The sequence below is a fragment of the Lepisma saccharinum genome, chromosome 11 (genome assembly GCF_977018435.1).
Source record: "Lepisma saccharinum chromosome 11, izLepSacc3.1, whole genome shotgun sequence".
Taxonomy (NCBI): domain Eukaryota; kingdom Metazoa; phylum Arthropoda; class Insecta; order Zygentoma; family Lepismatidae; genus Lepisma; species Lepisma saccharinum.
This window is the reverse complement of record NC_139239.1, coordinates 35976857-36121035: the sequence shown is the minus strand read 5'-3', so window position 1 is coordinate 36121035 and position 144179 is coordinate 35976857. Positions and strand designations below refer to the sequence as shown.

The window sequence follows — 144179 nt, the reverse complement described above, 5'->3', positions numbered from 1 at the left end:
GTTTGAGAGGTTAAAAATTGGATAGACCGGATATCATTACACAACTTTCCTGTAAAAACAGCTCAATTACCTTATCATAGGCATGTCTTTGGTTGACTCTTTCTGTATATGTTTCAATTGACACTTGGTTCAGTAATTCTGATTGATTGAGGTTATTTTACATTGCTTTACTGCCATTTTGGGCTAATCGACGGTGAATAATTCTGGTTCAAAAATGACTCCCCTGTTTCCTTCTTTCTCTCACCTCCTCCTTTCATAAGAAAAACCAACCTTACTGGAACCAACCATTTTGTCAAATATCTATTGATTACTTCTGACCAGTTCTCATGTATGTCCTCCAATGTGATTCATATTATTAGTATGTGTGAATAGATGAGGCAATGCAACAAATCACAACAAAGAAAATATATGAGAAAAGTGGGTAGATATACAGAAGGTTGTTTGTTCGCTTTATATCTGACCATTTTTGACGGGTACTCACTCACCTTAAGATATATCGCACCGCCACCACCGATCATGTTCTATTGGACCCCAGCATTGTGGACTATCGCCCGGCATCACAGTTTCCATTGCAGTAAGATCCGGCGCAGGACAGGCATGGGAATTCTGTCCCATTCCTCCCTGCAAGCTTTCCATAGACCATCCAGGGTGCGCAGGCGGCGATGTTGAAGACGTCGTTTCAACAGTCCAAATGCGCAAAAATCTATTGGACTGGCATCTGGGCTTTTCACAGGAATGTCTTCAAACGGAATGACACGAATTCCTAATTCCTCTGCCATTTCCTGACAAAAACGTAGTGATGTTCTGGCGGTATGACTCGAAGCCTTGTCTATATGGATCATCACCTGGTTCGCATCCATTCCATACAATTGTGGGATGTCTCTCTAATAGATAGATGTCAGAATGGAGTCTTGGAAGTATCTGGCATTCACCTTCACGCTTTTGTTCACCTTGTGTATCATCAACTTACCCTCATATCCGAATCCCGTCACAACCATCAAGCCACGAGGGAAAATTTCCCTGCACTGACGAACAAATTTGCTGCACCCCTTGCCGTCAATGTCACGGTATGTGACACTTTGCTTACATCCCTTCACCTGGTATTTTTCGTGGGTGAATGTTTCGCAAGGAGAGCGTACGTATGAAAACTTAGCATGGAAAAGGGCCATTACGTAACCCTCCCAATACCGGTTGATTTTCGGTGCCATTTGATGACATTCACTACCAACACTCACGCACCTACAAGGTCAGACACAACATAGTTCCAGCATGATACGCCAGGTGGCAGCACCGAATCTACAATGGTCGGATATAAAGCGAACAACCTCTGTAATTAAAAAAAAAATGCCCCCAAACCAATGATTACATTTCCAGCATTTGCTAACACAATGAATGGCTGTATTGAGTTTTGTTTGCCAATCGCTTCAGTGATGTAATGAAAGGAAGAAAACTGGAATTCATACATGAACCATAAGGATTGGTCTTGTGATGTTCACATTAGATGATGTGCAGATACTAGGCATGATCAAATCCAGAAATTTTATCAGAATATCAGATAATTTTCCATCTGGGTATTGGATATTTTTATATCTGGAATATGCGAAGTGTGCATTATCCAGGCCATTTATCGTTTATCTGTTTTACGGCATCTCCGCATAGTCTTTTATTTGTCAGGTTCGTAGGCCTCCTTGATGGTGCAGTAGTAGCATCGTGGCCTTGTAATCAAGGGGTCCCAGGTTCGATACCCAGTGGAGGCTCATAGTGGTTCCGATCCCACTTTAAACTGTAGGTCCAGTCCCGATTAACCTTACTGTGCATAAAGTGGACTTTAGAAAAGGAAAGTTAAAAATTGTACTTACGTATGTGAGTATAGTGCTCTTATTGTAGAACGACGTTTCAGAGATTGACTATCTCTTTCCTCAGGTTCGTATAAAAACTAAGTACTTGGCATAGTACTGCGTCAAAAATGTAATATGAGGATTGTGGTTAATCCTCATATTACATTTTTGACGCAGTACTATGCCAAGTACTTAGTTTTTATACGAACCTGAGGAAAGAGATAGTCAATCTCTGAAACGTCGTTCTACAATAAGAGCACTATACTCACATACGTAAGTACAATTTTTAACTTTCCTTTTCTATATTCTGGATTTGTGAGTAACACGCGACAAACCTATAAAATGCTAAAGTGGACTTAAAACACCAACTCAATCAATCAATTGTCAGCTTTCTATTTCTTCTGTACGGATTCTCAACTAATCCATCATCCAATATAGTTGTATATTCATTTACATACACAGATTACTTGGATATTCATACTATCCAGATATCCTGATTATATGCATATCCAAACAATTCAGATTCTCTCAATATCCAAACTATTCAGATATCCATACTGTCTGAATATTCAGATATCTGAATTATATATTGCATCTAAAACATATTTCAGATAATTTGAAATGCAGATATCCATTATCTGGATCTTGTGGCCATCCCTAGTAAATACACACAGGAAGCCAAACACAAGATTATGAGAAGATACTTTTGCCAGCAGATATACTTGCACAATTTCTTGTCTGGCACAGGCAAAGATCATACATATGGTGCTGATGTTTGATTTGAAATGACAACCCCAATTTCCAGGAGGGATGGACTGACAAAACATTTTTCAAATACTACTGTAATACTCGCAGCTCTAAATTAGTTCTTCAAGTTGTAAATATATCAAGAAGATTTCTTATTTGTATTGTTAAATTAATTGGGAAAAGTAGATAAGAGGAGTAAACTACAGGATGACATAGATTCATTAATACTCTACCCATGTCAGCTGACATAGCATATTGGTCCAGTAATATTATTCATAAATACATGTATGTGTGGGTGTGTGATAAAACAAAAATGACACTACACAAAAGAAAAAAGGTTGATATTTTGCAGGATATACTGCATTTTCACGAGAGAGAAAAGTAGCAGTGCCACTTAGTACAGGGGCACAGAATACTGAGTTCCATCGGTACAGTGTTGCCAGAGACAACTGATAGGTAATGAATGTTACGTAGTTTCACCAGAGTTCACTGCAAGGTGGGAGTTCGAGAAGGAGGGGAAAGGATTATTGGTTGGCTAGGTTGAGTCGGATTATTGGTTGAGTCCAGGGGGCTATAGTGGTGTGCATGCCTGATATATAGATCCTTTCTCACCGCCTGCGGGAAGACGTGTCTGTGTGTGTGTGGGAGGGGGGGGGGGGTAAAAGTTGGATAATGGCAACACGGAAACAGTTGTTAAAGATGGTGTTATGGCTGTTGGTATGGGTGGCGACAGTGAGGTTGGAGTTTTGGGTGGAAGAAAGATGGTTGTTGATCCTGAGGTTAAGGGGGTGGAGGTTTCACCTAGGTAGAAGTTACTGCAGATTTGGCAGATGAGGGGGTATTTGAGGTTGGAGGAGTTAGTTGCAAGTGCCCTTTGGGTAAAGAGTGAACTCACCAGCAGCAGTAGGGATCTGGAGGGTGGGGGAGGTGATGAATTTTATATATTTTGTATATATATATATATATATATATATATATATATATATATATATATATATATATATATATATATAGGATAAAAGCAAGGAGGGCCAAAAGGGCTAAGTAAAAATCAAATAAGGTAAAAGGAAACACTCACCGGACAGTAGGAAAATTCAAAATTTTCGCTAATTTATAGCATCATCGGTGTGAGAAGAAACAGAAGACGGAACCGGAAGTTGGGGTCCTGCAGAGTTGCCAGGTCCCCATTGAAGAAGAAGCGGTGCGTAGAACGAAAAAAACACTGTTTCGTCACCAGGCTCGTCGTAAACTGTGAGTGTGTAGGATGAGTTGGGAGGGAGGGCGGGAGGGTGGGTGAGGGTTGGCATTACTGGGTGGCCTTGTTCAGGCCAGGTGGAGTGGTTGCACTCATGGCCGATATATAGGCCCTCTCCCATCTTTTGCGAACAGAGGTGTTGGCTGGTTGGGGTAGGAGGTGGATGATCGCTACCCGGAAGCAGTCGTTGAAACTGATGTTGTGGTGGTTGGTGTGGACGGCGACAGTGAAGTCCAGGTTGTGGGTGGAGGAGCGGTGGTTATTGATACGGAGGTTGAGGGCCGTTGATGTTTCCCCCAGGTAAAAATCACCACAGATGTTGCAGGTGAGGATGTAAATAAGGTTTGAGGCATGGCATACCCTCCATCCCAAAGGGACCTGCCATTCCTACTGTCCGGTGAGTGTTTCCTTTTACCTTATTTGATTTTTATATATATATATATATCCTGTAATTCACCAATTCTGCCATTTTGGTATTTGGCTTACAAATATAAAAGTTTAATTTGTGTGCATTGGTTTTGTACAGTGAATGTGTAAATAGATGTCTTTTCCTATGGCAAAACCTAATGTGTGCATTATTCAGACAGTTTTATCTCACCTTGCCCCATACATTTATTTTGAGAGTGAATGAACTTTCTGTAACTTTAAATGAAATGAAAACAACATACCACTGTTCACTAAGTAACCGAAGTCCAGTTTGTACTTCACAGCATGAACTTACTTTTTACTCAATCTTTCACCACATCATGTGGCTTCTTCAGGAATTTAGACAAGTACAGGCAAAGTTTAAAACATGAGAAGGTAAGTTGGGTTAAAAAGGTGAAAACTGAAGGAAGTAGGAAGCAGTGACAGGGCACTCTTTACTGGTTTTTCTTTTTCTGATAAGTTGAGGTTTTAAAAATGAATTCAAGTTGAGAAAAAATATATATTGTGTAGCTTCATAAAATTATACCTTAAAGTTGCAAATAGTGTAAGTGTATTCACATGTATGATCTAAACATGCAGTCCCACTAGCTTTCGAACCCGAAAAAAAGTTTTAATTTCCGAACATACATACATAGGAAAATGAAATTCACAATACACGTATCTTGTTTGATGCTGAATACATGATCGTCACAGCAGGTGCTGCAAGTGTCTTCCCTGGACGTCCAGACATGTTTGTACATGGCGTTCCATATTGTGAAAAGTGCGATGTAGAGTCTCCAGTGTGATCTCGTAAATCGCATTCTCGATGTCGTTTCGCAACTCTTGCAGTGATCGTGTTGTTTCTGTAGACACAACGTTTAAGGAAACCCCATAAAAAGAAATCCGGAGGTGTTAAATCTGGGGATCTTGGCGGCCACAATCCTTTGGAGATGATTCTGTCACCAAAAAAGGACTCAATTCCTGCCATGGCCACGTTGGAAGTATGGCATGTCGCTCAGTCTTGTTGGAAATAACCGCGACGCACAGTTCTTCATCGTCCAGCTGATTCACAAATACACTGAAGATGTGTAAGTAAACTTGTGTGTTTACTGTATCTTCAAAGAAGATGGGTTCAATGATACGCTGTCGGGAAACTCCAAACTCCCACCTTTAAGGAATGAAGTGGAGTCTCGTGGTACACATCCGGATTTTCGGCGGCCCACACCCAGGTATTCTGCAAGTTCACATACCCGGAGAGATGGAAACAAGCTTCATCGGTGAACCAAGCATATTCTAGGATTGGATTGTGACTGGATGACTGGATTGTCATGCAGCAAAGCTTGCAACCAACGTGCTTTTCCCAATCTGTAGCCTTCAACTCCTGGACGACGCTTGGCTCTTTTGGCGCTCTTTGCACAGTTGACTTTGACATCTGCCTCCTGTGATAATCGACACAGGCTCTTCTTAAGAGACTGCAAAAGACGTTGCCGCACATTCTGTATTGTCGTCTCAGACATCCGTGGACACGCGCCTCCATGTCCCGTAAGCAATGTTCCTGTTGTTTCGAACTTGTGTACCAAATGATGTATTGATGATTTCGATGGTCCTTTACGGCATCCAAATTCACGGCAAAATTCACATTGAATGGTCTGTTACGATCCCGATATCCAATATTTCTTTACAATGAACACGCAATCTGGTACGGTGTACCGATTCATCCTCGTGATGCAGGGACTCGCGTCACACTAACCACACGCACCATGCCAAGCAGCACTTCCCCTGGCATCACCTACCGTCTTTGTTTTGACACGCGCGCTTATGTTCAACCCTGCCTCGTGTTCAGCATGAAACAAGGTACGTGTATTGTGAATTTCACTTTCCTATGCATGTTTGTTCGGAAATTATAACGTTTTTTGCCGGTTCGAAAGCTAGTGGGACACCCGTTATAAAAAAGGTAAAGTGTTCCCCTGTGCATAGCACCACGCCATGAAGGCGTATAGGGGGTGTGGGGGTAACGCCCTACACTTTCTTGATCCGGTCGTGAGTGGGGTGATGTGATCAGCATCACGCCCCTAACCGCCTTTACCCCCCAGGGTTTCCCCCAGGTACCCATGTTATTCGACGCTGGGTGGGCGCCGGGGCCGCTTCCATCGTTAGAAAAGTTCCCGGATTTGAACCGGCCGGGGATCGAACCCGGGACCTTTAGCATGGTAGTCAGACGCGTTACCGACTGAGCCACCGCGGCCACGGACACCCGTTATAAGAATAAAGAAATATGCAACTTAATTACAGCATGCTCCAGAAGTTTCAACACACAGTATAGTGTCCCAAACATTGGATTGAATTGTATTCAAACTCATTATATAATAATAAAAAAGGAATAATCATTATAGCTGCTTCCAGGTGAATATAGGTAAAGAAAATCAACATGGAGCAAGACTTCATGTGGCCCAAATTACATTCAATTCAATTGAAAATTGAGCAATTACAGATGTAATTGTGTTAGTTCTCCATTTTTGTAGTAAACGGTTCCAACAGGAAGGTAGTCGTCTCCCTTTTTACACACAATTGTGTATCAATTTACAGCCATTTTTGTATGTCGTTTCCATCTATGATCATGCAGAATAATTTTTAAAAAAAATTTTAAAAAAAATCCACCACTCGTATCCTGCTCCTGTAACATTTTTTAACACTGTAAATTTTTATTGACCAGAAATTTCGTCCCTATAAATGAGCGAATACACAGTGTCAGCATCTTATTTAAAGAATAGTATGTAATGTAAAATGGCTACTATGATTCAAATTAACATCTAAACACCTTGCAATTAAAGTGTATGATGGAGGATATCAAAGTATTGTTTCAGGAAATTACAATAAGCCGAAAATTTACAATGGAAGAATAAAATATATGTAATTAAGAACTATCAGATTAAAAGCATTGAGAGTATAGGAGTTACCTACAGTTCGATATTCAATCTGCATGATTACCTTAAAAAAATAATCTTACCACATGATTTTTTTTTACACTTTCAAAGTTGCATAAAGAATTTTAAAACACATACCTGAAGTTGTCTGTGGATCAGGCCTTTGATTTTGTATGTTTTCTGGCTTTATTGCTTTCAATGTATTCAGCTCAGTTCGAACCTGAAATTAACATAACATATAATATTTCATGGTATTTGGGCCATGACCTATTCTACAGTTGATACAATGAATGATTTATTTAATGATAAAGTATATGCATGGGTCTGGCAAATCCATTGCATGCCAGGGATATTTATTTGAAAGATCCAAAAAGTAAGTTTTTTTTTCCTTTCTTCCCAAGACCCAATGTTAACGATGTGGGGGCAGAGGGACCTCCAAAATAATTTTGCTTAAGAGGATCTAATGTATTATTTTGCTTCTCCTGTAAAGTCTACTCTAAAGTGTGCCACATGAACTTAATTTTAAATACACATTTGTTATGTTCTAGACCATCAACTTTGGGGGGCTGAGACCGCTAAACAGTGGCAGCGATACGGGGAAGGGGGCCGTTGCCCCCCACTATACTCTTTATGGTAAGCCATCTTCTTACACATCTTTCATTCAATTTCATTGTTAATTTCATTAAAATAATAACATTATTCTTAACATAAATTGTTATGAATTTGTTTCGTACAAAGTCACATGTGGCCACAACCAAGATTCCTCAGGGTTACAGCTAAGCCGCAAACTAGCAACTCTACCAAACGGTTCTGCAAGGAAGCACAAATGCTTCGTGTAGAAATTATTGCTAACTTAAAAGCTTCAAAACATGCCGCCTGTGTTGTTTCAATATCAACAATCACAATAACACTTGTGTCAAGAAAGAGGCATTCCCAGGGCTGCAAAACATTTGGAGGCTTCACTGCTCCTAGTGTAAACATGAACATCAACAATTGACAAAGAACAAAGACATTACCCCCTCGGCTCCAAAGAAACTGACTATTTTAGCTCAACTATCGGGTCGGGGCCGAAAAGATCGTGGAAAAGGGGAGAGAGAGGGAGGGGAGGGGTTGTACAATATTTTCCTGAGGAAATCTTAACACAAACGTACGGTCTGGTCTTATCGTGTTCCGAGGTTTGCAATGCTTGCTGTGGTACCTCATTTCGTGTCACAGTATTCAGAATTTTTTTCTTGTGACCGCTCACTCCCTGTTCGTACAAAATTTTAAGAGCTTTGTGTTCGGTTATTACTGTAGTTGTGAATGTGACAATGTTTTCACTCATTCGCTCGTTAGAGTTTCGAGTGAGAAAAATGAAGAAAGGTGCAGGGAAAACGTTACTGGATTTTTTAGCAGGAAGAATGAAGTCATAAAAGAAGAAAGTATTGAATATGAAAACTCTGCCCATACATCAGAAAGTACTTGACAGTGTCTGACTGTTCATCTAGTTCATTTTGTGAAAGTAAAAGGAAGATCAGCAAATCTGGTGGTTTTACAGTACTCAAACGTAAACCAGTGTCAGTCAAACCTCTACGGACGAGATCCACTTCATGGCAAAGATGCTTCCCTAGAATATTTCAAAGGAGGATCATTCCAGCCTACCCTGGCTCCATTCCCAGAGACTAAAGGAAGAAGATTTAGAAGTGCATGGCATTCACAATTTAAGTGGCTTGAATATAGTGTGTCTGATGACAAAGCCTTTCGTTTTCCATGTCGATTATTTGTCAGTACTGGTATTTATGATGAAACATTTATTAGTAAGGGGTTTAAGAAATGGAAAAAGGCAACTCAACGTTTTCAAGAACATGAGCGTACTTCTCATCTGAGTGCTTTGCAACGTTGGCTAGAAGGTTTAAAGTGTAAAGAAAGTGTAGCAGTGAAGGTTTCTTCCTACCACAAAGAAGAAGTGGAAAAAAACCATAAGTACCTCAAGATCCTGTTTGAAGCATTACTTTTTCTTGGTAGACAAGGATTATCATTACGAGGCCACAGGGAAGAAGAATTCTCAGATAATCGGATAAACTTTGTAGAATTATTGAAACTGAGGTCATCAGATAATTCACTTTTGAATAAAATGTTTTTAGAGCGAGAAAAGTACTTTAATTATGTTCATCACGATGTACAAAATGAGATGTTGGAAATTTTAGCCAGTCAAATAAAGAGCGACATAATTGGAAGTGTTCAGAAAAGCAAGTACTTCTCCGTAATATTGGATGAAACTCCAGATATAGCAAATCATGAACAACTAACTATCGTACTGAGATATGTAACAGATGATTTAAAAATCGAAGAAAGGTTTCTAGGTTTTTACAAGACAGATCTTACAGATGGAGAGCCATTGTATCGCCAGCTACTGTCTGTGTTGAACGAAGTAGGTTTAGATCTCTCTAATATAGTAGCTCAATACTATGATGGGGCCAGGAATATATAAAGGTGTGACAGCAAGATTAAAAGAAAATAATCCTCATGCAATCTATGTGCACTGTTACATGCATTCATTAAATCTTGCTCTTGTGGATGTATCGAAAAGTATTTTCTTGGTTCGGAATGTTTTCTGTACTGTTCAGCAACTTTATTGCTTCATTGAAGCATCACCGAAGCGCCATGCAATATTTCTAAAGGTAAAGGAAGGGGATACTGGTGAAAATAATACAATAGAATCTAGAACCAACTTGTCTCTTAAGTCACTGAGTGACACTAGATTCAGCAGTAGATATGAAAGTTTGCGAGCTGTTGAACAGCATTTGCCACAAATAATGCAGACACTGGAAGAAATTGAAGCGAATGATCCAAGGGTTGGTGGTGAGGCTCATGGGTTGATCTTGTGTATAAAGAAATTTGAATTTGTATTTGGACTGAAAATGATGAAACAAATATTTTGAAAAGACTAACATTCTTTCAAAATACATTCAAAATCACAATATTTCAGTCCTTGAAGTTGTTGATGTTGCCAAGCAGATTGTAACAAGTACTGCAGATCTTTGTAATGAAAATAAATTTGACATTATATGGTCTCAGGTGAATATATTTTGTGAAAATCATGGATTTGAAGAACTAGTCATTTCACGTAAGCACAAAGTTCCACAGAAAATTGGTGGAGGAGATGTTCATCCAGCTGTTAATTCACCTGTTGTTGAGAAATTCTATGAGATTGAATGTGACAGCTTATCTGCAGAAATTGATGTATTTTCTAGGAAAGAAAGACTAAACTCTGATCGAAACAAATCAATTTCCACATTGGTGTTGGAGTTTAAATCTGAAAAATATTACAATCAACTTGTATACTCAAATATTGTGAAACTTTTGAAATTGTTTTTAACAGTTTCCGTGACTACAGCTTCAGCAGAATGATCTTTCAGTGTCCTCAAAAGGGTAAAAAACTATTTAAGGAACACAACAAAACAAGAACGTTTAACACACCTGCCATTACTAGCCATTGACTAAACACAAATAAACTTAGATAAATGTGTAGAAATGTATGCTAGAAAGAAACAAAGGAACTTATCATGGTTTTAAGTCTCACTCATTAGTTTTCAGACTTTTAAGTTACTTTTTATTTTAACAATTGCATTTGTAATTTGAAGTAAAATATTTGTAACCTGTTTTGCTAACATTCAATATTTCCACTTAATAATGTACCACGTTTATAAATTTTAGCATTTGGGGCATTAAATACTATATGTAGCAAACTGATATCTAATTATTTCCTTGTACATTTTGTATGGAACTAAGAACAGATAGTTATTACAGAATATCCATTGCTTGTTGTATTAAATTAACAATAAACATAACCTTACCTTAACAATCCAAAACTCTAATTTAGCCTAGATCGGTTTCGATAAGTAAATATATTTTATCAGTACGCCTATGCTTATTGAGGATGACCCTGAGATGTTATGTAAGTGTAGTGTCTACAGTAGCTATTTAGTGTGGTATTCTAGGTTATTAAATTTATGGGTTGTTAATATAAGACCATGTTTATTAATTTATTTAAAAATGAAATTGAATAAAATACGTAATTGAATTATAATTTGATTTCTGTACTTATAGCACCTGCCTAATGACTAGTCCGTCAGAGTAGAAAATACATGGCGAGCATGTATAGCTCAGATATTTGAGCAGACTTCCCCCTCTCTTTATAATCCTTGCCCCCAGTTTTGGCACCCAATCACCACCACTGCCGCTAAATCATAAACTTTGGGGGAGGGGGGCTATGACCGGAGGCAGCAAAGCACATGACTTATTACTATATACTAAGCATATAATTATGAGTATTTTTAAAATTTTTACTAAAAAGAGTTTCAAAATAACAAGGTGATATGACAATTAGGTCGTAAACACGACTTTCAGGCAATATTGATATGTACGATATTTAGTTATCCTCAAAATCTCTTCCTCTTAGTCCTAGGGCTTCCCCGACGGTGCGCCTTGTAATCAAGAGGTCTCCGGGTTCGATACTTGGTGGAGGCACAAGTTGTTCGGATTTCACTTTAAACTGTAGGTCCAGTTCCAATTTCCCTTACTCTGTATAAAGTGGACTTAAAACACCAACTCAACAACAACTCTTCCTCTAGTCCAAAGAATAAGGGGAAAAATATTCTAAGGTCTTTAAGTTTATTTTTATTTTATTATGGTTGACAAATCTTGTGACATATCCATCCGTGAACAATTGACATTCTGTATTCAAACTGTGAATGAAAATTTTGATATTTTTGAGGAATTCATGGGCTTTTACGAGATTCCGAACACTGAGGCCAAAACTCTTTTTGACGTTGTAAAATACATTCTGGTGGCTCTGGACTTGCCCATACAGAATCTGAGGGGACAGTGTTAGGATGGTTGGTGCCTCTTGTATGAGGGAAAGATTTAAAGGGCTTCAAAAGTTAGTTACAGATCTGCAGCCAGAGGCTATTTATGTACACTGTACAGTTCATAGCTTTAACTTGGCAGTTGAGGACAGCTTGCGTCACCTGCCCTGTATCAGAGACATAATGAATTTAGCCAACGACTTGTTAAAGACTGTTAGGGAATCCCCTAAAAGAATGCAAATATTTAGGAGTATTATTGATATAAACGAGAAGACTGGCTATACTGGATTGCGACCAATTTGCCCTCATCGGTCGACATTGAGAGCCTCCAGTATCCAACAGATCTTGAAGAACTATGAAAACCTTCTCAATTTTTTTGAGAAATTTTCTGAAGAAGAGTCTACTGACGCAGCATTAAAATGTGCTGGATACCTGGAGACAATGCCTCACTTCAAGACATTTTTCTTTCTCTCTCTCTACTGCCACGTGATGGGTCCAATGGAAGAGGTCACCTGTAAGATTCAGTCTCCATGCATTGGTGCTACAGAAGTGGAATCAAAACTAAAATACTTGACTGACATCTTTCAAGAAAAACCGAATGGATTTTGAGCAGTTCTGGTAGAAATGCACAGAGGGCAAACCCAGCCTCGTTGATGAGTCAGAATTAACACGCCAACGTCACGTCCCTAAGAGACATGAAAATCCTGATGCTGCCAAACCTCAAGTTCTACACTTCAAAAGAGTACTATTATAAATGAATATACACTGACATGTGTGACACAGTAAAATCATGAATCTACAGGACTACAAAAAGTAACAGCCGTAGAGACAGAATGCATCTCAGCTGTGAACAGTTGCTACCGAGGCTGGTATAAAGAAAAAAAAAAAAAGTAAAGTGCTCCCCTGTGCATAGCACCATGCCATGAAGGCGTATAGGGGGTGTGGGGGTAACGCCCCACACTTTCTTGATCCCGGTCGTGAGTGGGGGTGATGTGATCAGCATCACGCCCCTGACCGCCTTTACCCCCCAGGGTTTCCCCCAGGTACCTATGTAATTCGACGCTGGGTGGGTGCCGGGGCCGCTAAAACTGTTAGGTAATGTAAATACATACATACTTTTCGGTAAAAAGTTAATTGTTATCTAAAAAAACAAATGAGCAGACAGAGAGAGACTTTGAAACATTTTCTAAACGTTTTTCATGTTACATTCCATTTGCATGAGGAATATAATAGCTGCTTAAAAACTGCTATACGAAGACGTAATTTTTATTTTTAAGAAAGGGAGAGAGTGAGTGATTCATTCATTTATTTCAGTGATCAGAGGCCCCCCCCCCCCAATAATTTTGACAAGTCGGTTGCCCTGCCAAGAGATGTAACAGGCAATCATCATAAAACTGGACAAAGTGAATACATATTGAAAGAAAGTAGTCCAGAAAGAGAAAATTAGAAAAGTTTGAGTGGGTGCCATACAGTAAATTGTAATCTTAAGGATATCAATGCCGTGTGGTTATCCATCATAAGAAGTGATTTGTAACAATGCCTTGGTTCGTGCAACATTTCTGTAATACCCAGATTATTCAGTCTACTGGTGAACTTTCCTGAAGAAATCTGAAGGGCAGTAACAACATTGCCAAATATCTGTTTATTACAACCATGCCACACAATGACAAGTCACAGGTTCAAATCCTAGTTGTGCCACAATTCTTAGAAAAGCTGCACAAATCTTGAATAGAACACAGGGGCTTCGGATCAGAAAGCTCCAATTAGATTGCTGCATGGAGAGAAAACCATAGCTGGGAACCTTATTACATATGCATGATTTCCATGTGGAGCTAACTTCATGGGTTCTGTTGGCAAGACCACAGAGAGCCTCCTGTGGAATATAGCAATCTGATCAGAAACAAACCAACACCCTATTACATGTACAGGGTCAACAAAGTTAGTAGTAAGGTGTGTTTTATACAGCATATATTGATACATGTGTAGGTTGAATTGTATATTTTGCAAATATGCTGTATAAAAAAACAAACTGCCAGAGTACTACGTGGTGTGAGTGTTCAAGCTTTCCATGCAGGTATCAGAAAATATCAAACAAGCCTGATGAAGGTGTAGTAATAGGATGCCGGCTCTCTGAGTAGCTTTCAGATCAGAACGTTGTATGCAGAAGAATTTGCATGTAATAACTCCTTGACAAATTGTTATATAATACACTTGAACCACCATATTTTATATTTTTTATGGATTACACATTTAACACACACACACACAGTTCTGGCCCAAGTACAGCCAATGAAATTATTTCCCTGCCTTTAGATTTTCCAAAATTTTAAGTTCTTTGTCACAGCCACTGAAGAACATACAGTTAAGATGCCTCAAAGGTGCCACTTCATCCTATTCTTAGGATTCTAGGCCAAAATTGCTACACAGTTTACCAGCATGCTGTGCAACTCAGCACCTTTGAAAATTTTGACATCAGAAAATCTTCAAAGAAGTGTGAATAGCAAAAATAAAACACTTAGGAGTGAACTACTGTATTATATTTGTAATAGTTCCTCACCAATTTGGGAAAAAAAAATGCCAGCTCCTCTGCGATTAACATATTTTTTTACTGCATAACTATTTTTAGAGCTTCTAAATGTGGAACATTTATCTTGAAACTACTTGATATAAGTGTACAATAACTGCCAGTACTGACCATTAGAACATAAAATCCAATACTTAAATTACCTTTTCAAGTTCAATCATAATATTTTCAACTTCCTTCTTCTTCTGTTCTTCAGCTTCTCGATATTTATCACGTTCCTTCTGCAAATCATCTATTGTATTATCTTTTAATGTACTTTGTGCAACAAGATCAGACTACAAAGAAAAACAGAGAGAAGATAAAATCTTTGCAACTGTCCTTGTTAACAAAGTGAGAGATATAAATATTATGCACAAAACAGAAGGAACAAATAAAAATAAACAAACACATATGGTCACCAAATGAAAAGGTGACATATATTTCTTATCACACCTGATACATCTCTGTCGAACGTAGGTGCACCAGAAATAAACAAGGGAAACAGAAAAAATATAAATAAATGTAATAATAAGTTTTTCATTTGTTAATTACCAAGAAACCTTATTGTCTTCATGTTCTTTTTTTGGGATTGGGGGGGGGGGGTTGCTGGGCTACAGATATTGTTGAAATATAATTAAAATTGTATCTCTTCACAATGGGCAAAAAACAACAATATTCCATGGATCACAACAGTGATCCATGCAACCAGTGACAAGAGTTGTTTTTTTTCTGTGCGATCACTGCAGTGTTAATGAATGCAGTACAAATTATCAAAACCATTGGGTCATTTTTTTACCATTTGGATGGGGTTCTGCATAAAGAGGTAACATGTCATTATAAACACAATTTGCAAAACATTTACAAAAATTATCTAAAACTAGAGTTCAATTATTGGCACAGCCAAGCATGGGCTTCTCCCAAAATTTTGTCAGATTAAATTGCTACAATTGAAGTTTGGTACAAAAACAAAAGTAGCCTTAATTTCTAGTTTCACATTATTATTTTCACATTCTCATGTTTTCAGGATATGTAGGGAAGGTTAACTGGAACCAGCTGCAAACATTGCATCTGACAGTGGCATGGCACAGTTTTTTGTGCATTTTAGGCAATTTGGATGCTACCCACATCAAGTTGCCCAGGCCCCTCTTGCTGAGCCACTACCCCATTCCTCCCACATATTAAAAAAAAAAAAAAGCTGAGTCAAGTTATTTGTTGTGTGCGTAGAGCTAACTCCGACTATTAACATGTCTTCTAAGTTCACCGACAGTAAACAACAAGAGCAACTTTTCTATCCAGTGCTCCACTCAAGAAATTGCTACTTTCAATAGCATATTGATCCACAACAATCGAATTATTGCATGTAAGCTACTCTGATGAATGTCTCATCGGGTTATACAAAATTTCAGGAGCTCAACAAGTAGAGCATCTAAACCCTGCCCTGGCCCTCTGCTACATCCTGGGGGCAGAAGCTAAACCACTGATCTGGGTCGTGTGACAGAACTTTTATCTTTCACAATCACTAATAACGCCAAAATGTTAATTGTTGTCTGAAATTGCTTAATGTTGAAGTGGATAAATTAAGTACTAAGCACATTTCCATGCATAAAAAGCTGCAATAATAATGCAAATGTAGTATTTTATGTTATATAGTTAGTGTTTCTCATAATTTCACCATATTTGGCACATATTTTGTAATGCTCGCAACAAAAATCATAATTATTTCAAGTTGTATTTTATGAATTAATAAACATAGTGACAGTTCCGTTACTTCAGTATTATTTATCACTGCCAATTTTTTAACTACCGTATTTCTATCACTAGTTGGGCCCTACTTGCAAAAGAAAATTTTGATTATACCCTTGCATTCAATAAAACAGCTCTAAGCCGCGCGTCAGGCTAAGTTTGCAGCAGGTTTTATGTATCAATCCGCGCGAGAACTGAGCACAGAATCTTCCGTGCCAGTCTTGCCTCAACCGCCGAGCTGCTTACATCGCAGACACTGAGAAAATCCACAGTATTGCCAACCGCACAACACATCAAAACCCGCATGCATGTCAAGCGGAATATATTTGTGTTTCTTTTTGTCTCCTGAAACATAACATTTTAGAAGTACTTTCGGCGCATAAATTATTTAAAAAAATGTGTCATTACTTAATATAAATGCGAAATATCTTCGAAACATGAGAGTATTTTTCCCAGGGAGGCAAACAAGTCACATTTCCCCCAAAAGAGTGTAGTTCCCTAATAACATTGCTTAAATTTGAATTTATTGTGTTAATGCAATAATTAACACATATTATTGTGGCTAAAATGTAATTATATGTGTGAAATACATAATTTTTGGTTGATTTTCATTTTCCAGGGAGGGAACGGCCCCCTTCCGGACGCCCATGAGCATGTGTGTGTATTTCGAGCAAGCAAAAATAAAAATAAACAAAGATATAAGTAAACAACGACAGGCCCTCTTGAATTAAATGACAAATTATTGTTTTTGGTTTATAAAAAAATATGTTTATGAAAACCTTTGTTACTGTAAGACACACGCACTTCAAGTTATACCAGCAAAAAAAAAAAAGTATGATTTGTTATTGTGGATATATACAATCAGGTGCATTGTCTGCTGCTATTATTCTGGTTACAATTTATGAATCACTTCACTAAACCAGGATTCAAATCTTGGTCTGTCCATTTCTTGCTAATCATCCATCCCTTTTCTTGCACGGAACAGTAAATATATGCGCCTTCAACAAAGACGTGATTGCCGCCAGTGGGTGAAACAATAAGCCTCCCCCTTCCCCTCTCCCTTTCTCGTCGGTTTCTTCAGCCCTGGCGGTGGTTTTGCATGGTGATATATATATATATATATAAAGAAAAATCAATATAACGCCCACGCCCCTCCCTTCATCGAGTTAAAGCACGTCTGGTCCAAATAATAAACATGTTTCTTCTCAAGGGGATATCTTTTAATACCGGGACATTCTTTTGTAGTCAAACAACAAACAATCGTTTCCTCTTCCTAAACTCAAACCGCAAATCATTCAACACCCGGGATACAGTTCGTGCGCCTATTGACGGCAAATCACCTCACGCCCTGTTTTACTTTGATCTTGTTTCCGTAAGGAGGATTATGCATTTTAAACAACTTGCTTGATTTGAAGAGCTTTTCCCTTCGGATGAAGCCCACAATAACACTCGCTGAACAGGAGACCTTGCTTGATCCAGCCATTCTCGCCGCTGTATAGCACGATTATTAATCACAATAAACATAGGGTTAAAATAGTGGGATGTGCAACACTGGTATCACGGATTCCACGCACTCTGCAACGTATTCAGTCTTGCTCGACTCGCACTTGGGCTTCAGGGATTCCTCAGCTCAATACAAACTCCAGCTGGCGAATCTGCGGATCCAAGTTCGTCTGCACAGTGATTGCAACCGATCAAATCCACACCTGCTAATGGATGTATTATTTTGTCTGTATTTTACAAATTAAATAACTGTTTTCTTGCAAGTATGCAGTTGTGTCGGAATAGAACCCATCTCAGTGGAACTATATTCTTGCGCGCACGTTTGGATCTACATATGCGAAAACCTGCTGCAAGGTTAACCTGACGCTTGGCTTAGTAAGCATGAGATAATGTTGACACATGGCCAAACTGAGCTGATTTATGTTACACTGACCAATTCCTTTGCAGTTCAGATAGTTTCTTACCAAGAGTTGTCCCAGATGGACACTTTCTCAGATATTGCTGCTTGGTTCCAGTGGCGTGCATTCTGGGTAGGCTAGGTAAAATAACGATAAGTGTATCTGAAATTGTAACATGTGCGAGAAATGTGTCATTTTGTGTTTCGACGGCTCACAAGCCTTGGAAGCGAAGCCCATATCGGACCCAGGGCCCTACATTGAGTATAAGTTCATTGAATGCAGCACCTACTGGCCCTGAAGTGAGTGTACGGACATGCTTTACCTAGTTGCATTGGTCAGTTGGTGCATGCATTGTGACTCGCTGTGCTTCTCCATTGAATGCATTGTAGACACTGGTAGGGGCAGCATACTAGCCATAGTGTGGCAGGATATCATGCTCTTATTTTGTGTATTGCTCTCTCTGTGCATTTACAATGAAAGATATTGTATTGCAATGGCACACAGTGCGTTTGTAATTGATGATGTGTTGAAGAAACCATTTGGATGTAGTGAGAAAAGTGATATTATAAATATAGGGAGACCTGTGCCAGCACTTCCAAATTTGAAATTTAGACATAAAGAAAAGGAAAGGGAATACTTTTGCTATTTTAATGTCCATCATCAATATGAAATGACTGATTGGTTAGAAGGTAGCTGTAAACTGAGTAAATTAGTTTGCTGGCTATGCTTATTGTCTTCTAATGAATGGTGTGTGTAGAGTAAAGAAGGTTACAACTTGAAAAATCTCATGCTATCACCATGAACATCCGGAAGGGGAAGGGGGCAACGGTTCCCCCTGGAAAATGAATGTCTACCTGAAAAGTCCATATTTCAGTCACATTAATTTATATTAATTATTATAAGAGCGTTGAAGAACATGATAATTCAGGGTGGCTACAAACAAGCAGAAATGAAATTCCCTGACTTTTCCAGGTTTTCCAGGACAAAATCTACATTTTTCCCTGACAATTACAAACTAAACTAAATCGATGTTTTTGCAAATGGAAATAATAAACTCATACAGATCCACGTACCAGTTTTGTTAAGTACCAATATTATCTTCTATGAAATTGACTTAATTTCTCTATTCTCTATGATTTGAATTCAAACTGCAAAATAGTGAATTTGGAAAATTATTACAATTCACAAGCTAGGGAAGGATTACGGAATGTTGTCATACGCAGTAAGTTTAAAATAAAATACTTGATTATTTTTAAAGTTACGACTAAATGAGATAAGAGTGAAGAGTGATTAAGAAATAAAAAAGGTAAAGTGCTCCCCTGTGCATAGCACCACGCCATGAAGGCGTATAGGATGTGTAGGGGTAACGCCCCACACTTTCTTGATCCGGTCGTGAGTGGGGGTGATGTGATCAGCATCACGCCCCTGACCGCCTTTACCCCCCAGGGTTTCCCCCAGGTACCCATGTTATTCGACGCTAAGAAATACAATTTGTAATTTATCAGTCTCCTTATACATTCTCGGTATTATATGCTGATATTTCCACTGAGGTTTGGAACACTTGAATCGAACAAAATAAAGTGTCATATTTCCTTACATTATGAATGGGATTTCTGCTTCAGTACAGTATATCCAAGTGAAGTACTGTGAAACTGACAACATGCAGTTATACCATTAATGCTGACGAAAAGGGTATGTAGGTATTGGAAATTTAACGCAAGCAATTTATAGAATTTCATTGTATAGGTACCGGACTTAGCTAACCACACATTAAAACAGGAACACTAAAAGCTTCTGAAAGTTCATATACGAGAGGCATCCTGAAAAAGGGTCCAATGGTCCCTATACGCAGCACTAGTGGTCGGAGAGCGATACACACACATGCAGGCAGGAAGAAATGGCATGTACTTGTAGCTGTAATCTGGTACGCTTGCAATACAGCCGTCTTAGGAAAGTTCTAGGTTAAATATTGCAGCTCTCTTACAGTCTCCCACCGACTGCGATGTAGCCTACGTGTAGTAATCAGATTTTTGCACGCTCAGAATTTGGCACAGAGCCACCAGCAATCGTGTGATGTATGCAGACCAGATGTCGTGAAAGGTAGTATGGTGAGACGATGGTGCAGACAATTCACAAAGGCCAATCAAATGTGCACAACCCCATACAGCTGAGTACACGCGGGAGTTCCATCACTTCGGTGAGAGATTTTGGACCACTTCCTGTACAGCCCTGGCCTTAAATGTACCGACTTTCATCTCTTTGTTTAACTGGAGGTCTCTGGCAGGGCAAGGATTTGACAGCTACACTGCGGTAGAGATAGTTCCATGGGCATACAAAATTTAGTGCCATGCTACGACAAATGCCAGAACAACGGTGGTGATTATGCCGAAAATTAGGTTAGGAATCACTGTTACTAATGCAATAAATTACAACTGATATCCTTGTTTTATTTATACCTAATCGGTAGGGACCTTGATATTTTGTTACTTTTTTTCAAATTGGTGTATTTTTTTTTTTTTTTTTTTTTACTATAACGTGTTATTTTCCCCAAAATTCACATTTTCATTTTAGCGCATTTTCTGGCAAATATCTCAAATTATACCTTCATGGTGTTTTAAAACTACTGTTTCAAATTGTAAGTCACATGGCTTACGCCTCTTTGTGAGAGTTTGATATCTTGAAAGCTATTTTGGGTAAGTTATTTTCCACACCCGTTTTTTTTTTTTTAATTTTAAGGTAAGGATTTTAGATAATGGCATTTCCCCCGTATATACTGAAGGGTGCATAATGACCATAAGTGGCGACGCACCCAAAAAATTAAAATCAATCAATCTCATGTGACCAATACTGATATATTATGGCACCAAAAATTGGCATTGAATTTTTTTGACTTGTTAGTGTTACGTTTCCCAAAATTCGGGTTTTTGTTTTAGAACATTTATCTGCCAAATATACTGAAACTTAATACTCCATTGTGCTTTTAAACTATTATTTTAAATTGTAGGTCACATGGTCTACGTATTTTCGAGACAGTTTGATATGTTGGAACAGATTTTTGAGGAAGTAAAAGTAAATAGCTCCCCTGCACTTTTCCATGAAGGTGTATAGGGGTTTGGAGTTAGGACCCCACACTTTCTTGATCACGGCTGAAGGTGGGGGTGATGTGATCAGCAATACGCTCCTGGCTACCTTTATTCCTCAAAGTTTCCTCAAGGTACCAGCTTCATATGATGCTGGGTGGTGCCGTAGCAGTTTGAATAGGTGGAAAACATCCCAGTTCTCCCCCGCAGGGGATCGACCCCGGGTCTCTCGCATAGTAGTCAGACGCCCTAACGACTGAGCTCCATTATTACTAGCTCGACAAATGCCGATGGTTCACACTTAGCTTGGTAATTCAAAACATATCTCGTGCGACAAATACTGAAGATGCTGCTCCCGTGTGACGGTAGATACGCACTCGATCTCCTGTTAGAACCCTGCCACTTTTACGTGATTTAATGTGGCTGTCGGAATTATTCCATGTACGTATAGTTTACTCTTGAATAAAATGTTGGAAAACTTGCATGTTCTATGTACACAAACATGGCCTAGAAAAGACAAGCATGTTGGATTTCATGGAATTTTTCATTGTTTTAGGACATTTCTTTTAAAAAAAAATCGCTAAAAACGCCAACAATACGCATTTTATGCCAAATACGCATTATTTCGATATTTCTAACGGGCGAAAAATGTGTCCAGACATCACTGCACATTCCTAAACATAACTTCACAGCAATTACCATTTTTCACGGTTTTGGCGTTTGCGAAAAATCAATGTCCCTACTAACAGACAGGACAGAGAGTGGCGTTAATTTCATTGCAATACTAGTGTTGCAGTAAATTTGAGGTTGGGAGCATGCACTTGCCAATTTTTATAATGTTCACCAATGCAGATTTATGTTTCACTTTTTCGTAATAGTATTCAATATCCCGTTTGGTTGGATTCTTCTTGATATCTAAGAATAGTGCAATGTCATTGTAAACGTATGTTAACTTGTGCGAAACCAGTAATACGTCAGGATGATGAAAGAAGACCTTCGTAAGCACTGCTATATTAAAGAAGGTGTAGTGAGCCAGAAGAGTAATAAATTCCAGCAGCATATTTGCAGTCTAAAGCTCTTCTTGTTTATGCATGAAATTTTTGTTGGATGTTGCAGTCAATGCAATTTCTGTCGCATATTGTAGTGAGATACTTTGTCGGGTGGCGATATTCGACAAAAATCGTATGTATCAATGTAATCTATTTGTTTCAATGTTCCTTCAGTTTGCCCAAGAAAATGCCTTACTACGACGTCCGACAACTATCGGACGGCGCCACCGGCTCTTATCCCCTCCATCTGTTGACAAGTTCCCTTACTACTCCTATACGGACAAGAAAAAAATAATAATTCAATGCATTTTCCATGTAATATTTAGAGGCTTAACCTTTACTCCCCCGATGATACCATATGGTATCATCAGAGTAAGGTCGTACTGGCCCGATGATACCAAAAGGTATCATGGTGCTGATTACGAAATAAATATGCTTTTCGGAACTTCATACTCTTATGTATGTTTGGGTGGAAACTCTGACACAGGTCTGGAGCAAGCCTGGGAAATTCATACTGATGACCAACCTCACCCCTCTGCCCGCAACATATCCATGCCACATTTCCGAACAGAGTTTCACATTTTGGCTCATTATTCAACTTTTATGGCACTCAGGAACATGAAATGTTTCAATCTTTTTGGAAACGTCCATTCTTTGAAGGGAATACTAAGGTTTGCGCCTTCTCCCACAAATAGCGGGAGAAGAAGGGGCAAACTCCAGATTTTTATAGTTTTGTCATTGAAATTCGGGGGTCGCGCCCCCCAAACCTCCTTCCTCCGTTCGGCGATCTGAATTGTACACTGTTGCATGCTCTGATGTTTTAGCTGCAAAACAAAACTTATCCGAAGTAGATTGCTCCCATATTGCCCGAGTTATAACAATGTTCTGAGTAATATGCAAATTACCTATTTTTTAGTAAAAAACAAGAGTTTCACATTTTGGGTTATTATTCAACTTGTATCGCACCCAAGAACATGAAACATGTTTCATTCTCTCTGGAAACGTCCATTATTTGAAGAGAATACTAAGGTTTGCGCCTTCTCTCCAAAATAGCGGGAGAAGAGGAGGCAAACTTAAGATTTTTATGTCGTTTTTTTTTCATTGAAATTGGAGGGTCGCGCCCCGCAAGCCCCCTTCCTCGGTCCGGCGTTCTGAATTATACACGGTTGCATGCTCTGATGTTCTATCTGACAAACAAAACTTATCCGAAGTAGATTGCTCCCATAGTGCCCGATTTCTAACAATTTATCTCCAAAAATTCAAATTACATATTTTTCGTAAAAAAAAATCACATTTTGTCTTATTATTCAACTTGTATAGCACCCAAGAACATGAAACATGTTACGTTTTCTTGAGAAATGTCCATTCTTTGAAAAGAATACTAAAGTACGCGCCCTCTCCCCAAAATAGCGGAGGAAGAATGGGCAAACTCCAAAGTTTTATGTTTTATCCATTGAAATTCGGGGGTCGTGCCCCCAAGCCCGCTTCCTCGGTCCGGCGTTCTGAATTGTACACGGTTGCATCTATGATATTTTAGCTGCAAAACAAAACTTATCCGAAGTAGATTGCTCCCATAACAATTTTCCTTCAAAAATGCAAATTACCTATTTTTCGTAAAAAAAACAACAAAAAAAAACACATTTTGGGTTATTATTCAACTTGTATCGCACCCAATAACATGAAACATGTTTCATTCTCTCTGGAAACGTCCATTATTTGAAGAGAATACTAAGGTTTGCGCCTTCTCTCCAAAATAGTGGGAGAAGAGGGGGCAAACTCCACATTTTTTTTCATTGAAATTCGGAGGTCGCGCCCCCCAAACCCCCCTTCCTCGGTTCGGCGTTCTGAATTGTACACGGTTGCATGCTCTGGTGTTTTAGCTGAAAAACAAAACTTATCTGAAATAGATTGCTCCCATAGTGCCCGAGTTAAAACAATTTTCCTCCAAAATTGCAAATTACTTATTTTTCGTAAAAAAAAATCACATTTTGGCTTATTATTCAACTTGTATGGCACCCAAGAACATTAAACATGTTTCATTCTCTTGAGAAATGTCCATTCTTTGAAAGGAATACTAAAGTTCGCGCCTTCTCTCCAAAATAGTGGGAGAAGAGGGGGCAAACTCCAGATTTTTGTTTTTTCCATTGAAATTCGGAAGTCGCGCCCCCAAACCCCCCTTCCTCGGTTCGGCATTCTGAGTTGTACACGGTTGCATGCTCTGATGTTTTAGCTGCAAAACAAAAGTTATCCGAAGTAGATTGCTCCCATAGTGCCAGAGTAATAACAATTTTCCTTCAAAGAGTGTTCGAATTTAAAATTTCCGCCAAGAAGCCCGGGCGAGAGAAATCTCTCTCTCTCTCTCTCTATCACTCTATCCTCCTGCCATCACTGGGGTATAAAAGGGGCCTAAAAGTTGAGGCTGAAACTTACGAACGAGATTATCTGTTCCCGTGCAGAGTTCCATAACGATATTAAAAAAAAAAAAAAATAAATAAAAAAAAAATGAAATTCCCTGACATTTCCCTGACTTTCTTTGACACCTCAAATTCCCTGACTTTTCCCGGTTTTCCAGGTCTGTCGCCACCCTGTAATTTCAGACTGAAACAGTGTTTTATGAGGAGGTATCACTATTATGGGGAAAAATATGCCTCCTTTGACCCCCACCCTCCTGGGAAAAATACCTTGCTTGCCCCTCCCTGGAAAAAATGCTGCGGACAACCATGTCTATCACAAAACACGAAATATCTCAGTCATTTGCATTTACTTGTTCAGTTACAGTTCAGCCAGTAGCAGTTCCAAAACTTGGGGGAGGGGAAGGGGGGAACAAGGAGAGTTTACTTTCCCTTGGTAATAAGGTTTAGCATAGTTGATTGATTGATTGAGTTAGTTTATTTTACTTCACGTTTTGTGCCTCTTGGCTAATTTGCGAAGATGGGGATGAGTGATGAAATGATGAAATTGATGAATGGACATTCACAAACAACCAAGCCCGACCGGGATTCGAACCCGGGACCCTTGGCGTCGCAGCGCGATGTGCTAACCACTCGGCCACAGGGTCGGGCGGTTTAGCATAGTGCAGGGGCAAAGATGGCAAAAAGTGTCCCCAATCACCACCACTGGTTCAGAGCCTACCTTAATGTAGCGGGTACTGCATGCCCCTGCTTGGTTCTAAAATTGACCCATATGAAGTTTTCTAATGCTGAAAAAGTACTATGTGGCATAGGTAAAAAAAAATGTCTTCACGAAGTGTGTTTTTGTCATACTCACCAATTTTTTATTACACGTTGAAGATACATGGTCTGCCTTTTCTTTATCATCCTTAAAAATGTGAAGTTCTTTATCCTTATTTTTTAATTGTAGATTTTTCTCTTCTATCTCCTTATCTAGTTGAACTCTTAAATTAGCTACCTCATCTTCGGTATTTTTCAAGCGTGCCTCAACTGATGATTTCATCTGTTGACAACTATCTTGGTTGCTTGAGCTAGAAGAAAAAAAAAACATCTCCACGTACTTATTTAGCACAACAAAAACTCCTACATTTTACACCCTCTCTTAACTCATTTTCTTTTCAGTGTTATTATGTATGATGTTGTATATTTAGGGGCATTCCAGCATTACTTGTGTGACATTTTACACACAAAATTTAATATTCTAGACATGGTAAGGTGAAAGGTCAAGTTCCCTGAATATGTAGCACCGTGCCGGGCACATTCAGGGAGTGTGGGGGTAAGGCCCCACACATTCTTGATCTCTGCTATTTTGGAGGTGATGTGATCAGCACCATGCTCCAGCCACTTTATGCAGAGGATAAGGCCGGAAAAATTCCAACCTTAGATCTCACACCCCGGGGATCGAACCCAGGTCTCCCATGCGGCAATCAGATGCCCTACCAACTAGAACACTGTGGCAATTGTTCCAGACATAAGATTGGATTAAAATATTCATAATGAACTGATTCCATAGAATTATAAAGTACTTTATGGTGTCTGCTAACAAATGAAAATAATAATAATAATAAAAAACTTTAATATGATGGAACAGACAGAGTGCATGAAAAGCACTAACACAAGTGTTACTTATGTGATGCTTTCATAATGCAGCAAATTTTGACTCCATTTGCCTGTGAAGCATATAGTCTGCAGATGCTAGTAACGTTTTTTATTGGTGAAATGCGCAAATTGTGTGCATTCACAAACATCTAGCTAAACCTAAATGCAATTAAAAACAATAATTTCCATACTAATTCATTTTGTTATTGACATGGAGTAGGACCACCTTTTGTGGAATGCCCCAATAGTTGTTCTGGTGTTTTGTTATCTGTCTATGCTTAGTACAAGAATGATATATTGACCAAGAAAAACAGAGAATGGTCTCAACAGTAGTGAAAAAGTTACTGCCCCAAATTTGTCTTCGGAGTTTCCACAATTTCAGAGATCCTGACAGACAGTGATGATGACCCATCCACTACAAGAAGGTGCAGTTCTGCTGGAGTGTTCACCACTGTTATTATGTACTTGCAAAAAAGTGATTTACTTTTATTTTGTAATCATTCATGCAGCTGAAAACAACTTTGTTGTGAAATTATGTTGTTCATCTTGAAACTCACTCACAATATTGTTTTAGTGTGAAAGTGGGCAGATATTTTGACATGGTTAAAAGTGAATGTGCACAGATCATTGGCAACTGTTGGATGTTCACTTGTTCCCACTGTCATGTTGGCCCTTACTGTTAGAATAAATTTTATTTTTTATACACAGTAAGTTAGGGCATTGATATTTTTAGTCAAGATAGGGTGCCAGTAAGGCCATACAGAGAGGATGTCTGGCAGATAATTGGCAACATCTCACCAGCCTACAATTCTAATTCCTCAGAAATTGGTTTGTATGAAGTTCAGGCAGGAGGAAAACCATATCCTCTTCTCAAGCAGTCCTGCAATAATTAAAAAGGCAGACTAATGCCAACAAACATCATGAAAGGTAAGAGGTAAGAAAGGCAGCAGAATGATGTTTACATTTGCTTATCAGAGTCATAAAGCTGACCTAAAAGCATGGGAGGGAGAGAGATACAAGTTTTGCTTGTTGCATAGTGCAGGTGAGACTCATTCAAGCAGTGTTGCCTCATCTTACGATTTTTTACTGTGCATGTGCAAGACAGCACAGATTTGCAAACTAAAAGGGGAAAAAAATCCTCACTTTCTTCCCTGAAATCCAGCTTATTCAAGTAAATACAGTAACATATGTAGTAAAGTAACCAAATATATAAAATTTCAAACACAATATGTATTAGAACCTTAAATATGCAACTTTATATTTATTTTGACACTTAACCTTGTGTCATGCAAAGATATGGGTACTTTAGTATGATACGGACTACCTCCAAATACCATTCCCACTTATGGAACCTAACCTAACCGAATGAATCATGTTTGCGAGAGGAATATAATTTAACATAGACAAATGAGGTAGCCTAGTCCGTATAATACTAAAGTACCAAGATATGTAATATCAGCGATATTTACCCTAACAAATAAATTACACATTCTCACATAAATCCCCGTCATGCTGATAACCGTGCAGTTACTTTTTGCTAGCTGGGCTATACACCAATACTCTTTGGCTGCTGTATGCTTCCAATTACCACCATACACAGTGCTGCTTTATACAAATTGTATGTATAGTTCCCTCAAGTGCCAACAACCAGGGGAATTTGCCCCTCATCTACCCTTCAAACACAATTACCTAGTAATTGTCTATTTTTAAAATATTTTTTTTGAATAACCCACAGCTTCCATACACTTAACTAAACAAGTTTGGAAACTACAAATGCAGTGGTAAATTAAATTTTACATTCTTCACTGGGCAATATCATTCACCGAAACAACTAAGGATACCCTAAAGCAGTGGTTCCCAAAGTTTGTACCGTGGCTGGCTTACAGGGGCACCACGAAATGTTCCAATAGTTTCACTGAAATGATATGATTGTTCCAAATATGTGCTTATTTAGTAATTTTTAATTGTAAAATGTTTCTGATTTTTGAAATGTGTGTTTATTTTTTAACTTAAGGCAAGCAACCTACGCACACTGAGCGTCGCAAGTGTTAGATTCTGACTTGGGCACTGTGGAAAAATCTTGAAACACTAACGCACTGTGAAACTAAAAAGTTTGAGAACCCCTGCCCGAAAGACATGGGTAGCTGTGGATTTTCAGGTGAGGCTGGAATGGAATCTTGTGCTTGAGACCCGATATTACATGATCAGGGTGTTAGAAGCATTTAGGAGTGTTATTTTAATGCTATGAGCCCTAAACCTGACCTACCTAACCTAACAACTAAAGCATTTAAATTTTATTCCTGCTGAGAGTCCTAAATCTGACCTGCCTAACCTAATAACGAAAACATTTAACAACATAATACCCCTTCACACCTCAGGTCATGAAATGTACCAGGTAACCAAGAAAGTTCATGCAGTTTTTACAACTGCCCATAGTTTTCGTGGGGTAGTACGCAGTTCAGCCACCAGGGGTACATGTATGTGTGATTGGCGGAAAGCTCATTCCTTGGCACGTCGGCTAACGTAGATAACAGGTCGCAGTCGATAGTTTGGGAGCAAGTATTCGCAGTGAACCATGGCTGTGTCGAATGCAGTAATCAGGGCGTGTTTACTGTATGAGTACAAGTTGGGCACAAAAGGAGCAGAAGCAGCAAAAAAAATATGTGCAGCGTTTGGAGAAGGTACAATTAGTGAACGGACAGCGCAAAAGTGGTTTCAGACCTTCTCGAGTGGCGATGAGACACTGGCAGACAAACCTCGATCGAGCAGACCGAAATCTCTCGATGTGGACCAACTGAAGGCAGCAATTGAAGAGGATTCACGTCAAACGTGTCAAGAACTCGCTCAACGATTTGCGGTAAGTGCTGAAACAATTCGTGTGCACTTGCATGAGCTTGGCAAATCATGGAAACTGAGTAAGTGGGTCCCGCACGAGCTGACTGTTGCGAACCGTCTCCAACGACTGAACAATTGCGCTTCCTTGCTCACTAGGAACAACAACTGTCCAATTTTGGACCACATTTTGACGTGTGATGAAAAGTAGGTAATGTACGATAACAAGAAATGCTCATACCATTGGCTATCGTCAAATGACACCATACCTTTACCTGCAAAACCTACTCTTCATCAGCGGAAGGTGATGCTGTGTGTCTGGTGGACTACGGCTGGGATTGTGCATTATGAGTTCTTGGAAAGTGGTATAACCATCAACAACGAGGTGTACTCTGCGCAATTGCAAAGAGTGGCCGAACAGCTTGCAAAAAAACAACCTGCATTAGTGAATAGGAAGCGTGTTCTTTTCCACCAAGACAACGCTAAACCGCATACAGCAAAGATGACCCTGGACGTGATTTCTTCTCTCGGCTGGGAACTTCTACCACATCCAGCGTATTCACCCGACATCGCTCCATCAGACTACCATCTCTTTTTGTCTATGGACAACCATATGCGCAATCGACATTTCCAAACTCGCGAGGAGGTTGAAAACGTGGTGGTGCAGTTTTTTGCGGCCCTACACAAAGACTTTTTCAAACATGGCATCTACAGGCTTGTACAAAGATGGGAGAAGGTTGTAGAAGCGGATGGTGGATATTTTGCAGAATAAATATAAGGTAAACACATTTGTTTTGAACCTTTTCATCTTTGTACTAAAACCGCATGAACTTCCTTGGTTACCTGATAGTAGCAGCAGCAGTCTAGGTAAATATCTGTTATATCGGAGACACATTAAAATCGGATGGATGTATTGCGGAATATAGTTGAAGGTGCCATTATGCTTTTTACACGAAAATAACTTCGATCTTTCACATTACGAGTAATCCTTTTGGGTCCTTTCTTCCGTTGCGGAACATACAACATGGCACGCGTCGTGCTTGTGTTTTGTCGATTTGGAGTGGGGATGCAGTGTTTCAACCTTCTTAACCGAAAAATACCTACTTTCATGTTCGTTATGTCATCACAAACCATCGACGGATAGCCCCAAAAACCATTCACGATAACCCCACGAATCAGTGATGGATAGCCCCAAAAACATTCACGATAGCTGCATGAACCATTGATGGATAGCCCCGAAAATCATTCACGATAGCCCTATGGACCATTTCCGGCAAGGTTAGGTTAGGTAAGCATAGTTAAAAAAAAAATCTCTGTAACACTTTACTATAAGTGAGACGGATTTCTTACTTTTTACAGGAGAAAGTACTTACGCAAATAATTTTCTGTAGCATTGTTGAAGTTCAGGAATGTAGTTTGATCCATTGCTGCTGCTGCCATTTCCTTTCTGCACGAGAGCACAATGTTCCGTGTGTTAGATAACGTAAACCCCATAGTCAGTGTTTCAAACTACCCTTTTTTATCACCATAAGATGACAAGTCGAGGATGCATCGTGAAGTTGTTGCCGGGTGTGGAAGATGCCGTGGAATTTGTAATTCAACCCGGAATCTTGAACAAAGAAGTGGAATGCAGAACGTGGAAAGTTAAAATTCAAAAGAATTCAGTGTATTTTCTTTCATCGAGAAAAACCGATGTTGTCCATATATGCTAAATTGAACGAAATGAGTGCTAATGGAACCTAACCGAACAGGCCTAACCTAACCTCATCCCCATGATGGTTCATGGGGGTTCATGAATTTTTGGGGCCAACATCAATGGTTTTTGGGGCTACCCATGGATGGTTTTTTGGGGCTAACGTCAATGGTTTAATAATTAATCTTTATGTCAAAAATTGAACTTTTTTCGTGAAAATATTTCGTGAAGTGTTATTAATTTTTTTTTTAAATTTAGGTATTTTTCTGTGAACAAGGTTGCAACACTGCATGCACACTCCAAATCGACAAAACACTGGCACAACGCACGATGAACGGGTAAGCTATCACCATATTGTGTGTTGAAATAAGGAAGAACAGTAGGTACTCGTTAATGTAAGAAATAGACATTATTTTCGGTATAATTTAACAATACAGGGAATTTCTCCAATTTGTTTCAAGTTTCGGATACTTACTAATTTAGGTCTCCTAATCACGAATCTGCACTTATAATTTGGTGCTCACGTATAGAAATTCCTGAATTATGGCTAGCCCCACGGACCATTGGCGCTAGCCCCACAAACCATTGGCGCGTGGTTAGGCTAGGTTAGGTTAGGAAACATAGTTAAATTTTAGGGTCGTAGTAATATCAGGAATATATATATTTCGTTTCGATGACTGACCCTCTTATTTTGCAAGTTTGACACGTGAGCGCCAAATTTTAACTTCAGATTCGTGATTAGGAGCCCTAATTTAGTGAGTATGTCGAATTTCAAACAAAATGGAGAAATTCCCGGTATTGTAAAATCACTCCTTATTTTCGTTAGAAATTCATTATTTCACCTAAAGAAATGTTCCGCAATGCAGAATAGTGCGTTAGCAATGTAAAAAAGTGTGAAATAAATGATTTATAGGTGTCTCACCTATAGTACCAAATTCTTGTAAAAAAAAAAGGCACGTTTGGAAACACTGGCGAGACCACGTGACTTTCGACGCTCACGCCATCTGCAGGAACATAATGAAAACAACGGCATAATGTCGCTTTGCACAAAATGCAAGTTTATTATATAAAAAGTGCTTATTTCTTCTTGTGCAGCATTCTATGGTGAGAAAATACCTCCACGAACTTTCAAAATGATACAGAAACTCATTTCCGTAAGTAGTTTCTTCTGTAAAAATGAAGAAATGTGTCTCCGATATAACAGACATGTACAGCAGTCTATATCAATGGCTGTTAGGAAACAAATATGCATATAAGAATATACAAAAGGTAAAATCATTCTCCAGAAAACATGCAGTAAGTAATCACTAAACCTCTGAAGCATGTGTTAACACACATTAATAGAAATTGAACATGTGAAAATGTATGCATATCATGATAAGTTTTGAATCAAACAATCAGAACTTGGGCCCCTGAAGCATGTGTTAAGATACATTAATAGAAATTGAACCATGTAAAAAATGTATGCATATCATGATAAGTTTTGAATTAAACAATCAAACTTGGGCCTTAGAATGAACTATAATTTATGCAAGCGATTCAATACTTCAAACAGTTAGTCATATTTTAATTTAATATTCATCGTCTTGATCTGATGTAATAATTCTGAGAGAGAGACAGTAGAAAAAAAACAACTTTGGATATTAGATTTGGTATAATTATAATGTCTCCTTAACTTGAAACAACTTTTTTGGTGTGGTGTTTACATTAACAATTTACTATAAATCTATTTTAGGAAAGCAATAGTTCATTATATTTATTTCTCAGGGGGAGGGGTTGCGTTAACGTCTCTTGTGGAAAATGAAAATGAGCACTCCGGTGTTTAACAAAATTATGTTTCTTTTGAAGTTGGGACTATTGTTTGTTATTCTTATGTCATCTTAAATCAAAATTAATGTCAATTTTTCCTCCAGCAGTTTAATGCAATATTCAAATTTTGGAAAATTATTAATAATTTCCAACTCTTCTTTAAAGGATGACAAGTTAACGAAAAACAATTGGGAACATTGGCTATTCTATGTTTCACTAAGCGAACTGTCAACAGCATTTAAACTTGTACATTTAATATTTATGTAATATAAGCCAAGCTTTTAAATTGACCGTCTTACTCACCATAACCGCAACTGTTCGCCCATTTCTTCAAGTTGTTTGAGGAGGTCGTAATTTTGAGATGACAATGACCACCAATTACACATAAGAATTATGCAAATTATGATTAATCCTCCCACCAAAAAAGGAGGACACCGACCGTGAGCGCCTCTCATTGCGTCCAAACCCATTTCTTTTCTCCAGTCTTAAACAAATTGACACGCTTCTTCTTCTTCTTCTTCTTCATGCCCCTCACCGCTTAGATGATAGCAGTCTTGGGCAACGGTCTGAGAACATTGAGGGTTAGGATTTCGCGCACTAAGATGAACATCACAATATTGATTGACACTTCACTTCACTGTCACTATAGTACAATAATGATGAGGGCGGGAATCAAAAGCGAAGTTCGCACTGTCGGGCAAAGCCATAGAGGATCCACATAGTAGAGGGGGAAGGAGATGAAAGTAGTGTGGGCAAGGAGAAAGGAGAAGCAACCTTTCGTCGATGTAGTCTGTGGAAAAGTGCCTGGCGTTGTGTGTTCCATAGCGGGCATTGGAAAAATAAGTGGGTGGGGGTTTGTTTATGTTCTCCGCAGGTACAATTGGGAGAGGGAGTTTGGTGAATGCGTGCCAGATGCTCGTTTGTGGTCACATGTCCCGTTCTAAGGCGTAGGATACAGGTGATCACTTCACGGGGTAGTTTTAGTTGATGAAACCAAGGTCGAATAGGGAGTTTATCATAGAACCATTTGTAAGTAGTGGTTTTTGTCACTGCGTCATGAACCCAATTTTCCCACTGAGATTGGATTTTTTTTTTGACCCGTGGGAGAAGATCAGTATAGGCGAGTCGGATTGTAGAGGGGGAAGGAACGTCCACAGCTGTTTTGGCATAATGATCCACAAGGTCTTGGTGAGGATTAAGATTGCTATGCGCTTTGACATAGGTAAACTGTACGCGTTGGGCTTTGTTTTGGAGGTGAAAGTACTCTTGTAAGATTAAGATGGGAAAGAGTTGCAACCGATAAGCATCCTTTCCGCAACGAGCGATCGCGAATAATACGCTGAGGGCATCTGTAAGAATTAAAGTTTGCGTGTATTGTGCTTCGCGAGCGTGTATCAAGGCCTGATAAATGGCATAGCACTCTGCCGAATAGATAGATGCTTCTGACGAGAGGGAAAATTGTCTTACAACATTGTATTGGGGGACATAAAAAGCACATCCAACTCGGTCAGCATTTTTAGACCCGTCTGTGTAGATAAAAATATGGTCGGGCCAGAGTTCTTTGTAATATTCATGTCTTCCGAAATCAGTAAAGTTAATATGAGGAAGAGGGGCGGTGAGTATTGGGAGGGTGTATATCAAAGGGGATGTAAATGTAAAGCTGAGATGGTAGGCGTCGCTATCGATATTATAACAAGATAAAAAGAACAGCCGAAGGCGAAAGCTATCGAGGTTGAGAGTTGTATTCAGTTGGCGTTGAATAGCGAATACGGTATTAAAGGGGTGAGGGTGTCTTTCCCATGTTTTCAAGATGTATTTCGTTGTAGAATATTGATATCGGAATGAGAGAGGCAGTTCAGTACTCTCTCCATAAACGCTCACATTAGGGCTAGATGCCATTAGTCCGAGGCAGATTCGGAGTGCCTGTCGCTGTAAGATATCCATTTTTTGGAGCCAGCGATCAGACATCCCTCCCAGTACGGGCGCCGAATAGTCGAAAAGTGAGCGGAAGCAATTCTTATAAAATAATAACATAATGGAGGGGTGACCCCCCCATTTGGTGGTGGCGAGCCCTTTCAAAATGTTGATCAATTTTTTCCCTCTTGTGTGCAAATAGGTAAGATGTGGTTGCCAAGTTAATTTACGGTCGAAGTGGATGCCTAAGTATTTACAGGTTTGGACCACCGGAATTTGATGTAAATGAGTTAACGTATTGGGATAGCGGGTAAGCGTATACGGATTGAAAATAATGATCTGTGATTTCTCCGGGGAAAATGATAAGCCGCGGAGCGTTAATTGATCACGTAATTGAATGATGAATTTGCGTAGGTCTAATATGCCTCGAGTGGCATCTGATGTGCTATTGTAAAAACAAAAATCATCGGCATATTGCAGTATATGGTGATTAGAATTTAGTGTTTGATGCAAGTGTTGTGTGTATATATTAAACAGAATTGGGCTGAGCGGGGAGCCTTGGGGGACACCACTCCGAATTATTCGTGGTCCCGTAACGTTATGGGAGAACCAAAAAACCAATGTTCGTTCGTGATATAATTGCCATATTAATTGGGCTACCCCCGGATGAATATGAATATTGTTAAGTATTTGGTATAATATGGGAATGTGGACCGAATCGTAGGCGTGAGCAATGTCTATGAATAAACTAAAGCAATACTGTCTCAAGATTTGGCTATTCTGAATTGCCACTGTGAGAGTACAGATAGCATCTTGGCTGCCGAGTCCGGTTCGAAAACCCATTTGAGAGGGGGGGAAAAAGTTTCGTTTCTCTAAATTCCAAGTTATTCGGTGTTGTAAAGTTTTTTCGAATAATTTAGCCATTACAGGTATAAGAACAATGGGGCGGTAAGACGTCGCATGGGTAGCTGGTTTCGTCGGTTTTAAGATGGGAATGACAATATGTTGGGTCCAGCCTCGCGGGATTTTACCCCTACGGTAAACAGAGTTGAAAATTGCCGTGAGGATATTAAGTCCTTGTTCTGGGAGGTGTTTGAGGGTGTCGTAGGTGATGCCATCATATCCTGGGGCAGTAGAGGGGGTATTCTCTAGGATATGTTGAAGTTCCGAAATTTTGACAGGAGGGAAATCTGCTGTAAAGGAAAAGTTTGTCGGGGTTAGGGATGGAGGAGATAAGGTAACCGTAGGGGGTGTGAGGAGGTCCATAAAGTCCACTTCCCATGCATTATTGAGCGGTCGGGGTCGGGGAATATGGGGGTGTCGTAAGGAGTTGAAGTTACGCCAAATGGCTCCTATGGGGAGAGTCACATCGAGTGACTGGCAGAATAGTTTCCACGCCTGTCTTTTTGCTTTTGTATATGTATTTTTGGCGAGCGTCTGAAGTTTATGGAGCTCCAGCCATATTTCGGGCGTGGGGTGTTTGGCATAAAATTTTTTGAGGGTGTTTTTTTTTTTTTTGATGGCGGCACACTGTTTGTTCCACCAATGAATCTTAGGGAATCGGTCCATGGAAAATAATTTTTGGCGCGTACCGCTCCGATCAAGCGCTAACGTAAGCATTTGGAGAAATTTAGTATACGTCATTGTCCGGTGAGAGGGTATGCCATCCGTGTAATATAATTTTAGGAAATAGGACCGAAAGGTATTCCAATTAATAGACTCTCGTGTCCATCGACGGACAGGGATGTCAGTCACGCCGTTATTCGGAAAGGTATTTGGTAAACAAATAAATATCGGCGTGTGATCACTCCCTCGTAAGTCTAAATCGTTTGTCCATTTGGTATGAGAAAAGAGGTTTGGGGACACTATTGTTAAATCGATGACTGTCGGGCTGGAACCATTGTGTGGGTAGTGGGTGGGGGTACCGTCATTCATTAGAATGAAATCGTTCTCAGAGATCCATTTTTCAATGTTGTCACCTAATCTATCGGTCTGGACATTGCCCCACATTCGGTTATGGCTATTGAAATCGCCGGTTATGAGATAGGGTCCTGGGAGTAGGGCGAGGAGGTCTGTGAGGGTGGATGAAGGGATATTCTGCGAAGAATGATGGGGAGGAATATAGAGGGAGAGGAGTGTGAATAGGTGTTGATGGAACTGGATGCGTACAGCAACAAGTTCGACATTGAACTGTTGAATTAACGGAAGGGAGGAGGGGATAGGGAGGGGGGAATGTGGAATATTTTCATGGACGTAAATGGCAACACCTCGTTGTGTTGCGGGGAAAGGGGGACCGTAGGAGATGAAATGTGGGAGTCTGTAGTTTTCATATCGAGTTCCTTTCACCTCTTGTAGGCTAAGGAGATGTGGTTTATAATCCGCCACAAGTTTCTGTAATTCACATTTTCTGGCCGAAAAGCTGCGGACGTTCCATTGAAGAATAACTGGAAATGACATGGAGGGGGAGGAGGGGAGAAAAAATAAAAAAGGGAGAGAGTCGCTTGGAGGCGGTCTATGCCGGAATTGACGGGCTTCCGTTGTAATATCTGCATTTTGTCAATAGGGTAAGAAAACGAGGAAAAATAAAAAAAAGGAGAAGAAAAAAAAATGAAGAAAAACCGAAGAATAAAGATAAACAAAAATGGATGGGTATTCAGCCTTCTATTATTGATAACAGTTGAGTCGTGAGGGCTTGTATTTGCTGAATGAGAATCTTTTGTTCGCGTATGGTTGATATGTGGAGCACTGATGCCCATAAGGTTGTGATGAGGTCCAGGAGTGATTTGTAGATTGTTTGTTGATCGGGATATAGAACTTGCTGTGGTTCCGATGGCGGTGGTGGTACCTTGTCCGGGGGGGCCCTCCGGGCCGGATGAGCATTACGCCCAATGGGGGGAGAGGGGGTAAATTCATCTTCTGATGTCGAGGAGCTGGAAATCGTTCTTGTTTTGTTAACGTTAGGGCTGGGTGCCTTAGCGTGTAAATCTGGGTGTTGTTCCTGTTGGGAGGAATGTGGCACAGGAGTATTGGACTTGCCAGTCCAGCGGCGGGGGTGAATTTTGTTTGTGGAGCGGGCTGTTTCCACTGCCTGCGGTGTGGCGGTCTGACGATCGCTTGGGGTGGGGGGTGCAGTTGCAAAATGCGTCTGTAAAGTATGAAAAGGGTTATCCCAAGCGCCGAATTGGCGTGGTCCATTCGTGGGGGTCGAGGTGGGTGTGGGAGTCAATTTGGGGAAGTCGCGCTTGTTGAGCAGGGGGTTTAAAATATCTTCCCGGGTTAGGGGTGGTTGGAAGGTACCGGAAAGTTTGGCCTTCGCCTCGTAATAGGAGATATTTTCCTCCGCCATGCGAGTTTGGATGTTTTGTTCTCGTTGCCAGAAAGTGCAGTTGCGGTCACGTGCCCCATGGGGGCCCTTGCAGTTGCTACAGTGAGGGGGGTTGGGGCATCCTTCCCCATGTCTTTCTTGCCCACAGTTAACACATTGTGGTTTAGACCGGCATTGACCCTGGGAATGATTATAACGATAACAGCCAGAACATTGTAACACTGATCGTACTCGCGGTTTGACTGTAAAGATTTCCTTATTTATTAGCACTTTTTCAGGTAGATGTTTACCATGGAAGGTAAGGCATATCAACTTGGTGTCCACGAGGTGGGAAGTGCCATCCTCTCGCCAGATTTTTTTCTTTAGTCGTTTTGCGCATGTTACCCGAAATGGTGAGTCAATGCCGTCTAATATGTCTTGTTCTGTCACGTCAAGTTCCAGGCCATACGCTAGCCCTTCCCGTTGGATTAGACTGTGTGGGATTTTGGCTCGGACTCCGAGTGAGTCCAGAAAGGTCCCGTTCCGAACAAACGCGTTTGCTGTATCTGCTGTTTTAAAGGTGGCCCTGACCCTGTTTTTGCCACATTGTTCCACTAAACTCACTGGTATGTTGGCCTTCCGGAATTTGTTGCCCAAACTGCCACTAGAAAGTTTACCAATGTTTTGATTTTGTCCTTCTAGGAGGACCACAAATGGGCCGGTGGTGTCGGTCGAATACCAAAGAGTTGGAGGTCTTGGATCCGGTTGAGTGGGGCGAAATAGTTTCTCTTGTTTGCTTTCGGTTTTACTCACCTCGTCCAGTGTCCTTTTACCTGAGCGTATCGTTGAGTCGGTCATGGGGATGTCATCGTCATGTTGGTTTAATGGTAATTCCTGTGTGGCCAGATCGACTAAGCCTTCCGCCGCCGTCCTCTCTCTCAGGTCCAACATTGCGGCATCCTGTATGCTAGCCGGCTGCCCGCCGGAAGCCACGATGGTCTAATGGGTCACTGGCTAGGGTATACACCAAGGGAAAAATACACTATATCGTTGCACTGCACTCTACACGTAATTAACTTGATAATAAAGTCGTCGAAATTGAACCAATCACTCGCGATGTGTTGCTCTGTCGGATATGTACCGCTTTTTACGACTGAACCTATCACTTCGAGCGCTCGTACGCGAATCTCCAATTGACACGCAGCTTTCACTTTACTTCAGCTCGGATTCTGCCATCTTGCGGTATGAATTAGAACTGTTTTTGACATTACTTCGAAACCAGTTATGGACCTTCAGAGGGAGTGGGGCAAGGGAGGCCACGTCCCCTGCAAAATTAATGTCAACCATTAATTAAATATTTCATACATCTAATTTCATTTTCAGTCTAAATATGATAACCAGGGGTGCCCATCCCCCCAAATTATGTCATGCGTGCTTCCCCAAATCATGTCATGTCGCTCATGCGTCCTCCCCAAAACATATAATTTCGTGGGCAGTGTCTGCTGCCACGTTCTTTTTCTGCTGGAACCTCAAAAGAGATGCGCGTGGCAGCAGACTCGGTCTTTGTTTTATCGTGATTTCATCATGCTATGTATGCAATTACGTCTGTAACACATACTGTGAAGTTGTAGCGATTACTTTCACAAACATGTTTTAAGATTAGGTCCCTTAGCATTCTTCTAATAATAAACCTAAATGCGCTCGTTAGGTTCTGTTAGCATTACAATAATATCGCTAAATGCTTTCTAAAGAAAAAAGTTCTAAATTACCTGTACATTCATTCCCACTAATCACAAACTTGCATTTTTATCGTCTTCATCTGTTCTTAAGACTTGTAACATCCTCTTAGCAGACGAATTACGTGGCAGGAGCAAATTTGACGCTTATTCTTACTGCTGACACATGCGTGGCAGCAGACTCGGCCTAATTCGTGCTCTCAAACCATATCGTAATCCCTACAAAATATTTAATTACGACAGCATGTCTACCGAAAGTAATTTTTTCCTTAGTTTTTTTTTTGTTTCAAAAGATGCACCTGCTTTAAATTAAGCAGTATACCAACACTAGGCATTATATTTTAATAAGTGATGTTACTAATGAATATCGAAAATATCGCTTATGTCTTGTAATGCAGCTCTTGACCGTGTTAAAAATGTAAACATAAACATTGGGGACGTCTTCGCCTGGGTTCCCCGGAACTTCCGGTTTACACCAGTCCCCGTTGTTTACAGTACAGATTCACCGGCATACGAAGTAAAAAATGAGCACTTGTTTTCATCAGTTGTGGGACGATAGTCCAGAAAGGTATTTGTTGAAGTTTTACCATGAAGTAGTGGACTTGTTGAATTCTTTGGATGATGAAATGCAGTGCAGATTATTGAAAAAACAACGTGTGTTGTACATGCAACAGGGCCGGCGGAAGGGGGAGGGGACCGTGCCACCGCCAAGAGCGGCAAATTTTCAGGGCGGCAATATTTGAAGAGAAGAAAAAAATAAGCCTATTGAAAACTTGAAAGTTATAATATTATATAACTTGGAAGTAAATATATGTCAACCCACCGTTTTGAAGGAACATATCAGTAGTCTCACTTTAAAACCACTGAGTGCCACAAGGTGGGAAAGCAGATTCGATGCCTTAACTCCGTTGAGATATCAAGTGGGAGAGGTCTATGATGTGCTCCTTCAAATAATTGGCGACAATAAAATTGTCCAAATGGTCGCATATGAGGCTCAGTGTATTCCAAAACAGTTGTGTGGCTTTACATTCCTTTGCTCACTAGTTATCTGGTATGACTTTTACTCCACGTAATGTAATGAGCAGATGTCTTCAAAACATTAATCTACGATGTGTTCGACGATTTCTTGAAACATATCAGCCCTTTGACCAGGGACGTCGTTAGGGGGGGGGGCACGCGGGGGCACTGGCCCCGACAAACGTCCACGTGGCCCCGGGAAACTGTTCTGTATTTGCTGGAAATTTTACGATGACAAATATTGCAAAATAATTATTCAGTAATTTTTGCTGCAGTTTCAAACACTTCTTCAATTTTCAGTAGCACGAACCCAAGCAAGGCATTTCTTTCTTATTTCCCTGTTTCTTGCTTGTTGAACACAAACAGATGTATTGGGAGGGGATAAAGTTAATGGTTTTGTGGTCCGCCCCGATCAGGGAAGTCTGAGACCTATTGAAAATGCACTTTTCCTCCCTGCTGCACACCAGATCCAGGATCCCCCCAAAACCCGCACTTTCTCTTCATCTGGCCCTGCACTGGCTCCATGGGTGCCGAAAGGACGACACAAACAGGAAGATTTAGCTACGGGTGGCTAGAACTTTCTGGGTTAATTAATTTATGGTTCAGAAAAGATATCCCCATGCGTTTCAAATTCCAAGAACGGAATTCTATTGCTTGTCCCTTTTTCGGCGCAGGAATGAATTACATAGCGGTTCTTCTCACATGCAATCAAACCTCCTGCTAATGACCTGCCTTGTAAGGGGGGAAAGGCCACTTTCTGAAAATTCTGAGAAATATCGAAGCGGTCGGTTCATCTGTTGATTTGGTGGACAGTTGATATCTGTCAGTTTGAAGTAGGATTTGTTGTCCGAGCGGTGGTAAACTTCTGTAAACGCGAGAAGATAGCATCACGAAGTGTTTGTGATCTCGTTTTCCTACATCGCGAGTAAAATGTCGAATAAGAAGCTGCCAGATTGTCTTCCTCTGGAAACAATGGATCAGGATCGACTGATCGACCAAATATCCAACATATTGGCATTCTAAAAGAGAGTCTGACTACCACACAAGATCCTGGGTTCGACTCTCAGGGTGGTTGATCTCATGTATAATGAAGAATAAACCACGTTTCAATTAAGGAAGGAAACTAGGTATGTAGCAATCGTTTTTAGAGCCGTCTGCATGTTCTATAAGTATTATGTTACAAAATTTGTATATCTTTCTGACATTCTGTGATTTGTCTTCATTTAGCCTCGACCTGCAAATGCGGGAGCTGATGCTGCTTAGGTGGCTAGGTTGGCTAGACATACAAATATAATTAATCCCTAGTCATACAGCGAATAATACTTATAATATAATCATGAGTTATGGAGAAGCAAATAACTTATCAAGCATTTTCTATTTCTATTTGTTGTGCAGTGGTTATCAAGGTGCATTACGATGCCAGGAGAGCTGGTTCGAATCCCGGACTGGGCGTGTGTGTTCTTTATGATGGTCCTCTCATCAATTTCACATCACTCATTGTCATCTTCATCTTCACGATTAGCCAAAAAGTGTCAGAAAAGCCAAGTAAAATAAACTAAATCAATCATTTATATATTTCTATATTACGTCGCTTTTCTACCTCTTGGGTTAAATGCGACGATGAGGATGAATGATGAGCCGAAGGAATGGCGATGGGACAGACATGATACAACCATACTTGTCCAATGTCCGAACCTTGGACCTCTGGTTTCGTAGCGTGTTATACTCAGTGGAATTCTTAGGAAGAAAAACTGTAAAAGTGGGGTGAAAAGAAGCAAAGTTTTACGATGCATAAAAATACATGTTTAGTTCTTCTAAAATCTTCCATTTATCGAGTTCGTGTTTGAAGTCCACTGTATGCACAGTAAGGCTAATCGGGGATCCGAACCACTATGTGCCTCCACCGGGTATCGAACCCGGGACCCCTTGATTGCAAGGCGGCGACGCTATCACTGCGTCATCGAGGAGGCCGAGAAAAACTTACAATTAGTCAGTATAATTAATATTGAGAGACAAGGCCTGCGAAGAGTTCTTTCCAGGCGCGGCTCGTGCATTTTTTTCCTGGGGGTTCACCGAAGTCATGTGGCACATATTCAGTTTCCGCAAATAGACTTTCTTTGCGAAACAATAGGATCGAAGAGGAGGGGGGGGGGGTTAAAAGATTGGTGCATAATTTTTTCATAGAATGAGGTTTCATAGTAGAGGTGTGCGAATAAATTTAGGGCTAAAACTAAATACAATAAATTGTGCCTCTATGAAAGTAATTTCGGGTTTTATTAGAAAATCATGGACGTCCTCAGGATTTGTTCCAGGGATGGGAAGCAAGATCATTTACTTTCCAGGGAGGACAAACGAGGCACATTTTTTCCTGTAATAGTGTTGTTCTCTCAAAAGACGCTTCTTCAGTCCCTGCAACGCCTTTATAATAATTATCATAAATTACTGTGACTGAAATGAAATTATATGTGGATAATAAATAGTTTTAGGTTGACATTAATTTTCCAGGCTGGTGTGGCCCCTTTTCCCCTTCGGACGTCCATGCCTTCTATTATAAAACGACTAATCACAATGGTTCTACAATTATTAAAGGGAAATGGCAACCAATGGCATGTGCGTACTAGAAACCTGAGACCTTTTCATTGAAACGCTACGGCTTTTTTTTTTCTTTCTTCAAATTTGGAGTTGGTCGACCAGCACACGCATTATCTCTAATTTTCTTTCAACATACAAGAAAGTTTGTTTCATTTAATTGTATGCATTTTAGCGGTCATTTCTTACCTGCGCAGACAGCAACACCTGCACTGCATCAAATGACGTAACATAGTCCATCCTTTGGAGCATCAATACTTTGCAACAACTATCCAAGCACTTCGAAAACTTACAAACTTGAAACATTGACACCGACAGGGTTTGTCACGTCTTCCTTTCTTGTTTACTTTCTGTTTTACTTTCACATATACGAAGTGTTTCCATCTTTAAGGAAAATGTCTGAATGCATGCACGAGTTAATTTAGTAATGTATTTATTTTATTTTAATTCATCGTGTCTAATTTCAGCTTTCATTCATTTCAACTCACAATTTTGCATTTATGCCAAGAAGTTCGGCACAAAAATTATTCAACAGAGAAGATTGAATATGTAATGAATGCGCTTCAAACTTGAACCTCACAGGGCAACACTGGAAGGGAAGAACCAGCTGGGTCTCACTCGCAGCGAGGACGGTGCCCTCTGGCTTCTGCTGTGGCTTCTGAGAGAGCACGAACTGCGCATGACCGTTGGTTGGAGATCGACGTTCCTCAGTATCCTCTTCCATGTATTTTGCCCATATAGCTACCCCGAGATTCTGCCTGCCACCCGAACCTTCACTATGGCAGGAGCTCTCCTGTGGGGGTTCAGCTGAGGGTCTTTACGAGGGCGGCCGACTCGCGGTTTCTCTTTCTCAGCAAAAGAATTTGCCGTGTTACGGACACAAATACATGACTTCTTGTTTAGAAAAAAATTGTTAAAAGGTAAAGACATTGTTTATTGTCCATTCTCGAGGTAAATGCCATATATTATTGGGGGTTCACTGATCCTCTGCGCTATAGGGCCAACCGCGCCTGGTTCTTTCATTCGGTTGCCCGTGGTCATCACATCGAGTCCCATAGTTTCGAGAGCAGAATGGCTTCCATATCGCTTTCAAGTACTTCCCAAATTGTCCTCACGATGTTGGAACAGCACAGAAATTTTGGAACTAATACAAGCAGGCACATACCCAGGGAAGGGGCTCAGGGGCTGCAGTCCTTTCCCGAAATCCTACAAATATCTGATTTTAATAATGTGTAGTAGTAATTAAATTTACTTCATTAACAGGATTAAACATCTTGTATATGGTAAGTTGCAATATACCAAGAAATTCATCTTCAGAACATTTACTCCTCCCCCCCCCAACCTTTTCGTCTTTAGATGGCGGCTGCCGATAAAGGATAAGCCCCTTCCGAAATCAAATTCTAGCTACCGGCCTGACCACCAGCGATCGAACTTTGAACCTTTCGATTAATTGATTTATTGAACTGGTGTTTTAAGTCCACTTTATGCACAGTAAGGCTAATCGGGACTGGACCTACAGTTTAAAGTGAGATCCGAACAAATATGTGCCTCCATTGGGAATCGAACCCGGGCAGGTTGTTGAACCTGCCGAACCAAAGACGAGAGCGTAATGATTTGAACGTGTGTGAACTTTGTTTTATCCAGTGCCATCATATATTCAGTTTTCCACACACAAATAAGATTAATTTTAAGAAATTAGACGTGTGCATATAATTTCTTATCGTCATCATTTCCCAAGTGAACAATCAGATACCATAGAAGACTCGGGCCCGCCCTTGAACTAAGAGATACCGGATTCGATTTCGGTATGAACTGTATACATGAGATGCATAGCTTGAACTCATTACGCACACATTTGCACTGTTGCCAATACTTGTAAACCTGGTTCCAGCACTTTATATCTAAAACCATGGAAAAGGGTTTTTATCTACTTCCCAATTTCTTTCTAGCAAATTTTCAAATCTAAAGACTAATAACATTGTTGTTGGTGTATCAGCCATTAAGCTAATGAGTTCATTCTGCATTTAGTTTCCCGAATAATGGCTGTGTATTTCGCGAGAGTATATCCGTAGACTGTTGGGGGCTACAGAAGACAATGATGTTCCTTTCCAATTTTCTTATTGATTGAGTTGGTGTTTTAAGTCCACTTAATGCACAGTAAGGCTAATCGGGACTGGTACTAGTGCAAAGTGGGATCCGAACCACTAAGAGCATCCACCGGGTATCGAACCCGGAACGCCTTGATTACAAGGCGACGATGCGCCACCGAGGAGGCCCTTGCTCCTTTTCTTTACAAGACTATCACACACACATACATATATAATGTATGTATACAGCATAGGCCTATATAGTGTATAAATAGTTTGTTAATTTATAATAGTTTGATAGAAAAAATCTTAGATTTAGCCCCCCCCCCAAAACTGATCAACCTAGCTACGTCCCTGCCTTTGACAAAAGTAGGAGTGATGAAAAATGTCAAAGTTTCTTAGACGCTACTTGGCAGCCTGGTAGGGCCTCCCTCCCTCCACTCGTGGAGGCGGCGGGGGGCGGCGACCTTTGAGTCCCGGTTGATGAGAAAGAATTGGCTTCGAATTTAGATGATCCAAAGATAGGCAACACTGTACAAGGCCGAAATCAAAAGAAGAAGCAGTTGTTTCAGTATGATGAAACTGTTGAAGATCCACAAAACTGTACAAAGTTAATTTTTATTACCAGGCCCTAGACGATTATTTTAGCTCTAAGAGAAAGATTTGAGCAGCTTAAACATCATAGTGAATTTTTCAATTTCTTTTATGATATTAGTAAGCATACATTATACTGTGACGTTCACAAGTCAATCATTTGCACGATCACATTTAGTTCATAAATATTTGAAATAAAACGCGAAGGTGAAGATACAACTTCTATAGGTCTATATATTAGTGAAATAACTGAGTAATATGCAGTTCACTATTACCTATATTTCCATTTTTGCCAGACACACTACTACATAATGACTATTGATTCTCGTTGCTATATCAACGTTAGAATTCCAAATATCTCGTTTATACAGCGTATAGTGCAATGAATAACATAAAACATAATTAACGTTGTACAAAGTAATAATTATACATTTTTTAAACATTAATATAAAGTGATTTTTATAATATGAAATTAATAATTTCAATAAACATATAATTATATTGTGCGGATTCACAGAACCGTCACAACATTCCCCTGCTCCGGGAAAATGAAAACTACGAAACAACGAGGAGGAGTTTTCATTTATAAATCAGTCAGATGTTATCAACATAACTAAAACAAAGTTACAAATGCACAATATTATCTGACATTCGACAACAACTTGCACATAAACAGATTTGTGCCTAACAGGTAATAACAAATCAGATCATAATAGAACATTTAATTGTACAAAATAATAAACAGAATGGTTTCCTTTTTCCAGTATCTACTCTCATAAATTTAATTTTCAGACAAGAGTTGATTCCTCTTTTCTTCCGAACAGTTAAACACTCGAAGATTAGAAAAGTTCACCTTGTCATAATATTGCTGGTTCATTGTGTAAAGAATTACATTATTGTCCTTAATTTCCTTGACAAGGAATGGCCCAATATACAAGTTGAACAATTTATGAATCTGGCTGTTAATTTTGGAACTAACTTGCCTATTTTTTATCATAACCAAATCTCCTGTTTGAAGTTTGATCGAGTTCAATGCATTCTTAATCTTCCTACTTCTTCTAGATTGTCCAGTCCTGATTTCTGCTAAAAACAATTTGCGTTTCCATGGCAAAGATTTAATTTGTTCTGGCCAGCTGATTTCTTCAAATATTGAGTCCTTCATATCTTCATGTAAGAAAAGTTCACTAGGAGATAATCCGGTAACTGAAGAGCATGAATGATTTAATAACTGAATAATAGAATTTATTTTTGGATACCAACTGGTGTGATTATTATTGCAGAATAATCGCAGTAACCTAACAATCTCCTTATTGTACCTCTCAATAGGATTAGATTTCGGATTGTATGTAGTGGTAGTAAAATGCTTAATTTTCCTTGAATCCATGTAGGCTTTCCACTCATTTGATGTAAATTGGCTTCCACAATCTGATAATAATACATTACATACAGGGTAATGTTTAAAATATTGTTCTTCAAAACGATTGATAATTTCCCTGGCAGTCGCTTTTCTTAACGGATAAATCATAACAAACTTTGACATAACGTCTACAATTGTGAGGAGATATTCATATGTACGGCCAAAAATATGCTCTTCTACAAGCTGTTAAAACCTTCTGATAACCAAAATGTCCATTTAAATCATGCATTTTGTGCAATACCAAAGGTATAAGCTCACGTGGCACTACAAGTTTACAAATTTCATCTGAATTGGGTTTATAAAAAAGAATTTTGTTGTGAAGAAGATACTTTGTAAAGTCTTTATCCGTTGTACTATCTTCCAGGTGAGAAATTATATTATTGCATTTTTCATCTGCTCGTTGAGCTTTTAACCAAATAGAAGAAGTATCATCTTGTGAATCTTCCACAATTACTTGATTGATATATAATTTATCATCAAGTGCAGAATAAGAAGTACAAGGCGGAAATCTACTCAACGTATCAGCAATATTATTCGAAACTCCTGGGACATGATATAACGTGAAATCAAAACACTGCAGTTTGAGAGCCCATCTCGTAAGACGAGAATTAAGTGATTGTGCAGTTTTAAGCCAAGACAACGACTTATGATCTGAATATAAGTTGAAATCAGTTCCTTTAAGATATATAGCAAATTTCTCCAGAGCAAATAATATAGCTAAACATTCCAATTCGTGTGTACTATATGTAATCTCTGCTCCTCTAAGAGCACGACTGCCATATTGTATGACACGAATTTCATCATTATCAACTTGCCAAAGTACACAACCCAATCCTTTCTGGCTTGCATCAACAGAAACACAAAACCTCAACTCAAAGTCGGGTTGACTCAATGCTGGTGCTGAAATTAGAGCATTCTTTAATAACAAGAAAGCTTCTTGACACTGAGGTGTCCAATAAAATGGCACATTCTTGCGTAAAAGATGATATAATGGACTAGCGATATCTGAAAATCCCTGTATAAAACGATTCCTCCAATTTGCCAGTCCCAAAAATTTGCGAAGTGAGGTTTTGTTTTGAGGAACAGGAAACTGTAGAATAGCTGAGTCTTTATCATGATCGACCTTAATCTCGGAACCAGACACTACATGACCCAAAAACTTAATTTCCGTTTGGAAAAATTTGCATTTGGCAAATTTTATGGACATGTTCGTCTTCTGTAATGTCTGTAGAACATAATCAAGATGTTCAAAATGTTTCTCTATTGTTGGGCTAAATATTAAAATGTCATCCACATATATCATCAGAAATGAATGAGTCTCCGGTCCAAACACCTTATTCATTCTCTCAACAAAAACAGAAACAGCTGATTTTATACCAAATGGCAAGTAACAAAACACGTGCTGTCGTCCTCGATACGAAAAAGCTGTGTACTTATATGAGTCGGGCGTAAGTGGTATTTGAAAATATCCACAGGAGAGATCAATCGAAGAAAAATATCTTGCACCCTTAAAATGTTGAAGTAGCTCGTTTATAGGTTCAACATGGGTAAGTGGTGAAATTACATGTTGGTTTAGGCGACGAAAATCCACCACTGGACGCCACTCACCATTAGATTTTGGGACAATATGTACTGGGTTTAAATAAGGCGAAGACATCTCTTTAATTATTCCCCAGGCCTTCCATTTCTCTAGTTCCTTTTCTAACGCTGCTCTTTTGGCGAACGGTACCGGATATATAGGTGCCTTGATTGGTTCCTTTGTGTCTAGTTCAATTCGATAAGGTTCTACGAATGCAGATCGGGGTCGATCAGAAAACAAACTATGGTATTCTATTATTAGATTCTCAAGCTGAGACTGCTGCTCCGTGTTGAGTGATTCACACGACCGCACCTTCGTTGTGATCTGATCTAGAGAAACGATAAGTAAATTTTCTGCTTCTTTGACTATAGTAACTTCCTGCATCTGGCAGCGATCCCTATCAGTTGTGATTTTGCTAGAGTTAAATGGCTGAACCAATTCGGAACCAGTAGACGCCATCAAACTAATTTCGTTTCTTCTAAAATCGAGTACAGCTTTGTATTGCCTTAAAAATGGTATTCCGAGAATTAATTCAGCATGCAGTTGCTTCAATACGAACATCTCCAAAGTAAAAACTTCCGAGTTAATTGAAATACTTATAATCTTCCGACCAGCAACACGAAACTTCTGATGTCCTGCAAACGGCAATAACTTAAGTTGATCCACTGTATCCAGTTTGGCACTCGGAATAATTGATTTTATACTGCACCATAATTCATAACTGACTAAATTACACTGGCTTCCACTGTCGATGACACACTGTATCGTAATACCGCAAACTGTTCCTGTGATCAAAGGTTGATCAGTAATAGGGGTAGGTATACCAGTATCATTTAAAATCCAAGTAGGTTCATCTTCGTACCAATCTAATTGAAAAAATATTGAAAGTGGATAACAATGATCAACTTCAGGTAAAACGGAATTACTTAATACAGCATACTGACAAGTTGTGCCTATATTTTCACTACGATATGATTTAGACGGACCATCCATTATGTTAGTGCGAGCAAACTGGTCCACGTTCACCCGCGACGTTCGTTTAATGTTGCTTCAGGGACAGAAGAAATGAACTGTTTACAAGAAGTTTCTCTTGGATCGAAAGATGGAGCATTTTCATTTAATGGAGTATTCGCCACTGCAGTTGCATTGCAACTGTTTCCCGTTGACAACTGAGAAGACGAATATCCGCAATTGGCACATACACTGCATGGTTGGAATGAGTGGAAATTATTGTTAGAGAACTGAGAGTTAGGACGCAGTGTAAATTGCTGTTGTTCTTGCTCGTTTCTGGCATTGAAACTGTTGGTCATAAATCTACCATTATTGTTGAAGTATCGTGAGCTTTGTGGACTTCTATTTTGCCGGAAATTTTGAGTTCCTGCACCATTACGTCTGTAACGATTATATGGTTTGTTAGTTAGGTTAGGTTTCCCAAAATTATTATTTCTATTAAATATCATCGTCTTCTGGCTGGAGTTTGATTGTTGGTTTTCAGCAACAAACGGAACATCTGTACGTGGAATCTTATTTCTTTTATTTTCATCGCTAGAAGAAACAAAATGAACAGTATCATTAGGTCTTACATTACGTCTTGAACATTGATTTCCATTAGGTTCATCATCGTTCACAAACGATGAACTTTTAGCAACACTTTGAACTCTCAGTTTTGCCCTTGCACTATTTTTGTCGGTAAAACTTTTAGAATTATTCCCATCATGTCGGAAATTTTTTTCACGTACATTATCATGAACATTAAAACTCTTGTTTGATCTTGAATTCACTAAATCCAACCTCTTTAGTAACGCAATTACATCATCCATTTTAACTAATCTAGCAGCTAATATTGTTTGTGCAATAGATGTGGGCAACTGATTGATTAAAATATCAATAACTTCTGCATCATTCGGACGATCAACTAAATTATAATATGCTGAATGCGTACGAATAGCAAAAACTTCCATACTACTCGTCGATTTAGGATCATATTTACGACTTCTAAGTTCAGATAATTGAGCCTGAGTTAACGAATAAGACGTGTAGTGATTCAGAAATTCGTCAACAAACTGTTTGTACGATGTAAACGAATCGACATGAGTATTATACCAACCTTCTGCAGGTCCCTGAAAACAATTAGTAATACATTCAAGCCTTTGCATGTCAGGAACTTGCAGTAAGTCTAAGTAGGACGTTAAAGTTTTAATAAACTTACGTGGGCTTGATTTTTCAGGATCTCCAGAATATTTAGGAAGAACAGTAAGTTCATTCAATCTTACCAACCGTCGAGGTTCTTGAGTAAGCGAACGCACACAATTGTCAGGATAATTACATCGATGATTCTGCGGATTTGCTGACTTTTGGTTTGCTTGCCTCTTTCTTTCCTGACCAGAACCATCAGAATATAAAGAACGGGTTGATTGACATAACTTATTAGTATTACTAGTTCTCACTCGATTATTTCTAGAACGTTTTTGTCTTTGTGAAGCAATGCGATTGTGTTCGTAATCAGAAACATCACACGCTGAAGAATCAGATGATTTAGGAGAGGTTAGGTTCTGTGCAGGAATACCAGGTTGACAGTTACTATTCACATGAGAACTGTAAACTTGTACAGGATTACTTGATTCAACATTAGTCGAAATATTAGATGTTAACTTAGTAATATTTTCCTCACATGCTTCCACGCGCTTAGTTATTTCGTCCTTGCTCACAACGACTTCAAGTCTTTGAACTTGCCGAGACAACCCTGAAACATTGTTCTGGCATTCTGTAATCTGATCAGTCAATCCAGCAAGTTTATCAGAATTCTCTGTACAAGTAGTGTTGACTTCCTCGATTTTCTCTGTTAGTCCTTGCACTTCTCTTTCCATTTCCTGATGTAATGAACGTGTTGCTAATTTGCAGGACTCGGCAACTTCAGCTAATTCCTTTCGTAACGATGTACTCAATTCGTGGAAGTCAAGCTTGAGTAGTTGCTGTGAATTTTGAATTTCCTGTTGAGATTCCCTGATTTTTGTAAACTCAAGCTGATGAGACTCTTGAGTTTGCCTCATTTTTGTAAACTCAAGCTGTTGAGACTCCTGAGTTTGCCTCATAGAATCTTGAGTTTGCCTCATTTTTGTAAACTCAAGCTGTTGAGACTCTTGAGTTTGCCTCATTTTTGTAAACTCAAGCTGTTGAGACTCTTGAGTTTGCCTCATTTTTGTAAACTCAAGCTGTTGAGACTCTTGAGTTTCCCTAATTTTTGTAAATTCCATCTGTTGTGACTCGCTCATTTTTCTTAACTCTGCAAGCAGATCAAACATTTGAAAAGGAACATTACTTTGCTCCGTTGACGTCTCTGCCAACACAGAAGGACGAATGTCAATTTCTTGAACATTTTCTTGACTTCTTTTCCATTGCACGAAAGCTTCAATACTGAACGGATCATAAGAAGGATCACAATCTGTACAGAAATAATTTTCATTTAACTGGTATAACTCCCAATGCTTATCGGACAAACCCAAACATTGTAAATGATACCAATGGCCACAATTTTCACAAGCTACCAACCTTTCCTTATCGGGATCTTTGCAGCACTTCACCATATTCATGGCACCATTCTTATTTTGTGATTCATCAGGTTCATCACCACAATTGATAGATCTAGCTGTAAGACTTGTTTTGGATCTCAGATTATAAGGATTACTTAATGCGTACATAATATAAATTTATGTACAAACTAGATTCACGAGAACAATGGTGTAAGTTAACACTTACGCAAAACACATCACTCAAGATCGTGCTGATAACGTTCCACAATACTGGACCACCAATTATACTGTGACGTTCACAAGTCAATCATTTGCACGATCACATTTAGTTCATAAATATTTGAAATAAAACGCGAAGGTGAAGATACAACTTCTATAGGTCTATATATTAGTGAAATAACTGAGTAATATGCAGTTCACTATTACCTATATTTCCATTTTTGCCAGACACACTACTACATAATGACTATTGATTCTCGTTGCTATATCAACGTTAGAATTCCAAATATCTCGTTTATACAGCGTATAGTGCAATGAATAACATAAAACATAATTAACGTTGTACAAAGTAATAATTATACATTTTTTAAACATTAATATAAAGTGATTTTTATAATATGAAATTAATAATTTCAATAAACATATAATTATATTGTGCGGATTCACAGAACCGTCACAAAGAGAAAGATTTGAGCAGCTTAAACATCATAGTGAATTTTTCAATTTCTTTTATGATATTAGTAAGCATACAGACATGCCATCTGATCTTTTGTCTGAAAAGTGTAGAAAACTTGCCGAAATGTTAACACATGAAGGCTACTGAATTAAAAGATGACCTAAAATTGCTTTCGTCTAAAATAAAACAATTACTCCAAAGGAGACCTTAAACTGATAAAGGGTCATGATTTTGCACCTAATGTGAGTGTAGAACTTCGAATTTATTAACTTTGTCAGTAACCGTGGCAAGTGGCGAACGAAGTTTTTTTTTTTAAAATTGAGGCTAATAAAAATACTATATTCGGTCAATCATGCCTGAAACACGCATTTTATGCAAGACAGCATTGTACAAAAAAGAATATTACATGCAAAGGTAAAGGTAAATTCACTGTTCATATAGCACCATGTCATGAAGGCACATTTGGGGGGTAGGGCCACACACATTCTCGATCTCGGCCATTTTGTTTGATGTGAACAGCACCACTCTCCGGCCGCCTTACCTCCCCGAGTTGCCCCCAGGTACCCATTAATTTGAGGCTGGGTGAAGCGCAGAGCCGCTTTATGCGGGAACAACGCAGGAAAGAATTCAGACCTTAGATCACCCACATTTTAAAAATCCAATCATATATCGGAGACCTACAACGGTAAACATATGAAGTCAAGCCTTCATTTCTTTCCTAATACTTGTTACATTTAAGATACGTTTAAGAGAGAGAGAGAGTTTTCATAAATTATTATAATAATATAAAATTAGTGTCGCATTTTTTAAAGTTTAACTGTTCGAGCGAGACATCCTTTTGTGCTTAATAGTATTGAAATAGCGTAACAAGTCGCATTATTTATTTTATAGTTTGATGTTTTACTTAGGAATATATTGATTTTCAATTTCCTGTTGCTGCGTAATGACTGGGGGGGGGGCGTTCGAAAGGGAGCGGCATCTGCCTCCAGAGCGGCAAAATGACTAGAGCCGGTCCTGACATGCAGCAGTGTCGTATGCTGGGTTCAAAACCTGGGGTATCTCTTTATACCGTAAAGTTCGAATACGAGGCTCATTTCCGTTCAATTTCTTGGATTTTGAAATTATGCAGGTGCGGATCCACGGGGGGAGGCGATAGGGGCGATTGCCTCCCCCAACTACCAGGCTTTAGGATATATTATGCCTAATATTTTTTAAGACTCAAATATTCTGTCTTTTATCACCAAGTTTAACAGGCTAGATAATATTTTTTAAAGTTTGATTTAAGTCAGCTCTGTGTTCAAGGCACGCTAATCGGAACTGCACTTAGAGTTTAAATTTTGATCCGAACGTGCAATTAGAGTTAAAAGGGGGATCGAATCAGAACCCTTTGAGAGAATAGTTTTTTTTTTATTTGTTGATTCATTTTATTCCTCATACCTAATCGACCAGTTTACAGTGGCAATAGGAGGAATAATGATAAGAACATATACTAATGACCATCTACTAGGGATCCCGCGTTCGAATCCCGACCTGGCTATGAGTGTTCTTTGTGAGTGTTCCGTCATCAATTTCATCATATCATCGCTCCTGCTCATCTTCGTGATTAGCCAAAAGTGGCAGAAAAGCGAAGTAAAATAAACCAAATCAATCGAACCATCTACTGGGTCCCTCCCTATCTTTGCATGCAAGACAATACTATAATCTCTGGATCAATTGATTCCTGTTTAGAGTATGATATATTGTTCATATAAAACAGTTCAAGTGTAGGTTAGAAATTAATCTTGGTGAGGCGAGGCACACTACTGAAATTCGCCCCTCCCAACTGTAATTTCTGGATCCGCCACTGAAGTGTTGTGACATTGTAATAAAAAACACGTACCTTACAATTTACAAATAATTATAAAAATGTCACTGTTTCATTAATATAGAAACAGTAAGAAAAGGATTTCAAGTATTTCATGTATTTATATAATATAGAGGCCCATGTTGTGAAATATTTATGTAGGCCTACTTGCGAGAATAAAATACATAATAAACTTCTTACCTTGAATATTTCATTTGAACAGGAACTCCATCTTGCCTACGTCTGAGGTAAAATGGTTATTAGAACAGCGTACTACGAAGCCAGGGGTCCGAGTTCAAATCCAGGCCTGAGCATGGCTATTCTTTGTGAATGTCCCTTCATCAATTTCCTCGTATCATCAGTCATCCTCGTCGTCGCGATTAGCTAAAGTGGCACCTAAATAACAACTAAATCAAATCCATTTTCTTCTTCTTTGGGATGCCAGGCCTGCATCTTCACGCATATGTAAAATGATATGCTACATGACCCCCTTCCCATTTGAAAATCTGGGTGTAATTCCAAAATGGCTTTTCAAGATGGCCGCCATGATACACATTAGCCCCATCTGGTGTGCTCCCACCCCGATTACCCATATCCGAAATTTCATCGCCCTCCGTCAAGTCGTTTTCAAATGAAAAGGGTGGTGCCGGACTTTTGCCTCACCCTGAATATACTAAACTTCTTTGCACAATAGCCTTTTTTTGGAGGTCAAGGGATCGGCTTTTCATTGGGTAATTCGTGTTCTGGCTATATACCGGAAATTATATTATTGTTGTGTATAAAAGTTATCATTTACATTCTCGGTTAGTTTACTATGTCAAAGCAGAAATACATCTTTTACAATGTCTGATTTGATTAACGTTATTGTGCCATCGAATGGATTGTATGTTTGATTGATTGATTTGGAGTTTTATGTCCACTTTATGCACAGTAAGGCTAATCGGGACTGGACCTACAGTTTAAAGTGGGATCCGAACCACTATGTGCCTCCACCGGGTATCGAACCTGGAACCCCTTGATTACAAGACGACGACGCTACCAGTGCGCCATCGGGGAGGCCCGAATGGATTGTATGTGGTTTAACTGTATATGCTACCAATAATTTGTCTTCTATTTTAATGTAAAATGTTGTTTATTTCTATTTGATGTTAGGCCATCCACACACTTAAAATATTCATATTAAGTTTGAAATCAATCTTTATAAAAAAATATTTTAATACAAATATGTGCAAAAACAAGCAGATGTTTAGCCCATTACTCATGGATTAACATTACAAATAAATATAAGTGCTTTATACACATTAACAAATATCTTGAGAATTTACTCTCTTCTTGATTCAAATATTAGAAGCTGATTTCTTAATTGATAATAAATTAATCAATCTCCTTTCGACTACACTATACAATAATTGTGACAGATTCAGAAGCACTAGTTCATTGATTATGTCCTACTCTAATAGTTGACCTGGTCACATACATTTTCTGTGAATCACTTTAACTATTAATGTGATTGGAGTAACTACGTGCATAGATTACATCTAAGGTGGAACCACATTTTTCTTTGGATTTGCAAACATTAACAGAACAATACTCAGCACAAGCACACGCACTCGAACATATAAGCCTATATGTATAGCCCACCCAACAAACAGAAACTGAGAAGCCTGTTGCTGAAGTTCGTATATGTCGACGAAGGTTAAATCAATCACAGCATATCAGTTCTTTGGGAAAAAAAAATAAAAAAATACAAATACACAACCTCTAAGGTGGAAGATTTGAAGAATTTTTGGACACTTCTTTCCAACATGTTCTCAGGATTTGGCTGCAGACATTCCTTCCGCCTTGAATAAACTAAACTGCCCCAAACGTTTTTTTCAACTTCAAGAGGTAGGGAATGAATGAAAGTGCATTGTTTTGATTTGACTTACGAGAGGGTTCTCAGGTATTAATTTTCAGTTTCTGGGGCTTTCGGACACGTATATAAGTTCTTCATAAGTTTCTTTCTGTGTTATTTTACATTATAGCATTCCCTTGTGAATATTGCTACAACTGGAAATATAATACCCAGAAATGCTCTTTCTCTAAACTTAATCTTGCTCTTTGGACATGACTTTTCTATCACTAGCAGAAGTGTGTCTAATTGTGATCAATATAATGGAATTATTGCTTAATAAAATCTTATGATGTCGACTAAATGAGTACGTATATGCGTGTGAATTTTATAAATCTAGTGAACTGTGGCACAACAACCATTTGCCATGCATTTTCGTTTCGTGGTCAACGGATAGAATCTCATAGTGGGCGTTGGTATACTGTGGGCGTTATCTGGTTTCTAGACCCGAACATCTATCCTACTTTACCTATTCCCCACTGGCTCAAAATTGGCCCACTACTTGTAGGAAACTTCAATGACAAATGAAATCAAGTTAGGCTAACATACTCGTAAGCTCTTGTTAATTAGATAAGGACTTCAGCATCAATATCCTCAGTTCTTGTTTTGTAGGGAGCCATAAAATAATTAAGTCAAATAAAATAACATCGTGATAACTACATCGAGTTGCAACTACTTTTTAAGCTACGTCGTTTCCTGTTGTAGTAGTCTCTTGAAGTGTGACAGTTGTAACTGAAGAATTTGTTCCACTACCTTGTCCAGATTCTTCGTCAGAACCGAAGTCTAGTCCAAAGAAGCTGCTGATGTAATAGAGTCCTTTGTTTGCGGTGTCGCTCACAGTGTCTATCAGGGCCTGTTCTGCAGGAGTCAGGGCCAAGCTGGAGTTTGCACTAAGGATGTCCGCATCCACTGCAGGTTCTGTAGATTCTTCAGTACTTACAGTCGTTCCTTCTGATTGCGTATTGACGGGGCTGACTGGCGGATCGAATTCCATTCCTTTTGGTCCCATCCTGAAGCATCCAAGGTGATACTCGGCATGTGGGTCCCCCAGAAGCAGAGCCTCGAATTGCACGCAGCCTTTAACGCCTTCTGACGTCGGTGCCAGGTCTCTGAAGCGAGCACACACCTGTGCTATATTTGTCAGTAGGTTCAAGCATGCTGGGTCCGGATTTGATCCTGTGAAGAGAGGAGACATTTCAGGGACAAGTATTGCTGGCATCACACTGTATAACAATGAGAGCGTGAATTGGCAAAATTCAATGACCTCTAGGGATAAAAATTCAAACAAATGTTTTCTACGAGATTCACTGAATGTATTTGAGAAAGTATTAAAAATTAGGAACGATTAATTGAAACTTACACATTACGAAAACCTTTACCAGACGGCATGGAAAAAATGTACTGTTTCCGGCAATAAAAATGGGACACTTGCATCTTGATATACTGAATTCCCTGCAATTAGTTATGTGTGCTGTCTAACTCTACACGATGAGCCAACTTCAATAATAACTTTTCAACTTTTCTCCGCTATCACCGGAGAATTAGGCAACACACATAACGCATTCAGGAAAGCCAGAATCTTGGTGTCCCATTTTTATTGCTTGGAGCTGTACCTATTTGGAAAGTGAAGTTTGTTCTGAATCGATACTAATCCACGGTACGTGACAGTGGATAGTGCATGACGAGGAAATATGTAAGAAAGAGTTATTTCTTTCTTTTTGAGAGTGAGTACTTAATGTTCCACTTTCAATATCTGCAAAATAATTGATTCCATGTCAACTTTACGTACAGGTAGACTAATTGAGACTTTATGGTATTTTCCAAAACATTAGAAGTAGGTGTAGTAATGGTGATAATGGCAAAATATGAGCTGGGAGACTGGTGGCGTTAGTATGTTGCCGTGATGAACACCCACATTTATTAAATTCTGGAATATCACACGAGAAAATACATATTTGGTTTAACATTTTATTTCTTATTTGGAGAGAATGGACTAGTCCCTACTCTTCCCTTCTCGCATTGTCAACCTTGTATCTATTTAATAAAATGTTGAGTAGATCTGAGAGCATATCCGACAAAGAATTCAAAGAGATTCTAATTAACTTTCTGCGGTCTGAATTGAGGTGCTATTGTGGAGATCAGACGCTTTACTGTCTGAACAACAGAATACACACTAAATTTGTATTTGCATAGTGTTTTGGTTATTTAGTTTCGTTTTCCTGACACGTTTTGCTAATCGTGACGATGAGGATGGATGAAGATAGGATGAAATTGATCAAGGGGCATTCACTCCATGACCACACCGGGATTTGAACCGCTGGCGACATCGAAAGTCAAGCACTACATGATTTACTTGTACTGTATAAATTGACTAATCAAACTAATCAATTTACTACTTCAACTATAATCTACAAGTATCTATTATCACAGATAAAACTCACGAATAAATAAAATGGCGCGATTTTACGTGGAGATAGTGCTCTTACCATCACACAGGAGCGTAACATCGGTATATATCATGCGAGAAATAATGGAAAATAACTTCTTCAAAGCTTGTTTCCAGTGTATGAAACTGTTACGAACAAATTAAAATACTACATTAAAAGCATACTTAAGGTATAATTTTAGATATATTTGTCAGAAAAATGTGCTAAAATAAAAACGCGAAATTTGAAAAAAAAAATAGAGAATCGAGGTCCCTAGTCATAATAAATCAACAACTTTCACCATGACGGACAGAAGATGAATATTAAAGCTTTTCTTTAGATTGAACAAAGATCACATGAAAAACTTTCTTACAACAAAAGTTTCATTTTTATGCATGAACATGAACGAAGTTATTATATCAAACTTGATCCATAGTGAGAAATTAATTTAAACTATTCGACAGCCATTTATTAATCCACATTTAAGTCATACCTCATGAAAACTACCCACAGAGCTCTTGAATAACTCCTACATTAGTTTGCTCAGCATACCTGTTACCGTTTGGCTGTGAAGAACACTGTTTCCATACGAGACATTCACTGCCATTCCTTCTTCTTGAGAAATGTATGTCATTCGCACGCAACCTGCAAAAGAATGGAAATTATGAATTAAAGTGAAAGTCCATCCATGTAAATTTGAAGTGTCATTTTTAATTCGTCAAGTGAAAACTTGCCACAAGAAGTTAAAACTACATTAACGTCCATTTGCTGAATCGATAGCATTCTAATTTTGCAATTACGAAATGTAAGGAAAGGAGAAATCTTACTCGAAGGAGAAGATGTGCGTGAAGTCCAATTGAGAAATCCTGAAAAGAGTTGCTGTATCAGAAACCGTATTGAAAGGAAAAGCTGTGTGGAAAGTCTTATTCAAAGAAGAGACTGTGAGGAATATCTTATTCAAAGGGGATAATGGGGGGGAAATATATTCAAATAAGAATAACTGTTAGAAGACTTGTTCAAAGGAACGGAAATAATTAAATCGAGAATTGTTATTCAAAGAAAAACTGTGTAAGAAGTCGTGTTCCAAATGAGAAATATTGTATGTGTGATAAATATTTACAAAGGAATTCTCAGAAATGAAAGGAGTAGCCGTGATAGAACTTTATTGGAAGTAATAAAAGCTGTGTGGGTAGTCTATTCAAAAGGAGGGGTTTCATGAGAAATGTTATTCGAAGGAAGCGTTCTGTGAGTACACGGGCGTCTGAAATGGGGGGAGGGGGTCGTCAATTATTATAAGGACGTTACGACATCAAACTGAAGGAGTGTTTTTTGAGGGGTCAACACTATTATGCCTCGTTTACCACTCCGGAAAAAAATGATTGCTTGCCGCTCCCGGGAAAGAATCCTGTGGACGTACATGTGTGAGTTGTCTTATTGAAAGAAGAAACTGTCTATAAGAAATAGTGTAAAGAGAATAAATTTGCCTGAGCAATATATTCAAAGAAGGAAGTTGTCTAAGAAATGTATGAATTCAAAGGAGACACTGTGTGAGAATTTTCATGGAACACTTGTTCGTGTGTTTTAAAAAAATGCTATTAGGTATTACGTTAGTAATTCGAACGAAAAGGGGTCGAAAATGAACTGGTAGTAGTCCAACAACTACGATTATAGGTATATATATAATCAAGGGTATATATATTTATAAGGAGTGTTTATTTAAAAACTAAAAATAGTTAAGATCCTCAAAGAGTACCTGTCAGTGATTTCGGCATGATATCATAGTTCATATGATAACATACAACAGTAAAAAACCTCAAGAAAATAATTTTTGAAACGATAGAAGGAAAGGAAGAGTACATAAAAAACAATCTTGGACTCACTCACAACTTGGTTATTTTTCTCATGCTTCTTGCCTTAAATATTAGTGATTACTCTTTTCTTTTGAGCAGTGTGTCTTTTTGTGTTCAATCCACCACATATGTAGTAATATCACTCCTTGGTGGGGTGTTAAGCGCAACTCACTACGATGTTTGACCCCTGGATAAGGCATGTTTGTATCATTGTGTTGGTCTCATCATCCATTTCGTCAGTTCATCAATCAATACAATCAACGCAAGAGGTAGAAAAGCAACATAGAATAGTCGAAATGGAAAGAAAGTAGCTAATGGTGGTGTCAATCAAACTACAGATTGTTTCATGTTATAGTCTGTGAATATGATATCTGTGACAGATCAAAATTCCTCACGCAAGTCATCTTCTAATTATCGTTGTTTCCTTATTTCATCGTTTGAATAGCAGAAATAGAACCCCGAAATATATGAACACAATTAAAGTAAACATAACTTTAACTTTGACGGTTGGAACGTTGAAGACAGCAATGTAAGATTCTTCTAAGAGTAGCCTAATTACAAATTCAATGCCTAAATGAAGAAAAAAATATTATTATTTATTCTGTCATTATTTATATTTGTTCCATAATTTTCTTAATTTATCTTCAATTTCTGCATACATTTTTATGTAAGTGCAATAACCTGTACGGCCGTAAGTTTCACTCACCCTTAAAGGTGAGTATGCAGAGCTATGTTGATAGTTTCTTAAATTTCTTGCACGTTTGTATCGATTATTTTCGAGACTCGATACGAGAAACGGACGTTTCGATATCGAGGTCAGGCAGAAAACGAAACAGTTATATGCATGTAACTCGAAATGACACGAAGAATCAAAGAGGCTTTCGTAATTCACGAGATTAGACGAGAGAGACCAGTGCTCGAAGTTGGTTCTACACCTCCACTTAAGATAATTTTCCTAAAGCATCCCCCAGCTAGGAAATCTGCATAATCCCCAAACTTGACCAAGCATTTCCCTCACCTAGAAATTTCCACTTGAAGCACTGGACAAGATCTTGTCCAGTCTCATCTCGGTGCCATTCCTTGGGGCACGTATTGAACAATCTTTACTTAGTTTTTGGAAACCTTGAGTCAATAGAGAGATCTAATATCAGCAAGCTTCCTTGTCAAGACCGGATTTTGGGGAGACTTGGAAAGGGGCTAGCCCCGAACCTCCAGCGCAGAGAAATGACTTCGAATAGGGCCATAAAGTGAAAAGAACAAGATATTTGAAATGCAGTCAAAATACAAATAACTATCTTGCATAACTGCGCCTGAAATGTGTAACTGAACTTGTACATGGGGTTCACACAATCATGTAGCTCCCGCCTTCCACATATGTAAATTTGAGCCTGCCTCTCCTCCAGTAGTGCAAGTCCCTGATGGTGGAAATGAGATATTTGGAAGAACTTGCTGAAGAGGATCACTATAGTTAGACTGTTTGAGTTAGACTCAAAATAAGATAGATAAACCTTACCAGGGCCTCCTAAGTCCACGAAGGTGAAGTTGAAGTCAACGCAGCAGATGCAGCTTCCTCCCCTGCAATGGCATTGGCTTCTGTTAGTTCCGTTCGAGGAGTCAACGACGCCATCCACCGTCTCCCGCAGCTCGGTACCCAGGGTCTTCACCAGGAAATCTATAAAAACGATGATAAGAAACAGAAATACAATATAACAGCATAGGTGCCACCTTTCGAGGTAAAAACGTTTTCCCTCCTCCTTTGAATTTCTCAAAAAGATATTATTTATGTAGCTTTTGTGTTACCTGGAGGAGATTAAGGTTCATGTCTTGCCTTACACTCAACCATAACGTGTATGTATCTATTAATACAGTGCGTTCATTTCGATCTGCAGCCGAGAGATCGGGAGAAGCGTGGCGGGCGGCGCTGACGGAGATGCCGACATTTGCGGCCTGTAATGCCCGCTTATTTTTATAGACATATGCAGACATTTATATAAATATTGCAAAACGATCACTAACCTGTGTTATAACACGCAAAAGTTCTTCTGTAATTCATCCAAGTTCTGCTCTTATATACACAAAAAAATACGCTTTAGAAACGATGTTAAGAGCCACAGATAATAAAACATTTTAATCATAGTTTTGACCAGTAACGTCCTGCTTAAGTTTATATCCTTGAAAGAGTTTTGTGCCGATGGGGATCGTTTGGAGGTTTTGAATGTGCAACACTGTATCACGATTACGCTGTAGAAGAAACCGTTAGAAGTCAATAGTGTTCGTGAGCTTCCTTGCAATCCGAAATCTCCGAGCTCGAGTTTTTTGTTCCTTCGCGACTAGATGAAGACAGAGTTGTAAATATAGTGGCGAGCAATGTAAACCAAGAGCGTGTTAATTTCGTACTGTGCGCAAGAGTGTTATTCTTGGTTACTTGCAGTTACTTGTTTGTGTTATTGTAGTGTGTATGTGTGACGTGTCAGTGAGACGATTGGAATGCCAGCCGCAAGATTCACGTTAGAACAAAGATTTTTTTATGTATGACACGTACCTACGTGAAAACAAACTCGTGTCGAGACGTGTGTAGATAATTTGTACAGAAATTCCCATGCGTTTCAACTCCACACAGAGATACGGTTAGACATCTTGTCCTTAAATTACGAGAAACTGTATCGTTAAATTTTAAAACACCTAAGCAAAAACGACGGATTCTAACCGAAGCAAAACTCGATTATATTGGTGCAGTGTTAGAACGTTCTCCAAACAAACCTCTACGCCGTGTTTCACAAGAGGTGGGCGTGTCAAAATCATCGGCACATACAGTCACTAAGCTACTAAAATTAAAACCATACTCTTATAACACAGGTTAGTGCTCGTTTTGCAATATTTATATAAATGTCTGCATATGTCCATAAAAATAAGTGGGCATTTCAGGCCGCAAATGTCGGCATCTCCGTCAGTGCCGCCCGCCACGCTTCTCCCGATCTCTCGGCTGCAGATCGAAATGGACGCACGGTATATCATAATATAATTCACAGAAAACAATAAACACATATACGTATCATTAACAATAAACAGACCACAGTAAGAAATAATAGCAAGTTTTGCTTGGCAGACCATTTCAAATATTTTAATTATTCAGCAGTAGACTGAAACGAAGGATAAATGTATGTAACATCATTCCATAAAGCTTCTTCTTAATCTTATCTTAAATATGCCAATTTTAACATATTCTGAATTCAAGTGAGATTGTATTCCAGTCACGAACTTCTAGTGCAATAAAAGAGTTTGTAAAAAAATCAGTTTTTATGAGTTTTTATAAATAAAAGATTGGAGATTTGGTTAGTTACTGTTTCCCACCTATTTTATAGTTGACATTCCATCAAGCTTTGTTCCAACAAGATCTAATTAGTATGATGTTTTACAAGTTTCAAATATGCAACACGAATGACAAGGCAAAGAAATTCCTAAGAAACAGGGAGGGGGCTATAACCAGAAGGTTATGCTTCTTGTTTCAGAGGTCGGTTCAATTATTTTATTTTCCTGCATTCGACAATCATTTCTTTTATGGAAGTGTGGCCAAACGGGAAGGAGAGGGTATGTATATATACACCCTAGCGATAAGTAAGTTCTCAAAATTATTCAGAATAACACGTTAATAGTTCTGTAAATAATTGGAAGGCCTATTAGAGAAATTTTACAGCGTGATCTAGTGAAGTGAAAGATAATTATCTTTCACTTCACTAGAAAGTCACTAACTTTTACCTTAAATGATTTTCAACTCTCCGTTGAATTTCTGAGATTATACAGAATTTCAAGACCTCATCTGCTCAGCAGCATATACTTCATTAATTCTTTCTTGCTTAGTGGTACGGGAGTGCAGTAATTCCTTCCAATTTATATAATTATACAAAAGATAAGTGTCAGTCCCCTGAATTTTGATGTTTTCACTACTTTTCCAGTTACCACCCGTGTCACCATCAATAGTTTTTACAACTGATTGATTGTAATAGATACACTCATGAAATACGGCAAGGAAAGGCAAGAGAAATGTTTTGGAAAACAAATTTTACTTAAAGTTGAAAATGAGTTTGACTTATCTTCTGAAATCCAGACCGACGATCATACTTCGGTTAAGTGGCTACGCGTTCATTTGAATTTCTGCTAGTATCTCCACCTCAGAATATTAACGAAACAAAGAACGATTTCCAAACTAACAACAGAAGAATCGTGATTCATCATCTAAGTTATTAGATAATTTTAGTCGATACCTTTTAATTAAAGATATACCATATTATGTAATTTTCTGGATTTGCGGAAAACATTCTCCCCTGCCTGATGTCTGATCTTGCTCAACTTAAATTTATAAAGCTTTTAATTATTTTTAAATATTAAAGGCTTGAACTGTCCAGCTTACCAACTATATTTAACGACAGTTAGAAATGGTTGAAAGGTACTAAATAGGCGTGTGTGTAATTGAACAAAATCCTATACAAATCAGACTAGGGGTCAGAAAAAAGGATTGCCCTGCGTCCCCAGAATATCCTCGGTTGTTCTGCATACACGTACAAAAATATAAGTATTTTATGAGGATGAACATGACCGATGATTTGCTGAAACAAACGCATACAGCAAACGCAAGGAAATCCCAAGGTGGGAAGGGGTCGAACCCAGAACCTTTTAGTATAAAACCGTGAATCCAACATACGTGGACAACATACGTGTTTTTTCTAAAATAAAGTAGTCACGTAAGACGAGTTTTCTTGCAACATTGGGCACCAAGAAAGGTAAAGAAATGACTCACCTAGGACTCCGGCAGAGACGACCGACACAAGAAGGAAGCCGACCAGCGCCAGAGGAAGCAAATGCCGGGGCATCTTGGATTCAACTGATCACTCATCGACGGAAGAGCAAACTCCAAAACTTGTCTCGACATACTTTCTTTCAACGGGAGCCAGAAAAAAGACCCGGTGACCGACATATATGTGGTTCCACTCTCTCCTGTCTTCTTTCCAATTGCCGTGTTTGGGAGGCATCCGATGACAATATCAGCGGAACCAGATGCACTCATTCCAGGCTGCACTCGCTCGACCCTGCCTCAAAGATATCCCGCCCTCTGTTCAAGACCGCTTGATTCATGCTGCATGCTTAAGTTGATATAAGGAGGGGCAGTTCACATGCCCTCGCTATGTACGTTGCCTTTCGATGAGCGCGTTTAATTGCCTTGGCTAAGAGGCAGGAAATCCAACTACCTATTTTCCGCTGTCGCATAGACAAAAAAGGCAAAACATTTCGCATTACAAGTTGTTAAGAGTGTGAGAAGCGAGAAAATAGGTTTCCGACAAGACGTTGGCGGTCAAGTACAATGAAACCGTTTAGGAAGTGCCATTCTAAAAGCATTCGTAGCACGAATAATAAGCACAGATTACACGGTGGAAGTCGTATATTGTGTAAGATTCTCATTTTCCCACAACCTTACATTATAAATTAGCATAGTTAAGTCATTTAGGATTGGCCCGTTTCCTTCTCGACTGAAGGTCAGTGACATTGACATTTTTTTTTATTAATTTGAAACTACACAAGCAGTATATTTCCAACTCTAATTTTCTTGTAACTAAAATTTCAATCAAAATGTTAATTCTATTTTAAAAGATGATGTGAAATTTTCCCAATATAAATCAGCACATGAAAAGTTTTCAAAGTTTGTTTTAAATCCACTTCATGATCAGTTAAGCTAATCTGGACTGGAGCTACAGGATCGGGACGCTGAGGGACGAGGTCCTCCAGCCTCCTCTCGCCACTCATACTACGCAACCCTCTCTCTTGGTATACTTTTGCGTAGATTGCTTATCATAGCTGTTATTTCGCCAAGAGCGGAAGTGTGATTAGTAATATGGAAGAGGATTCTAGTATTTGTAGGGAGAAGTTTCAAACCTTGGTGCCTATTAATGAAACCAAGGTGTGTATATATTAGGGTTGGCCAAACGGATGGATCCGAAAAATCCGGATCCATTCGGATCTGGATCCGGATCCAAAAGTAACGGATCTGGATCCAGATCCGAAAGTTCCGGATCCGAAAGTTCCGGATCCGGGTCCGAAAATTCCGTTAGTTAGTCCTACAAGAATTTTTTTCAAGTGTTGTTCCTAAAATACTTTGCTACGCATCGGCTAACACACTCGTGCACAAAAATAATCTTACTTGTTTAACATAAAATGTCAGAGGTGATTTTGTAAATGCCATTGAAACGAATATGTATTCATTCGAATGTATTGGAAATGAAAACACACATAAATGTGAGTCATTCCATTCCAGGATGAAACCTTTAACACGCATAAGAAGATAGAAATGTTATACAAAAATTATACAATTGTTCTACAGTTACAGTTTTACAAATTAAAATAAAACATTATAATATATGCACTGTTATATAATTACAAAGTGTAAGACTAACAAGGGAGGTTATCTAAGTGTCCCCCTCCGATTTCCATGAAACTTGGCAGGCGTATAGTGGGGCCCAAAGGAAGAAATACGTGTTTTTTGTTTCAGCTAAAAAACTGTTTTAGGGGGCAAAACCCCCTCAAATGTCAAGATGAGGACAAATTGAAGTGAGGATCTGACCCCTGTGTCCCTCCGATTTCATGAAACTTGGCAGGTGTATAGTGGGGTCCAAATGAAGAAATACGTGTTTTTTTTGTTTCGGCTAAAAAACTGTTTTAGTGGGCAGCCCCCCCCCTCAAATGTCAATATGAGGACAAATGTAAGTGTGCATTTGACCTATGTGTCCCCCTCCGATTTCCATGAAATTTGGCAAGTGTATAGTGGGGCCCAATGGAAGAAATAAGTGTTTTTTTTTGTTTCAGCTAAAAAACTGTTTTACAGGGCAAAACCCACTCAATTGTCAAGATGAGGACAAATTGAAGTGGGGATCTAACCCCTGTGTCCCCCTCCGATTTCCATCAAACTTGGCAGGTGTGTGTATAAACGGGCCCAAATGAAGAAATACGTGTTTTTTTGTTTCGGCTAAATATCTGTTCTAGTGGGCAACCCTCCCTCAAATGTCAAGATGAGGACAAATTGAAGTGGGGTCTGACCCCTGTGTTCCCCTCCGATTTCCATGAAACGTGGTAGGTGTATGGGGGGGCCCAAAGGAAGAAATACGTGTTTTTTTTTGTTTCAGCTAAAAACTGTTTTAGGGGGCAAAATCCCCTCAAATGTCAAGATGAGGACAAATTGAAGTAAAGATGTGACCCCTGTGTCCCCCTCCGATTTTCATGCAACTTCGCAGGTCTATAAAGGGGGCCCAAAGGAAGAAATACGTGCTTTTTTTTGTTTCGGCTAAAAAACTGTTTTAGGGGGCAAAACCCGCCTCAAATGTCAAGATGAGGACAAATTGACGTGGGGATCATCTGACCCCTGTGTCCCCCTCCAATTCCCATGGAATTTGACAGGTGTATAGAGAGGCCCTATGCCCCCTGTTTCTTCCTATGCCATATTTACGTGGTTTCGGGGTCAGATCCTCACTTCAATTTCTCCTCATCTTGACATTTGAGGGGGGGTGCTCTATACACCTGTCAAGTTTCATGGACATCGGAGGGGGAGACTTAGACCTCCCTTGTAAGTGTATTAATTAATTACAAATCGCCAACGCGCGCACACACACTATATATATATATATATATATATATATATATATATGTGTGTGTGTGTGTGTGTGTATGTATATTATATATATATATATATGTATATTAGCAGGTAACAATATGTTTGTTATAAGCACATTCTTACTTTCCAAAGAAGCGCATGTGGGATGGCAAAACGGATCCGGATCCAAAAGTACCGGATCCGGATCCGAAATATCGGATCCGAAAATTCTGGATCCGGATCCGAAAGTTCTGGATCCGGATCTAAAAATTCCGGATCCGGATCCGAAAAATTTTAGGATCCGGATTTCGGATCCGCCAGGATCCGGATCTGGCCATCCCTAGTATATATATGTTTGTGTTTCCTAAGATTATTGTACTTGAGGAATAAATATAATAAAAGAAAAGTATATACAGAATATGAATATAAAATATAACAAACAAAATCATATATATGTTTGACCAGTATTTCCAAAATTTCTAAATTGACTTGTATATGTTAAGGATTTGTTTGGTGCTGATATTCAGCTGGAAAATCTTTCGGAAATTTATAATGATAAATAAAATGAAATACTAACTTGGAATATACGATATTATCTAGTAAATTTATTGAGTAATGTAGGTCCTTAGACCTTAAGCCTCCCAAAGGAACAGGAGTTGCAAGTATCTGGTCTTCCAGAAGTAGAACGTTCCAAAGCCTCCTTCTAATTTTGCTTTCAAGGAATTAGGCTATCTTCTTAATTAAGAATAAATAATGAATAAGTAATGAAAGAGAAATTTTATATATATTGAATAATTAGAACATACCAAATTATAAGTCCTTAGACCTTGAGCCTCATAAAAGAATCAAATGAAATGGACTTTCAGAAGAGAAGGAAGTTCCAAGGGCTTCTTCTTCTTTCCATAAGGTTTTGGTCATCTTCTTCATTCTTCTTAATGATTCTCATCATATCAAAATTCACACTATACCAGTTCCCAAATTTCCATTATTCACTTCGCTTCCATACATAATCAAATCTTGATAGAACCACACTTAATTCCACACTATTAATCTGTTTTACAGGAACATCAATGTCCTCACAATCGCTAATTAGTTTCCACCAATTACTCATATGACTTTGCAAGTCACTAGTTCTTCGAACTTGCACTGCCTCTTAAGGATTTTATGTAGAACTTCCTTCGATTCAAGGCGGTTGGGCGCTCCACATAATATCTTGGTTCATTTTGAGTCTGTCCATTTTCTTCGGTCTTCTGTTTTGACGATGGGATCTTCTTTTGCCTGATTCGGCTACTTCTTCTTATTCCAACTTGTCGGATGGTACTTAATGTTGAAGTCTCATTTCCAGAACTAACTCGAGATGCTGATTTGTAGTCCATTTCTTCTAATGACGAAATTAGTAGTCCAGCCAGTCTGTTAATCCTGCCGAAGGTCTTGATGCTAAGGATTTCCTGTGCCAGTGTGACCTCATCTAGACCCTGCCTTAATCGTGGTATCAGACTATCAGAATACTTTTTACAGCTGACTATTGCATGTTCCGGTGTTCCTTTCACCCTACATGTTAAGCACTGATTATCATTGCTAAGATTAAAACTTCGAAGATAAGTCCTATATGGGCCATGACCCGTCATGAAATGGACCATACCCCTACTTGGTTTGAAGAAGGAAAGTTTCATCCTATCCCGTACGTCCGGTATGTGCTGTCTAGTCTGGGCAGATTCTTGGAGTTGACTCCACTCTTCTTGCCATGAGTTCCATAAGTGTTGTTTAATTTCTTGGATGGAATTGACCGGAGTTCCCAGCAGGTCATGTGCCTTTTCTTTTAGTCCCTTTTTCCACCAGTAACAAGCGGCACTTTGTCGAACTGGAGCTTCAGTTTAAATTGATCGGATCCACTGTGCAATGTGCCTCCACCGAGAATCGAACCCGGAACACATTGATTAAAGATAAGACATGAAGGGCTAGATAATTTAGTAGGTGACAAATTCGTTGTTTGTGATTTTTTCTTGCAAACACTTCAGACGATGACTGGGATGGCACATTCTACGGTATGAAGACTATTGATGCTTTATAGAATTTTCTTAGCCCCTCTCAGGGTGTAAGGGGTGACCCTTTTTCAAGACACCTAAATGTCAACTTCAATTCCACGTAGTACACCCTGTACTGCATTTTGGAGACTGACGTCTGGACCCATGTTCATTATAATCCTATATCGGACATGTGTTGTGTGCTGTCCCTATATATTTGTAATTGTCTCTTTATCCATCTCATCTTATCACCATTCATACTCATCTTCGCCAAAAAAATGTCTGAAAAGCGAAATTAAAAAAAAACTAAATATCAATAAACAAAAACAATAAGCTCCTCTCCTTTTGATTTCCTGATAGCGGTTACGTAATGGTACAAATGAATGCATCGATTGTATGAAACATATGCTTCATATCGACATATCATATTCCTCGTATCAGTCTCTAATTATTCAATGAAAAGGGGGAACCCCCTGAAAGAGGCCGCCTCCACCCGGCATACATTCAGGGATATGCGCTTGATGCACTGGGGCCTATAAGTACAGTGGGATCCATGAGTATTACCGTGCAAATTGTCCATGACTATTTTCATTAATATTTCTCTTACATCCGATGTATTTTTAAGCGATGGATTTTTATGTATGCTAGTGAAGAAGTTGTCAACAGCTTGTTTTGAGTTTTCTTTTAATTCTTGAAGCTGTTATTGGGTCAAATAAAGTGCTCGAACATGGTGACGGACAATTTGCAAGGTGATACTCATGGATCCCACTGTACATACCAGGGCGTCAGTTTCGTCCGAATTTTGGTTCTCCCGTTTTTTTCTTTTATTGTGCTCAATTTATTTAAATATTAGTTACGATATAATCCAATAATACAGTGTAATACAATTATATTACATGAAAAACATATAAATATTATGAGATTTTAAAATTGCATAATTATGATTTGTTCTGTTATTCAGAACAGATACTTTATTGAAATAGGGAAGTTAAATTACCGGTACTTACTACTTTATATTATTATTTTAACGTGGGTATTTCTCTTATTAGTATTTATGAGTTGATTAAAACTTTTGCTTAGTGTAAGTTAATATTTAGGCTACGTATTTAAATTGGAAGTTTATATGCTTATTTATGACTTTGTTGTCTTAAATAGTTTGTTTGAGGGAATAGGGTTTTGTGTAATTAGTGAGTGTATTTGTCTAAAACTGAATTATTATTATTATTATAATATTTCTAAATTGCGATTTGTTATAAATCAGTTTCTAATATTATGTTGGGGAAATTTATGTTGACAATTCTTTGGAAGAAAAATGGAATCCACAAAGGAATAGTCACAAATATTGTGCGCTGGCAGTTGGAGGAGTAGGAAATGTAGCATCTTAATTAAGCGTTGAGAGAGGAATGCAAGAGGAATTTCTCTCGGGAGCTTTTGCAATGATTTTCTTGAGGGAACGCAAGAGACGTTGGATGAGGGAGTGACTACAGAAAATTTCTCAGACTTTATTCCATGGAATTAAATCTCAATTACTACAGTGTAGAAACCATAATTAAATCCCATTTAAGAGTTCTGCAAGAAGGAGTATGAGAAATGTCACGGAAGGGAGGTAAATGGAAATGTGTTGATTGAGAGAGGTTCCTTTTTCTACGATAACATTTGGAAAATTTGAATTTTAGTACTACATAGGGGGGAAACCATAGCATGGTGTTCGAAAGTTTCTGTACAGTTTTATTTTGTTCATTACAAAAAATATATATTTAATTACAAAATTTATATAAATTACAATCGCAACTCCGTGTATATGTGTGTGTATCAGTGTGAGCGCGAGTGGGCACCCGCCCACCCAAACATTCCTCGCTTCACTCGATTACATACCCAAACAAATGAATGAAAAACACACGATTTAGACAAATGTGCTTCGACAAATAAGTATGGTTTGTCTTAATTTCATGCATAATTTTTATTTATTTATTATTTTCTTGTTATCCTCCCATATCAAGCTCCACTGTCCTTTGGCGTTACAATAAAACGCCATAGTGCAACAGCCGTTTGAGGGCCAGGTAATATCAAGCGGGTTTTACGTATAGTTGGGTAAGGCGTGGTCAGCGCATCGAGTCCCATCGCTTCTGTTTTCTGACTTTCGAGACATTACAGTAATTGCAAAAATCGTAGCGAGTATCCTGATGCGTAAAGTCTATTAATGAAGTTAATTTTAACTTTTCTTTATACTTCCGCAAATCCGTGCGTGCACTTGAACATAAAAATTGTGATCCAGTTAACACTTCCGTGATTAGAAGCATTGCAATATCAGCCAATATGCTGATTAAACTGTAGATTCCAGAAACGTTACATGTTAAGTGATTTTTATCTTAATAAACTGCCTTGGTCAGCAACTTAGTGTTTTTGTAGATTCCAGAATAAAGTAAAATTTTCCTTCTTCTCTCGCTGGAAGTTATCAATCGTTTTCTTATTCTGTAACAGGTTAGACGTTGTTTGAGCTCATTAAAATATTATTTTGCTTTACAGTGCAAGTACAGTAGGTCTGGAAATAGCAAATGGATTAATTGTACAGTGAGGAAAATTGCTGTTGTGAAATCACTAAAACGATCCTATATACACATGTACACATTGTTTTCGTATGTATATTCTTGGAAACTTGACCTACAGCTTTAGTGAATCCACAACATTGAACCTAGCGATTCCTTGAACAAAGATTGTATGATTTTCAAACTGGTTAAGGGGTGGAAGTAGTTGCCCTTTCTGCAGACACCCAAATGTCAACCTCACTTCCACGTAGTACACCCTGGACTCCATTAGCAGACTAACTAGACTCTGGCGCGTGAACCTGCAGCCAGTATAATCCTCTGTGGTACTTGTGCTACCATATGTGTTTGTGACTGTCCATTCAGCCACTTCATCTCATCACCACACATTCTCATCTGCGCGATTAGCCAAAAGTGTAAGAAATAAGTTAAATAAACCAATCATCAATATGTAGAATTTTGCAGGAAAGATGTATTTATTGCTATTGCCCTAACAGAGAAAAAATCTGACAAATTAATTTTGTGGACGTTATAGGCATGTAGGCATACACTTTCAAAATTAGCATTCCATAATGTATTGACGGAAATATTTAAATGGAAAATTGTGTATAGAGAATCTGATGATGGGTTCTGCGGCCCTTCTAAAATAAATGATTATAACTTGTTGCAATTCTTTAAATGTTAGTGGCAATGGTTCTTTTTAGCATGCAATGTTATTTGAGCATTATTCTTTGTCTAGTGCTTCTAGTACTACTTGAACCTATTCTAACACTACACTTCATCATCTCTCGTCTTCAAGTGAAGCATTTTTACCACTGGTGGGGATCGAACCTACGACAGACCTGCGATTTAATACAAATCCGATGCACTCACCAATTACTCCACCGCGCTTCCCGGAATTCCATAGTGTATTATCTTTCTGAAGTATCTTGGATCAACTGTAAGATTTTTTATTTTTATTTTTATTTGCTTTATTTTACTTCGTTTTTTGTGCCACTTTTGGCTAATTTGCGAAGATGGAGATGCATGATGAAATTGTTGAATGGAAACTCACAAACATCCACGCCCAGGCCGGGATTCGAACCCAGGACCCCTAGCGTCGTAGCGCGATGTGCTAACCACTCCGCCACGGGGGTCGGCACCAACTGTAAGGTAAATTATGTTTAAGTATCTGTAGAATAGTTACTTTAATATAAAAAATGTAGTCCGTGTTTCCTACTCGACAGAATGGAATGCTCCATATATGTGTATATTATTTGTTATATTACGGTTTGTTTTTAAATACAGGTCCCCAAAGTGCACTTTGCGTAGTGCCACGATAGAAGAAAATCCTTCATCTCTTTATTACCAATAACGAACCGTTAGTACGCAGTTGCTGTACGTTCCACTTTTCACGGGGTGGATCTAAGCAGCAGAAAGCCTTGTCACGGCTTCTTAGAAAACGATTATTGACGTCAATATATCGCAGAAAGAAGCTTTCTTGACCTTCTTCCGGTTTCACTTGGTACCACGCCCTTTGACCCAATATTAAAATCGCCGTTTGCGATGAAAGTGGAAGAAAGTACCAACGTAATAGTATTGGAAAGCATGGCACAGCCGAGCCAATCTGTGAAGCACTTTCATGCTTGGGAGGTGGAAGGAAAAGTACGTGCATACGCATCTGGAGCGCACACACGCATGCACAGGGAGTGGAAATGGGCTGCGCATCCGTTCGATCATCATGTCGTCGTGTCGTGTGTGTGCTATATGTCATGAAGTCATCACATGTTGTGGGTGCATCAACGATTTACTATTTTGGTCTACTTTGAAAACCATGGCTCTGAATGGTTAATTGGATATTCTACAAACACCTTATCGAATACATTCTGGAGCATACGTTTATTCAGGATTTATGTTTTCTTCTGAGCTTCCGTGGACCTGAATGATTAGTATTCCGAATTTAGTACGAGCGGTCCAGGGTTCGATCCCCAGAAATTGATCCAAAATTTAGATTTTGACTTTTACCTGACGCTTAGGGTTTTGACCTGTAAACATGTATGTAGTTTTCTCTGTGCTAGTATCTAGACTTCGTGACCTTTCTTCTTTTAGAAGTATTTTAGTACTATGCTGAACCGATGGTCCCGGGTTCGTCTTCCGACCTACCCATGGATGCTTAATGTTGTTGTTATCCCTTCATCAGTTTCATCTAATCATTGTCATCGACGCTATTAGCCAAAGGTGGCAGAAAAAATACGCTAAATTAACACATAAAAATATATATATATATACGTACGTAGATTTTGTAATGCTGACAAGTGCAAATTGGAACCGACTACTGAAATAAAATAGCAAATACCCCAATATACCATAATTTTTATACTTGTAGGCATAGCTACTACAGTAACTCATGTGCAGTGGAGTACATTGTACCTCCCCATAATTTTTGGAAGGAGACACATTACCCCCTCTAAACTCTTGGATCCAAATTGTATCCATAATATGACATGCAAAGGGTTTTGAAGGAATCTCATTTTAGTAGAAACAAAGTTTTCTTCGTCTATATTATCTCCTTATATTCACGTTTAGTTGAAGAAAATGAGGTTGCTAGTTAAACGAGAGCTACACATGTCTCAACAAGTTAGACACTGGAAGATATGATAGACTATAAACTTCCATTATGAAATATTATGGTTTATTCAAACTTGATAGAACTTTTTCAATATTGCAATATTATGTACAAGAAGATTCAGAAAATCAATTTATCTTTGGAGTAAATTAAGCTTTATTCTGAGTTTATTTGAGAAGTAAACCAGTGGGCAATCAGAGGATAGAAGAAAAACGGTTAAAACATATTTTTCACTATTTAAATATTAAAGGTTGAAAACTAAACAACTAAACAATTTTGTGACTGCATTAACTAAATTAATTTTAGTGACAAGCAACATTTTAAAACAACTAAATACTTCAGAGGAGTGGAGTAGTATTGCATTTGTGCGAAGTTGGTCATCATGCTTATTTGTGACCATCGATATATTTTCAAATTTGAGTAACGAAAATGATTATTTAGAGTGTTGATATGCCGCCCCTTTCTTTAGTGTTTACAACCTGTCACTAATACATTTCTAAATTTATAGAAAGAAACAGTGCAAGAAAATGAACCAGAGGAATGAACACTCACTCCCACAGAGAGCTATGAGAAACAACTGTGTGCTGTTCGATATTTAATGCACCATTATATACGTACGTACATCTATATATTGTAGAGAAAGGGAGGGGGCTTCTTGCACTACTACTCCTGCGCATCGCACTGGGGCAGAATCGGCCTCCAGTCTTCCAAAGGATTCGTTGACCTCCTTCAGCTAACACGTAGCATGGAGCAGGACAAACCAGGCAAACACAATTTGACCCACTTTGACACTTATTGCGAGCTGAAATCTGTGGGCGGCGGATAGCAGAACGGTTTCCTTGTAAGTTGCGGAAATATAGCCAATAGCGATCACGAATCAACGTTGTCAGTTCTTTTCTGGTTGTTTCCTGCCCCCAATTTCAGCTGAAAGAGAACTGCAACGCGCGCGGTGCTAACTTGTGCTGTGATGTGTTCTAATACAGAGCAGTGTTTGTACTGGCAACAGTGTATTCGCCAGTATTCGCTCTTTGATCGTATACTTTCGAATAATTTTTTGAAGCACCTTCAAAGCTGAAACATACAATAGTTTCTCCCGTCAAGTTCAGGACGTATTTATCTAGGAGGTCCAGCGTCAAAAATTTGCCAAGAACGAAAATATTATAATAATAATAATAAACTTTTTTGCTGTTTACTTTATAATGTGAGGTGTATTTATTCCCACCATGCTTACTTGATATAACGACATGATTGGGTGAATCTGTTTTAGGTTCAGACTGTCTACGAATATTATTACTAGGACTAGGATTTTGATGACCTTAAAATTGCCAAAAAATGACCTTTAAAAATGCATTTATGACCTAATACATGCAAGAAAATGCCCTATAAATTTAGAAAAATGACCTAAAAATTCTGAAAGATTTGTAAAACAAATTTATAAACTACCAAGAGAAATTCAAATTACAAATTAACCTTACAGTATCTATCTCATGTTCATTGCGTATGGTAGCACAAGTAAGAAAGTTCACTTTTTGCCATCTTTTACACTTTAAGTACTGAGTTGCAGTAGGCTACACAACGAAAATCATATGCAAATTTTCAAAATTGAATGATTGTCTGTTTTCGGACAAGAGAGCCTCGTACATGGAAAAACTTCTCTCGAGTTCCACCGACATAAGAGGAGCGTACTTGAAATGAACAATATCACTTACTGTTGATTTAGTTTAGTTTATTTTACTTCGCGTTTTGTGCCTCTTGGCTAATTTGCGAAGATGGGGATGAGTGATGAAATGATGAAATTGATGAATGGACATTCACAAACAACCAAGCCCGACCGGGATTCGAACCCGGGACCCTTGGCGTCGCAGCGCGATGTGCTAACCACTTTTTTTTTTTTTTTAATTTTTTTTTAAATTTTTTTTAAAAAGGAAAGCCCCTATGCGGAAGCTTCCCCCATCACACTTCATTCACTCATATCATTTCATTCATATTTCAATTTCAAGACTTTTCAGGACAGACAATCACAAACATCCATGGCCGAGCCGGGAAGCGAACCCGGGACCCCTAGCGTAGTAGCGCGATGTGCTAACCACTCCGCCACAGGGGCCGCCCACCACTCGGCCACAGGGTCGGGCTCACTTACTGTTAAGTCACTTATTCCATAGAGTGCAAATTGCTAACACCACTTCTATTCTATTCACTTCAATAGCGACGCCAGAAAAAAAATATTAGAGGGGACAAGATGTGGAGGCAGATTGGCAAATTGGCGATACACCAATAACGAATATGGTATTTATGTTCAGCGAAAATATCACATGTACAGACTATTGTATATGGTACCCAATTAAGATGTCATTATGTACTGATACTCAATTTTTTCCTAAAAATTAGGGGAGGGCGTAAAGAGAGCTCTAGATTCGCCGAGTCACCTTGAAACTAGTTTCATACGTAGAACAAATTGTTTCTTAATACATATTTATAGTGTTCTTAGCTAGAAATAAATTAGATATGTGAATCTTTGCCCCATCCCTTTACCTCTTCTGTAATAATAATAATACGTAATAATAACATATCGTTATTATTATTGCATACGATATACTTGATGAACCTGCTAGGATTTCTCACGTTATCTTATTTCCAAATGCATGTCTGTTCTGAGCATATCATGCTACAATCAATGATCACAAATACAATAACATATTTGTTCATTAGTTATGGCTACTGCATCTTATCCAGAAAAGAGCATATAAACGAGATATAACAGCTATTTTCCCTTACATATTTATTTCCTTGAAATTTAACTATAATTGTGATCCAAAAGTAATCTCAAAGTAACTGTTAATTCCGTTACAAGTTATTGCAAAAAGTAACTATGCATTACAGTTTATGACATCTGCCTCAGTCATTGTGCATGAACACATAGAACCAGGCAAAGGTGGTGTCCCCTTACATCCTCTCACCAAAAAACCAAAAGTTTAAGTTGCACCGTGAAGATAGCAATACATGAAACTCCTAAATCAGCTATCCTCCGTAACATCGATATTGTCTATGTGTACTAATCAGACTTGCCGATAATTTCTTGAACCAGGGCCTCCCCAGTGGCGTAGTGGTAATGTCGCCGCCTTGTAACCAAGGGCCGCGGTTCAATATCTTTGGAGGCACATTGCTGTTCTGATCCCACTTTAAACTGTAGGTATACAATCCTGAGAAGTCTATCTGTGCATAAAATGGACTTAAACTCAAAGATTCTTGAACCATGCGACCAATAAATATAATTCATATTTTAAAAGCCTACGATTTCAAGGTATTTCAGTGTGTCAGACTTAATTTTTGAAGTTATGGCCCCACATAGAGGGGCTCTGGGCTTACCAAGGTTCTAAACAATGGGTACGTGGGGGATCCTGGTGGTGAAGGTAACCAGAGCGTGGTGCTGATCTCATCACCTCCACCAACTATAACCAAGATCGAGAATGCGTGGAGCACTACATCCACACCCCGCGGCATAGTGGAATGCGTTGGAGATAACCTTACCTTTTTATCATTTTCTATACAGTTCAGTCGAATTAATTTTTGGCTCTACCAAATTTCAGATCTGAAGGGAAGTCGATACTGGGTGGTGGGCTGCAGCTATAGCCATCTGTGAAATAGTCTTAACCCGCCTTCTGCTCACCCCTTTCAGCTCACCCGAACGCAATTTTCTGGTGACGTCACTGCATATTTGTAACTTCAGTTGTTTCTGACATATAGATGTTCAGAGCGACATTATTTGTGAAAATTGAATTGCTTGAGTTTCGAAATAATGATAATTACGTTTCATTAAATTAGCATTAGTAGGGCTATAAGCCATCCTCCGTTGAAAAGTGGTAACAGTACGGCGTCAAGGGTACCAGGTTGGAACCTTGGTTAAAGCTTAGTTTCTTCATTCATTTCAACAATTCAGCATTCATCTTCATTAGGTGGTACCGAGACGAGAAAAAATAGCTTGGCACAGCCTTATCTCGCGTCGTGAATGGAGAAGTTTGTCTCGTTTTCGTTTTCAGTTGCACCAGTGTCCAGACTCGGGTTCGAATCCCGGCCTGGACATAGGTGTTATCCTCATCTTCGAGATTAGCGAGAAGTGGCAGAAAAGCGAAGTAAAATAAACCAAACTAATCAATCCATCAATCAGCCCTCGTCAGCTGAAGTGTTGCCCTCGTTGTTGGTCTCAGGTGGGAAAATGTGTCTCGAAGAAAAAATCTCAAAGAAATAAGTAATTACAAAATATACGGTAAAATAATTATTAAATTAATTAAAATTATCATGCTTAAAAATTAAGTTACCGAAGTAATTTTAGTGGTTGATGGTGGGTCCCGCCAGAAGTTCGGTATTAGTCAAGGATCTAGCGTATACGTACCTCCACAGAAATTATGAACTGTAGAAAGCTTCTTTGCAGATTTGGCTAGACGGCTTGATCCTTGTGCGTTACTTTTTAAGGCGCATTTTTGTTCTTATGTTTTTGGAGTCGATAATTGCCTTAGTCGCTCCATGTACGGACATTGCTGAAAAAAATTTAAACCACCCACGCCGGGAATCGAACAAGGTCACCCGCTTGCGTCAGATACTGCGGCTCTGCACACCGAAACAAGCTGTCATAAAAATTAATGAAACCACCTCGATACACTGTATTGAAAGTGGGTAAGGAATTGGTTGATGAAACACTGTTTCCGTGTAAGCATTCCGTAAGAATTTGTCCAGCGCTCTCTTCATACGTGTACATCTCCCATTGCAGAAGAAGCAATTGTCGCCCAACCGGAAAAAAATGTACTATTCCGAAGGGGAAAATCAGCCAACATTTAAGCCGCCATGCGCCACAACCTTACTTTCTATGCTCATGGATCGAGCAGCGTGGCATGCGGTGCTGTGACCTAGCTGAACGGTGACCGACATTCCCTTTTTCGTGTGGAAAGAATCCTGCGAAGACAACACAGTCTTCAGACACCGTTACTCACAGGCGAAGTGCTTCTGTGCTTCTTTATTTGTGCACTCGTAGGTGCTTGCTTTTTTTGTGCCGTCAATATCAGCGAGGAAGACGACGCCATAGGATACAAGGTAAGCCCTTGAACTTTGTTTCGTGTTCTTCACGTTTCCGGAAAACGTTCGCTTCCACAGCCTGCTTCCTGTGTTGCACCTTGCACTCAAGGTCATGGTAGATACATTCGTGCACCAACAGGTCTTGCTAGGTATCACCCAAGAGCTAGCATGGTATCGAGACCACACAGTCTTAGTTTGGTCTCAGTGTGATATTGATTATCTGGTCGAGACAGACCAAGGTTTCTACTTCAGATTCATGTCGCGTTTTGGAGTGTAGTGAGCTTGCAAAGATAATTCTATTGGAACTGGACCTACAGTATAAAGTGGGATCCAAACCACTTTATGCCTCCACCGTAGTTCGAACCCAGGATTCCTTGATTACAAGGCGACAGCAGTACCGCTGCGCCATCGGGTAGGCCCGCAGTGCGCTTCAAAGTCAAGTTAGATATGCTGTATTTTAATTGCCTCAGAAGCATTCAAAATACATAAGGAATGACCTAGTTTAAGAAATAATATTGTCAACTTCCATGCTGGAGCGATTAACGTACTATCGTAACATGAGACCTGGTTAGATTCCTTAGCAAAACATGACGTTTCATTCTGTTTCCTTTTCGATTTCTTTAGTTCAACTTTCATCCTCATAGTTGCGATTACCTTAGACAGATTGAAACGTGACGTTACATAATCAGGATCCTAATACAAGAAATGATCTTCAGTAGTTGTAATGTAAGGCGTATTGGCCAATTTGGTAGTGTGCTGCTGGTAGTGGGATATTTTTCATGAACCACACCTTATAACACCTTAAAATTAGTCCATGCCACCAATAGAATCTTACCGATACTGTAGCTATCCCGATAAATATTGCCTTAGTGTTCTATGAATATTACAATTAATCAAATTTGACATTTATAACTCGAATAGTTTCTGAGATATCGGAACGTTTTAAATGTATCGATTGTTGACTTTTGATTGAACTGTTCCCATACGTAGACGGGAATATAATCGATATAATTTGCAGTGTGCTGAACTAGCATTTGCTAGGTCATAAAGTTCACCAAGTTTCATCGCTCTGCATTTAATAATTCCTGAAATACCGACATGCCACATGAATTCGAATGATGCTTTTCACAGCCAGGCTGACAGTTTGACCTGTCCACCAAATTTTGTCTTTGTAGTTCGACCACTTTCTGAGATATGGATAGGCGACACGGAAAGTATCCTAAGATCTATTGGATATTCGTATTTGCATTAGCATCCATTCAAACGTTTCCAATCTTTGTTTAATATTTATATTTTAAGAAATATTTGTTATTTTCAAAACAAAAATAATTATCACTTCTTACAGATATGCTTCATATAATTTCACTTTTCATCAGCTCCAAGTGTTGCCTTTAAAATGAATTATTTTTAGAGAAGTAATGGTTCGCACACACATACACTTAAACTGGAAGTGACTTGGAAAAATGAGTGAAATTAACACGTGCAGAACACATTTATTTATTGGCTGAAAATATTTGTAGCGATGGCAACATTACGATAGAAGCATTTCTATGTAGAAAACGTTTGAAAATAAGCAGTAAGACAATTTGAAAAGTCGTAAGGAACACAATAAAAATATTAAAAATACACAAACAATGCTAAAAATGAAACGTGCTACCAACAACGCAGCTTTAGAGATTCTAATAACTCAGCCTGGCTCTAATCAAAATTTCGAACAAGAAAGATATTTTTCGCAAAATTGCATAAAAATATTGTTATATGTATGTCAGTCAATCTTGACTATTGCATAACTACGCATGTGTTTAACAGTGCTGCAGAAACGTTTTTGATTACGGAATGCAAAGTGTATTTATTATTTTGTATATAAATTATTCCACATGTCAGATCATTGTGTTATTGAGCTTTGTACCTCCTTCATTTTTTTGCAAAATTTATGGAATCATACACTATGGAATTATTTTCAAAATATTGGCATAATTTCTAAATGAAGTTAAGAGAGTTTGTACTGGAATCATGTAAAGAAATGCGATAAAAAGGTTCTAATTATTATAGCCCAAAAAATTAACACCCTACAGTTATCTTTTTCGCCTAGATCTTCTTGTGCGTGAATCAGAGGGAAGTATGCAAAACGCTAGAAATGATGATTCAAAGACAAATCTACATTGTGTTGGCTCACTTTGTGGCCCAATCTTAGGATAATTGCGATATATTGCGACAACCAACTGTCCAATACTATTTTTTTATTCTTTCAAGTTAGGGATATAGTTGTATAAATCTCTCATAAAGGAGTAGGTAATGCAAGTGGTTGGATGGTTTTAGGGATGAACAAGCCCTCCCAGAAATTTTGGAAGGATACAGTGTACATGCTGCAAACTTATACAGGGTGGCTCAATAAGTCACTTAACACCCCCAGTACAAGGCCACTGCAGCGCGTAACATGGTAATGGTGATGACCAATCGTTATCAGGCCAAGGGGGAACCACATTGACGCCACCCACACGGTCGGCGGCCATCTTGAATTCAACTTCAGAATTTTAAATGGGAAGGGGGTCGTGCGACATATCAAAATGGGCTAGAATTTCACGAGAAATGCAATGGTGAAGGTTTTTTCGACGTATCTTTAACCAGTAAAAAGTTATGACTGAATTCTTGTACCAATTTGCTCCTTTTCGAGGTGTTAGAAAAATGCCTTAAAATTTGTTTAGCGCTTCGGTAATGCATCGAGATCAAAGTGACGTCTATGGAGAGACGTTCGTATGCCATTGCACATTATTTTAATCGGATACATCCATGAAGAGCTGTGCATTATGAATGGTTGTCGCGAACAATTTACAGTGTGAAGCTTCCATTGAATTAAAAGTCCTTCACAGTGACAAGGCTAATTTTTATGTTCATAAGGAAGTTCATAAACAGAATATTCGATGATTTTTATCTGATAACCCATTTTTGACAGATCAAAGCTGAATGGTTAGTATTGGTAAGTTAATGGTGTGGCGTGCTGTGTGGAACACGATTGGTTAGTCAATTTTCCATCAACGGAACCTTAAATGCTTAGGGCTACTTGGATTTGTTAAATAAACAGTTTTTTCATCCTTGCTTATGGAAGAAGGTACTTTTTACAGAGTTTTTTCAATAGGGAAGAACACCAGAACACTTGGGAACGTTATGAACCAGTTTTTGTCCAAAGTTAGTTATCAGATGACAAGGGTAGAAGTAGTATATCATTATTTTGAGCCGAAATATACATGGAGCAATATAAATAGATAAATATTTGTTGTGGTTTCAGGTTATTGAATCATTTAATAATGACCGAGCCTATTTTATTTATTAAAAAAAACTATAAGGGATGTGTGATATTGTAACATTATTACCGCAAATGTAGGCCCCACTGGTAGCAATTATCAACAAAAAACACTCTCTATTATTAGTTATATTGAAATTCAAACCAACAAATAACAGATGCAAAGGACACTAACGGCATCAGAACTTTTCGTCAGAAAAGCGTTTCATAACATAAAAATAAAACAACTTCATTTTTGGCAATGTGCTTAAAATTTGGTGAGTGGTTTGTGTTGCGGATTCATATCAGTAAGTTGTGGGGTTCAAGTTGATCGTAAGAGATATTATATTTGAGAATTTTTCTGACTCTTCCGGCTCTTATAAGCAAAAAAAAAAACAAAAAACATCGTGCTATCTCAATACAGTACAATATTAAAAAACACTCTTTGGCTGAACAGTCCTTGGAGGTCCAGGGACTGGTAAGCTGCTATTCATCGAGTGACATGTGGTCAGCAAGTCCATTGTAATGATTAGAGTAAGGAAGAAATATTTATTACCGGTTAATTATTAAAGCTTTATCCTGACTTCATTCCAAAACACTGGAAAGCGCCAAATTTGTCACTACCCTCTCCGATTTTTCAAAATTTGTAACACTCTCACGTCCCCTGCTCAAGCATGTATTTTCCCACCTGTTTATATTACTTTGCGAGAGTACCGGAACTGTTCCCAAGTTACGGCACTGTTCCAAGAATTATAATTGTCGCTGCTTCTAAATGAGGCAGACACAGCATTTTGGATCTTATCTCTTTCTTTAAATAATCCTGGGTAAGCCCCTGGCTAGAACTTACCTTTTTGCACATCGTCGAATACTTGAAACGGTGGTCAAATACTGCATTGAAAGCCGAAGATATGAATCGCATCTTCCCTTTAGGCTATCATTAAAGTGCAATAAACTCCTCTCTATTTCGAATATCTGGTGGTTCCATTAGTCTTGGTTATTCCATACAAGTGTCACATTGTGATCTGTAAATATTTCAAACAAATGCTGCTTCGATCAAGTACGTTCTTGGTTTGCGAAAGAAATAGATTTAGTAAAATACTTTTTGCCCGCCCCACTTGCAATACAAGTTTATACGCAAATAAAAGTAATTATGATTTGCTAATAATGATGTGTTATGCAAGGTACCGACATGGACAAAATATGAAATATGCCCTGGTCGTATTGATTAAATAATTATTGTGTGTTAAAGCGGTTTGTCAAGACAATATCCTCAATATAAATTAAAAATATAAATGTAATATAATGCTTCGTCTTGGAATAATATCGTATTTAAAGCAAATGCATAATTTATACACTGTTGTCTAGTAAAAGTACTATGGCCCAACTCTACGGCAATAAACGGATTTTAAAAGCAAATTTTCAATGGTAACTTCTACCACCGCCGTAGGGTTAGGCAACACACATAACGCCTTGCAGGGAAACGAGTATTTCTAGATCTATGTGTTCCATATTTATTGCCAGTGGCTGTACATTGACTTTAGTCCCATCCAGGGGTGCCCATCCCCCCCCCCCAAGGCCTATGACGCACTCCCCTCTAAAAGATAGAATATTCCTCCCGCCCCCCCCTTTATGCCGAATTATTTACTCAAATTATTTTGGTCAGATCAAATTTGCGCAACAATATAATACAGACATATTTAATCAATATGTTTACTTTAGGTATTGTTTACAATATGACATTAACACGTATGTTGTATATTACTTTGACATTGATTGAAATAACATTTTCCATAAGTGATAACTATTGACGTTGCAAAGTCATTACAGCAAACTAAACCATAACTAAAAAATCAACATGAAGTTAATCAAACGAAACGATCCCCCCATTTTTTGTGTGAAGATGTACAATTGGTAGGTAAACTATAAAATCTTGTCCCTCCCCCAAAAAAATCCCATGACGCAGGAGCGTCATGAATCCCCCCCTGTGGGCACCCCTGGTCCCATCGAAGACTTGCGGGATAATCTAGATAAAAAAAACCTTCTATTCAAAGAAACAGATCAACAACTGACCTTGAGATGAATTGGCAAAACCTACGGGGGGGGGGGGATTGCCAAAAAAAAACTACTACAAAAAAATATGAGATCCGAGCAACACTTTCCAGCACCACGCGTTTTTATTTTTCCCATAATGGCTGCACGCCTAGACGTTTGGGACATCACCATCGAACGTGCTCAATGACCCTCAAAGGGTCCGATTACTTCCATTTTTTTTTAACTTGAGCTCAAAGGTATGGAGAAGATCATGAAAAAGACAGAATACATATTCATCGCAGAAACATTAGATTTTAAGTAACGAATTAGGATCGTACTGAGGTTTGGCCCTGAAAATTGCCAAAAAATGATGTTCTTCTTGAAGTGCTGTAGGAAAAATCTCATAGACTCGGCGTTTGACACCATGGAGAAATTGTCAGTGCATTAGCATACCTAAGCTGAAGGAACATGCCATTAAGGCTATGCAAAGTCTGTACCACGAATGGCGAAGCGTGTGAAAGCATGAAGAGGAGAACCACGAAACAACAAAACGAAAATAATGGATGATCTATTTGACATTTCCCATCAGGACGTCATGAAAATGACAGAAGTAGAAGAGGGCAAGAAGTATTTGGAAATGGATAGGAAGAAAAATCATCTAAATTTTACAACAAATGAGAATCAGAAACAGGCAGTTTTGAAAATGGGCGAGTATTACCGGAAGAAATTTATTTGATTCATTGTCTCTCATGGATAATTTTTGTTCTAGAATATTCCTTTATGAGTATGTTAAGTACTTACCTAACAATGCTCTGTTTCTTATTGCTTGATTTTAACCGCTCCTAAATTCTGGCTTGTATTCATCTTTTGAACTAATCACATTAGTTATAATGTTATTAATCATGTTAGTTATAATGCTATATATTTGTAATCTAATGTTTCTGAAATTAATATGTATTCTGCGACACTTTCATGACCTTCTGCATAACACTGAGCTAAAGTTTAAAACATTGAAAGTTATTGGTGCTGATCTCTGTAGCGGAGTGGTTAGCATAACGCACAGCGAGCGACGCTAGGAGTTCCGGATTTGAATCCCGACCTGGGAATGGTTGTTCTTTTCTTTCATTAGTGTCCCTTCATTAGTTTCATCATATCATCACTCATCCTCATCTTCGCGATTAGCCAAAAGTGGCAGAAAAGCGAAGAAAAATAAACTAAATCAATGAATTATTGAAAAGTTATCGGCCCCTTTGAGGGTCATACAGCACGTTCGACGTGTGTCACCAAATTCTAGGTGTGCAATCCCTATAGGGAAACTAGAGACTCGTGGTGCAAGGTCGGAAATTGTTCCCCGAGTGATCCAAACCTGTGTGTCCATGCATAAACCTCAACACAAGGGAAATTTTTACAAATTTTGGACCAGGCTACCAATAACGGACACATACTGAACGAACTGTAGTAGAGTTGAAAATACTTGACGTCGTTTTTCATCGATTATCTGTCATTTTTAATTATGATTAATGGCTTTTTTATTCATTTCGAGGGGTGACGCTATTGTTAATTAATCTAGCGCCACGTGGCGACACGTGTCGGGGGTGGAGGAGGAGATGAGTCATCGATGACTCATGCACACGTGTGAGTTTGAAATTAATGGTTTTCCATTAGTGCACAAAAGACACTATTATGTATTCCGTTTTTGACCTAAGCTAACACTATTGTTGTATATTATATATGCGTTTCTGCCGGATATGAGTCACAGATGATTTATACTGACGTTGGAGTTTGGAATTAATGGTTTCTCCATTAAGGTACAAAAGACACTATTGTGGAGTTCGTTTTTACTCTAACCTAACACTATTGTTGTATATTATATATGCGTTTCTGCCGGATATGAGTCAGGGGTGCTTTATGCACACGTGGGAACTTGGAATTAATGGTTTTTCCATTAATGTACAAAAGACATTTTCGGTCACGTCCGGCCATTTTGGCGTCGGTGGTGAGTCATATTTGGTATAATTAAGGATCCGGATTTACCCGAATTCAACCGGTGTCGACGCGTTCGATCGGAGGTAGAAGATATTATAACACATGTTCGCTTTAATGGCGAAGAAATTGAACGATGTATCCTATATGCAAACGAAGTATGCGAGCGGAATCCATGTTAATAATATTAACCTGTTACGGAAGAACCTGTTATGTGGTTACATTCATCGGCACCCCCAAACCGCGCGCGTTCATGGATACGCGTGGGGAAGAAAGGGTCGCCATTGTTACGGTCCCCTTCGCTTGGTCTTCTTCCGAAGTTGAATGGAAGGCAAGTGTCGCCAAATTTTTACACACGAGTATTGATTTTCTTTGAGGTTCCAATTTTATTTGGTGGAAGTAATCTACGCGGTATTTCTGCCGCCTTTCGTAACATTGCAAAGACTATTTGACCAAAACCGTAAGGAATTTGGCTGAACTAAGAACATTCAGTTCCAGTATCTACAAGTTAAAGTGGATGCCAGCCACTATTTGCCCTTATTTCGGGGTTGCGAACCACGGACCATTTGATTATTGCCTTATATACATCAGGATTCACGTAAAATTGACCAGATGTTTTTACTGTTAGGGACAATATTTCGCATTTTTTGTGTATTTTTACTCAGAAAACGCTATTTGAACGATTCAAGCAAGAGTTCGCATGGCAATTTAGACACACAAACTGTGTTTCTTCAACTTTAGCTGAAATTTAGGTTTATTTTTTACTCTAATATCACAATTTCTTCTATTCAGACAACATTTTTTATTAAATTTTGGACTCACAAAGACATTTTTCAACTTTTAACTTGTTATTTTAAAAGTTTATTTCCATTTTTTACTCTAATATCACAATTTCTTCTATTCAGGCAACATTTTTTATTAAATTTTGGACTCACAAAGACATTTTTCAACTTTTAACTTGCTATTTTAAAAGTTTATTTCCATTTTTACTCTAATATCACAATTTCATCTATTCTGGCAGGAGTGTTTATTCCAGTTTAGACTTGCAAAGATAATTTTTTCAACTTCTTTTATTAATTTTTCTATTTATTGCCTTTTGTATTTTATATTTATTAATTCTTAACTTTGAGTTTTGTTCTTTATTTAAAGAATTTCTCTAATCACTAAGGAAGAAGTACTTTTAAGTAAAACTGTACCCACAAACTTTATTATTACTATTATTATTATTATTATTATTATTATTGTTGTTTTTTGTTTTGATGTAGTTGTTGAATCTTGTTGTTGTTGTTAGGGTTTATTGACTTCCACTACGGTATTTTTGGTTTGCTTCGTAGGAAAGTTTGTTTATTTTAGAGTTTCCTCGGTATTTTCTTACTGTTAGGGTAGGTAAAGTTTCCTAAATATATGAGTAGGGTTCCATATATTCTTGTTCTTGCATGTTTTTCATATGATGTGATCACCACAACTCTCCAAGTGCTTTTACTGCATGTTTCCATTTTTATTGAGGCTTAGTGATTCCTAGAGCCACTTTATGCATGAGAGAAAGCTTGAAAATTTTGATCTCAGATAGCCGTCAACCTTATGTCAGAGTATTTTCGAGTATATTTTAGTCTTATTATGGCCCACTAGAATATCACGGCTTGCTTATTTTTTAAGTATGTTGCGCAGTTATTGTATTTTTGCTTTTGCTTTCTAGATAAACTGTATGAAATGTTTAATATTTGTACTTTTTGCACTTATAAGAGGCCAAACTTTTACTGTAACTAAAATTATTATGTCTCTAGGCACTGAAACCCCTTTACCAAGAGTACTATAACTGCATGTTTATTAATATTGTTTCTTTCATCCCTCAAATATAACAATTTAACAATATAATGACTAATCACAGGACAAGTCGATGTTAGCAGATGACTACGTGGCTCTTAAGTCCACCTGCCAAACTTTTCTTACCATGCTATTTACTCTTATAGTTTTTTATTCGGGGTACATTTCAAGTACTACTTGACTTTTTGAGTGTTTGATTAACACCAGGGGTTATTTGTATCTGTTATGCTGTATTATTTGAGGCTTCTAATTTTTATTCTACAATCACTATATGTCCATGAGAACTAAATTCCACTGACTGAAGCTTAAAGCTTAGGCTCTGCAGCATGTTGAATGGTTAAGCACTGGGCAATATGAATTTTACAGAGGCTAGTAGGAGGCATAGGAACACACGCCAGAGCATTATTAGCGTGCAAGAAGCACTTTCAGGGAGTACTACGAGGAAACGAAGTTGATTTTTTTGAGGGCTTTACCAGTTACACAGCCAATATTTGCTATTTCAAGTAACTACATGTACCAGAACATTTTACAGCCCATCACTAACTAGACTTCAATTTATACTATATTAGGGGCTAAATGTAGCAAGAACACTGATTGTACATACTTTTGAGAATCCAACTATATCAGGATTTTTTCTATGTAAGTATATTTTTATTGATTACTAACTTTAACAGACCAATCAGGAAGACAACAAAATTCACTAAACTTAGTACTATAGTGTAGGTGATTGCATGAAAAGTAGAAATTATAACATACACAAGATTTCGCTTTTTTTTTTTTGCTTTTGTGACTAATCGTGACGCTGAGGATGAATGGATGGCCAAAAATCTTAAGGACTGGATGTATTTTACCACTACAGACGCCTATGTAGAAACACTAGAGTACTGTTAGCTTTCAAAATTGACGATATACTGTACTGTTTCTTAAATATTTTGTACTTGGCACGTTACAGTTATATCCATTTCAGGACAAATATTGCTAAAACTCTCAAATTTACTGGTACAAGTTGATATTTCTGCTATCAGAGGAATTAACAACCCTATTTTACAAACAAACGGTATTGTTTACACTTTATTTACTTCAATCTGAGACTAATATTTTACAGTAATTGAATCATTCAGCCCTAGTCAATACTTTACTGCATCAGAAAGTTTGTTATTAATCTAATAAGTATGCTATTTTGTGATATTCTAATGCAAACGTTGTTTAATTCACTGGTTATAATGCAAACTTTTGCACAAATTCGATATATTCACTACCTTCAAACCAAACAATTGTACTTATTTAGCGCATTTCATTTATATTTCTTGTAATTAACTTATGTTTCTTATAATTAACAAACTAAACTAATTACTTGGGCATGTTAAAAACCTTATTTTTTACTATTTCCTATTCTATCAGGTTCTATATTGCTGTTTTTATCAATTATGTAAGACCACACTCTGGTAAATGCACATAGAGTATTAGTAATCCCAAAGTGGTGTTTTTGGTGTCCAAGTTCAGATGAGAGTCTGCTATGTGCCTTTTGCAGGGGATTGCATGTGAAGTGTATGCATATTGAGCATTATTGAGTGTGTAGGCTTCCAAGTTTTGCTGTTATTTTCCTATAATTCTGCGAGACTGTAGAGAGTTCTCCCTTTTCAACCAGTTTTCTTTCATTGATTGGATACTTTTTGGGAACTTAGCAGTTTTTTATGTTATGAAGCAGATTGTTGTAGAATATTTTGCATGGTCTTTTGTGATATTGAGTGCCTGCTGTAACGGAAGTAAGTATCTTTCCTTCTTGTGTTGATGTTCTCGTGTAGGTTTCCTATTTTCGGTCAAGTTGCAGTAGGGAACTTAACAGTTTTTTATGTTATGAAGCAGATTGTTGTAGAATATTTTGCATGGTCTTTTGTGATATTGAGTGGGTGCTGTAATGGTAGTAAGTATCTTTCCTTTTTGTGTTGATGTTCTTGTGTAGGTTTCCTATTTTCTGTCAAGTTGCAGTACTTAGAATAATCGCTATTGTCTTATTGATCTACGAAGCTCCTTTGAATAATCATTTGCATGTGACCCTATACTCCACGCTGTACTTTGTTCTGGTAGCTATCTTTTGAAGCCTTGGCATTCTGCTAGTACAGTATTATTATCGTAGAGGTAAATTAGTTCGTGAAAATATGTATTTTTCTGATTAACTATAGTCGCTTAGTTGTTCTAGCAGGTATAAGTAGTTACTGCTGATGTTGTTAATTTTCTATTCGCAGGGGCTATGTATGATGTAGCGTATTTGTGTTGGCTGTCCCTTTTATTCCTATGTTGTTGAGTTTCTCCATAAGCATGTCCTGTTTTACTCTATTCTAGGCCTTGTTGCTGCTAGATATCTGAGGTATGTTGCTGGTTCATATCTGAGCTAGCTTGTTTGACTATCTATTATTTTTGCTATGGCTGTGGCTATTGATGTCCCTTTCTGAATTCCATGTTGGTTTCTGTTTATCCTTGTTGCTGCTTGTTATCTGAGTTAGGTTGTTTGACTTCAGGACTATCCTTTTTTAACTTTATTGTTGATTGCTGTTTTGTTTATTTCCTTATTTGTTTTTATTTGTTTACTGAATCTATTTGTTTTGTGTCTTGTAATATTATTTACTATAGTAACAAAATTATTTTTAAAAATTGATATTTATCAACATATTTGTATATTTCTTGTTCAGTATTTGTCAAAGTTTAATTTATTTTGTCCGCTATCTTTAGCAAGTAACACTATTTTGAAATTTAATATATAAATTCATGAAAATTTACTGTAATTTTATATCAACTAACATATTTATTTTAACAACAATAACAAAATTGTACAAAAGTTCAAATAGCAGAAGAATTGTACTCTTAAATTATTAACTTTGAAAAAATAGTATTTTTAAAACATTAACTTTGTAAAAATTGTACTTTTAAAACATTCACTTTGAAAAAATTGTACTTTTAAAACATTAACTTTGAAAAAATTGTACTTTTAAACATTAACTTTGTAAAAATTGTACTTTTAAAACATTCACTTTGAAAAATTGTACTTTTACACCAGAAATAATCAAATATATGGGAAAGAAGGAGAAGTTCTGTTGCTCAGAATAATAAATATGGGATGGAAGGAAAATAATTTTGTTACTATAGTAAATAATATTACAAGACACAAAACAAATAGATTCAGTAAACAAATAAAAACAAATAAGGAAATAAACAAAACAGCAATCAACAATAAAGTTAAAAAAGGATAGTCCTGAAGTCAAACAACCTAACTCAGATAACAAGCAGCAACAAGGATAAACAGAAACCAACATGGAATTCAGAAAGGGACATCAATAGCCACAGCCATAGCAAAAATAATAGATAGTCAAACAAGCTAGCTCAGATATGAACCAGCAACATACCTCAGATATCTAGCAGCAACAAGGCCTAGAATAGAGTAAAACAGGACATGCTTATGGAGAAACTCAACAACATAGGAATAAAAGGGACAGCCAACACAAATACGCTACATCATACATAGCCCCTGCGAATAGAAAATTAACAACATCAGCAGTAACTACTTATACCTGCTAGAACAACTAAGCGACTATAGTTAATCAGAAAAATACATATTTTCACGAACTAATTTACCTCTACGATAATAATACTGTACTAGCAGAATGCCAAGGCTTCAAAAGATAGCTACCAGAACAAAGTACAGCGTGGAGTATAGGGTCACATGCAAATGATTATTCAAAGGAGCTTCGTAGATCAATAAGACAATAGCGATTATTCTAAGTACTGCAACTTGACAGAAAATAGGAAACCTACACAAGAACATCAACACAAAAAGGAAAGATACTTACTACCATTACAGCACCCACTCAATATCACAAAAGACCATGCAAAATATTCTACAACAATCTGTTTCATAACATAAAAAACTGTTAAGTTCCCTACTGCAACTTGACCGAAAATAGGAAACCTACACGAGAACATCAACACAAGAAGGAAAGATACTTACTTCCGTTACAGCAGGCACTCAATATCACAAAAGACCATGCAAAATATTCTACAACAATCTGCTTCATAACATAAAAAACTGCTAAGTTCCCAAAAAGTATCCAATCAATGAAAGAAAACTGGTTGAAAAGGGAGAACTCTCTACAGTCTCGCAGAATTATAGGAAAATAACAGCAAAACTTGGAAGCCTACACACTCAATAATGCTCAATATGCATACACTTCACATGCAATCCCCTGCAAAAGGCACATAGCAGACTCTCATCTGAACTTGGACACCAAAAACACCACTTTGGGATTACTAATACTCTATGTGCATTTACCAGAGTGTGGTCTTACATAATTGATAAAAACAGCAATATAGAACCTGATAGAATAGGAAATAGTAAAAAATAAGGTTTTTAACATGCCCAAGTAATTAGTTTAGTTTGTTAATTATAAGAAACATAAGTTAATTACAAGAAATATAAATGAAATGCGCTAAATAAGTACAATTGTTTGGTTTGAAGGTAGTGAATATATCGAATTTGTGCAAAAGTTTGCATTATAACCAGTGAATTAAACAACGTTTGCATTAGAATATCACAAAATAGCATACTTATTAGATTAATAACAAACTTTCTGATGCAGTAAAGTATTGACTAGGGCTGAATGATTCAATTACTGTAAAATATTAGTCTCAGATTGAAGTAAATAAAGTGTAAACAATACCGTTTGTTTGTAAAATAGGGTTGTTAATTCCTCTGATAGCAGAAATATCAACTTGTACCAGTAAATTTGAGAGTTTTAGCAATATTTGTCCTGAAATGGATATAACTGTAACGTGCCAAGTACAAAATATTTAAGAAACAGTACAGTATATCGTCAATTTTGAAAGCTAACAGTACTCTAGTGTTTCTACATAGGCGTCTGTAGTGGTAAAATACATCCAGTCCTTAAGATTTTTGGCCATCCATTCATCCTCAGCGTCACGATTAGTCACAAAAGCAAAAAAAAAAAGCGAAATCTTGTGTATGTTATAATTTCTACTTTTCATGCAATCACCTACACTATAGTACTAAGTTTAGTGAATTTTGTTGTCTTCCTGATTGGTCTGTTAAAGTTAGTAATCAATAAAAATATACTTACATAGAAAAAATCCTGATATAGTTGGATTCTCAAAAGTATGTACAATCAGTGTTCTTGCTACATTTAGCCCCTAATATAGTATAAATTGAAGTCTAGTTAGTGATGGGCTGTAAAATGTTCTGGTACATGTAGTTACTTGAAATAGCAAATATTGGCTGTGTAACTGGTAAAGCCCTCAAAAAAATCAACTTCGTTTCCTCGTAGTACTCCCTGAAAGTGCTTCTTGCACGCTAATAATGCTCTGGCGTGTGTTCCTATGCCTCCTACTAGCCTCTGTAAAATTCATATTGCCCAGTGCTTAACCATTCAACATGCTGCAGAGCCTAAGCTTTAAGCTTCAGTCAGTGGAATTTAGTTCTCATGGACATATAGTGATTGTAGAATAAAAATTAGAAGCCTCAAATAATACAGCATAACAGATACAAATAACCCCTGGTGTTAATCAAACACTCAAAAAGTCAAGTAGTACTTGAAATGTACCCCGAATAAAAAACTATAAGAGTAAATAGCATGGTAAGAAAAGTTTGGCAGGTGGACTTAAGAGCCACGTAGTCATCTGCTAACATCGACTTGTCCTGTGATTAGTCATTATATTGTTAAATTGTTATATTTGAGGGATGAAAGAAACAATATTAATAAACATGCAGTTATAGTACTCTTGGTAAAGGGGTTTCAGTGCCTAGAGACATAATAATTTTAGTTACAGTAAAAGTTTGGCCTCTTATAAGTGCAAAAAGTACAAATATTAAACATTTCATACAGTTTATCTAGAAAGCAAAAGCAAAAATACAATAACTGCGCAACATACTTAAAAAATAAGCAAGCCGTGATATTCTAGTGGGCCATAATAAGACTAAAATATACTCGAAAATACTCTGACATAAGGTTGACGGCTATCTGAGATCAAAATTTTCAAGCTTTCTCTCATGCATAAAGTGGCTCTAGGAATCACTAAGCCTCAATAAAAATGGAAACATGCAGTAAAAGCACTTGGAGAGTTGTGGTGATCACATCATATGAAAAACATGCAAGAACAAGAATATATGGAACCCTACTCATATATTTAGGAAACTTTACCTACCCTAACAGTAAGAAAATACCGAGGAAACTCTAAAATAAACAAACTTTCCTACGAAGCAAACCAAAAATACCGTAGTGGAAGTCAATAAACCCTAACAACAACAACAAGATTCAACAACTACATCAAAACAAAAAACAACAATAATAATAATAATAATAATAATAATAGTAATAATAAAGTTTGTGGGTACAGTTTTACTTAAAAGTACTTCTTCCTTAGTGATTAGAGAAATTCTTTAAATAAAGAACAAAACTCAAAGTTAAGAATTAATAAATATAAAATACAAAAGGCAATAAATAGAAAAATTAATAAAAGAAGTTGAAAAAATTATCTTTGCAAGTCTAAACTGGAATAAACACTCCTGCCAGAATAGATGAAATTGTGATATTAGAGTAAAAATGGAAATAAACTTTTAAAATAGCAAGTTAAAAGTTGAAAAATGTCTTTGTGAGTCCAAAATTTAATAAAAAATGTTGCCTGAATAGAAGAAATTGTGATATTAGAGTAAAAAATGGAAATAAACTTTTAAAATAACAAGTTAAAAGTTGAAAAATGTCTTTGTGAGTCCAAAATTTAATAAAAAATGTTGTCTGAATAGAAGAAATTGTGATATTAGAGTAAAAAATAAACCTAAATTTCAGCTAAAGTTGAAGAAACACAGTTTGTGTGTCTAAATTGCCATGCGAACTCTTGCTTGAATCGTTCAAATAGCGTTTTCTGAGTAAAAATACACAAAAAATGCGAAATATTGTCCCTAACAGTAAAAACATCTGGTCAATTTTACGTGAATCCTGATGTATATAAGGCAATAATCAAATGGTCCGTGGTTCGCAACCCCGAAATAAGGGCAAATAGTGGCTGGCATCCACTTTAACTTGTAGATACTGGAACTGAATGTTCTTAGTTCAGCCAAATTCCTTACGGTTTTGGTCAAATAGTCTTTGCAATGTTACGAAAGGCGGCAGAAATACCGCGTAGATTACTTCCACCAAATAAAATTGGAACCTCAAAGAAAATCAATACTCGTGTGTAAAAATTTGGCGACACTTGCCTTCCATTCAACTTCGGAAGAAGACCAAGCGAAGGGGACCGTAACAATGGCGACCCTTTCTTCCCCACGCGTATCCATGAACGCGCGCGGTTTGGGGGTGCCGATGAATGTAACCACATAACAGGTTCTTCCGTAACAGGTTAATATTATTAACATGGATTCCGCTCGCATACTTCGTTTGCATATAGGATACATCGTTCAATTTCTTCGCCATTAAAGCGAACATGTGTTATAATATCTTCTACCTCCGATCGAACGCGTCGACACCGGTTGAATTCGGGTAAATCCGGATCCTTAATTATACCAAATATGACTCACCACCGACGCCAAAATGGCCGGACGTGACCGAAAATGTCTTTTGTACATTAATGGAAAAACCATTAATTCCAAGTTCCCACGTGTGCATAAAGCACCCCTGACTCATATCCGGCAGAAACGCATATATAATATACAACAATAGTGTTAGGTTAGAGTAAAAACGAACTCCACAATAGTGTCTTTTGTACCTTAATGGAGAAACCATTAATTCCAAACTCCAACGTCAGTATAAATCATCTGTGACTCATATCCGGCAGAAACGCATATATAATATACAACAATAGTGTTAGCTTAGGTCAAAAACGGAATACATAATAGTGTCTTTTGTGCACTAATGGAAAACCATTAATTTCAAACTCACACGTGTGCATGAGTCATCGATGACTCATCTCCTCCTCCACCCCCGACACGTGTCGCCACGTGGCGCTAGATTAATTAACAATAGCGTCACCCCTCGAAATGAATAAAAAAGCCATTAATCATAATTAAAAATGACAGATAATCGATGAAAAACGACGTCAAGTATTTTCAACTCTACTAACTGTAAATACCATCTTTTATACACCAATACAAAACAGTTATATATTTTTACATATTCTAATACACATTATGGCTACATGAAAATAATTACTTTAAAGACAGATTTAGGATACAGAACATCTGCAAAAACAGTAGTTACAATGCAGAATTTTCGTTTTCTGATTGGTTTTATCAAAAGACCGATGTGGAATTTATAACCGGAATTTTATTTTATTTTGTATGTCACGGCCTGTGACAATTTTATTTTCATGTTATTCTATTACTTATGGTTTTGTTATTTTTATAAAACAGACGATTAGTTTCGCACCAAGAAGTTTCTTGCCAGCATCATTGACTGTCCGAATCATTCTGGTAGGTGTATATTACATTATCGCAGAATAGAGAATCTTACAATTAATTAAATTTCTGAAAATGAAGAAGAGAAAAATTTTGAGATGATATTCTTGAAGCATTGCAACAAATTCAACGCCACCCACATATTCCTTGGCTCTGATTTAGAGGCGTCTCAGCCTCATGGTCATGGATGTACCCTGACTTTTTCCCAGGGAGGGGACAAGACAAAACTTTTTTAATGGGGCAAACAACAAGGTAGGGCAAGGAATGTACATTTCGAAATTGTGGCAGTGTTCTGTTTTTTGAATTGTTTGATTTGATTGATTTAGTTTATTTTACTTCGCTTTTGTGCCACTGTTGGCTAAATGCGAAGATGGGGATGAATGATATGATGAAATTTATGAATGGACACTCACAAATACCCATGCCCAGGCCGGGATTCGAACCCGGGACCCTTGGCGTCGTAGCGCGATGTGTTTGAAAAGGAGACGACATTTACTATATTTTCTGACGTAAAAAGCACAGTGAACAAAATATAAATTTTCACCACTTGTTTTCCACTGCTCCCTGGTCCTTAGTTGGATACGCCCTTCCCCCCTTCCCCATGCTATTGGCCTCTGTCTAGCTGTATGTCTTGCGGACTGTACGTAAGATAGCGCATTTGGCATTGAGGATGGAATCCTGTGGTCGAACATCACCGTCCATCTGCAGAAAGCAACTGCAGTTAATATTTACATTCTTTGAGCTAAAGAGGGCGTGTTAACGTTGATTGTCGGCAATAACGTTTACGAACGGCACGAACGGTGCTAATGCAAAGAGGTAGTCCCATCTTCAAGCCAAGGCGTGCTCAACTGTACCTGAGAATGAGGTCAACGCCCGGCTGCGACTTCCTGCTGCTGATGTAAGAACGCAGCTAAGTGGAACAAGGTCAGTGGAATCCCTGGATGACGTGTGTCGATGTCTCGCTGCACGGTCATGCATCTTGATGCTACACGTACGCCACCTACCTTGCTCCGCCGGATGGGAGTTTGGCTTTCTGATTGATTGATTTCATGTATTTTTACTTCGCCTTTTTGCCACGTTTTAAAGATTGCGAACACAAGGATTAATGGTGCTAAAATGAAGTCGATGAAAGGACAATCACAAACACTCATGGACAGCACAGCACACACGTCTCACAGAGATGAGTCCACACGCCTCGTTGGGCCTCAAGATTGCAGTTTGCAGTTACCACCTTCGACGTGGACGTGAGGTGTTTGACTTTCTGAACTGAGCGATATGCACGCTGTAAGATACAAGGGCAAGGTCTCTGTGTTGTCAAAGCAAAGTCGGTTGTTTTCAACACACTGCAAGAAACTTGTGGATACCTTGGAAAACTTAGTTTCGCCCCATGGCAATACACAACCAGTCCTACATATATTTCGCCATATTTTCTGCATATTTGATATCTGGGCCAAGGAAGGTTTTTATGTCGGGGCACTCTCCTTCCCTGGCTACGCCTCAGGCTGCAAGTTGTTTGTTGTTGTTGTTTGGCCTATTTAACACCCCTTCCGTTTCGTTAGCTCTGACGGGGAAGATTGGTAGACGAAAGATACAAGGAAAGGGACACTGCCAAGAAAAGTAACGTAAATGTCCATGATCTTCGTTATACATACTTCAATATTTACCTGAGTCAAGGGAGGAAGCGCCAAAGGTAGTGTTGTCCACGGGACGAGACGGGACAGGCTTTTAAAAATTCGAGACGAGACGAGATTGACCATGTGTCATGAGACAAACAAATATTTTCGAGACGAGACAGCATTTCCACGAGACTTCCACGAGACGAGACAGGCCAAAGTCTCGTCTCGTAGGCAACACTAGCCAAAGGTAGGTCAGAGGGGGTCAAGGCCCACTCAAAATCAGTCTGACACACCCTATCAAAAATGAAATAACCAACTTTTCGTGATGAAAATGAAATCGTCGCTTCGGAACATCAAATTTTCATCTTTGCTGCTTTCAGATTACCAACATACGAAGTGGCATGCAATTCAAAAGGTTTTTGCAGAAACCTCAGTTTTATAAATAAGGTTGGATGAAATTAGACAAAAAAAAAAAAAAAACTTTCCTTCCGCTGGGCTCGAACTCGGCTTGCCCGCATGCTAGTCCGACACGATAACCAACACTCCAAACGAGACAACACGAAACTCTTTCGCAAGTAGTTGACTGAAACGCAAGTTAATTTTCAGATTGCTAATTCCCAAGGTATAACATGCCTAGGCAGATGTGTCTTGCATTTTCTGTACTTTTGTTATTTCAGTCGCTTTGGTCTCTCCCTAGGTTAATCACGGCAATAATGAGGAATATTTTTTTGACAAAGATGATAAACAGACACACAAGAATAATCACCCTCGCAAAAAAAAAGCCAGAACTCGAGTCTGGAACCTTCGACGCGAGGTGTGTTTCTTGTTCTAACTACATCTGTGTGTTTTCGTTAGTTATGAAATGAAGTAAATAAATAAGACAAGTGAGTGTAAGGGACTGGAGAATCGCAGCTACGTAACCATTGAGAAGACATCCATCGCCTAGATAGAGAAACTCTATATCCCATTGCGATAGAGAACTTATTAGAAGAATGAAAATACAGATTAAACGAACAAATTTGATGCGTATCCTTTCGTCAAAATGCCTAGAAAACAATATTACATACTTCTTCACTAATAGAAAAGAATAAAAAAATTGTCCTTGGTGGGAATCGAACCTAGACCTCACTGATGAAAGCTCTGTACGCCAACCAACACTCTATCAATAGCACCATGCTTTCTTTTTTCCAGTCAGTCTGTTTTCTTCCTCAGCACCTGAAGATGAAAATGCATGTTAATTTCTCTCATAATTGTTTCATTGTCTATTAATAGAAACCACGTATGTCACAAATAGACGCATTCTTTCTGTGAAAAATCCCATGTTTCGCACATCGTGTTTCTCCATTTACTGTTATTTGGACATTCACTTGGAAGTTAAAACTTAGCTTTGTGTCTTTGTTTTCACGTGCATGTGTGTGAGAAGAATGGTGTGAACGTGTGTTCGATGTTTTTCTGGGCATTATTTTCGTTCAAAGCATTAATGTAATTGTAAAATATGTAATTTACTGTAATGCAAGGAGTGAAAATATAAACCCAGTCCGTCAGGTTCGTTCCCAAACAACATTAAATAATGGAACTTAACGTGGACCGAGTATTTTTCCATGTCGAGAACACGAGACATTACGATCGACAATCTTCATCTCGTATTTCTCTTTGGCATCACTACTCAATTTACAGAGATGTATACCCGTGACTGGTATACAAGCCGCAGAATTTCAATGCTGGTTGGGTTGTCTAGTCACAAGGCGCTTGGTGGTCAGACATGGATGGCTTGCTTCAGTGCTTCTTCAATAAGGTCGTTACAAGCCAGAACTGTCCGTGACTGTACCTCAGTTACATGGGGGGAGGGTCTTGTAAGAGTAGCCCCGTTGCCCCCTTCCGAACTATATTCTTGCTTATATTTTTCTTTAATTTTTCTCTTACATGTGTTTTCGAGAAACCATTGTTGTTATCTTGTTACACTTTAACATAAATTTGAATAATTAATCTGAAAAGAAAAAGACTAGTGTTTCACTAAAGGAGATATTCTTTTTCAGATTTCATAGAAGTGAGAGTCATAAAACCAGGAAGCCTGATGCACCATGCGGCTATCCTTGATCATAGAACTCCTCATCATCTTCCTTCTTCTGGCATTTGCAGCTTCCAGGGTCATAGGTAAGTGAGACGCAGTCTCAATTTCAAAATTACTTGAGTAGTTTTCATTTCTGGTGTATCACTGTTTTTTTTTAAAAAAAAATATTTTATCACAAAAATGTTGATGAAATTAATACAGGTTTAATAAAAACTTTAATATTATACAGATCCTGTCAATCATTTAAAATCATATTTAGTCACAATTTCTATTATAATTGTCGTATATTTTTACTTGCAATTTTTATCTAGCCAAGATTTATCTGTCAAGTATCCAAATAAAAGTTGTAACACGTTAGGCGAAACATGAACATAAATCGTTACCAACCTGCCCTTGCTGTTTGTGGATGATATTTAGCCTTTATTGAAACGTTTTTGAGCTTTGTTGTAAGTCCTGAAGTATGAAACACTGGTGCAGTTTCTTGTAAAAGAGTATTTAGTTTTGTTCAAGAGTAGGTTGATTCCACGCCAGATAAGCAGCGAGTTCACACTCTTGAAATTTGATGTACAGGTTTTTCCTCATCCATAATGAAGTTATGGCAAAGGTTTCGTACAAATATGCATTTTATTTTCAATTTGGGTGAGGGGATTTTGCTTATTTTCCTCATATTCATATTTTGAAAGCATCGTTACTCAGTAACCAATAAAGGTATAAACATGCACTGTGTCTCATTTGAAAGTATATACGACGCACAAGTTTGAACGACACATTTTTCAAACAGGCAAAAAATATCGGAAAATTTCCAGTAGGCCAATTATAGTGCACGTGTGTGTACGCCGAAGGTAAGCAGCCGGTAGCAACTTGAATTTGATTCGTTTTCGAAGTATTTCTCCCAATGCGGATTTTAGGTAACTGTTGCTGTTACACCTCCTGCACACACAAACTTACCCGCAGGAGCCTCCCCGATAATGTGGTGATAACCCCTGTAACCTTGTAATAAAGGAGCTCAGGTTCGTTCCCCGGTGAAGGGTCATTGCATTGTGATTCAGATCCCAGTTGAAACTGTAGGTCCAGTTCCGGTTAGCCTATCTGAGTATCAAAGTGAACTTTAAACAAACAAACAAACAAAAACACAACAGAGAAATGTACAACCTTAGATTGTGTTCAAATAGCACACATTCACATTCAGCAATCAAGGGCAAAAAAGCTTTGCTTTTTTATGTATTACTGTAACTAATATGGTTAAATACGTATATTACAATTTTCTTTTGCAGATCCTGGGGACAACAATGATTATCCAAGAAAATTAAGTAGCACAAGTAACACTTCTCAAAGACAAACAGCCGTTGTAGATGGAAACACTGCAGCAGCAGGAGCCCCAGTGGCAGCTGAACCTCCTGTGGCAGCTGAAACTAGTGTGGCAGCAGAAAATCCTGTAGCAGCAGAGCAGAAGCCAGCATCAACAAATGAAACAAAAGCAAACGAAACAACAACAGAGGAGCCGCCGACCGAGGCACCGCAAGCAGCAGACGAAGAAACGAGTCAACAAGCAGAAGCTGTGGCTGCAGTGCAGGAAGAACAGCAACAACCGACGTCAGCGAAACCAACGACGCCGAAACCAGCGTCTCCGAGCACAGAGGCAACAACTTCTACAACCCCGCCTCCTCAAAGAGCTTGTACTTGCGAAGAGCTCACGTGCAGCTGCTGTCGAGAATTTCCCAGACTGCCTCTATTGAGGGGACCAGGTAAAGCATTGTTGTGTAACAATATTGTTGCCTTAAGGGGAAGAGGGACATTTTCCCCTAGGTCTTTCTCGCTGCGGTAGCTGCTGATCACTGTTGCCAACTTCACTCATTTGGAGCCGGATCTGGCTCTTTCGTCACTCGTTTTTCTGTGAACTGTGGCACCCGCCCCCTGTCCCCTATGATGCCACTATTTGCTCCGGCCCACAAAAACCAACTTTTGGCATGAGTGTACATTTTGCACATGACGTGATATTGTTATATTGGCTGCGTCGCCCCACCCCCTCTTACCTCCCCAGCTACTTTTATATAGCGCCGTGGATAAGGTGAAGATGAAAATACTGTTATCCGGAAATCCTTTATTTTCGATTTCATATGAGCTTCAGTTGATTATTGAGATGGGTAATGCCGCCAATTGTAGGCGGTGAAAGTTAAGAATAAATTGCCATCACTTTAAAGCTAATGGTAATAGCAGCGCCCCCACCCCCTCTGACACCTAAAATTACCCTAGGAGGCACTTAACGCAGCCTTCGTTAATCTAGCTTCTTGCATCTTTGGCATCTTTAGCTCTATTAATGGTGAAATTTAGCTCTTTTATGCACATCAGGTTTGGCAATACTGCCAGGGTGGCCGTAGGAGGCAAGGAAAAATGCATTAGGCTTATGGGACAATTATCTTATTCGTTCTCTCGGCAATATCAAACATCCAATGACGTAGAAAAGTACATGGACGGAAAAAGGAGACATTGAAGACATGAGACATGAGACATGAGACATGAGACATGTCATAGTAGTAGGAAAAGTCGAAACTCCCATTTGACTAGCCGTAACTTGGAGTTGAAATCGATTTCCCATAAGGAATACATGGGATTCTGTAAATCCTTATTAATCATAGTTTTCAAACATCGTGTCAAGGTTACTATTCAACTTGAAAAACAGTTTCCACTTGCAACATGGACAGACATTCATACTCCCTTGCATACTAAACCCTATTTTAAATAGCAGTGCCCAATCCGACGATATTGAAATAAATGCACAACTTGTGCGTAATTGTCCCTCTTCACCTTAAGCGAGATTAATGTCGAAAAATAGACACTTGCCTTGCCCTCGTCCATTTCATGTATTTAAAGGATGTTGCAAACGTAAAAACTAAAACTCATATTCATGTGGTCAGTGGCGTAATGATCGAGGATTACCATTCAAATATTTGGAAGGTGGCACAGTTAGATATGACTGGAGTAATTTAGTAAACAATAAAACACTAAAAAGCTGACCAAAGTACAATTTATTGTATAATAAGACACTTAGAATTTATTGTGAATCTTTGTCTGAAGAAGATCTTGTTACAGGGTTGAAACGTTACGTTTATAAGTGTCTTATTTTACAATACATTTTGTCTTGGTCAGCTTTTTAGTGTTTTATTAAACATGGAGATAAGGCTTAACAGTGTTACCATTAGTAAACAAATGAATAGCCAGATAACACAATTAACTTAATGAGTTAATCAAGAAAGAATTTTAGAAACTGACTTCTCTCGGGATGCCCGTTTTATATGAAAGTTGAATTAAGCTTATTATATACCTACATGGCTTGTTGTGGGATTTCTATCTCCATTACACTGCCATTTGAATATCCGAAGATAAACTACATTGATATTTCAAAGTGCTCGCTGTTTCCCCAACAGCAACAAACCCTTGGAAAATTTGCATGTTCCAAAATTACAAGGATGAACCCATATCTTCAAGTGGAACGTCACGTACTGTAAAAATTGCCCTTGTGCATGCTACATCTTACGAGCTAGATATGGATATTTTTAAGCTTCTTTATGCAGTTGTAAAATAAGTAGTTCACATCGTGAAGGTACTTGCTGTGCACACACACATTTATGTCTCATGGTGCTTGCTCCTGTAGCTTCATATTAACGTATTACCACTGTTGCCATTTCTGTCACGGTATTTTGCAGATTTGAGTACGTTACTCATATAATCCAAACAAAACAGAAATATATTAATTTCAACTCATTATACTTTTTCTTTATGATTATGTTGTCGGCAAGTAATATTTGATAAATAACTTTAAATGTTCCGGAAGCTATTCACAAGAACAGAATAAAATTTCTCCAACTACAGGCGCAGGATTCTGTGGTGGAGTGGTTAACATATCGCACTTCTACACAAAGGATCCTAGGTTCAAATCCTGCGCAGAACGGATCTATGTTTGTCCCATCATCTATTTTCATCAGTTTGTCATTCATCCCTATCGTTGAAATTAGTCTAGATAAATCGATAAAAAAAATGATAAAAACAAAACAATAGTAGGAAAATTATCCCTCTAATTTTGTTCTTTTATTTCATGTACTTTCTATGTTTTAAGGAATGAAATTGCAAGTGTGCTAGAGCAGAAGTTGTACTCTGCTCATTAGCGTTCTTCTTTTTTTCATTCTTCAACCTCACATTGCGGAAGATGGATTGAATGAACACGTAGACAATTTGTCCACTATTATACTTGCTGCCAGCTGTATACTGTATGATAAGTTTCATTTTTCTGTATATTTTTAGTTGATGCAGTGAATCCAATATTAGCCAAAAAACAGATGCTCTAACATATTTTATGTTTCTATTCTGGTCCTGTGCTTTTACGCCTCTCTATGATAAATCGTACCATGGAAATGAATGATGAACTGATGAAATAGACAATGAGAAAAATACGCGATCGCGCCATACGTTAACCACTACGCCACAACGAACCGAAAGTATTAATAGTAAAGTCAATAATATTTGAATTCTGGTACTTCATTGTAGTTACTGGGTTATTATTGATCTTCAGAGACTGTGTCTAACCGAGGTACAGTTAATCTACGTTGTTCTCTCGTAAAATATGAAGGCACTTTATACTCAAGACCTGATTATGTTAGAAAAGGATGGGGCTATTTTGAGTTGATATTTCTCACATTAATGACTTTTTCAAAAATGTAATAAAATTAAGATATTAAAAATAGTATACAGTTGCAACAAAATTTTATATATTAATCTAAATCACTATGATATCTAAATATAAGGTGTACTGAAAACAAACTTTGGATATTTGCAAGAAATACTGCTTTACTTTTCCCATTAGATTCTATTAGCCTATCTGTGTATACAGTGAAAGCAATAATTCAGATTTTTAGCAATTATTTCATACCATTTTTTTTAATTCTAAAAGAGATATTTGCTTGGTGTACTTCCAAAATGTTTGTTGTTCTACTTACTGGTACCAAATAGTTTCTATGTATGATAAACAAGTAAGCGAAATTATATTTCTTCCAGCTTGTGCAAAGCTCACATACCATGATGAAGATGAGATGTCTCTAGCTCTGACTTTTGGCCGAAGAGTGCTACACAACACCACAATCAAAGGTAAGAGAAACTTATTATTACAATTGCTATAATTTATTAATCAGAAGACATATTTGTTACTCATATTTGTTGGCATACTAGGATTATTAACGTTAGCTGTTTCAAAGGGAAAGATTTTTAAGATGGATAATATTTCCATATATTACAGTTGTTGTACTTCCTTTGTATTTAACAATAGGGGCTATATAGGCGCTATTTGTGTCCTTAACATACGCGGCGACAAATCCATGAGTAAAATCGAAATACTGGACAAGGCTGCTTCAATAAAATAAGACATATCCGTTTAAGTTAATTAATTTGATCCAATATACGAGCGATGAACAACAAACAACTTTGCTTAGTAAGGCTTTGCTGTTCGAAGCTTCGTTTTGAAGCTATAACCCGTCGAAAAGCTGTATTGTCTAGCCTGTGTGAATTCAACTACACGGAGCTAGAGCATGTATCTCATTCCTAATAGGAAAAAAACTGACTCATCCCAACCACATCTTTATTTTAAAGTAAGTACTGCGAAAATAAGAATAAGTAAACTTTACATAATAATACAACAAACCACAACCCTTTCGGGGGTTGGGGTTATGAACTCTTGATAACCCCAATAAGTACTTCTTGAAGAGAACGAAATAAATAGAGGGATCTTTATTTGTTAGGACTAAAGTAACTTCGAAGATGCCAACATAGAATGTTTGGTGCGATTCCTATTAGTTCCCATTATTTCGTTAAATCAAAGCTGTCTGAAAATACTACATATTAGTAAGAGTAATGCATGCTTCTAAAATATAGCCTACGTGTGATTTTATGAATAGTAAGATAAAGGTCAGAGAATCTGATGAAGCTGTGAGAACAAAATAAGAAAAACTATTTTAGGGTTCGTTGCAGGTTGCTTTTACGTACCTGAGCATGTCCTTATTGGGCATTCATTTTTTTTCGACACTCAAAAACTTACAGTGCGCAAAAGCTACTTCTTGTTCCCGATTTAATGTTGGTTGAGGTAGGCCACAGAAATACAGTAGTAGTATAGCAATGAATGTTTAAAAGAGAAGTTACAGCTACAGAAGTTAATTTTTGAAACTTGAGCAACACTAAATTGTTTTGTTGAACATTGACAAAATTTTATCCTAATGCACATGTCATTGATTTTTAAATTTAGCGATATTTTCTTCAGATTCGTATTTTAGGGTTTTAGATATGTCGTAGTTCAATTTTTAGGTTATTATACTAATACGTATAGTTATATAGTAGGATACAATATTGTATAACTTTTTACTGCTTCTTCGTGTCCTGTTTGAAATGATCCTTACGTATATGCTTCTGTGCGTGTGTGTGTGTGTGCGCGTGTGTCTGTCTGTACAGTGGGATTCATGAGTATTGCCGTGCAAATTGTACATCTCCATGTTCGTGCACTTTATTTGACCCAACAAGAGCTTCAAGAATTAAAAGAAAACTCAAAACAAGATGTTGACAACTTCTGCACCAGCATACATAACAATCCATCGCTTAAAAACATAGGATGTAAGAGCAAAATTAATGAAAATAGTCATGGATAATTTGCACGGTAATACTCATGAATCCCACTGTACCATACATTTATATATTCAATAAACTGGCGTGCTGAAACAGATTTTCGGATATGTTTTAATCGAGAAACAGAATAATTCAAGAAATGGTATCATGATTTTCATTGATCATTAATGAGCCTGGCATATACTGTTTTATAAAATCGATTTGAAACGATTAATGTCAGAAAACAATTCTGATATCAATTTAACAAATACACGTTTCACAACATCTTCTAGACGGCATTTCTAAGTATGCATTTACTTTGATAAAATATGTTTAAGAATTATTTTGTGTTGAACAAAGATCCTCCATAATAAACTATTTTGCTTATACGCGCATTCGTCAAATTAACGGTTGTGAAACTTGTGAATGATTTATAACCGGAACGCGAAGTCGATTTGCTGTTACAAATTAATTCCTCAATGTGCAACAAGGACGTTTGGCAGTTTATTGAAGATTTCTCATACAGAAGAAAATTTGAAATTTCTCAGCAGACAACACTTTTACACAACGGTAAGTTTACCATTTTATTCACACACTTAATACATTTTCGAACTTTTATTTTCTCTCAATCACAGTACTTATGCGCATGTCTGGCACTTCGTAGTTACACTCAATATATGTCACTTACGCACCAAATTCGCACTTTGCATGCCTATCTTGCACGCGTTTCACGTTTTGCACTTGCATTTCAACATATAACTTACCGTTTGGTAAAGTTGCCGGGATCGTGATTAACACTATCCAAAAGCTTTAAGATTAAATGAAGAGACTCATAATCAAGCACATCCTAGTTTACTACATATGCAGGGAAGTTCATAAGTATGTAAATACCCGTTTCCACACCTATGAACTACGAAAAACAAAGCTCCACCATCATAAGGGCTAACATCATATATATCAACAACCAATTCTGGTGAATTTGTAACCCATTTTTATATGTAACGTGATCACATTTTCATTTAAGAAAATGAAGTAGACTCCAAGACGGAGGGTTTAAAGATTGCCGCCATTTTGGTAACATATCCTAAAAAGATTTCCTCCTTTCATACCTATTTCTTCTTCTTCACCGATTTGTCCCTATCGCCATTAAATAAGGCGATTTTGGACATGTGTACTGAAGGAATGCATCAGACAAAATGCGATAACATCCCACGTTAAAATAAACTCTTCCTCCTATTATAGTAGCTGTCCAGGAAGTTAGGTGGCCAGGAGAAGGGAATTGTAAAACTAAAAATTATACTTTTTTCTATGGTGGTACTGAAAATCATAATTTTGGAACAGGCTTTTTCATAAATAATAGAATTATCTCGGCTCTTAAAACAGTAGAATTTATTAATGATAGGATATCATATGCAGTTTTACAGGGTAGGTGGTGTAAAATTATTTTAATAAACATACATGCACCAACGGAAGATAAAGATGATAATACTAAAGATGATTTTTATACAGAGTTAGAACAGGTCTTTGATAAATTTTCTCAGTATGATATGAAAATTCTGTTAGGTGACTGTAATGCACAGATTGGCAAAGAAGAGACATTTAAACCCACGATTGGTAAAGAAAGTCTTCTTGAATTAAGTAATGATAATGGTATAAGATTGATTACTTTTGCAACCTCAAAGAATTTAATTGTGAAAAGTACCACTTTTAAACATAAAGATATCCATAAATATACCTGGTCTTCTCCAGATGGTAAAACTCATAATCAGATAGATCATATTCTCATTGATAAGAGAAGGCATACTAGTATAATTGACGTTCGTACACATAGAGGTGCTGACTGTGCCAGTGACCATTATTTAGTAATTGCTAAATTAAGAGACAGACTCTCAGTGATAAATCATAAGCAACAAAATCTAAAAGTTCTAAAATTTGATACAGGAAAGTTTACTGATGAAAGAATTAAGAAAGATTACCAAATTAAACTGTCAAATAGATTTGATGTTTTGCAGGATTTAAGTGATGATGAAAATATAAATGAAACAGACGTAGAATTGGGAGCACATACGTAATGCAATAGAATCAGCAGCTAAAGAAAGTATAGGATACCATAAACCGAGAAAAAGTAAGCCATGGTTTGATAATGAATGTCATAATCTAATAGAAATAAGAAATCAGGCTAGACTTAGGTGCTTAAATAACTCTGATAATACAAATCTAAACAATTATGATAGAATAAAGCGAGAAGTTAACCGCACATTTAGAAGTAAAAAAAGAGATTACTTGAAAACCAAAATTAACAAAATTGAAACAAACAGCAAAAATAAAAATATCAGAGATTTATATAAAGGTGTAAATGAGTTTAGAAAGGGGTGGCAGCCTAAAGTAAACTTGATAAAAGATAAAGACGGTGATTTTCTAGCTGACCCAAGTGATATTCTAAATAGATGGAAGAACTACTTTAATGACCTTTTAAATGTCCATGTAGGAGATAAATCAGAAGTGAATGAAGTACACACAGCAGAACCTTTAGTTCCAGAACTAAACTTGACTGAAGTTAAAGATGCTATTAAAAGGCTAAAGAATAACAAAGCACCTGGCATTGATTTAATACCAGCTGAGTTAATTAAATATGGTGGAAATTCGTTAATATGTCAAATTCATAAATTAATTTGTTTAATATGGAATAAAGAAGAAATCCCTCAACAGTGGAAAGAATCCATAATTGTTCCTGTGTTTAAAAAAGGTAATAAAATGAACTGCAATAATTACCGTGGAATTTCTCTACTCTCAACAACATATAAAATATTATCTAACATTCTTTTAACAAGACTAACCCCATATGCTAATGAAATTATAGGTGATTATCAATGTGGATTTAAAAGTAACAGACCAACTACAAATCAAATTTTTCACATCAGACAGACACTTGAAAAAAAGTGGGAATATAATCAAAATGTCCATAAGCTATTCATTGATTTCAAAAAAGCATATGATTCGGTCAAGAGAGATAAACTATATAATATATTAGTAGAGTTTGGAATACCTAAGAAGCTTGTTAGTATGATAAAAGTATGCACCAGTGAAACAGAAAGTAAAATTCGTGTGGGTATTAATATGTCTGACAAATTTACAATTCATGATGGGTTAAAACAAGGAGATGCATTATCTCCATTGCTCTTTAATTTTGCCTTAGAATATGCTGTTAGGAAGGTAAAAGAAACTAAAGAAGGACTAAAATTAAATGGTGTGACTCAGTTGTTAGCATATGCAGATGATGTAGACTTACTGGGGGATGATGTGAATACAATTAAGAAAAATGCTAAAATATTTTTCAAAACTGCTAAAGAGATAGGTTTGGAAGTTAACAAAGAGAAAACTAAATATATGCTTACAGGCCGAAACCAAGTGTTAGGTAATAATCAAAATCTAATTATTGATAACAACTCGTTTGAACCAGTTTCAAAATTCAAATAATTAGGAGTAATTTTAACAAATGAAAATTATATTAAAGAGGAAATAAAAAGTAGGCTTAATTCAGGAAATGCATGTTACTTCTCTCTTCATAAACTTTTATCTTCTCGTTTAATATCTAAGAAACTAAAAGTTAAAATATACAAAACAGTAATTTTGCCTGTAGTATTATATGGATGTGAAACTTGGTCCCTTACATTGAAAGAGGAACATAAATTGAGAGTATTTGAAAATAAGATCCTTAGGAAAATCTTTGGACCTAAAAGGGATGAGGAGACAGGTGAGTGGAGAAGGTTACATAATTTAGAACTACATAATTTGTATTCATGTCCAGATATTATTAGAATAATTAAATCAAGAAGACTTAGGTGGGCAGGCCATGTGGCACGAATGGGAGAGGAAAGTGGAGTTTACAGGATTCTTGTTTGGAAACCTGATGGTAAGAGACCTGTAGGAAGGCCAAGACGAAGATGGAGGGACAACGTTGAGATGGACCTAAAGGAAATCGGTAGGGATGGAAAAGAGTATATAGATCTTGCTCAAGATAGGGAAAGATGGAAGGCCTGTGTTGCTGCAGCCATGAACCTTCGGGTTTAAGAAGGCTAGAGAGTTAGTTAGTTAGTTAGTTAGTTCCTATTTACAGTTATAAATAGGTCCTTCGCAAGTATGAACACAAGAGACAACACAAAACTCTTCCTCCTATTCACGGGTGTAAATAGGCCCTTCGCAACATGAATCTTCACAATATAATTTGGTTAGATAAACACAACACATAAGTCCGCCTCACACCGAGGCACAAAGCGAACTCCCTCATACCTATATCATGTATCAAGACGTTCGAATTCCTGTTTCACGATCCGTATTTGTTTTAAACGTGTTTCCGCACTTGTGGTGGGCCACTCTGTATTTAAATCGGAATTGTAGTTAGAAATATTTGGTTGGACCTGCAACCTTCGCCATCTTCGTGAAGTTTGGGTCAATTTCTACGAACTCTCATTTTCATCAAATTTTGCAGAACTCTCTAGAAGCCTGGCAACATTCTAATAGTGGATCTATTATTCTTGATACATGAAAATGGTATGTTAGCTGTGGTTTATCCAAAGAAAATTCTATTGCGGGGAGAGGTCGTTTTATCTTCAATATTTCATATTACTCGTACTTACTACTTACTATATTGTGAAAAAATTGGAATAGCCTATGGACGTTTTGAGGAATTGAGGGTGCATGAATTAAAGGCGGAGAAGACATGTCTGTGAAATGTTTTTTTGTGTTTTTAAATATGTTGATAAATCATTTCCAGAACGTTGCTGAACTTTAACCAAATTTTACTTTATGCAAGGCATCCCAAAAAATCTTAGTAAATTTTGCATACATTCGATTTTAACCATCAGATCACCACAAGCAGATAAAGTTTTATCATGATTGTTTTCGAGTACTGGAACGAATAATGCTCGATTAACTTAGTTCCCTTGTTTGAACTGATGTTTTAAGTCCACTTTATGCACAGATAGGCTAATCGGGACTGGACCTACAGTTTAAAGTGGGATCCGAGCCACTGTGCAATGTGCCTCCACCAGGTATCGAACCCGGGACCCTTTCATTAAAGGGCGACGACGCTACCACTGCGCCATTTGGGAGGCCCCTTAGTTCCCTTCTACACGATCGTGCATATGTAAATTTAACAGTGAAGATAATCATTTGTTATGATGCGCAGTTTGTTCGAGATCTTGTACTTCAAATGATATCACATGAATATAATTATGGAAATTCTCTTAACATACTTCGTTTGCCTGCTGGGCGTTGTATGTCCATTTTATGCACAGATAGGTTAATCAGGACTGGATCTACAGTTTAAAGTGGGATCCGAACCACTGTGCCATGTGCCTCCTCCGCGGATCGAACCGGGACCCCTTCTAACATATTTCTTATACTAAAAGCGAAAGTTCTGCCCTCAATATCTCTCCCTCACTCTCACCTCTTCAGTGCACCCCTGTTGGTTGATATACTTTACGAAGAAGATGCTAATGTTTTACTACGATGTTTTGTAAAAATCTACGCTGAATTTTTTCTAAAATTCTGTAAAACTCAGAAGATATTGTTGATATTATGTAACAAAATATATCTTGCTTGAATTTCCCATTCTGATGCCATACGAGACTTAGAAATGCTGGTCGTTGGCTACAGTCTGCCTGTTGTGTATGCTTTAATCTGTATAGTAGGCCTAACGGAAATGGATATATAAGGAAGTTGTTATGCTTTACTGCCTCTTCAGGGGGGGAGTAACCTGCCTTGGCTCGACCTATTACCTGCTTCCGTTACTTCCCCAGGAAAATAATTAGCATAACACATAAATAAAAACTAACAATGCGGTTCAATCGCATTAAAATACATAGAATAACTACCATATTCTTTACCATGCATATTCGGGGAAAAAACTCAGTTCTTTTATTTCAGTGATACCCAGACGTTCAGTTTAAAAATATATAATAATATTATTTATTTCGTTGATTAAATATGTACAAAGCATTACATAAAAATAACCCCACATAAGAAATGACATGATCCTCTTTAATTGAAACACTGCAATATATATACGAGAGAGGTCCGTACGCTAGCCTAGCCCAGCAGTACTAGTTCAAAAATGTATCTAGCTTGTCACTGGCATACCTGACATGTTTCTCTAATTCCCTCCCTTTCTTGTTTATAATGAAAATTGCCTCGCAAAAATAGACTAAACTTGATTGAAATTACAACAACTAATTATGCGCTTTTCTTGAAATTATATAAAAACAAAACTGTGATGATTCTTTTTCCACCTTGTCAGAGTCCCTTTAATCGCAGATTAAATAAAAACCGGACACTTTGACAGTGTTGAATCTACAAATAAACTAAACTAAACTAATAATTTCGCGCAACAAGGTACTTGACTTTTCACCAACGGATGGACATATACTTGAAATTAAACGCGTCCCTTAATTCCCTCGGAAACGACGTTTCTCTAAGTATAAAACAATTGTCCACCGAAAACTAAGCGTTGGCTTGTCACCAAACGAATGCGTGGATGAGAGCAAATGGTTGATCCGTGACCGCTAGCCATATGACTAGCCTAGCCACTCTACCGGCACCGAAAGAACCTTCCAAAGGTCTCCCCACTTGCCCAAAAAACGTAAGAATGACAACCCCCGTCACTCAATCGGTTCCCTTATATAGGCGATTCGAAAAAGCCAGTAAACTGGACATTTCCACCCCCTTCAGGTTTTAAAGGACAGGATTTTGAAACTAACCGCCTTCTAAGCTGGCTTTCACTGTCACGTAGGCCAGCCCTACAGCAGTTTACATTGAAATCTGAATATAAAAAGAGTATAGCTGTCACTAAAAAAATAATATTGAACATACATAAAAACTAATAATAAAAAGGACATGTAGTAATTCAGAAATGACATCATTCCACCTACAAGTAAAAAAAAAAGCAATGTACAAAAATGTCAAGAAATCAATTCATGGGTATCTGTACCAAACTGAAAATGAAAATATACACTAATTAACAAAAAATTACCCATGATTCAGCAGTCACTGTCATTCATCACAAAGTTCACTAACTGTCCCTGAAAAAAAAATGTCACTACACTATTGTTGGTTTTGGTCCACTAATTCCGATGACCGGTCTGCCGGATTCCCCTTCCAAGTTCTGCCTCCTCTGTGTCGTCCTCTCTGGCCCTCTTTCGGAATGGTCATCGGGTTTCTCCTCTGCTCCCGCCTGCCACCGCATCAGTGGGGGTTCGAACCTCAGTGTCTCTCCGCTCTGCTCTGACATCCTCTTCTTGATTCGCCAGGATCGCCGCCCTCCGACCTGCTCCCTCTGCTGCACAGCTACATCCCTTGGTGCTAGTGGCCCTGGGTTCGAGTCCCAACACTTCTTCTCGTTTCTGTCGGTCCTCTTTCTTTCCCCGCCTACACCTTTCGAACTTGGTCCTCCAGGTTCTCTCCTACCTGCTGTGCTGACTTGGCTTCTACATCGCTGAGGAATCGCCATTTCAGCTTTTCTGAAAGCTTTTTTCACATCAATTCTCTTTCCTTTTACGAAATGAGATTTCTGCACAACTATTTTGTCAACTGGATCATAATCATCAAACTCCACAAAAACCAAAACCCCGTTTCTTCCCAGAAACTTTATCTGTGATTATTTTAACGGCAACAATGTTGCCAAGTTTCTGAAAATAGTATCTAAGTTCATCTTCTTCAACGTCATTTTTCAAGCCACCTACGAACAATTTCTTAACTGTTACGCCTATCCCTGGCTTTCCTATATCCTGTCGTGGAATTGCTCTCCTTGGTTCGACTTTTCTGCCGTCCACCCTGTATGGTCTCGCTGCCTGTGCATCGTTGACCATGTACGCACGTGAATACGTTATGAAGCCGAATCCTCTCGACTTTTTAGTTTTAGGATTCTTCATAACCAGAACATTCTCTATTTCGCCCCATTGCTCAAAATGCTTCTTTAGAGAACCTTCGCTTGTTCTGTAATTAAGCCCCCAGTAAACAGTTTCCTAAAATGCTTGGGTTCTCTTTGTACTACAAAAGTACTTTCCTCTTTACTACCGTAAGGCACGATACTTTCTATTTCTTACTTTTTCCAAATGAATATGTCAAATCTGAATGTGCGAAGCTCCAGCTTCCGTTTTCAAATTGATAACAATGCCCAACTTCTTTATGAAGTCGCGACCCGCAATGTAAACTCGGAAACAGTCTTTAACTATTACGAACTTGTGTTTGATCGTAACGTTACTTATGCTAACCGGGATGTTAATTTCCCCATGAGATTCAATACTGCCTATGGAAGTGCTACTTTCATCGATTTCCTGATAATTTTATATCCTCTTCTTTCGAGTTCTATCGCCTTTTCGAGGCAAATTACTGAATCAAAACACTTTCGCAAAACAAAAGAGTTCCCTGTTCTTGTTTAATTTGCAGCAACCAGAGATTCATTGTCTTTTTCCTTGCTTGAATCCTTGGCCTCAAAAGTTTCGTCACCCCCGCCCACATCCATCACCGTTACGTGTGGGTCCGTGGAAGTTCTCGGCTGTCCTTGGGAAAGGTCTTTTGTACTTAGAGCTCCTGCATTGCGTCCTCCTACGGTTCCTTGCCCCCCCCCCCCCCCACACCTAACCTGGAGGCTAGACCCGGGTTAAAAGCAGAAAGTAATAAATCGTTATCTTTTGTCAGCAAATTCTTGCCGTGGCTTGTCGCCACATGCAGGTGTTGTTGCCTGATCGAATCCCTCTCCTTGCAAATGGACAATGGCAATTCTGTGTCCCTAACATCTGGAGACTGGTACGTACAATGTCCTCTGCAGAACTCGTGCGCGATCCTCAACTTCTCTTATTTTGTCAAAACTGGTGTTGTATAGCCCTCTTCGAAACTCTGGCTGATAGAATTAACAACATGTGAAATAACGTCCTTCTTTTCGACATGCTTCTTTCTCATTTCAAGTAGCCTCTGAACACGACGGATGAAAGTTAAAAGCGACTCGTATCTCGGAAACAGGCCCCCAGTATGTTATGCTTTACTTCCTCTTCAGGGGGGAGTAATCTGCCTTGACTCGACCTGTTACTTGCTTCTGTTACTTCCCAAGGCAAATAATTAGCATAACACTTAAAAAAAAAACTAACAATGCGGTTCAATCGAACTAAAATACATAGAATAACTACCATATTCTTTACCATGCATATTCGGAAAAGAACTCAATTCTTTTATCTCAATTATACCCAGACGTTCAGTTTAAATATATATAAAAATACTGTTTATTTCGTTGATAAAATATGTACAAAGCATTACATCAGAAATAACCCCCCCCCCCCACACACACATATATATATATATATATATATATATATATATATCCCTTAGTACGCCCCCATTGCATATATGCAACAAAAAAAGTATGTCCCTTGTAGCCGATGTTGTACATATGCAACAAACAGCTTTAGATACAATTATCGAGAGTTTGCCACACTTATATTTGTATATTGAGGTTGAAACACTGTCAGTTCGTTCGGAGAACAGGTTTTGCAATCGTGTTTACGAAAATTCCAAATCCCCCCCCCCCTCCTTTCTCGGAATATGTCACGTGTTTGGGCTTTGGGCTCACGTGTTTGCTGGTCAGTTGACAGACACAATAAATGCTTCGTATTTACGATGCTGTTTTCCTCCAAGCTTCCAACGCTGTGATTTAGTACTGGTAAGGCACACATTCTTCTTTGTGTTTAGACCTGGTGATCCAGCTGAAGTAGTGGCCGGGGGGGGGGGGGGGTCAAGGAGAGAGGGGATTGGATGAGGTTTGGCGGTTTCAGCTTTCTGTCGCCTCTATGTTATAAATGCAATGAAGCTTGACGATAGCCAGAGGCCAGAAGCATGAGTCTAAAGCGTGCGTCTATCCAGAAGTATAGACAAAACAAACGATTGCAAAGGCTCCCTTCCCTCCTCTGTTAGGAAAGGCCTCACCATAAACAGTTCGTATCATATAACAGCTCATCGATTTCCCTAACGCACAATCGTTGCACAATCGTTTCCTTCCGGACATATTTCCACAAAGAGCCGAGTCAACAGGGAAGAAATAGATTCACAGTAGCTACACAAGATGCAAGTGCGAACGAAAAAAAGGAAAAGTTCGGGTTTTCTCCCCAAAGTAGCTGGAGAAGAGGGGGCAACCTCCACATTTTTATGATTTTTTCATTGAAATTCAGGGGATGCAGCCTCCGCCCGTAACCCCCCCCCCCCCACGGTTGGGGCATCCACATTTTACATGGTTGCATGCACTGATGTTCTACCTGCAAAACAAAATTTATCCGAAGTAGATTGGTCCTATAGTGTCAGAGTTATAACAATTTTATGAATAATATGCAAATTGGCTAAAATTTATTGTTTTGAGGAGAAAAACAGAGTTTTACGTTTTGCCTTATTATTCAAATTGTATTGCACCCACGAACATGAATCAAGTTTCATTCTGTTGCAGAAGGTCCATTCTTTGAAAAAAAAAAAGTAAAAATTCCGGTTTTCTCCCCAAAGTAGCTGGAGAAGAGGGGGCAAACTCCAAATTTTTATGTGTTTTTCATTGAAATTCGGGGGATGCAGCCCCCGCCCGTAACCCCACCCCGCGGTTGGGGCATCCAACATGGTTGCATGCACCGATGACCTGCTAAACAAAAGTTATCCGAAGTAGATTGGTCCCATAGTGCCAGAGTTATTACGATTTTTCTCCATTCGTCAGACCGCGCGGCGTACTAAGGGATATATATATACGTATATATATATATATATATATATATATATATATATATATATATATGAGAGAGAGGTTCGTACGCTGGCCTAGACCAGCAGTACTAGTTCAAAAATGTATCTAGATTCTCACTAGCATACCTGACATGTTTCTCTAATTCCCTCCCTATCTTGTTTATAATGAAAATTACCTCGCAAAAATAGACTAAACTTGATTGATAATACAACAACTAATTATGCGCTTTCTTGACATTATATAAAAACAAAACTGTGATGATTCTTTTTCCACCCTGTCACAGTCCCTTTAATCCCAGATTAAATAAAAACAGGACACCTTAACAGTGTTGAATCTTCAAATTTAAACTTAGCCGCGCGTCAGGCTAAGTTTGCAGCAGGTTTTATGTATCAATCCGCGCGAGAACTGAGCTGAGAATCTTCCGTGCCAGTCTTGCCTCAACCGCCGAGCTGCTTACATCGCAGACACTGAGAAAATCCACAGTATTGCCAACCGCGCAACACATCAAAACCCGCATTCATGTCAAGCGGAATGTATTTGTGTTTCTTTTTGTCTCCTGAAACATAACATTTTAGAAGTACTTTGGGCGCATAAATTATTTTAAAAATGTGACATTACTTAATATAAATGCGAAATATCTTCGAAACATGAGAGCATGTGCATGGACGTCCACAGGATTTTTTCCAGGGAGGGGCAAGGAAGGTATTTTTTCCCAGGGAGGCAAACAAGTCACATTTCCCCCCAAAAGAGTGTAGTTCCCTAAAAAACATTGCTTAAATTTGAATTTATGGTGTTAATGCAATAATTAACACATATTATTGTGACTAAAATTATTTTATATGTGTGAAATACATAATTTTTGATTGACTTTCATTTTCCAGGTGGGGCACGGCCCCCTTGCCCTCCCTTCCGGTCGCCCATGAGCATGTGTGTATATTTCGAGCACGCAAAAATAAAAATAAACAAAAATATAAGTAAGCAACGACAGGCCCTCTTGAATTTAATGACAAATTATTGTTTTTGGTTTATAAAAAAATACATTTATGAAAACCTTTGTTACTGTAAGACACACGCACTTCAAGTTATACCAGAAAAAAAAGAGCATGATTTGTGATTGGTTTTGGGGATATATACAATCAGGTGCATTGTCTGCTGCTATTACTCTGGTTTCAATTTATGAATCACTTCACTAAACCAGGATTCAAATCTTGGTCTGTCCATTTCTTGCTAATCATCCATCCCTTTCTTTGCACGGAACAGTAAATATGCGCCTTCAACAAAGACTTCATTGCTGCCAGTGGGTGAAACAATAAGCCTCCCCCTTTCCCTCTCCCTTTCTCGTCGGTTCCTTCAGCCCTGGCGGTGGTTTTGCACGGTGGTATATATAAAAAAAAATCAATGTACGCCCCCGCTCCGCCCCTCCCTTCACCGAGTTAAAGCACGTCTGGTCCAAATAATAAACATGTTTCTTCTCACGGGGATATCTTTTAATACCGGGGACATTCTTTTGTCGTCAAACAACAAACAATCGTTTCCTCTTCCTAAACTCAAACCGCAAATCATTCAACACCCGGAATACAGTTCGTGCGCACATTGACGGCAAATCACCTCACGCCCTGTTTTACTTTGCTCTTGTTTCCGTAAGGAGGATTATGCATTTTAAACAACTTGCTTGATTTGAAGAGCTTTTCCCTTCGGATGAAGCCCACAATAACACTCGCTCAACAGGAGACCTTGATTCAGCCATTCTCGCCGCTGTATAGCAAGATTATTAATCACAATAAACCTAGGGTTAAAATAGTGGGATGTGCAACACTGGTATCACGGATTCCACGCGCTCTGCAACGTATTCAGTCTTGCTCGACTCGCACTTGGGCTTCAGCGATTCCTCAACGCAATACAAACTTCAGTTGGCGAATCTGCGGATCCAAGTTCGTCTGCACAGTGATTGCATCCGATCAAGTCCACACCTGCTAATGGATGTATTATTTTGTCTGTATTTTACAAATTAAATAACTGTTTTCTTGCAAGTATGCAGTTGTGTCGGAATAGAACCCGTTTCAGTGGAACTATATTCTGCGCGCACGTTTGGATCTACATATGCGAAAACCTGCTGCAAGGTTAACCTGACGCTTGGCTTAGTAATTTCGCGCAACAAGGTACTTGACTATTCACCAACGGATGGACATATACTTGAAATTAAACGCGTCCCTTAATTCCCTCGGAAACGACGTTTCTCTAAGTATAAAACAATTGTCCACCGAAAACTAAGCGTTGGCTTGTCACCAAACGAATGCGTGGATGAGAGCAAATGGTTGATCCGTGACCGCTAGCCATATGACTAGCCTAGCCACTCTACCGGCACCGAAAGAACCTTCCAAAGGTCTCCCCACTTGCCCAAAAAACGTAAGAATGACAACCCCCGTCACTCAATCGGTTCCCTTATATAGGCGATTCGAAAAAGCCAGTAAACTGGACATTTCCACCCCTTCAGGTTTTAAAGGACAAGATTTTGGAACTAACCGCCTCCTAAGCTGACTTTCACCGTCACGTAGGCCAGCCCTACAGCAGGTTACATTGGAATCTGAATATAAAAAGAGTATAGCTGTCACTAAAAAAATAATATTGAACATACATAAAAACTAATAATAAAAAAGGATCATGTAGTGATTCTATCATTACAAGTTGACGAAACTGTTCCTTTGCTGAAGATTTTGGAGTAAGAAATACACTCCAAAAAATATGCAACCGAAAGTGGTGTAAGTAACACTCTTACTGGTCTAACACAACACCTATTCGAGTATCAAGGGCCTCGGTACAAATTGTGTAATAATACACCAAAGATGGTGTTAAACACCATGATTCAAATATCTGGCTGCAAGAAACACTGTAACATTATTGAAGCTGGTGGGACACAAAGACGAGTCACACTAGTTTCCCTTTGTGGTCGAGACAGAACAATACTTAAACGTCACCATTTCGAGAAACATGTGCGACATAAAGGAAGATGTGCAGAATTCAAGCACTCTGCAAATGCTCAGCTTTTTAACTCATTTATCTCGAAATGCAACCAATGTAGATGAAATGGGCTAATATAAACATGCTGGTTGTGTGTACCTACATAGTCATTAACAGCATAGGTCTTGTTCGAACCATGTAGTATGTCATATTTATCCGTAGCTATTTCTTCCTTGATCAATTTCTATTTCAGTAATCCAATATTTATCATCTCGATATGGATAGCAAGAAAGAGAGAATCGTGATACAAAGCGCGATATAGGCATTTTAATAGGAAATAATAAACAATTGAATATAAGGAAATAATCTCATAATAATTCTACTTTCGGGTAATTCAATCAAAATAACCCTGTGTTTTATACATGTAAATAGCACCGTAAACATGCTGTTACTTGCACGTACAATCACCCGCAATAAAAATAAGACATTCAGATCCTGAAATACACTCTCTCCTGCATGGCGTTATGTCTGTTGCCTAACACTACGGCGATGATCGAACTTACCATTGAAGATTTGTTACTGAAGTCCAGTCATGGTCGTAGAGCTACGAGAGAAGCGATAATTTCAGGATCCAGGTGTACCATTTTTATTGATGCTGACTGTATATATTATTGTCAATTTACCTGTCAATCTTTCTCAACATAAAGCAACATTTGTTGTTCTATTGCGCCACTTTTTTCTAAACTCTGTATTCAATTAAATTTACAGTTTCAATACGTGACGTAGGGTAACTAAATATTTAAATGAAATACACGAATTGTATATGTAGTTTTATGCCACTGTTTTATTGTGTGTCAAACTAGCACTTACGTTTTATAAAATAGTGAACTTTGCTCGTTGGTCGTCACATTTCCTTTTTTTGGTTTCAGGAGATCGACCAAAACCCGTATGCGCCAATCTTCTGGGTGGTGTGTCTCAATTCTGCGCAAGAGTTTACGGAATCACTAGAAGAGGACAGCCAGAAGACTACTTCAGAGCCTGTTTGGGATTCGAAATCAGAACCATTGGAGAAGTGGAAGCTGCCATCCGCGTCTCCTGCTTTAAGTTTGGCCCCAAGGGCTTGGACTTGGAGCCGGCCCCTGCTATCCCCCCGGATCCTCCAGGACTCAACCCTGACTCGGACGATTACGGTGACGATGCAGCCGATGATGAAGACGAGGAGGGTGAAGACGAAGAGGGTGATGACGACGATGATGACGACGACATTGGTTTTGGTGATGACGACGATGATGAAGAACAAGGTGGTGAAGGTGGTAGCCAAGGCGAGGATGATGACGATGATGATGACTTCTTCGGTGATGACGATGACGATGATGATGATGAAGGAGGAGGATTATTCGGTGGCGATGATGATGATTACAGGGTCGTTGTAAAACTCGTTAAGAAGAGGAAGAAAGGAAACAAGAGACCAGGCGCAGTTACTGAATAACTAAGAATCATATTTTTAGAATCTTTGACACGCTTCTTACGTTGATATAAAAGGATCATCAACATTAGCTCATGAAGTAAGAGTGGTTAGCTTAAAATCATGAAAAGATAAGCGAAAGAACATCGTAAAACCAAAGAAGAAGTGTGTGTTATTCCAACATGTCTTGGAAAACCTGATGTACAATCCAATAATGTGGTCTATGACTAAACAATCAATATTGTAGCTTATCGCCTTGTCTGTTTACGTCTTAACTAAAGACGAAGATGGCCGTTAGTTGTCTTGTTTACAGTTTCCCAAATGCTCTCCATTAGCTTGTTTTTTAGTGTCTAATTCACTTTATTTCAGTTGGTGTATTCATCAATCTTGTCCTATCACTCATATAAACTATTAAGTTAAGGAACTCGACTCGTGTCGCCTATTTTCAAGTGCAAATGTAAGTTGACTCTGAAGAATTGGAATCAAACTTTGCCTTAGCTACATTGTTCAGATTTCCCTCTTGCCAACAACCTTCTATGTATGTTTCTACAGAAATTTAACAAGAGAGACTGTAAAAACACTACATCAATTTACAAATGAAGAAAGGAGGAGGATATTTATCGGTTTTCTTCTCGCACTGTAATGAAATGTCAAGGTTAGAAAACAGAAACCTGTCAAACGCAACAAACGTAAATTTGAACTTTGTGTCGACTACTCTTACCATGGTAAAATAACTCGAAATCAATATACAGATGTATAAGAACAATTGTACGTACTTGTATTCGATGTCTAGTGATACAACTTTTAAGAACGATTACGATTTTCTACAATACAATAATTTTAGACCTGGCTTTACATATATTTTTTACACGCATGAGATTAATCAGTGGAAATATAAATGAAAGTTGTTCGGAACGTGATAGAAGACGGGGCGAGTAATAAGATTAAATCTAAGTGTAAACAAAATTCATTGGTGCCAAAGAAATATATTAGATTTTTATATTTAATGACAGTAATGACACTTTTGTGTGAATAACTGAAACAATACAAGGAATATTCCACAGTATATTGAAATGTCCTTAAAACTCACCAAATGTTTTCAGTGTAAATAAGATATTATTTTTCTACATGATGATGGCATGACTTGCAAAAGTTTACCCAATATTCTATTGCCGCCATGTTTCAGTTATCTCACAAATTTAAACATATTCTCTGTAATTTTGCAAGAGATTTTTAGTCATTTTGATATAAATTCATATAAGAGTGAATGTATTTATTTCTTGTGTGCATGTAAAAGTTGATAACAGAGTTATATAATTCGTAATGACAAGGCAGGTGTTATGTTTTATTTATATATATTGAAAATGTTTTGAAACTCAAAAGAATCTGTATAAAATCAATATTATTTTTTGCGAATTTTTTATACCACGTTAATTGTTTAAATTCTTCGTATGTCTTGTAATGTAGCAAATGGTACATGAACTGCGCGTTTCGCTGTCAATAAAAGTTTAATAGTTAATTAGGTGTTTGTTTTATCTCCTAATATTTTTGTTTCCATCGGTAATATATTTATAGCTTGAATGAAGGAAAACGTTTGAATACTTTTTTCTTAACTCCATCCGTAGGTTACTTTTTAAAATATGTAAGAAAAGAAGTCTTACAATTCCACAGATGTATAAGAAAGCTTTAACTATCCAGATATCACACACCCACAACAGGCCCAGCCCTAGGTAGGTGTGGGGCTGGGAAATACAATATAGCCGGGCGGGGCATATAACCAAATTTTTCAGAGGTATGATAAAACAGAAATTATTGTCCCTTAGTCTGAAATGCAGCTGTCCTGTATAATTACATTTTTAACATTATTACAAATAATAAATTATTTATTTATTTGGTATTATTGCTTAAAAGAAATAAGCAGAATATGTTGAAGGTTAAACCAAGAATTGTGGGAGGCTGATAAAGGTTTCTAAATTCTAAATTAGTATTTCTATTAATTTCCATTGCCCAACTGGTACAACGTTTATTATATTTAATTACAACACTAAGTGTGTTCAAACTTATATTTTACTTTTCTAAGTGGCAATATGTAATCATAATAACATTCTCTATGATAATTCTATTTTGCTTACATTTCATTGAATTTTGGCTCTGTACTGAATTTACATTGCTTTAATAATGTTAAAGACCGAGACTCGGCAAAGTATCGTCTCAATATCATTCCCAGCTACTGTTTTTGTATTGGCACAATTTGAATTGCAGGTCATACATCTAAATGTAGAAATATAAATTTATAATTTTCTTCAATTCTAACATCGCTGGTACGTACCATATGCTTCTGTGAAAATATCGTTTGAATAGCACACTCCCTCGCGTCCCACCATCTCTTAGGGGGACCACATTATCTAAGGGAACCGGAAGAAATTGGAAATGAACTACCCCATTGCCTCGAACCGCTCCCCGAAATCTTTGGACAGCATGGTAGAGAGAGACTGTCGTAACGTGATACCCTGTGCGGAAATAAACGGCTGCTCTTGCTCAAATTAAATCGGGCATACTATCTTGCTGTTACCGACAACACGACACGTTCTGAGTATAGCAGAATCACAGTACACTTAGTGGAAATTGGGTTTAAAGTTGTTATTCCCTGTTTATCAGTGCATGTAGCTAAAAGCCTTCACTTGGTCACGTTTCTGTGCAATAAAATATCACACTACATTCTAGATATCTCACTCGAGACCCAATGGAGCGGTCGTGGGAATTATTTTTGTATACGGCATCGTAACCTAAACTAGATAAGATATACCAATACCTGTTCAAGGACTTTGTTTTTCCCTTCGAAATTTTTAGACATTTTATACGCTTAGAACCCTGTGGATACACAATCATGTCATCAAACATAAAAAAAAATAACGCCATTCAAAATTAATTCACATTCGATGCCCGGTGAACCCGTCCTTTGGCCCAATATTCCTAAAAAGAAAAGAACGACAAAGGCATGAAAAGAAATCAAAATGAGGACTGACTACTAAACAAGTATACGTAATACTCCCTTTTGAAAATTCCGGGCACGCCACTGCCTGATGGAAGCACAAAATGGTTTATATCTCACTTTAATCTGTATTACGAGTCCCAGTTAACCTCTTTGTGCATAAAACGAACTTGGAAACAAACTCTGTAACAACAGAAACGAAAAATTAATTCACACCTGCTAATATTGTTTTGGTGAAATCTTCGAAATTAAAAGTAGTGTTCCATAAATTTTCATCTTCGAAATCAGTCTTTCATCTATATGAAACATATTTATTCTGACATATAGTTAGGTATCACCCTTCGGACATGCAATCATGTACCATACTTTAGAATACGGTACTTTAAATCATTTTTGAACTGTAGTTAACTTATTTTACATTTTTCAAAATTATAGTAAACGTTATAGATTTTTTAATAACTGATATCCGGTTATGGTCGTACCATGTCGCCGTACACTGCATACCATTTGGAATTTTCTGACTTTCGTTTTTTATTTTATGGGGATTACCTAGAACTTAAAGCGACTTGTTAATCAATTACTATTATAGCCTGGGTTTTAGACCCTAAAAATTGCAAAAATGTACAGGCACTATACCATAATTTAGTAATAAAATAAGCACTAAAAACAGTCACGTGGATTCAACATTAAAGTGTAGATCCAGTCCCGATTAGCTTGTCTGTGAATAAAGTGGACTTAAGAACAAACTAACTCAAATGATTGTTTTATTTGAATTGCAGGTACTAGGCCAGAACCTGTCTGTATGAATATGCCTGGAGGAGTAACCCAATTCTGCGCAAGAATCTACGGAATAACGAAAAGAGGCCAGGCAGATAAGTACTTCAGGGCATGCCTTGGATTTGAAATCCGAGCTTTTGGCGACGTCGAATCTGGACTGCGAGTTTCATGCTTCAGGTTTGGACCCCAAGGCTTAGGTTTGGAACCTCCACCGCCCCTCCCTCCAGACCCTGTCCCTCCAGTTGCATCCCTAGGCGATTACGACTTCGTCGTGGGTGACTATGAGGATGATGTTGAAGAAGATGAGAACCAAGAAGCAGGCGGCCAGAATGAAGGAGGCAAACCCCAAGATTCTGAAAGTGAGGGAGGGTTCTTTTCAGACCTCTTTGGAGATGATGATGACGCCAAACCTGGGAACGATGACGATGATATATTCGACTTTGACATCTTCAGGGATGCTCCCAAACCATCACAGCAAGGACAGCAGACTGTGAAACGGCCAGGAACAGGCAAACTCTCGTTTTACTCTTCAAAGACCGCTCTTGATTCAGATGATAGTCATAATGGATCCAGTCAGCCGACAGTACAAGTTGTAGATGGAAGTGTACCAGAAAGAACTCCAAGTCAAAAAGATGAAGAAGGTCAAACTCAGGTACTGCTAGCAAGTGCCAACTCCACAGATATGGACACTGAAGATCACACCGAATCGCAGGCCGACAATGAGTATGAGAAGCGAAATAATCTAATAAACGAAGGGATTCCAGAGACAAAGGACATAAACAGGGAAATCCACACTGTACATTCCTCCGAGACAGAAGAATATGAGGAAGATGATTACGTAGAAGAAACGAACGATGATGGTAGCTCATCTAAAGTAATGGTGCTCCCACTTGACCAAGAGGATGGGAGTGATGAAGAACAGCTCGGTTCGGAGAACATACCTAAATACTAAATGTTGAAAGTGCAATATGTTAATTGTCACGTGCCAAAGATGCCTTATTCGCTATCACTATTCAATCACCAACCAATTTATTTATTTTTGTACATTCATATTATATGTATTTATATATTTATTGATTTTCTGTTACTATCTCTGATTTTCATGTAAATTATTTTAGTCAATAAATTGTTATAGTCGTTAACTTTATGTAACGTCATTTAAGTTTTGTTTTTATTTCAATGACGATACAAGAACATAGTTTAACGGCAATCTACAGGAAACAGTAACTAACATTTTGTGTTTTACAATATAGGAAATATATTTAAACATAAATATCCATTTCATGCAATAAATCTTCATCGAACATCAAGATGGAACTGAAACTTGAATGTTTATGTGTCCAAACGTGTTAACAATGTCCTTGTCTATTACTCCTGCTCATAGGTGGCGCCAAGATCTCCAGTGTTTCTGTCTCTTTAATATATTTATTTACCCTGTACATATTAACTCAGCTTATTGTTACTGCTAAAATTTCTTGTATGGCAGTAAGATAGCATTTGTGCTTAAATTATTGACTATTTGCATATTTTATATTCATGCAACTTTTTCGTTGTACAGTGGGCTCCATAAGAATGTAAATTGTCCATCACCACGTTTACTCCCTTTGTTTTATGCAATGAGTGCTTCAAGAATTGTGACAAAACATCAAACAATCGTCTTACAACCTCTGAACCACTATACGTAAAACTACAGTCCTTAAAAGTACGTAGCCTCCCCGATGGCGCAGTGGTAGCGTCGTTGTCTTGTAATCAAGGGGTCACGGGTTCGATACCCGGTGGAGGCACATAGTGGATCGGATCCCACTTTAAACTGTAGGTCCAGTCCCGATTAGCCTAACTGTGCATAAAGGGGACATAAAAAACCCCAAATCAATCAAATTAAAAATACGCAGGATGAAGAAAAAAACCAACGAAAATAGTCATGTACAATTTGTTGAGCAATACTTATGGATTCCACTGTACACACATTCTTTTAAGTATATTTTTGAAACTGAATAAGCAAAATGTATATAATTATAAAACCATTAATAGAATCAGTGAATATAAGTATTAATTTATGTAAACGACTAACCATATAAAACAGTGCGAGAAACTGCTTTTTATTGCTTTAAAATCGATGGTACAGTATGTAACATTGTTATTCGTACACATAGAATTTCCGAGCAAAAAAGTCATATCTACTAGTAAATATAATCATTTTCATATGTACCTGGAAATTAATGTTAATGAAGGTTTCAAAAACAAATGTCAATACAAATGAATGGCTTATTGCAGAAAGGGACCTGAGTCACATTTTTGAGGTATCGGAGTTACAACCTTTTCATCTCCACTGTCGCAAGCAGCATACTGCAGGGGGGCGCATTGAGGGTTGCAAAATTAACTATTCATTATGCTGAAAATGTGAGCCAACAACGGCACATTTCTTTCTTACACTATCAATATTATACGATTTTTCTTGTTTTTTCTCAGAATTGTGCAAAAGTGACTCAGGTCCCTTTCTGCAATAAGCCATTCAAATGTATGTTCAAAGTGTATAAACAGATCATATAATTTGTGTGAAAAGAGAAAAACACGCTGTTTCATGCAACATTGTTAATCGTACAGGCAAGAGTTTCAATCTTCCTCGCATACAGCGCCACCGCTATTTGGGCGATTTTTTTGCAGTTTGCAACTTCGTAACAAGTTTGAACATGCAGGCGCGCTCCCCGTCAAGCGGAATGCTGGCGTAGGCATTGTTGTAGGCCTATCGTCTATCTATCGGCGTGTTCGAAATGGGCAAGGTGAAGGAACTTAATTCCGATCTGAAGGATGTTATTATAAATTTGGCCCTTAGAGGTTATTCGTTAAGAAAAATTGGACAAACAGTCAATAAATCACTCTCCACAGTTCAATACATAGTAAACAAATTTAGAGAGGAAGGTTCAACACAGAATGTGCCGATAAAACCAAAGGAGAGACGGTTGAATAAACGTGATGAACGCTTTATTTTAAAAAGAGTGCGAGAAAACTCCCGACTAAATGTTCCTCAGTTACAACCGTTAGTAGAAAATATTGCTGGCAAGATGATGTCCGACAAACCGTCCGATGTGCCTGTGGAAGCATGCATATCATGGCAGAATACCACGAAAGATGCCGTATATAAATAAGGTAAATCGCAGGAATAGACTTTCATTTGCGAAAGAGCACATCCACAAGGACCAGGAATTTTGGGATAATGTCAAATGGTCTGACGAGTCCAAGATCAATATATACGGGTCAGATGAGATAAATAGGGTCTGGAGACAATCAAATAAAGACAAAGATCACATTAACACAGCTCCAACAGTTAAACACGGTGGTGGGTCATTAATGATTTGGGGCTGTATGTCGTCCAAAGGTGTTGGTACCATCCAGTTTATTGATGGTATCATGGATGCATATGTCTATTTGGACATATTGAAGAACAATGTAAAGCAGAGTGCCCAAAAAAAGAACATGCCGCCTATCTACAGATTCCAACAAGACAATGACAGTGCGCGAGTTAACATGAATTGGCTAATATGGAATAATGTGCCCACACTACTACAAACACCAGCTCAAAGTCCAGACTTAAATCCCATTGAGCATTTATGGGCAATTTTGAAGAGGCGAGTCCATAAAGCAGGTGTCAAGTCCAAACAAGAGTTGAAAACTGTTGTGCAAGCCGAGTGGAATAAAATAAGGTCTGAAACATGTCGGAAACTGCTTAATTCTATGAAGGTGTGAAGCAGCAATTAAAGCCAAAGGATGCGCATCAAAGTATTAGAACTGTCAGTCAATTTGCTCTGATATACTTTTTTCTTTTATATTATTAAGTGTACAAATAGAAAAGTTGTACAAATAATGGCATGTTTTTCTTTCAGTTTCATTTAATTTATTATTGTCATTAGTTATACAGAATTTGGGTAAGATTTTATGTTCCTAATGATATTAGTTATTCAATTGTGAAGAAACAATTTCAAAAGAGTGAATTTCCTTTCAGATATTGAAGATTTTCTTTGAAAATCCATGTGTACGAATAAGAATGTTACATACTGTATTTGAATAGGAATTATAAAAATTAGTTTATTACGCAAGGGCTGATCCAGACTGGATTAGACTGTGGACATGTGTATCGCCACCTAAGATAGGAAAGGAGATCATTTCGTTGCAATATGTACTAACATAAACTTGCTTTCTTGTATATCAGCCTCGACTATTATTTTTGTTGTTACTTTGAAGTAAAAAATAGAGGCTCCGCTGTGCTTTGCACCACGCCATGAGTGCATATAGGGGGTGCGGAGTTAGGGCCCCACACTTTCTTGATCGTGGCCGAAGGTGGGGATGATGTGATCAGCACCACGCCCCTGGCTGCCTTTACCCTCCAGAGTTTCCTCCAGGTACCCACTATATTCGACGCTGGGTGGACGCGGGAGCCGCTTGAACACATGGAAAAAATCCCGGATTACTTTGAACATAAAAATTGGGGGTGCGGAAGGTTGTGCTGACCTGAACACAAGGGGTGTACACCCCCACTGGGGCGGCCTACACTACGCTATTTTGCTTACAAATAAAGAGACGGAAGGGGGTTTCCTTCAATATCAGGACTTTTCCTTGTTTTTCGTTGCTTTCATGATCATATACTGCAATCTTTCAAATGTATATGTTTTCATGGACAATCGTGTGGTATACAGCTCATCCAATACAAGAACCACCTCGCAAATTCGCAGGCTCCAGTGAACAGTCATTTCTTTCTTTCTCTCGCTCCCCTTTGCTATTTACCAAGTGTCCCGTTTTATCATATATATATCTTCCCTCCCTTAGTTCGTTGTCAACAGCGTTAAATAGTTTCGGTGCGTACTGGTTTCTCCTTCATGATGATACAAACACTTGGCACACATTTTGGCAACGCAGGGGCAAGATTACATGCTAAGCAGCTGACTGCATTGTAAACTCTCCCTGGTCTTGCTTAGGATTGACAACAGCGCCACAGGGGGTTTCTCATCTCGACCATCTCAGTTAATCTGTGCCTAGAACAGCGGGGGGGGGGGGGATCTTACCTCTGAGCAAATATATACAGTGTACTCCTGTCGAAAGATGATCTGGATCAAAGAATTCCTTGCAAATTTTATGAAGAAGGTCCTTCTTTCACACTATTTGTACATGTATTACTATTTTCTTACAATAATGCATAATATTTACTATAAGAACATGGTACTTTTAAGTTTCATTGTTAGTAATCGTAAATAAGAAGGTCACACAGAAATAGAAAAGGACATGTTCATATCATTTCGTTTCATGTTATGACTATTTTAATACAATCAGAAAACAATGTCTTCCGTAGAAGCACATTGAGAAGATACTATTTCAAGGTTTTAAAAAGCGCCCATTACATTTTCGTGAAGCGGTAAAATTTTATCAGGAGAATGCATTTACTGGAACCAAGGTTGAGAATTATCTGTGAACACGATTAGGAATTGCCATTTGCGGAAAATTCACCACCATTTCAGATACACTTACGACCAAGGCCAACAGCAGGTTCTGCATATATATAAGAGAAGTTTTTTCAGTGATACACTAAATTTCTTACTTTGGAGAACAACCACTTGATTCAAGTGCTGGTAAGCGAATAGACATTAGGAGAGGTAAAGAAACTGTGTCTTGAAATACTGTACATATATTTCTGGGATGATACACTATCCCACATGTAAATGATGTAAAATTATGTTTCATCATTTGGAACAGGGTGGCTACTCACCGGGAATTCCTTGAATTTTTCTCTGAAGACGTGAAAAATTGCAACTTTTATTAATCCAGATCCCATTGAATTTATACATATTGATAAATTCCCTGAGGTAGGTTTCACAGTTTAATTTTTATTATTATCGGGGAAGGAAAAAAAAGCTACGTGGAAAATAAAACTGAATTCTCTCAACCCGTTTACTTTTTTAGTGTCCTTTGCAGAACAATATCTGACACGCTAGGTATGATATCTTGAAAATGATTAGGTAGTCTGAAATTCTTATACAATTAACAATGTTTCTTAGATTAGAATATGAACCGTAACATTTGCGACTTGTGTTTGTAGATGTACCGTATTTCTAGCCTGAGTATGTGAAGTGGCAAATGTAAACTCCTCACCTTAAATATTTTGAATATATCTATACCGTTTAATTTAATTATATATTTTTTTAACACACTGGAATCACAAACTATATTGTTAATATATTTGTGTGTGTGGGTGGTGAGAGGCGGTAATACGTAAGTTAAAATAGAGAAAACATGTGCTCGTAGCCTTGAATTTTTTAAAAATTCACCTTGAAAACCGGGAATTATACTTGAATTTTATCATGGTTCTGGAGTGGCCAACCTGTGTAAGTGTTTCGTATAAATAGTTTGCCAGTCTAGATGGTTTTAGTTATAACCATGTCTGGGCCTTCTTCAAAGGATGCTTTGAGCTTGAGTCGGTACAGGTAGATGTCAGTTTAAAACCTTGCAACGCCGTCAACTTCTCTACCATTTGTGAGGACTTCTTTTTTTCAGTTAGAAGAGGGACGCAAGGTCATTACCTTACATCCGTTGAAGATGTAGAGATAGCCCAATCACGATAGTGACTTGAAGTTAAAAATGTAAACTGAATCCGCGAAGGAACCAATAGAAGTTATACAAGGGTAAAGATGGACCGAATGCAGGGTGAAAAATCTGGTTAATCCAAATATTTAGAAGGAACACATGTTTATCCTACTTATGAAATGAAGATTTCACTTGCACATCAGTTTGATAACATAAAAGCTCGTTATTCTTATTAAACGCTTTGAATATGTGAGAGACTTTCATTCTTTCTTTGCGTGCAGCCTCCAGGATGCTTTAGCCTGCAAATGTTGGTTTCCAAGACTTGCAGCGAGCAAGAGAAATTCTTATTTGAACATCTCACACCCTCCACTCAACCTTCTCGATGTAGGGGGAGCAAAGCAGCACTTACGTCTGGTAGCTACAGACACGTTGTCCTCTCCATGGAATCCCTTTTCCTCTCAAGATGAGTTGTAGAGTTGTAGAGTTGTAGAGTTGCAGTATTATAGTTCAAGATGAAGAAAAAATTTAACTCACTCCCTCTACCTGTCTAAAAAATCATCAACACACTTGCTTCGGACAAATGCTGTCACACAACGTACAGCTTGGTGCTTGTTGTTGACATTCAATTCTCAGAACTATTTGAATAGTATTGCATTCCGCAAATTCCCAATATTTTCAAATTCATTTAATTTTCTTTAACCAGTACCCCTGAACTGCCACAGTAATTCTATGTTTAGAAAATAATATATTTATCTCGTAAATGATGTGTATTAGCAATGATTCTTATAATGAAGAACATTTTTGATTGTGAGTTAACCAAGAAAACCGGGACATTTTCGTATAACGACTGCAGTTCGAAAAAGTCGGGACAACAATTAAAAAGAATGGATTGCCCCGTTTAAATTGGATCGTCTCTGGTAGCATTGCAACAATGGTTATAAAACTGAAATCATCAAATGTTGCAGAATGCAATCTTCTGGAGCTGGCCTCTCTCTCTACAAACAATCCATTTATTTATGCTGGGACAAAATCGAAATTCTTACAAAACCTGAATATCGCCAATGTTTTTTGGTAGGTTTTTATAGGTCCACGTTACAACATTTCATGGTTCGTTGGGGGTTGGGGTGGACCCATGCCCCCCCCCCGTACTTAGGTACGGGCCTCTATCAAGTAAACATAGGCTATATGAAATAAATATGGAAAAATGTTTAACTGAAAAAGATTATTTCTCGTCAAGGTGAGAAAATTGTTAGTTAAAAATACCATACAAGAGCTATTATAGAAAGTACTTCCACATAAAATAACGTGTACTACCACATACTGTACATACATGTAGCCTACTACAATAGTCATCTAAATACTTTTTGAAAATATTAGCTTTTCTGCTATTTTTGCATAATCGCCAAGAGGAGGATAGGTGATGTAATGATAAAGGGACACTCGCAAAGAACAGCCATGCCTGGATTCGAACCCGGGACCCCTGTCGTGTTAGTGCTCTGTGATAACAACTCCGCCACGAAGAGAGAGAGGGAAAAATTATCATGAGCTTTATACATATGTTGTCTGTTTTGCAGATAGTGCAACCTACAAAACAGGATGAAATTCTACCAAGATCAAGGAGGATTCGTTGTTTTACTGCTACTTATGCTATGTGTGCAAATCGAGAGTAAACAACACGGAAAAGCGCTAGAGTTTATTGAAACTGGAAACAATGGTATGTATGTGAATGATTCCACAATCATACGTATTTTTATTTAATGTATTTTCCAAAGGAAAACCCTCATGGTGGAAAACGATCCTCGGTTTTTGTGATATCAATGGATTGTATATGCCTTTTGATAGACGTTTTGTCCCGTTTATTTTCAAAGCAAGCTTAAGAAAGAAAAACATGTAGACAGACTATCAAATGTGAGCCATAATTTGGTAAATAACACTAAAATCTGGAAAGACGCCATCAACCTCCCTTTTATTTTGAAGTACAGTATCATCTGACACTAAACGCATGGCCATGAAATTAGGTGGGTGGCAGAAGTTCGAGCTGTCGCCACGTCGGAGCACAATCCCGTGTGTTCGGAGGTTTAAGAGAATGAAAGATCACGTTGTAGAGTTGGTCCTTGTAATCCATGCGATACAAACTGAGAGTATTTGTTCGAAAGGTCAGGGATGACAATTGTATGTCCCAGAGAGAGAGAGAGAGAGAGAGAGAGAGAGAGAGAGAGAGGCAACTAGGCAACGCAGCCCGATTGACGTTGCCACACAGTGTGCTGGAACGAGCGACTTTTCTCCCGCTCTCGCTTTCTTTTCCCATATGTGGCACCAGCGCAATTCTGCCCAGCCGCCAATTTTCATGGCCGTGAATTTAGTTGATAAAATGAGCGAAGGGAGTGTCATTGGACAAATTGGTGGTTACGAAATCCAGTGAATTTTCTGGTATTCAAGTCAAATAGATATGTGTGGTTTAAATTGTTTTACATACTTGCATTGTGGTCTCTGTTCAAAAGCATTCACATTGCAGGTTACTTTATTGTACTTAATGTTCTAAAGGTTTCGTGCATAGCGAATTTATTATAAAGTGTCAAACTGTGAACACTTAGAACTTATTCAGCTAGTTCTAACTTGTATACTTTCTCTTTTGAAACATGTGACCAGTATTAATATATTAATGCTTTGTCTTAAGTTATTTCATTGTATTTATTAAGGTAACTGGAATTTGGTTGTATTTTCGCTCTTCACTTCCGTATGCAAAGAGGATGTAGCGCATTATAGGTAGTAATATTACTTTTGAAAAATTAAGGAAGATTGCTAAAATTGAACAAGCTTAGTCAAAGTTTCCTTTGAAATCGATTTATATGAACCAGTACGGAATGCAATGATTTACAGGCATTTTCTGACAATTAATTTTTTTTTCTTTCCTCACGTACGTGCATATTTGGACATTGCTACCAAATTACCGGTCACATTCACCATACGTATATTCACTTTTTCCTAGCCCCGAAAGGTGTTACTTTATTATGAGAGCTAGTTCACTCAGATTCCATGTTCTCATCAGCTCTTCAAAATGCCAGTTCTGGAAGGTAGGGAGGAAGAGCGGTTTGGGGGGGTGAGAGAACCGCTGTTTCTCTATTATATTAACATGTGTTATTGGTATATGAGGAATAAATTCAATAGGCTTGCATATACTTTCTTGTTTTTCCAATGAATGCGTTACGCCCTCTGTCAGGGAAATGCTGTGGAAGAAAATATATTTTGTAATTGGCTATGGTCATACTTTCAAATTCATACTTTGTATGTGTTTCTGTTCTGCCCATCATGCCGATAGGTGTCGGGGTACCCCGTTCTGTCCATCTCATCCACTCTTCTCGACCTAGGCTCATACTTTTTATCTTCTTCGTTTCGATTCAAATTTTCTAATCTATTCCCCCATGTTTTTTCTCTCTGCCTCTTCCTACTCGGCGTAGGACGTGACGATGGCGACCCCATCGCCCAGTAGGAAACCACTGGAACTAGCCACACGAGTACTGGCGGGAAAACCAAAACTATTGAGATTGGGACGAAATGCCCAACTCCACCTCAAGACCGGAGGATACCACCAGGGAGCACACCCAGACATAGCACCCTGCTCCACGTCGGGTATCAATGTATTCAAATGGAAATTAGAACCCTCGGACTGCATTCATTCTCGCACATAGTTCACATTTTAAAGTAGCTGTGTGAGAAAACTATTAATAAGAAATTTATGTTACTGTTATGACATTTTTGTTAAAATTTTATGTCAAAAGTGTCTTCATTTTACATATTTTGATGATTTTAGGTCATATGAGTCCAAGTTCTACTTATATAATAATTACTGGTGTTTATTATTTGAACAGCAACACGTTGACGTATTGATTTTCAACATTTCAGAATCAAATGTGATTTCACACAACAGGCCAATGAATCACACTGGTTTCAACAATTTGAGGATCCAAATTCAACAATTTGAATCGCCGTGCTCATGTGAAAACTTAACTTGTAGCTGCTGCTTCAGTATTCCGATTGGATTTATCATCAGTCGAAATTGTATGTATTATTGTAATTTTCTTTAACCTTTGCGTAAAACATAACTACTTACTGAAACAACGGAACAACCAGTGCTTCAAAGTCAAAGTTGAATCCAGCCACTTTCCTCCAGGGATATCAGGCATAGGCTTCAAATTATAATACTAATGAAACAATACTAATATTTTTAAATTGTCCCTTATTTATGATATGTAATTAAATTAAGTGTAATTCGGTATAATTAAATATCATTTTAAGAATGTGATCATGAGAATCATTGTAATAATATTATAGCATACAATAATTTACATTTACAGAAAACTAGACTTTCCACTGTATAACTGTGGATAAAACCCTCTGTGAGTTCCTCGTCCCCCTCAGTTGATACCTTTCCGCAAGCTTGAAGCATATTCTGATCTATTCTATTTCTTAATTTAGCAGTTATCAAAAACGAGCGATAATTTAAATTTGTTTATTATTTTGACTTTAATTAGAAAGAGTAGTGAAACAATGCTTATTACAACAAAAATGCCAAAAATGTACGTTCTAAGATAAATTAAAGTAAATGAAAGTCGAACTGAACATGGTTGCCAAATTCCTTAGCTATTGTCCGAATGTTCTGGCAGGTGAAATTTTCGAGGGAACTTTTAAAATTTCAGGGTGGATTCCTTCCCCCGGGCCATCCTCTGAATTCATCACTGTTCTAAGTACTGCTTAGAAAATTGTTTTTCGTGATAGAAACACTAATGTTTTTCGCTTGGAAACTTAAGAAAAAGTTGACAGTCACTTTAGAAAATTTGAACGAGCACAGGGTCATATTTGGACATCAAATATTCAATATTTCAGTTTTTCTTCGTTACTTACATATCTTTGCAGATCTAGTGTAATCTGTCGCATAATATACTTATCGTTTTATAAATTTGCATGGGAAACTGGCAACATTTTCATTGCCAAAGAGTTCGGCTTATCTTAATAAATTAATATGTATTTGGAACTTCATGTTACTGAACTTGGGGAGTAATGATTTAACCTTCTATTATTTTTTCATAATCGAGAGGGATTTACCATAAGGCTATCCTAGGTTACAGCCTAGGGTTTCAAGTCCAGGGGGCCGCACAAAAATGAGACGCTGAAGGGGCAGAAGTGATGAAGACCATCCACTATTAAAATTCCTTACTATTTTAATAATAGAAAAATAAAACATACAAAGTCCTTTTGCTTGTCCATTTCATGAAAGAGTTTCTACAGTTTAAGTAACTTCTTACATTATAAATCCTATTTTCAAAGGTCACGTATAACAGTGCTCAAATATAAATAACTGTTCCTTGAAGAAACTAATGTAAACATTTTGAATGACAACAATTAGAAGTCAAGATATTGACGGTTGAAATAAACATCCTTGTTTCTCAGTTCGCGGCCAGTGTGGCTACCGTAATGTAGTGTCGGTTTCTTTTCCTTTGGTGCAAGTGCGGCATTAGCGTTGTGTTACGAAATACATAGTGCAAGTGCCGATAAAAAAAGAAAACGAAGTTTAATGAATAATTTTTAATCAGATGTGTGTCTATTCTAAAGTTCACAACTATTATTAATGCAGAGCATGCAGTTAGTGAAAGTGAAGTACCATGATAACAAAACTGTTAATAAAAATATTAATGATAATGATAATGTCGGCAGGGCCGAAAACAACGGATAGCCTAGGGGCGCAAATTTTATAAATCCTCGCCTGCTCATAATAGACTGTTTTAACCATATCACAACTACATCAGTATGAATTGACTTCACATAAAATTATTCCCAAAAATATATCTTAGTCTTCTTGTTCTCTATTGCAATGGTAACATGGAGACTTAGATAATTACTTTCAGTTTCAGGTTGTTTCAACATCACATACGACCCGGACAAATACTACATTAATATAGACGCTGTGATAAACGGAGAGTCCATCTATCATACCAATTTCTCAGGTACGTGAAACATGTGTTCTACTTTTAAAAATATAGTTTGTTTTAAAATCAGAACTGTGTGTGTGCGCATATGTATGTATGTATTCAAAGTAATGAGCCAAGTGATTTTACTCAAAGTCAGAAACCACTATTTTTATTCTACCTATGAGACCTTGTTGTTACTTTTCCACATAACATCCAAATCGGTCACTACATTTGCACCACCGTAACGGCAGGTGAAAAATGTCACCCTTGTAGAGGAGTCCGTTTCGGTACGACGTAACCACCGGTGGACCTCATCCTTCACCTCGTCATCGTTGTCAAACTTGGTACCGAATGGTAAAGTGGGAGTCGAATCACTGTTACAATGGTCTCAACCGGGAATATCTTTAATATTTATAGGATTAGTTATTTATATATATATATATATATATATTTTCAATGGTTATTAATTATAGTGGTTCTTATATAGAGGGGGATTATAACTAAATCGGTTTAGAGATAGAATCCGGAACCCGTCCGGAAGGTGGTGGGGTGCCGAGGGCGAGGGCAAGGGGACCCACGTTGGTTGGTTAGTCGCTCCAATTGTGACTTCCCTTTAGTGGCGTATTTAAGGAGGGTGATATTGGACTTAGGCCCTCTCGTAATGTACTAGAAAGAAACCATTGTTATTTTAATCATCTAAAGGGGATTTATTTCGTAAGGCACTGTACTTATGCATATAGAGGTGTAAAACTCATTCACTCATAACCATTATTTAAATAAAATAGACCTTAAAATAAATTTATAATGTACAAACACGGCAAGTTTCACATTCCATTACAGTTTCGGATCCTCCACGAATGTGTGTGCCTATTCCAAACTTTCCGGTAGTAACTCCCTGCTTGCGATTCTCTAACATACACACTTCTGGAACTAACATCTATTTTTGCACAACCATGGAGGTTGATGTCATCTTTGGGACAGGGCCTACTGTGAACTTTGGCTGCATGAAAGTGGGAGCCGACGGACTGGTCGTTGCCCCTCCCAAGGACGAAGGGCTTTGGTCTCTGATGAACCTCGAATGACGTCGTCAGACGAAGCTGAACTGTGCAGATGGTGGAATTCAATGAATATTTTAATAAACGGTTCACTTTCACAAGGTTTGGATTATGTTACACTTTATGATATTCGCTTTAATAAAAGGAAAGCAGATCGCAAGTTTGTAAAAAAAAAAATCATTAGAATGTACCTAAATCAATAAATATTTTACAATGAACATTACCTGTCTCAAAATCCTTAAATAATTCTTAAGTTAAAAACTGAATCAATAAGTTGGAGATGCTTGGAACCTAGATACATAGATATTTCATTGCTTGCATATTCTTGAAGAAACTGATCAATTGGGCTAGTTTATTTTCAAAAAGAGTCTATAGACACTGGGTAACGCAGTATTTTGGGAGCGGGGGGGAGGGGGCTGTAATTTTCGAGGTAAGGTGGAATAGTTGGAATTGGAATTGTTGTTTAAAGTCAACTTTTTGCACGGATAGGCTAATCTCGACTGGACTTACAGTTTAAAGTGTGATCCGATCCACTGTGCAATGTACCTCCCTTCGGTATCGAATCCAGAACCGATTGATTGCAAGATGACGATGTTACCACTACGCCATCAGCGAGGCCGTGAAGGTGCTGTGCATAGCTACGTTTCTGGAGGGGTATACAATAAAATATTTCGAATATTCGAAACTTTTGACTCCATTAAAATTGTACTCAAATACAAAAATTGTGGTCGGAGGTTATTTTAAGGGGGGTTTGAAATGTGTATGAAGTCACCCATGTGTATTTCTTACGCCTCTGAAGACAATTTGTCACATTGACTAGAGGATCTGTTGAATGGTCTTCTTTGTCTTCTTCCATTGTAGCTTTCGCAAGAAATGACCTGTCCTGCTCCTGGTCATCTCTAGAGTACTGGGTGGCTGCTCGAGGGAGAGAATCGCTCCTACTATTAATGCTACCAATATAAAGTTGCAGAACTGAAAACGGTAAAGCAAGAAATGGTTGTATCCCAACAACACCTCTTCTAGATTCGATACAATGCAAAGAGAACCTGGTCCTTCTGAATGCCGAGAAGAAATGTTTATTGCACCAGATCGAGAACCGTCTTGAGGACTACAAGATGCGTTAATCTCTAACAACACATAGAGAGGGGGAACCGACCAGCTCAAGAAGTGGTGGTAGTACCCGGCCAGGAAGAGTGTGGTACCGTCCACTTCACAGAGTGACTTACGTAAAAGCCAGAACTGAGAGATGGAATGGATCTCGTGTAGAAAGAAGTGTCCTCCCAAGTCGCAGTCAGAGAAGCAAGAGTCTCCGGACTGCTTCTGGGAGTCGGATGTCACGACGCTCCCTCGCCAATTGCCACAACGCAAGTAGGTCCCAGGGAGAAAACAAGGATTGGAGCAAGCAAGGGTTTGCATAGAGTACTACCGCGAAGAGTAGGTTGGGAGCCTCTACCCAAGAACTCATTATTATATTACACCGTCAATTGAGCACAAATAACTATGAAACTATTCGCGAGTGTAGAAGCGTTAAACACTAATAACCCTATCAAGCCTGAAGGCATCTGATTACCACGGAAAGTTGTACCCAACAATTGCACACAAAACTTTGGTGAATATTTAGGAAGATTTCACACCGAAGCGACAGGCGACATGTATCGCTTTGAAGCGAACCCTTAGTAATTAATTGAACCTTTCGAACTCAAGCGACACGACAAGCTGCACGTGCATCCAAACGAGCTATATATAAATTAGAAGAAAGGGAGCTCAACTGGAGTCCTTACATTTTTTAACCTCTAATATGTCGATATTATAAAATATCGATACGTACAATGTTTCAAGATTTAAACACAACGTTCTTTTGGCTTTAACAACTTTGTTGGTGCAGTTATCTGTTGTAATTTGCTATCAACGAGAGGTTCTGCTGAAAGTGGTTGACAAATATCATCATCCTAATTTCATATTCGAGTTGTAAGTTTTTGTTTTTTAAGTCCACTTTATGCATAGACTAATTAAGACTGGACTTATTCTTTAAATATTGGAAATATATTCACGACAAAAATTCTTGGGATCTGGCCATTACTAATTTAGCGGACGACGGTTTCGAAGGTTGAGAACCACTGATCTAGTGTTTAGGTCTTAGATTTATCCAGGCTGAAAAGGATAGCGAAAAATCTACCGTATACAGTTTGAGGTTAGTGCACGTAATTTTTACGTTTTCTCATGGACAACATACCTCTCCCGAGTTTAAATAACTTGCACAAATCTTACAACATGATATATATGTAGCAATATTTGTTCTTACGTTTTCTTTTGAGTAATAAGCTAATTCATGAAATTCGTCAGTTCATCGTTCATCTTCTTCGTTTTGATTAGCCAATACTGGCAGAGATGCGACGTAAAGGAAGAAAAATACACCAAAAACTTCCCTTTGATTTAGTATTGTACTTTCTTGCTTGCTTGCATTGGGTATGGTACGTTTCACTCTGCCATGGTCGGATAATGCCACCGGAACAACTGTATCGATTCCAGCATTCCACGTCGCAGCACTGGAAGACACTCAGTCGTCTGGATTGTGTCCAACTTCTCAAGTTTACAGTTGAGATTAAAGAGCTTTCCTCTTCAGTTGTAGGATTTTTGACCTTGCAGTCTACAACGCACAAAAATCGATT

At 38.1% G+C, this 144179-nt stretch overlaps 4 protein-coding genes and 1 pseudogene across 8 annotated transcripts in view; 2 read left to right on the top strand and 3 right to left on the bottom strand.

Annotated features, from left to right (window-relative positions):
• The window catches only part of LOC145994722 (uncharacterized), a 74368-nt gene extending 35180 nt beyond the window's left edge, over positions 1 to 39188 (bottom strand). For 3 of the 4 annotated variants that reach the window (XM_083130923.1, XM_083130926.1, XM_083130925.1), the window contains exons 1-5: positions 39156 to 39188; positions 33039 to 33238; positions 25620 to 25833; positions 14744 to 14875; positions 7308 to 7389 (exon numbers count right to left, since the gene is read on the bottom strand). In XM_083130923.1, the coding sequence (XP_082987049.1) occupies positions 7308 to 7389; positions 14744 to 14875; positions 25620 to 25833; positions 33039 to 33205 (595 nt within the window). In that variant the 5' untranslated portion in view covers positions 33206 to 33238; positions 39156 to 39188. Of the gene's footprint in view, positions 1 to 7307; positions 7390 to 14743; positions 14876 to 25619; positions 25834 to 33038; positions 33537 to 39155 lie in introns of those variants that run through there. The other variant, XM_083130924.1, reaches the window with a different exon arrangement.
• Positions 39189 to 56206: 17018 nt separating this feature from the next.
• LOC145995204 (uncharacterized) lies at positions 56207 to 66155 on the bottom strand. The gene is made up of 4 exons (XM_083131765.1): positions 65984 to 66155; positions 62702 to 62860; positions 59891 to 59983; positions 56207 to 58088 (listed from the first exon to the last, which is right to left on the bottom strand). Exons 1-4 carry the CDS (start codon positions 66054 to 66056, stop codon positions 57592 to 57594), a joined length of 822 nt encoding a protein of 273 aa, XP_082987891.1. The 5' UTR covers positions 66057 to 66155; the 3' UTR covers positions 56207 to 57591.
• A 14718-nt stretch (positions 66156 to 80873) lies between these two features.
• LOC145995001 (uncharacterized) lies at positions 80874 to 129037 on the top strand. The gene is made up of 6 exons (XM_083131533.1): positions 80874 to 81078; positions 102286 to 102403; positions 103595 to 104065; positions 107370 to 107459; positions 123615 to 124172; positions 127922 to 129037. Exons 2-6 carry the CDS (start codon positions 102331 to 102333, stop codon positions 128869 to 128871), a joined length of 2142 nt encoding a protein of 713 aa, XP_082987659.1. The 5' UTR covers positions 80874 to 81078; positions 102286 to 102330; the 3' UTR covers positions 128872 to 129037.
• Positions 116056 to 119859, bottom strand: LOC145995346 (heterogeneous nuclear ribonucleoprotein A1, A2/B1 homolog pseudogene; annotated as a pseudogene).
• Positions 129038 to 133476: 4439 nt separating the features above from the next.
• LOC145995203 (uncharacterized) lies at positions 133477 to 141676 on the top strand. Of its 2 annotated transcripts, none has more exons than XM_083131763.1 (5): positions 133477 to 133537; positions 136064 to 136203; positions 138393 to 138548; positions 140393 to 140491; positions 141296 to 141676. In XM_083131763.1, exons 2-5 carry the CDS (start codon positions 136086 to 136088, stop codon positions 141535 to 141537), a joined length of 615 nt encoding a protein of 204 aa, XP_082987889.1. In that variant the 5' UTR covers positions 133477 to 133537; positions 136064 to 136085; the 3' UTR covers positions 141538 to 141676. The 2 variants fall into 2 exon arrangements, with proteins under 2 accessions (XP_082987889.1, XP_082987890.1); XM_083131764.1 differs by having other exon boundaries at positions 133522 to 133561.
• The last annotated feature ends 2503 nt before the right edge of the window (positions 141677 to 144179 follow it).

Bases quoted from the DNA above. Each gene is read 5' to 3' on its own strand.
- LOC145995001 (XM_083131533.1), top strand. From the start codon at position 102,331: ATGCGGCTATCCTTGATCATAGAACTCCTCATCATCTTCCTTCTTCTG. The intron at 102,404-103,594 runs GTAAGTGAGACG...TTTCTTTTGCAG, and splicing joins TGCAGCTTCCAGGGTCATAG to ATCCTGGGGACAACAATGAT. The intron at 107,460-123,614 runs GTAAGAGAAACT...TTTTGGTTTCAG, and splicing joins ACACAACACCACAATCAAAG to GAGATCGACCAAAACCCGTA.
- LOC145995203 (XM_083131763.1), top strand. From the start codon at position 136,086: ATGAAATTCTACCAAGATCAAGGAGGATTCGTTGTTTTACTGCTACTT. The intron at 136,204-138,392 runs GTATGTATGTGA...TCAACATTTCAG, and splicing joins TATTGAAACTGGAAACAATG to AATCAAATGTGATTTCACAC. The intron at 140,492-141,295 runs GTACGTGAAACA...ATTCCATTACAG, and splicing joins CTATCATACCAATTTCTCAG to TTTCGGATCCTCCACGAATG.
- LOC145995204 (XM_083131765.1), bottom strand. From the start codon at position 66,056: ATGCCCCGGCATTTGCTTCCTCTGGCGCTGGTCGGCTTCCTTCTTGTG. The intron at 59,984-62,701 runs GTAAGGTTTATC...ATTCTTTTGCAG, and splicing joins CGTGGACTTAGGAGGCCCTG to GTTGCGTGCGAATGACATAC. The intron at 58,089-59,890 runs GTATGCTGAGCA...CTCTCTTCACAG, and splicing joins TCACAGCCAAACGGTAACAG to GATCAAATCCGGACCCAGCA.